General features: G+C 40.5%; 4 protein-coding genes across 8 annotated transcripts; all 4 read right to left on the bottom strand.

Moving 5' to 3' along the window:
* Nucleotides 1-5721: 5721 nt before the first annotated feature.
* LOC119915652 (guanylate cyclase soluble subunit beta-2-like) lies at nucleotides 5722-18958 on the bottom strand. Its single transcript, XM_038735296.1, has 17 exons — nucleotides 18947-18958; nucleotides 18285-18358; nucleotides 18053-18147; nucleotides 16998-17158; nucleotides 16095-16194; nucleotides 15036-15208; nucleotides 14836-14929; nucleotides 13938-14041; nucleotides 13675-13776; nucleotides 12203-12296; nucleotides 11919-12115; nucleotides 9044-9167; nucleotides 8818-8966; nucleotides 8426-8572; nucleotides 7892-8046; nucleotides 7176-7357; nucleotides 5722-5912 (listed from the first exon to the last, which is right to left on the bottom strand). Exons 1-17 carry the CDS (start codon nucleotides 18956-18958, stop codon nucleotides 5722-5724), a joined length of 2154 nt encoding a protein of 717 aa, XP_038591224.1.
* Nucleotides 18959-24032: 5074 nt separating this feature from the next.
* Nucleotides 24033-41427, bottom strand: LOC119900680 (protein SON). 2 transcript variants are annotated; one of them, XM_038715852.1, is made up of 20 exons: nucleotides 41319-41427; nucleotides 39802-40026; nucleotides 38337-38371; nucleotides 37592-37779; nucleotides 37038-37231; nucleotides 35989-36194; nucleotides 35227-35512; nucleotides 34633-34826; nucleotides 33895-34047; nucleotides 33394-33569; nucleotides 32285-32419; nucleotides 31735-31821; nucleotides 30234-30440; nucleotides 28856-28966; nucleotides 27492-27608; nucleotides 25530-25677; nucleotides 25209-25277; nucleotides 24790-24905; nucleotides 24568-24669; nucleotides 24033-24350 (listed from the first exon to the last, which is right to left on the bottom strand). In XM_038715852.1, exons 1-20 carry the CDS (start codon nucleotides 41399-41401, stop codon nucleotides 24273-24275), a joined length of 2910 nt encoding a protein of 969 aa, XP_038571780.1. In that variant the 5' UTR covers nucleotides 41402-41427; the 3' UTR covers nucleotides 24033-24272. The 2 variants fall into 2 exon arrangements, with proteins under 2 accessions (XP_038571780.1, XP_038571789.1); XM_038715861.1 differs by lacking the exon at nucleotides 41319-41427 and adding an exon at nucleotides 41192-41308.
* Nucleotides 41428-43662: 2235 nt separating this feature from the next.
* On the bottom strand, nucleotides 43663-51170 carry LOC119900672 (protein downstream neighbor of son homolog). Its single transcript, XM_038715839.1, has 12 exons — nucleotides 50642-51170; nucleotides 49608-49682; nucleotides 49310-49510; nucleotides 49043-49221; nucleotides 48351-48426; nucleotides 48091-48193; nucleotides 47541-47649; nucleotides 45998-46150; nucleotides 45669-45867; nucleotides 45486-45555; nucleotides 45182-45312; nucleotides 43663-44255 (listed from the first exon to the last, which is right to left on the bottom strand). Exons 1-12 carry the CDS (start codon nucleotides 51068-51070, stop codon nucleotides 44115-44117), a joined length of 1866 nt encoding a protein of 621 aa, XP_038571767.1. The 5' UTR covers nucleotides 51071-51170; the 3' UTR covers nucleotides 43663-44114.
* Nucleotides 51171-58906: 7736 nt separating this feature from the next.
* runx1 (RUNX family transcription factor 1) lies at nucleotides 58907-116695 on the bottom strand. 4 transcript variants are annotated; one of them, XM_038715810.1, is made up of 10 exons: nucleotides 116561-116694; nucleotides 114238-114343; nucleotides 87527-87645; nucleotides 79898-80049; nucleotides 79692-79802; nucleotides 76050-76206; nucleotides 70007-70111; nucleotides 68561-68764; nucleotides 62743-62886; nucleotides 58907-61465 (listed from the first exon to the last, which is right to left on the bottom strand). In XM_038715810.1, exons 3-10 carry the CDS (start codon nucleotides 87612-87614, stop codon nucleotides 60918-60920), a joined length of 1509 nt encoding a protein of 502 aa, XP_038571738.1. In that variant the 5' UTR covers nucleotides 87615-87645; nucleotides 114238-114343; nucleotides 116561-116694; the 3' UTR covers nucleotides 58907-60917. The 4 variants fall into 4 exon arrangements, with proteins under 4 accessions (XP_038571738.1, XP_038571746.1, XP_038571730.1 ...); XM_038715818.1 differs by lacking the exon at nucleotides 87527-87645 and adding an exon at nucleotides 115515-115866 and having other exon boundaries at nucleotides 116561-116693; XM_038715802.1 differs by lacking the exon at nucleotides 87527-87645 and having other exon boundaries at nucleotides 116561-116695.
* Nucleotides 116696-144179: the final 27484 nt, after the last annotated feature.

The following is a 144179-nucleotide window of genomic DNA, read 5'->3' as shown; positions in this document are numbered from 1 at the left end:
ATACGTCACCCTTAATGTTTTTTAAAAGTTAATTTTATATTTGTTTTACTCAAGCGATTGATGGGAGTATTTGTTAAAGGTAAAATAATTAAATACGGCTGTTTCGTTGTTAAATACAATTTCTGTATGACTTGCATATCACTAGCAAAATACTTTTGCATATACAGGTCAATACAGGTCACTCTCTCATCCAATCTCCGATTGACTCCCTCAAAAAAATTAAAAAATTTAAATAACACCTTTCTCCTGCCAGCACTGCTTTACAAACATCAATTAGAGCAAACCGAATGATCACTCAAAGCAAAAATACTTATTTGGGACACTGGGAGATAGAGAAAAAAACACAAACTAGATTGTTTTCTGGCCCTAAACAGAGATTATGAAATGGCAGAATATCTCTTTACTGTCAGAGATGTCAAGAAGAGGCAGATCTTACCAAGTACAGACACAGTGAACCTTGGAATTGGAAAAGAGAGACATGAAAAGTCTTACCATGAAAATATAGATTCTGTGAGCACTGTACAACAGGGAAGGAGGAGACAGACATTTTCTCCTGAAATATGATAATTAAATAAATAAAGCAAACCTTGCTGCCAAGTATGGCCTCCTTTCAGCCCTAATTCCAAAGACACTCCCCCAAAACACAGTGAGTGCAGTGACTGCACAGGCAGAGTGCATGCGTGTAGACAGGCAGGTATAGGCCAGTCAATCATTTCATTTAGACTGAATAAGAAAAAATATCTTACCAGTGATGCTTACTCCTCTGCTTCTGACATTTTCAAACACAGTGAAGAGACTGAAATCATATTTAGTCCCACTTGTGAGTTCTGAGATTGTGTGAGTCACGTGTCCTTGTCCCTCTGATGCAGCAACATTTATCATCCTTCCATTGAATTCAAGTATATAGTTGAGGATGTTATTCACTTTATTCCACTGCAGAGTTATACTGGTCTCATTTTTTCCTACTGGTTTGAACTTTTCTGGGTTAGAAGGAGCTGGAATGTAAAAGACACAAAAAGAAAACTGTAAAAAAAAAAAAAAAAGTGATTTTTTTAAATGACAAAATATTCCCAGTCTAATGTTGCATTTTGTTCAGTTTCCAAACAAACAAGTTGCATTCAGTTCCATTATTGTATCTGTAACCGTCGAAACTATGAAGTGAGCAACACCCCTCTGTTACTGAGACGCTTTAAATTAGATATTGTTACAGAGCTCTGCTGTGGCTCTTGTAGCCTATATCAGAGGAAAAACATCTTACCAGTGACTGCAGTGATGTTTACTCCTCTGCTTCTGACATTTTCAAACACAGTAAAGAGACTGAAATCATATTTAGTCCCACTTGTGAGTTCTGAGATTGTGTGTGTCACGTGTTCTCGTCCCTCTGATGCAGTGACATTTATCTCGCTTCCACTGAACAAAATGACATAGTTGAGGATGTCATTCACTTTCCAACACTGCAGAGTTACACTGTTTTCATTTTGTCCAACTGATTTTAACTCTTCTGTGTTACGAGGAGCTGGAATGTAAAGAAACACAAATAAGGAAGTGTCACAAAATTTAATTTAAAATGTTACGTTTGCGTAGTTTCTTTTAAACAAATAAGAAGTAGCATTCAGTTCCATTTTTAAGGAGCTAGGATGTAAAAGACATGGAGAGGAAACTGACAAGATTTGACTTTTTTTGAATGACAGGATATTCCTACTAAAATGTTATGTTTTGTACAGTTTTTCCATACAAATAATAAGTTACATTCAGTTTCAGTATTGTATCTGCAACAGTCGAAACTATGAAGTGAGCAACACCCCTCTGTTACTGAGACACTTTAAATTAGATATTGTTACAGAGCTCTGCTGTGGCTCTTGTAGCCTATATCAGAGGAAAAACATCTTACCAGTGACTGCAGTGATGTTTACTCCGCTGCTTCTGACATTTTCAAACACAGTAAAGAGACTGAAATCATATTTAGTCGCACTTGTGAGTTCTGAGATTGTGTGTGTCACATGTTCTTGTCCCTCTGATGCAGTGACATTTATCTCGCTTCCATTGAATTCAAGTATATAGTTGAGGGTGTCATTCACTTTCTTCCACTGCAGATTGATACTGGTCTCATTTTGTCCAACTGATTTGAACTCTTCTGGGTTACGAGGAGCTGGAATATGAACACACACAATTAAGGAAGTGTCACAAAATTTGATTTAAAATGTTGCGTTTGTGTAGTTTCTTTAAAACAAATAATAAGTTGCATTCAGTTCCATTTTTAAGCAGCTAGGATGTAAAAGACATGGAGAAGAAACTGACAAGATTTGACTTTTTTTGAATGACAGGATATTCCTACTAAAATGTTATGTTTTGTACAGTTTTTCCATACAAATAATAAGTTGCATTCAGTTTCAGTATTGTATCTGCAACAGTCAAAATTATGAAGTGAGCAACACCCCTCTGTTACTGAGACACTTTAAATTAGATATTGTTACAGAGCTCTGCTGTGGCTCTTGTAGCCTATGTCAGAGGGAAAACATCTTACCAGTGACTGCAGTGATGTTTACTCCTCTGCTTCTGACATTTTCAAACACAGTGAAGAGACTGAAATCATATTTAGTCCCGCTTGTGACTAATGAGATTGTGTGTGTCACATGTTCTTGTCCCTCTGATGCAGCAACATTTATCATCCTTCCATCGAATTCAAGTATATAGTTGAGGATGTCATTCACTTTCTTCCACTGCAGATTGATACTGGTCTCATTTTGTCCAACTGATTTGAACTCTTCTGGGTTACGAGGAGCTGGAATATGAACACACACAATTAAGGAAGTGTCACAAAATTTGATTTAAAATGTTGCGTTTGTGTAGTTTCTTTTAAACAAATAATAACTTGCATTCAGTTCCATTTTTAAGGAGCTAGGATGTAAAAGACATGGAGAAGAAACTGACAAAATTTTTCTTTTTTTGAATGACAGGATATTCCTACTAAAATGTTATGTTTTGTGCAGTTTTTCCAAACAAATAATAAGTTGCATTCAGTTTCAGTATTGTATCTGCAACAGTCAAAACTATGAAGTGAGCAACACCCCTCTGTTACTGAGACACTTTAAATTAGATATTGTTACAGAGCTCTGCTGTGGCTCTTGTAGCCTATATCAGAGGAAAAACATCTTACCAGTGACTGCAGTGATGTTTACTCCGCTGCTTCTGACATTTTCAAACACCGTGAAGAGACTGAAATCATATTTAGTCCCGCTTGTGAGTTCTGAGATTGTGTGTGTCACATGTTCTTGTCCCTCTGATGCAGTGACTTTTATCTCCTTTCCATTGAATTCAAGTATATAGTTCAAGGTGCCATTCACTTTCTTCCACTGCAGAGTTATACGGGTCTCATTTTGGTCAACTGATTTGAACTCTTCTGTGTTACGAGGAGCTGGAATATGAACACACACAAAAATAGGATTAAAAAAATTACAGGACGTCCTCCTTGGTAAAACTATTTAGGTGAAAAAACAGTTTTATTAGAGAGTGTTGAGTTGAGTGTGATAGTTTCAACACAATAAAATTCATTCATGACTGCCATAATATAACACAGACTTGTCATCAACCAAAAAAAAAAGCTTTGCCGCTCCCACTTACATAGTTTTTCTACAGAAGAGATTGTTGTTGATGTTGTCCAGGCGTCAGTGAAACCCTAAAAACAGAATAGGAATCATTGCGGCCCAGAGAGAATCCCAAACATTATCTAAATCTATTTGTCACTGTACAAAATTGCCGGAAGTGTCCATCTGACTATGTAATCTACACTGTTGAGCCTATAATGCAATCTCGAATGCGAGTATCCCCAAGCAATGTAATTTCTGCTATTATCTTGTATCTATATTAAAAAAACACTCCTGTTTAGAGGCTTCTATTCTACTTTCCTTATAGGTACAAAGCTTACATCCCAAACATGTTGACCAAACAATTTGAGGGGAATGTAGGATCGTGTTGTGCAGGAACCTTGAGGAAACATCAGAGATCTTCAAATGCAAATGATGTCCCGGTTTTAGCATTTCGCACTTCTACCTCTGAATCTTCAAGTGCAACACCCAAAATATGCTAATAACAGACCTGACAAAAAAATTATTCAGACACAACTGTCCAACCAGTGTATTTCTTTCAAATACAGATATTTTTGTGTACAAATATCTTTCAAGGGCTTCAGTTACATTGCCTTGTCTGAAACACAAAGTAAATAAAGATATAAAAGGTATAGCTCCCTTTCTATTTTAAAGTAAGTTATTTCCTCACCTGGGCTTGTTTCTATGAGGACGTGCTAACAGATTACTGCTGCAGAGAAATAATGAATTCATATTTCACCATCTGAAAAAGCCCATCATTCTTAAGTCTTTTTGTCTTCCTACATGCTGATTCCATGCAGCTTAACTTGTTATGATGCATACATCCACTGAGTTTTGACTATAGTTTTTTGTTGTTGAGGGTAACTGTCTATCAAAGTGAAAGGTAAAAAGAAAAACTTACCCAAAGAAGGCTCAGGAAGACACACAGCAGCAAGTGGTCTGGGGTGATTTTAAAAGATAAAGCCTTCATCATTATTCATTGAGCTACACCCACACTATGTGCTTTTTTAACTCCTAAGTTTCTATTTTCAGTACTGCCACAGGTGTGCTGGCAAACAATCTCCTCGTACCACGGCTGATGCAGTCCACATTAACTTTATTCTAAATGTGTTAACTTTTAATTCTTAACCATGTCCTCCTTCTGTAACTGCTGGCCCCCCAGTATATATAAGAAAGTAAATAGCTTCCCCTTTTTTTCTTCCTCTTTTCTTGTGTGGACACTCTGACAAACTGTGTTTAGCGACATACTCGCAAACAGAACTGCGATTAATCGAGGCGTTGTTTGTGAGAACAAGGTCGGCTAGCTGCAGCTAAATTTGGAGTACAAACGTATTTGGGACCTTTATGGTAAATTCATTGAGCGAGCTGACAGGCGGGGTTAGCGACATTATCATTTTCTCAGTATGCAGGATGAGAGTCTTACCTGAAGAAAGGCTATGAAGTCTTCAGCATTACATGTTGAAATTCATATCATAACTTTTTGGGAGAAAACCAGTGGTTCTATGTAAAATAAAACATAATAATATAATAATAAGATCTTTTATGTGGGCCCACTGTGAGTAATATGAATATTAATCTTTTCCTGTATAATAATAAAGAAAGAAAATAAAAGAATAACACAGGACCATATTAAAGTAAATGAATAAAAACTATATAATAAGATATCATTTGACATTAACACATAGAGCTACAAATTTTTTTACAATCTCTACTCTCTCAATTATTGCTGGTTTATACAGGTGCAGTTTATAGTGGACTCAACTTTAAGACCTAGGTGATTACATTTCAGATCTATTAGGGCAATGAGGAATCATTTTATTTCACTCTTTCAGATTTGCCAGCTACTGACATCTACAGGCATTTTGGAGACAGACTGAACCCACAACAAGGAGAATCGTGCCTGTTTGTAGACGGTCATCCACAGCAAAAAAGCAACTGCTGACAAGGCACCTTTTCCACCTCATCGACCGGTAGGCATAGTTCATAACTACTACATCATTTTGTTTTTAAAAGCAGCTCTCACACCCAAGTCCTTTTAGACTGCACAGAGATGAGATGTATGCCGTCATCTTCTGTTAAATTTTAATGAGCTGTATCAGGCTGAGAGGGTTCTAAGTCAGAGTAAGACACACAGTCTGCTCTTTGCAGGTGTGTTGTAGCTGTTCTCGTTGGTCTCATACGGCGAGGTGATGTCCCAGGCAAAGGGAGTGATGGCGTCTAAGCGGCTGAGGTCCGAGGCGATGACTCCATCTGAGAGTGTGTTCCTCTGCTCAGTCTTAGTTCTCACATCAGGCTCTTTGTCAGGCTCTAAATGAAAAGGGCATATTAAAGGGTCAAAAGTCTACCAAAGTCCGCACGTAACTAATAAGGTATGAAGCTCTGCAGAGCTCGCTGTTTCAAAACATTGTAATGGAGCTTGAGTCAAATGAAGAATACCTCCTAACTGAAGACATTCATTTACTGCAGTACTTCTGAGCACTATTATTAAAGATTTTAATAAACAACTGCAGGTCTATAACACTTTAATTGCTTACATAAAAGACTAAAACTGTTAAATCAATTTTTTTGCAAACCACAGGATGACCAAAGATTTGTAAGGCTCCATTCACCCAACACGAGTAATAACCATATAAGTAATTTAAAGCCCATTTAAGTAAAGGGCTCTGGGTGTACATAGTAATCACTTATAAGTAACAAGAGGTCAAGTAGCAGAACATGGTTTTCCCCATTCTCTATTTTAATGAATATGCTGCTCACAGTGAATGCATTCTTGCATACACTCCACGTGTTCACTATATTCTTAAATGGTTGCTCTCCTGCTAATATAACTGTGTACTTTCTTCTAGTGCAACTCCACCGTACAATTTTATCCAAAGCAGCACATGCACATGCAGACCTGTTTATGCGAGTTCTTCCTTGATATGTTGTCAGATCAAATATATCTACTCTACCCTGTTACTCTCCTCATCTCTCGCCATGCTTTGTCTCTCCTCCACATTTTGTGTCAGCTTGACCTCTTTATTCTACTGTGGTTAGCAAGCACTGTCTTGTAAGCTCTAGTTTCTCTGGTAAACACACTGACCTCTACTTCCGCTGTATCAGCACTGCCGCAGGCTAATTGTTTTACAAACCAACCGCAAGAAAAACACGACCAGGACTACACGTAATGACAGTAAAGCATAATGACAGTAATGACCTATATAATACAGCCTCTGTGCTTGAGTCAAACGTTTATCTCATAGTACTTCAGAATTCCCATTAATCAACTCTCAGATGAACAAGTCTGGTCTGCTGTGCTGGCTCTCTGTGCGTATAGCATAATAAAAAACTTATTTCATGCTCAAAAATAATCAAAATGTGACGACAAAAAACAACATATTATGAAAAATGAATCATTAGATATGGTTGGTAATTAGTCTTTTAGCCAAACATCCCAACAGCCTCATCTTGCTGACACGGTTGTCACACTTCTTTTCATTGTCAGTATTTCAAGAACAAATGTACAGAGTATATCGTCACTAACCCTCCTTAATGACACTTATTATTTTAATTCCATATTTTGTTCTTTACCTGTTTTGCCCTTGCCATGAAGGTCCTCCATGTAAAGACGGGTTTCTCCAACCTCTCGTCCCATGATGCTATCTTCTGACACCAGCAGGTTCCCTAACAGGAAGTAAGTGGTCATCTGGCCTTTGCCCTTCACCTCAATCTGCCCACGCTCTTGTATGTTGAACCCTGAATTCTTCAGTTCACTGATGAGGAGACGGGAGTGGGTTGAGGGGTACACCGAGGGACACAGAAGTCTTTTATAAGTATGTATCAGAATAACTACACATATTTTTTGGAATAAAAATCTAGCTGTACTACATTTTCTATAGTTAAATCTGAAACTTTCATGGAAATAATATTACAGCAGGATAAACTGTATGAGGAATATGATAACTAGCAAAGAGCTGCGTCCTCATCATGTTTCAGATAGTGTATGTCCATCCTGTCTGCCCTCATAATTAGCAGTATTATCTCTGCACATTGGATTTAGCTTCTTATCTCGACAAGTTGATAGTGGGTTAGTTGCAGCTCTGTGCGCATGAGATGACACCGAGATTTAGTTTCAACAAACATTGGGTATCGAGGAGAAAACCTGGCAGCTAGGCAGCGTAAAAACCACGGTAATGTGTATATATATATATATATATATATATATATATATATATATACACACACAGAGCACACACACACCAGCAGTTGGCTGGTGGTGAGATAAAAGCATACACATACACACACACCTATATGTGGGAGTGCTGATGTGAATGTGGTCAGGGACTCCATGACTCTCCATCCTGGACGCAGTGTTAACAGTGTCTCCAAACAGACAGTAGCGAGGCATCTTCTCTCCCACCACCCCAGCTAACACTGGACCGCTATGCATACCCACACGGATCTGAATGGATGATAAAGTTGTATTTTTTCAATGCATCATAAATCAAATTCTGTTGGAGGCAGAAAATCTGAACAAATCAAATCTGTATGCAGAGATAGATAATACCGGAAAATATGATTTATCGTAATTTGGGGAAACCAACGCTTTAGATGTAAATGCAACAGAACCATAGATCCTTAGATGCATGTAGGGGCTAAAATGTCTTCTGTCAACAATCTACTAAAGCAGAGGACATTACTGCACAGAGTATGAGTCACAAATAAATGTCACTATTTGTAAACACACAACATTATCTACAAATAGATTCAAAATCCACAAACAAACTTTCCATGATCCACAAATATAGTCACTTGTATTTGATGAAAAACTCAAATCTTACCTGTATGGGCTCGCCTGTTACGGGGTTGGTGACCTCTCTGGCTGCTATCCTCATACCCAAAGCAAAGTTTGCCACTCTGTGAGCATGGGTTTCTGTAGGGACTGGGATGCCACCCACCACCATGTATGCATCACCAATAGTCTCAACCTTCAGGAAACAACAAGACATAAAAACAGAAATGTAAGTAATATTTGATTGAAATAGTGAAATCTAAATGTAAGGTTACTAGTATTACTTTGCAGGGCGGTAAAAAACTTCTTATAAAAGTGAAACGTATTCTGCACACAGAAAGGTCTGAGTAAACACAGGTGGGAAACAGAACATTTTCCTTGTTTAAACACGACATCTACACAGAGTTATTTCAACCACCACAATAACAAATAAGATAATACCTTGTAGACGTCGTGTACAGTGGTGAGCCGGTCAAACTTGGAGTACATGGAGTTGAGCATGTGAACAATTTGGATGGGCTCACAGGCAGCACAGATGTTTGTGAAGGTTACCACATCACTGAACAAAATAGTGCACACCTCAAACTCCCCTGAAAAACACAGACACTTTGACAGAGCAACAGATAGATATGTAGAAAAAGACAACAGGGTTGATGGACTGACTGACCTGCCTTTACGCTCTTCCCATCTTTAAGCTGATTGGCTATGTGGCGTGGCAGCATGGCATACAGCAGAGTCTCTGTCTTTTCTTTTTCAATCTCAAGGTGCCGCGACAGGATTCTCAGTTCCTCCTAAAGACAGATACAATCACACACAAATACAAGAAATTATATTTCCCTACTTGTGAAAAGAATTAAGCATAACAGCTGTACAAATCTCATATTCGTATATTGTCACAAATCCATATAGTGCAGTGGGGCTTCCAAACTGGGTCAGAGAGAAACATTAAAAAGGGGTGGTGGGGGCATAGGATGACCTACTTTTTAGTGCTCTAAACAAAAAACCTTCATTGGTTCTCATCAGACTTTGAAGTGAGCTAGTTTCTACGCGGGAAATTGCCCCAGTCTTAGTCCTGTGTCTGTAAATATAATCATAGATTCATGAAACTAGAAGAAAACTAGATAAAAAAACACATTTGCAAAGGGAAATTTACATGTTCTCACCTAGGCTGACAATTTGTTCTTTAAAACATCTTATCTTAACATTTGGATTCTTTGGAGCTACTGAAATGTAGGGGTGGGAATCATCACGATACTTATGTCACGATACAGTATTATTTAGATTTTAAACTAATTGCATTGGAATTTATTACTTTTTCCCAACTTTAAATTGTGTCCCCAAAGGAAAACTCTTTGTCTAGTGGACTGAAAAAGCAATTCATTTTATTATTTTATTATTTTCCCCCGACCCCTACTGAAATGTAATTTAATCACTTGGGCGTACAGAAAGAAAAGTGACATTTGAAGTATAAGCACTGGGAAATGTAAAGGTGGTTGTTAAAATGGAGGAAGAGATTAGTTGACAGCACCGGCACCGGAAGTATAAATCCACAAAGCAGTTGAAGAGGCAGATAATGTGTGAGCACTTAATAGAGCTGAGGTGAAAGTTGAAGCGGTAGATGACACTTTCTCTATTTCTCTATAACATACCTTAAAGCACTAGATCTGTTTCATGCTGTTGCCTCATAGCTGTGAAATCATAATGTAAATAGCAATAGAGCCGCAACCCTCCCAACTCATTGTGCTTTTTTTACGGGGAGAAATTACGGTCGCGTGAAGCCTTTAAACCTCCAGCGACATCTCGGCACAAAACATCAATGTCATGTTGGTGAGCCACAAGTTTTTTAAAAAGAAAACTGACTGACTTTAGATTATCCCAAGAAACAATGTGTAAAGTCGCCACAACATCAGCCTCAAGGCTTCTAATGCGTTGTCTTTGCTCGTAGCTAAAGCCAAATAGTCATTCACCATAGCTGAAAACCTAATGCTTCCAGTCACTGTTGTCTTGGCTGAGACTATGCTGGACAAAAACTATGCAGATACATTTAATACTTGTGAGTAAGGCATTTATTTGGTGTTCAGTTACATTCGTCCTCGTGTATTGTTGCATGCTGTACTTCCTGTTTTATTTTGTAGTCGTCTGTGTCTCGTGTTTGTGTCTAACTTGCTTTCCTGTTGTCAGATGTTTCCTGATTTGTTTCACCTGTTTGCTCCTTCCCTGGCTGTTTGCCCACTGTATTTAATGTGTTCAGTCCTCATCGTGTCGGTGCTGTGTGCCCTGTACTTGCTAGAATTATTCTGCTTGGTTGAATCTTTTGGATTATTTCTGTTCTGTTTCGAATTTAACTTATGTTTACGGGTTACTACCTTTGCTTGCCTTGCATCTATGTAAGCCTGATAATGTGTCTTCGTTTAATAAATCTTACAAACTGCATTCTGCTCCAGCTTGTGTCTACACCTGCACTCTGCTATCCTGACAAAACTGCGCCTTTGTCAAATCAAGCTGTAGGAAATCCTTTTCATTCCAACTCGATGAATTGACAGATGTCAGTGAAAAGGCACAGCTTTTTGCTGATGATGTTTGTGAACTTAAACTTTTCTGCAAAATATCAAAGGGGCAAAACAATCGGAGAGGACAATTTGTAGTGTTGTTAATGTGTTTTTCTGTGAAAACAGTCTGAACTGGAAATCCTGCACCAGTATTGACGCACATAGCATGAATTCGGAATGAAAACTCTGAAATGCAAAGGCAGCATCAAAGTAAAAAACTCAGTCAGAGCCATTGTTTGGAAGCCTTTGGAAAACATGAGAGCTGAACACAAAAGTGCGCTGGCTCTCTTGAGTGAGAATACTCAACATGCAGTTGGAATTACAATCTGAAGTGTGCACTTTTCTGTCAGAGCGCGGATATTTCCATGCCACCTTGTCTGAGGACAGAGACCGACTTGACTACGCTATCTGGCAGAGATATTCAGCAAACTCAACTGACTGGGAAACCTAGCCAACATGACTGGTGGTTTTAATTCTTACCTCCCTGACATGGAGGAGAAATCTGCTGAACTGTATTGGGTGAGAAATCAGTTGCTCTCGTTTGAAGAGGGTAAAGCTTCCTGTCAGTCATCAGGAAAAACTCTTGGATGTGACCGTTTGCTACAGATGAAATTTGACACATCTGCCGCTTTTGGGGGTGTGTGAAGAAGAAGCACCCGGAGCTGGGAAAGAAAGCTTTGAAGCTACTATTACTCTTTGGATCTACACATTTGTGTGAGGCCTCCTTTTGCAAAACAAAGCAGAAGACCTGATAAAGAGTTTACTCCCAGCCACCGAGATTGACAAAGATCCTCAGTGAAGCCCTCATTTCTCAGTAAATAATAACAGCAACTTATCAAAAACATACATCTCTGCTTGCGCAAATGTTCTCACTTGTTTTACATTACATTGACGTTAACTTTGAGCATGTTTCTTATCATATTCGTAAGCTGGACTGCTATTTTGGCCAGGACCCTCGCAAAAGACTACATGAGCTAAATGCTGCTTTCCTACTTTTTTCCTCTCCAGCTGGTTGGTGAGCTCCATCTCAGCTAAACGTTGCTGGTTAAGAAGAACCAGGTCTCTGGTGACGTCATGCTGGGCCAGGTCGGCCAGGTGGAGGCCGACATATTGAAGCTCCTGGAGGCTTCGTAGCTTCGGAGAACACAGGTACAGCATACAGCCAAGAGACTCCATCCACAACATCTGACCTACAGATGAATTGAATACAAGTTAACATATAAGGAGAATGCAGTTCAGAATAGCTTTAAATTGTGGAGGTATTTATAAGAACCCACCTCTTAGTTTGAGCGTGGTGTGTTTGTCTGTGTAGCTCTTCAAGACAAACTGACTGTTGATGAATATCCTGATGCTCTCAATGGTAAAAGCCACCTGGAAGACAGAGATGTTTACTACTGCTCACCACTATATTCTACTGCACTTGATCATTCTCTATATAGCTTAAAGTTGAAATAGCAATTCACTGACATTCAGAACATAACACAGCAAAAGACTGCAAAAGAAAGGCAATTCTTCCCCGCCTGGCTAACCCACAATAGAATTGCCAGCTGAAAACTAGCTCGCCAAAGCAACTTTTCTACCTTTACGGATCGGCAACAGACTATTAAACAGCTTAGGTTTGTTGTTGTGATCTTCTCCATGGTTAACTTTAGGTTTTTATTATATTGCATTGTAATGGTAGATCTCAGCCAACGCTGGATTGATGTTGGTAACGTTGAGCTTTACACAGACTCTCTGCATGCTAACTAACTCCTTTTAACTTGTCACCTTTATCTGACACAGATCACACACATACACCATTCATTTGGCCTTTAACACAACCACACGAGAGGAACTTTAAAGGTCCAGCATGTAATATTTAGGAGGATCTTTTGACAGAAATGTAATACATAACTATGTTTTCAGTGGTGTATAAAGACCTGACATCATGAACTGTGTTGTTTTTATTACCTTAGAATGAGTCATTTCTATCTACATACACTGCAGGGTCCTCTTACATGTTGCCAGCTTTAGAAACAGGAGCTAAAACGGAGGGTTCAGAATAGGGTGAATAGTGTGTTTTTTGAACACTGAAGCATGTAAAATTGTAAAACCCAAAATAACAGTATGAGCCTGAAGAGGAGTATAATAGGGGAACTTTAAAATGAGTGAAGTTTGTGATATTGCACCGCCACCCCCCTCCAACGTTTCACAAATCATGTTTTTAGGGGAGCTCGTCACTTTTTCAAGCTCCCCCTGGCTCCCTTGTAGTTTTCACCATGCCAGTGTTTTGAAAACAAACAGAACAGAAGTTCATTATTGAAGATGGGCCCACTGATTTGGCCCTGCTTACCAACAGGGCAGTTGCTGCAGCAGTGGCTGTGAAACACATGGAAGCAACATAAAGGACTTGGAATTACCTAAATGATGCAATTATTTTATACCAAAAGCATTGCAGCCCAAATCTATAGGAGTGAAACCAAAACTTTGGAAATATGATGAGCGGTACCTAAAGCCGGGTTTACTTTTGATTTTCTTTAATTTGTGTATTTGTTAAGTTCTAAATTTCATGGTCCAATCAGTTGAAGCACTGCTTGCCACAAAATAGAGGCTTTTCTCTTTCCGTTCTACTACACGCATACGCTATCTTTCCTTTACTTGACTGTGTTCTTCTCTGCTGAGGTATTTTAATGTATTCTGCTACATTTCACACAATCTCACAACTCTGTTTGCACATTTTTGAACTCTTTACTATGTGACTGTGTTTTACCTGTGGGTGTATAATGGTGAAGTATTGGTCCACTGTAGCATCTCGGGCCTGGAGACCTGGAACAAACTTTTGTAGGTTCACTCCTGCCTGCCTTACCTTCAGCTGATAAGACAAGTCCAGGACAGAGATCAGAAACAGAGAGGTGGCGGAAACACAAGGTATCAAGAATCCACAGCAAAATATTTTAAGTGTGCCAATTAATAAAAAAATTTAAAAAAAACTCTCATGGAGCTGCTAAAGTACACAGACACATGGGGATTTACATTTTCATCAAAGACAATATGGAAGGGAAAAGTGTTGCAGAAAGTTTTCTCTTCCATCCACAGCTTGTTTGGGTAATGTGGACTGAAGGTGCACTGGAGGTGGCCTGGAAAGTAAATCAAACACACCCATGTAATCAGCTACCATTTAAACATTGTAAACTAACACAGAATGATGACAGGATCTGGTGGTTTTTCATTTTAGTTTGTTCTTCAACAGAATGTATAATATAGTTTTGCATTGTTTTGACATTTTTCAGCATAAATATACATTTTTGCAGCTCATTAAGATGTTACCAGATGCTTTCTGGCTGTGCTGCTTAGTTTAATTACTATACTACACCAATGTAGTCCTTTATGTGAATGTCCTTGGATAGATTATGAATCATAAATATTAGCCAACAATCACATTTTTCATGAAATCAAACCTTAATTTCGTATTCAATGTCATTTACATTCACTATACCTTTTAGATAACCGCTGCACTGTGTTGATGCTGTGTGAGTGTGTGTAAGGGTGAGCTTAGTATCATTGTGTGAGCTTTGGATAGGAAGTGCTGTATCGCTCCTGATGAGCAGATGCTACCTTGCATAGCAAGTGTGTGAATGTGTGTGTAAATGGGTCTGTGTTAATTACAGAGCTGGAGTCAGGATGAGGTTTGTCTGCCTTAAAATAAAGACTTGAAGCAGGGAGTGACAGCGAGACAAAATTTCCACATAGTTAAACAAAGTAAAACCACCAACACTTTTTTGTGGTTTTACGTGAAGTTTTGTTGTTGAACTATTTCTATATATATAATAACCGTTTATCTCAGTACATCTCTACAGCTAAGGTTGATGGATAAGCTTAGCGAGAACAGGCTTTCAAAATGATAAATGCTATATATAAACTTAAAGTTAACCTTTTTCTGAGAGAACCACAGCTCTGATCAGTTCCCAGCCACTCTTTTCCCCAGCCAGTGACACACACCTCTCTCTCATTGCTCTTAATGCCCCCTGGGGATAATCACACAGAGCACATGTGGGCCAAGAATCAGAGAACACAGATAATAAATACATAGAGAAACAGATCATGGACGTACGTACATCCTCAGACACCCACCTCTCTGTAACTGGAATGGTCCAGGTCTCTAGTCTTGCTAGCTTGGTGGGTCTCTTTGACCAGAAACACAACGTGCTCCTTCTTCCCTGTCCGCTCATCTTCCTCTGATTGATTGAGAACCACCATGGTCACTTTGCTATTAAAAAAATCTCTGGCAACTGCCTCTATGATACCTGCAGCAAGATGGAAAAACGGTGAGAAGGAGTTATGGATGCGTAGTGGATTGGAGGCAGTGAGAGATCAGCGTGTGCTGAATGATTCAGTAGCTGTCTGCTGCAGGATAAAGCCTGACATATGTTTCTGCAGAAGCATGGAAGTGAATATGCACAGGTTATATTTAGGTTGTGTGTGAGTAAACGCACTTCAAACGCCTCTCTCACAGCATATGTAAAAATGCAACAGAGCGAGGGAGCAACGTCTGTAAGAAGTGTGGCCTCGCGGCTTCATAGTTTGTGACGCCGAGGATCATGGGACACAAGGGAGCCTGACTGACCTAATTTATGCTTCTTTGAGAGTCACCTGTGTTGTAGGTGGGCTAACAGCTCTACTATGAGATGCTCTGAATATATTGTTATGCTCTAAATAGAGCAGTTATCTGCAGGCCCAGTTGCCACTGAAGAGGAATAAATCTTGTTCATGTAAGATGTTGTTCTTCCGCCAGCGCTTGCCGGCTAATGCAACCAGCAGCTATGTGTAAGCGGCACAAACTAGGGCTAGCCAGTTTTCTGTTTTTGACATAAATATACGTATGGCAACAGATACCACAGTTACCTCCAACTGTGGAGGACAACATAATAACACACACACACACACACGCTTTGTTGGGAAAATCACCTGTATTAAAAGCATATGCTAACATTATTATTGTATGTTAATATGTGTACAGTCTCTTCAGTAGTCTTTAGTAGTTTTACTTATCATTTTAGTTGTTTTGCATTTTGTACTTTGTCTCTTTGTGGTTGTTTTTTTGTCAAATCTTCTTTTTCAAAACAGTTTCCAACATGTAAGATCAGGATCAATGCAGTAGATGAGGGAGTCAATCAGTGTGGCTGTTTTTACCAGGTACAATATGGTACAGGCCCTTCCTGTCAGAATAGTAGTGAAGTAGCATCTTCCCATCGTCTGTCATCTCCACTCGGAAAGATGGTGCGTTCATTTCCTTTAAAATAAGGGGTATGATTCAGATTTAGTTTAAGTTTAAAAAAACAACAAAAAGAAAACAAAAATGAAGGAACTCTCATTCTAATTTCCTCTACAAGGTACAGTTCATTAAATTAACACAGCCCTGTAACCTATGTTACTGTGAAAATAAACAAACGTACGATACGAATAAAGACACTCAATATTAAAAGATTAGGATAAAAGAAACTCAACACTTGACTTGGCTCTTTAACTTTACAACGAGCAGTGTTAAAATCAGTGACTTCATAAACAGATTCTGACTCTGGGGGCCCTCAGACACCTTGGGCTCCTGGGACATCAGTAATGCATGCCTGTAGGTTGATTCTGATTGGATTGCGAGATCAGCCTTTTTTGTTTTTGCCGTGTGAAGTCACATTCGTTTGAGTTTGAGGCTGTAGACGGTATTGACTTTTAGTATCCTTTGGGCTCTGCAGGCTCCTCACATATATCACTGATGGCAAAGGTGGCAAAGGTCCCTGACCTGACTTGATATTAGTTATCTACTTCTGTGTGCTTCTGTGTTTCACGTTTTACATGTCTGGCATTTATCTTCACCGTCACTTAGCAGGAAATTAGGAAGATCAACACAAGGGGCTCTATAATAGATGAGTAGCACAAAGCAGAGCTCTGCACTGATGAACTGAAATGTTTCCTAAAGTGAACCGTGCACTGAATGTAAGAACATAGCTGAAGTTGCCAAAGTCTGGCTGTTTTCTTTTAGGTATGAGGAGTCGTTGGTTAATGGGATAGAAACAGAAATAATGGCACACTTGTTCGTACCTGATAGGACAGAGCCAGGTAACTATGGAGAGCATCCAGATTTCCTATGAATTCAATGAGATTTCCTCCCAGTGTCCTCAGCATGGTGTCATAGCCCGCTTGCTTACAAAAAGTAAAGAAATGTTCTCCAAAAAGCTTAAGAAATACATCAGCGGGGACATCTGAAACATCAAAAGACATACAGAGGAACACTGTCACAGAACTTTATATAAATATTATTTATATCATATACAACATTTTGTAGTCTGGGCTCCCGGTGCACTCCTGTTTGGCAGCAAACAGACATTCAATTACAGTCTATTCCCAAAAGTCTAGATAATCACACCCCTGAGAAATGCACCAAATAAACAATTCTTGTTATGTTTTTAACATCTGTGCACAGGGGCTTGTTAGTAGTTTCATAATCTATCATGTACCTGCCAAATTTGATGTATATATGTATGAATAAATAACTGACCCATTACAAATGTGTAGCATACCATAGTCTCCCCTTACAATGTTTCTTCTGCGCTGACATAATTTAAAAAAATCAATTAAAAAGGAAATATAGGTATTTAATAATCTAACATGGGATTAAATTAAAGTCACTTGGCGATCCTTTCTGCACAACAACTGTTTAGCAACTGCAATGAATTGTAAGAAGTAACTATTTTCCTCCAAGTTAGCACCATATTCTGGGATTTAAATTGCATGTAGTGATTGTGCATGCAGTGATATAATCATCTACTGGGTGTAACCTGTTGGATTTCATCAGGGACATTGTTAACACTTGACAGGCACACACAGACCTAACTTCCCACCTCAGACATTGTTAAATTTTTGTTATAGGGCAAAATATTATTAACAGTAAATATAATATTGTTTTAACAACAGAAATTTTGACAATACGTAAATTACAATGTGTAAAGTACTTTGTCGCTGTACTAATTTGGTTACTCATATCCACTCATATATAACAATTTCCACGTGTATACCACTGCATTTCTTATGGAAAAAACACTCACATCCATTTTAAACTACAAGGGTTTCGCTCCAGACAGGATTTGAAGTCTTACCCAGCAGTGAACAGGCCTCCTGCACCAGGCTGAGGGTTAGGATATCGTCGTAAACTGTATATGTCATGAACGTATCCTGGACCCCTGGTAGAGATCTGTGCAAAAAAACATTATAATCTATATAAGTATATGTATATTTACATACATACAATTTTTAACATCATCGCTGTGATCATCTTGATCCTGACAGCCACTAATGTCCATTAGTATATATGTGTATATATGCCCAAACCTCAGTTTGTCCCAGGTCTTCTGGCCAAACTTTTCCATCACCAGAGACTGGAGGCAGCTGTTTATAAACCCATACTGCAAAGAACACAACCACTTCTTGTCACCAATAATCTATTGAATTCAGTGTCTCAAATTGATTACACAACTCAGCAAAGCTGTAGTGCCAAGCTGGTTTTGGAACAGTCTGAAATAAATTTGTGGATTATAATGTCTGCTTTTGCTATTCTAATAGTTAATGTCAGTTTGCAACTTTAATACAAAGTAATATTATAGCAAAGTGACCGAGATTTCAAACGCAATTGACGAGTATGGCTGTGTCTGGTTTTATGATTCCTGTGCCCCAGGTACCTTTAGTGAATGATGTTTACATCACCGCACACCCCTACAAAAACATTAAAAATACCCCAAAGCATTGGATTGTATAACCCGCAAGTATTGCCAATGTTACATCTTTGGAAGAATATACCAGTGATTGTTGTAATTAGTTATCCCACCAGAGTTTCTTAGACAAAGACTTTAATCTGTCATAATAGGAAGACATACTCACCATTATCTATGTTTTGACGTTGTCCTATTAAATTCTTCTTCAACCTCAGTGATGCAAATGTAGAGTGGACATTATACTGCTCCCACTCTCTCTCTTTCTCTCTCTCCCCGCCTCACACTGATGTCCATAGAGAGCCTAATTCCCAAACCCACTCAGCCTTCTATACTAAAAACTACTGGCACAGATAGATGACAAAAGATACAAGCCAGAAACGATGGGGGTTGTTGCTCTGTAGCTGCAGTTTAAGGTTTAGTTTTAAACAAGTGTTGCCTGGAACAAAATCACATGGTTATCCTTTTACTGTGTCCCAAGGCACTTCTGAGATGCTACCGATTTATCAACATATCTGTCCTGCTGCCTTCAGATGCTGCAGGGATTTCATGAACCGAAGGAGAAGCTTTTCATGCATTATAAAGCAGCTGTGGACAGAAGATACTGTAAGAATTACCCACTTTCATTCATAAATCAGTGCAGACTTATTTACTGACTTTTTATTCATATTTACTCATATTACCTGCTTTTACCATATTAAACTTTATTTTCTGTGCTGATTTTGGGTTGGAAAGTGCTTAATTTAAATACATGATTTATGTCTTAAGCATTTATCTGTTCTTGCAGGATTAGAATTAACTATTACCACCCTGTACAACATCAGGACTTGTCCAACACTGATCAGGACTGGCAATTGACAGTGGACATGCGCAGGCAACTCAAGTTTCCTGCTGGAGCTCACCGTGCCATGGGAAGAGGGGATGGAGGAGGCCTTTGAGCGGAGGAAGTAAGTAAGTAAATAAATAAGAGGGCGGCTGCAGACAAAGCTGGAAGGCAAGGTGCTTACATGTGGAGGTTAGGGCTAACTCTGCACTTGGCATCGCAGGCGAGAAGAGAAGGAGCGCCATCTTCAACAGCACAGCGACTGCAGAGAAAGCGTCCAGGTGGCTCTGGATTAAGAGAGCGGATCCGTGGGAGACTGCTGCAGGGCACAAGCTGTGGCTTGATCAACGCCAGCTGGGTCGCTGATGTTTGAAAGACACCTGAGGATGTTTCTTTACAACAAAAATGTATTTATTTTGCTCATGATGAAGTGAACTCCAGTCTGGTATAATACATATTTAAACCCATGAAAAATGAAAACCTTCTCTGAGGCCTCTAAGATTTTTAATTGGCTGTCTTGCATTTTAACGACAACGTAATTCCCAAACAAAAAAGAACAGATGAAAGCAAAATAATACGTCATAACTTTAATTAGTAAATCATTAGAACCATATGATGAACTCAAAATTATTAAATACAAATATACATTTAAACCCATGATCAGAAAAGGCAGCTCATTTATCACTCAGCTTCTTTGTGTCACCAAACTAATGAAAACATGTTTAAAGGTCTGCACCAAACCTGTGTTTCTGTGTGGACCTCCCTAAAAGGTTGATTTTATGATTCAGATATGTTTTAACATCTTTGCATTTCCTGTAGCACTCAGTCTGAGCTTTTTTTTTAAATAAACTGATTTTAAAGACACCAGGAGAGCTTAAAACTGTCCCCCTACAGGCTGCTCTGGTTCAGCTTGTATGTGCTAACCATTATTGTCAGTTACCTGGATGATAATAAACCAAGCAACAACATGACTGTTTGCAATTTAAAGTGTCCAAACCAACAAATGAAGTAAGTCAGTTCCTACAGAAAGTCGCCAATAAGCTACTCTGCAGCACAAGTGTGGATGTGGATATAATACTACTATTGTAGTAATATTTTTGTAGTATGTTGTATGTTGGTATTCTATTGCAGTTGTGAGCCTCTAACCTTGTGGCCCCTAAAACAGTGATGTGTAACCCCTGGGCTGTCCAACCACCAAAAGCTTTAAAAATGAAGCCATCATTGCCTCTTGCTCAGTTACTCCTCAAAGTAGTAGGTTGTAGGTTTGATCCCTGGGTAATCTTGATCCAGAAAGCCTGAAGAGCTTTAAACATAGTGAGTGTGGTCAAACCTTGGTCTCAGAAGAGCTCAGGCAGAGTTTTACAAGACTGGTCAGAAGTTCAGAGGCTGTGGGTTCAATCCTTGGATGACCTAATTAAGTTTTAGGTCCAAATCCCAGAGGATTGACATGAAAACCTTACAAAATTATGAATTCACAGTATCTGACCCAGTGACTCGACGTGTTAGATTCCTCTTCAGGTGTTTTGAGGCTCCAGGTTCAAATCTCACTCTTACAATAAGTTCAAAAGAAAGAAGTGAAAATCTCTAAGAAAGAGAGGCAGAGTGTCTGCAATCAAATAGCTCAATATGTTAGAAGCCTGTTCAGAAGTTCTGAGGTTGTGGGTTCAATCCTTGTATAAATTTTTAAGGTCCAACACCCAGAGAAACCGAAAGCTTATATAATGTTAAGCTCAGTGTGCCTGACCCAGTACCTCAGGGTGTTTTGTGGATGTGGGTTCGATCCTCTCCCTTATCAATGACTTTTAGACTCAGATGTCCAAAAAGAAGAAGTGAAAAGCTCTAAGAAAGAGCTGTGAGGTATGTCAGATCAAATAGCTCAGGGTGTTAGCTACCTAATAAGGTGTTCTGAGGATGTGGGTTCAATACTCATTCTTATCAATGACTTTTGAAGTTGGGTGTCTAAATAAAGAAGTGAAAAGCTCTAAGAAAGAGATGCTAGGTGTCTCAGATCAAATAGCTCAGTGTGTTAGAAGACTGGTCAGAAGCTCTGAGGTTGTGGGTTTGATCCTTATGAGTGTCAGTAAATTTTGAAGTCTAACACCTAAAGTGAGAAGATAAAAGCGCCCGGAGAAAAAGTTCAACTGCAAAGGGGACTTGGTGGCGCGGTGGGGTTCGATGGCGACTGCAAGGCACCAATGGTGCAGCGGTGGTTCGAATCCTGCCCGTCGTCGGTACCTGAAGCTGAATCCTGCGGGAGAGGGAGGGGGCTGTGTCCCCTCCCGGTGTTTCGGAGAGATAGAAGCAGGGGGTTATGGAACAGAAAACAAAGACTGCCTGAACTTTTACTGGAAGATGCATGTCCCAACAGCAGCAGAAGAAGAAGAAGAAGAAGAAGAAGAACGTGATCAAGCACATTCATGATGTGAAAAGCTTTTATTTGCAAGATGTTTAAAAAAGAAGCAACAATAAATACAAGCTAAAGACTGTAAACAATAAAACATTGAACATCATGAAAACATCTGATTTTTGCAGGAATAAGTGTCAAACAAAGCAACACAGTGTGTTTAAATGTAAATGATCTGGAAGAAGTACTCAGAACTTTTGCAAAAGTAGCAAAATCACAGTGTAAAGGTTCTCTGCTCTGCTCAAAAAGTAGCAACAACTGTATTTAATTAAATTAATTAATTTAGTGTGAGCATGTGGGACCCATATGGAACAAGTCAACATTTGTAACTTTACTCACATGGTCTGAGGGAAAGGCTGCTGCGGGATTGTAGAAGGAAATCTGTAGAATAAGAACATGAAATATATTGATATCGCACATGAGAGGGTTTCAGCTGACTTTTTACAGGTGCTTTTTAACAAGTTTTTCTGCTAAACGAGGAACCAAAACTAACCACCAACTTCCCATTTCTTGGGTTTGATCATCAACTTTAGATAACTCTTTGCATCTTTGTATCTCACCATCAGAAGGTGTAAATGAACCGTCAGGGCAGAAACCATCACCGTATTTAGAGATACTCCAACAAAGGACAGAGGCAATTAATCTTAGTAAAGGCAAGTTTTGTTATGTGATATTAAAGTCCGTTACATGCTCATAAACTATAAATACATCATCACTAAATTATTTATTATTTAAATTATTAAACAGGCTGAAACAAGTTTTAAATGTTTTAGACTACTGTTGTTAATCATTGTGCACATAACAGTCTTTGCTTTGCGACTGACATCTTAAATCCACAATCACATGACCATCTTTGTAAAACTGTGTCATGAATTGTGGTGGGGACATGCCCACAGCGTTCCCAGTGTAAATGACTCCTATGTGCAGATTAAATCTTACTTAATTGTTTGTAGCATGTGCTCCCATCCTTGAGACATCCAGGTAAGACTGTCAAACAGGAAGTGGAGGAATCCAATCTGATTTATACAAGGGGGAACCCAGACTGTACTAAATTGGTAGAAGGGGTTTTTGGGTGATGTCAGACTTGTTTGAAACTGGAATTAGCATTATTTTAGCAACGCAAAACAACAGGAATAGCTGGTGTTTAACCCTTTTCTGTCAGTGTTATATATTTTATTGATCTGCTTTATTAAAATAAAATAAAGACATCCATTTGACTTTTATTAAATGTTTGTTTGATCTGTGAATAAATATCTGAAACGCTCACATTTGGCCTCGTGACAATGTCATCAGCGGTCGTACAGTCTTGGCCTCCAACGACCCTGGAGGTTTTTGGATAAAAAGACGGTGAATCTCTGTGGCACAGAGATATACGAGCCTTTTTCACAAACATACTGAAAAATCAAGGTCAAACTCTTTCGTCGCTCCCCAGAGGTACAAACGTGTGGGAATTTATCAGATCTGTCATCAACACAGAAGAGTAAATTAGGCCTTTAGACAAGTAGTCAGCAGGGGAACAGCAGATACCCGGCTTTAGTGTTCAACAGTAGTGCCCCTGGCAGTGTTTGCAGATGGGAAGATGGCGAGAGGTGTTGTCATCGCATTGTGTGCTGAGGGCAGGGAGGTAGGGGAAACCCCCACTTCCCAGTGGAGGTCGCACCCTCCCAATCTCATGAATGTCTTGAATCACATTCAACAGGCATTGTTACAAAGAAACATAATGTGGCTTCCTCTACTACATAACATAAATATAACTTTATTTGTTTACACAGTTTAGAAGGTTTCTTTTCATAAAGTTTAAAAGCTTTTAGTTTTGAGAAACATTTTGTTAGGAGGAGACCAGGCCACAAATGTAATGTCAGGACCAACAGAAAGGTTGCTAACCAACAAGAGACAGTCATTTACAGATTTACAGCTCTTACAAACAACAAATCCATAGCAGAGGAAATCGTTTTCTGGTCTAGGCTTAAGTGTTCGTTTTCTGGTCTAGGCTTAAGTGTTGGTCAGCTAATACATAGCAGGCTGAAATGCTACTATTATCATACATACCATCCACTTTTAATATGATGGAGACCCTTTCCCAATCCTAACGACCTGGCAAACATATATTTACAACCCTATGATGAACATTTTGACTTGAAAAGAAAAAAAAAAGTGTACTTTTGTGGGTATAAAATCAATCACAAATGCTTCAATACAAAGATGTGTGATTTCAAGCCAGACTTGTCTTCATGATTCTCACTGTCATGTGTCTAGCATATTATTAATTTCTTAGTATATAAATAAGCCACCAGAGTGGCATCGGCAGACCGCTTATTCAATGACTTTTTCTGTCAGTGTCCCACAAATGAACGATGTAGAATATAATACTGTTGTGTGTAAGTCTATGTAGAGAAAAGGGGGCCAGTAGAAGCAGCAGTGAAGACAGGGCCAGTGTAGAGTCCTGGTCCATCAACAGGAACCTAGGAACAAAATAAAACACATTTTATTATAAACGGTATTTTATGACTAAACACATTTTTAAAAAAGGATTTTAAATGGTCGGCACAGAAATTCAGTGTTTCGTAAAGCTGCATTAACTGTGCAGAAAAAAATCTGGTCATGCAACTCAACTGCTGGTACTTTATTCAGATTTACGGTGTCTCATGCTAATAGCAGGTGATGATCAATATATATTACCTCTCCTAGAGCCTGTAGGGCAACTGTAGCTGCCATGGCCTTGGCATGCTTCTTATTGGGACTGGCTGTCTGGGGTTGGTAGTCCACTCCGTTCACTGTGACCTGGATCAGACGATCAGATGTCAGAATTTAACCATCAGAGGACACAATGAATAAAAACAGCATGTGAATGAGAACAGTGATCTGATCAAATGGACTTTTGAGCAGCAGCATCACACTCACCTTGAAGAGGAAATTCTTGCGGTGGTCGGGACCGCTGTGATGAACCATGACAAAATCCGGCTGCATTATCCGTCTCTTGTTACACAACTCAATGAGAGCAGACACCGGGTGCTTCCCTGCACACAGATAAAAGGGGAGAATGAGATGAAGGGGCACACAAACATCCCACACTGCCGGGGATAATCTAGTCGAATTGATTCATCGAATATTGATACATGTCATTAACATCAAAGCGGAGGCAGGCAATTTGAAATGAATCCGGTATTTGTGGCTGTCGCAGGATTGTAATAAGCACAGTCCTGTGTGTGACGATATGGACATTACATTCAGGATACAATTGCTTTTGTATGAGTAGACGTTATGGATTCAGACTATTTTCACTGTATATGTCGAGACAATGTTTGCCGTGTATCCGTTACCCATTAGATCCTTGGTCACCACCAGTCCTCCTGTCTGCTTCTGTGGCTTCTCTCCTTCAGCAACTAGTCCTGAAACACATAGAAATCCTCATCACTACTTTAACATTGTTGCCATCATCATCAATCTAACACCATCTCCCTAAAGTGAAGTGTCAATCAGAATGGGTTGATGGTTGATGGGATTTGTGCAATGAGCAGTGTGATACTGAGGGTAGAACTGTGAGGCAGTATTTGCTGTAGTTGCAGCCTCACCTCAGTGAGGAAATTATTTCACTAAGGGAAACTTAATTAAGAAGAAGTGAGTATTCAGCGGCTTCAGACCTTTGCGGTCGACCTTGAAGTCGATAATGATTGGCTCCACGGTACCCTCGCGGTTCCTCCCAAGACCCTCTCCGGTCTTCCAGCCCATCTTTCTCATCAGGAACTCCCCAACACCCCCAGATACTGGAGCTGCCCTGAGGAACTGGTCCTAACCAGGACCACAGACACAGTGAGACAGAGGGAAGACAAGAAAAACATTAGCAGTAGGGGGGTGACAAATATGATGTTGAAAGGAAATAAGGAAATCCTCACCCTAATACAAAGAGAAACTCCCACCTCACACCACAATCCAAAATATCAGACCAAATTTAAACAGATCAGACAAATCCTGGACCACACAAGACTGTGTTGATCTATCTATCACTGCCTTTGTGTGTGTGCCCACTAGGGATGGATATTGCTACTGGATACCATGGTATCGACTGAAACAGCCCGGCATCGAGTAGAATCGAAACGTCTCCAGTCAAACCAGTACTTCAGTCGATACTTTTTGTAACCAGATGGCAGCAAAAAATTAGCGTTTGCATAGTTTTGCTTGCAGCAAACACATTTAACACTTCTCTGTACATTTTTATTTGCTATTCACATCCCTTGTCTTTGATCGACCGCTGCGTTCCATCACATCAATCAAACGCTGTCAGATGAGCTGATTATACTCATGTAGCCTCCGGCTGCAGCTGCAGCTGCTTCAGGTGCAGTTGGTTTGATTGCCTGGACGTGCAGCACTCTCTTTTCCTTTAGTGCAGTTAAGTGACTTGCTTAAATAGACTCTTTACTCATCCTATACTTGTGACTGTTTTTAGAGGAGGTTGCGGAGATCTTTCAGTTCAGTTTATTGATCGAAAGTTCAAATAATTTTCCGTTTGTTAACTGTCAACATACGTATCAAAAAATTACCTTAAATTTGATTCCCACAAATTATTTGGTTACTTAACTGTTTCACTCCTCCTCTCTCATTCAAATATATTTAAAAAAAAAAGCTGTCTTTCCCTGTATGATAATACCTGTGAGGATGAACTAATCAGGATGAGGATCTGATACAATTTCCCAATACTTTTATGTAATAGTTATTTGAAAGAAGAAAAAAATAAAATAGATTACCTTGCTTGTCCATTACAACAATACAAATAATAATAGGCTACCAATCAACTACTATGGCTTCAACACGAGGCATTTTATGCACGGTATCGAATGAAGTTCTCTATTAGTATCGGTATCACTTTAAGGATACTGGTTTTGGAACTGGTATCGTAAAATTTCAAACATTTAAAAACGATAAACAACCATAGTGCCCACACATATAAATGCAAACTATTTCAAGAAAACATGTATCCTGGGAAGGGGGAGAGAAAATTAAGATACCTAAATTTCATACAGACAGGTACTTATCTTGTCTACTCCAAGCGTGACAATGTTATTAATGTCTAGGTAATAATGGTTCCCGCAAGGCCCACTTAAATCCATATTCAGCTGGTGACAAGTGTTGATGCTGTGAATCTGCCCTTGAGAGTAAACAGATATCCTCCTCAAATCCTGCTCAAGACTTAGCCATAGGCTACAGGGCATTGAAGGGGAACTGCTCTGTAGTGGAGTAAGCGGTGACTGCAGTGCGTAGGAAATTTTTGAGACAGAAAATGGGGAATAACGCTACTTAAAGACAGTGTAGCAATTGCTGAAGACCACGTATGGTTTCTTACTAAAAGTATTTGGTAACAGAAAGAGTTAACTTGTATTTTCACACTTCCGAATACCTACTTTGCTGAAATTGTTTAGGCGCAGTGACAAAGCTGTGGGTAATTTAGCATGTTGTTGCAATTCACAAAGCTTGTACCTCTTAGTGTTGACCAGCAGGCCTGAGCAACACAGAAACCTCAATACGTCAAAAGTCTGTTTATTTACAGTATATGCTATTTTTTTGCAACATCTGCTTGTTTGTGTATGTTGTTTTCGTGTCTGTCTTACCTTCTTCAGCCACGCTTGTGGTCCACCTGTGGACAGCTCCTCCGAGCTGAGGATCTGGGCTCCAGTCGTACCAGTGAAAAGACCAGGAACAGTGTTGGACTGGGCCCAAGCATCCACCTATCAAAAATGGACATGTCGATTAGATCAGACAGTCAGTGAATGCATCAGATCTAAAAGGAAACAGTCTGGAAACATTCAGCAATGCAGTGCTGAGCATCCAATTAAATAGAGAGTGCTCAACAGACCACATTAATAGGTAAACATCCTTTACTCCCTCCAGATGATTGAAGTAACGAGAGCTATTTAAAAATAAGTAGCTGTTTGTTATTGACATCATGAACCTCATCACAGTTTAACAGAACACTAATGAGATCCATCAACCTCCACACAAAATACATTTACTATCTGACCTCATCTAAACAAAAACAAAACAGTGTCTCTTATTCTGTCAAATTTAGCTCCCCATAGGTGACATTTTTAACTAATTCCTTTCCTGTTTGTATACAAAATAATACCTCTAAACATTACATTTGTTATTAATTATTATATATGTAAGTAATGAAAGTGAGGATGTGTTGAAATGCAACCAGTATGTGGGTGGGAAATGTCCAGTGTGTCAGGGGCGACGGTGCTAAGCGCACTTTTGGTAACCTCGTGGCCAGGCTTGAGTGCAGGGGGGGATGTGTTAGAGGCAACACAGGACTGTCCCCGTCACTATGCACCGACGGTTTGGGAATCCTGTGGACAGTTTTTGTCATAGGAACGATGTTGGTGTTTTACATTGTGAAGAACTTTGCTCATCTTGTTTTCCGTGTGCAATAGGGTCCATTTTTATTTGCCACCACAATGATCCATACAACAGCAATCTGTAGTACAATACCACCTGTAGTGCCATACATTAAAAGAAAAAAGTAGATTTAGAAATTAATATTTTAAAATCCAGTCTATTTTGCATGTTGTACTAATTATTTTGTTAATACTGATAGATTTGACTGTTTTACATGCAAAAACAATTACTTGCCATCGTATTGCTACATAAACATGGATTATTAGGGCCCGAGCACGAGGGCTAAGGGCTTTTTTCTGCAAAGTAACCTCAATTTTGGGGGCCGTGATGTAAAACTTGTGAGTTTTCAGTTAACGGCGTGGCGGTGGCATGTTGGCGAAGTTGACGAAGCAGCCCCTGTGTCACGTTTCACCTACATGTATGACATTTCTGTGGCACATGTATAATGCCAAAATCTTTAAAAAGAAGATGACAGAGGTGCCAAGACATTTAAATCAATTGAATGGTGCAGTTCGATCATTATCTTTATATTATTTAGTTTTTCTGAGTGTATGTCCTTAAAATGTGTGTATTATACCTGCTCCTGGGCCCGGCTGAGCATACAGATGGCGCTGACATCATAGGGGTTCTCAGCCAATCGCCTCTGAGCTTTGATTCTCTCAGTTACAGCCTGAGAGATATCTACTGGCTGCAGAGAGAGAGAGAGAGAGAGAGAGAGAGAGAGAGAGAGAGATCAGGGGTGACAAGAGAAATGGTATTGAGGGGAGGGAAAGAGGGAGAGAACATCAGCGATGATTTGGATCCGTCACAACCAACAATTTGGTTATAACCTTGGAAGTCCATCAAAATGTAATTGCTCCCACAGCACAGAATAATTTTCAGGTTCAAATTCATGTCCTCTATGGAATTAGAACAGTCTCATAAGTATTCACAAACAGATCAAGATCACGTCAAGATTGTAAAAATCTAAGCACAAATAAATGTAGTGATTAGTATCTGTAAATGTCAATGCTCCTATATAACAATTCGTGTATCATTTGTAACTTAGCATTTATTAAATGGAAATATATTTGTGAATCTTCCACCTATTTGTGTGGAGACTTTCCTATCATGTTTCACAAGAAATCCACAAATGCGTGAGCTACAAATCACTCTGGCACAGTTACAGATCCAGCATTACAGATACAAATCGCTCTACATTTATTTGTTCATTGCGTTTTTTAGAGTGACGTATCCTGACATTTGTTTTGTCTATTCCACAATACACATGCATCAAAAAGAGCCTTTCACATCCACAGTGCATCAGCATTTTTGTTCCACATTATCTGTGTACTGACAGATTCACCGGTGAATATTACATCTTTAACTGAGCTAAGTTTGGAGCCCTGAGTTTAATAAATCATTTTCACATTCATGATTTTTAATCATAAGCTGTGTTTCCACTGCAGGAACTTTAGCCAGGAACTAGGAACCTTTGGAGGACCAGGGTCTAAATTAAGTTCCGGGGACTTTATTTTACCCCCCAAAGAGCTGCCTGCTCGGGGGATAGTACTTTCCAAAAGTAGTGGAACTTTGGGGGGTGGGGCTGCTGAAAATTTGAAGACTACTCGCTTTAAGTCTAGCATTTCAGGCATTTTGAATCCACCATTGACTCAGTGACCACATTTGCAAACCAATAAATCATGATCAGAGGCAGCACAACCTGAATCTCCTCCATGGTTACTGTGCTGTTACAGTGTCAGCGGACTAAATTGCATAATCTTCGCAGGTCTTTAGACCGCAGGGGAAACACATACGACAGTGGACTGAAGGAACCTTTCAGTTCCTTGGGAAGTAGTTCCTGGGACTAAAAGTTCTAGGTACGTTTGGTGGAAATGCGGCTATGACAACTTAATTGAATACCCACAGTACATCTATATAGTACACCAGATACACATTATAATTCCACTTCTCACCTGCAGTACTGGGTCAGGAAAAACACTGTCATTATCTGGCTGTTCGACGTCCTCTGGTAATCCAGCTGCTATCGCCGTTTCACCTGATGATGAGGCGGCAGTCTCTGTGGGAACGGCGGTCAGTGTCTTTCTGGAGGCAGCTGCAGCTTTGTCTGCGGTTTTGTCAACCGGAACCCATTCTCCGTAGGCGCCCAGTGCCTCGCCCTCCTGGACAGTATGACACATTACATTACTCACAAAACACTTTCAAATTGTTCTGTGACCTTTTTGTATGTTATTTATTACCACCTAGTAGAGGAAAAGTACATTTAAGCGCCTGTTCACATTGGTTTATGTCAGTAATCTTTTCTCTAATTATGCAGAGATTTGATTTAGTATTTACAAAGCTAAGAAACATACAAAGGTATTTACATTCAAGTTTGTATTTTTGTGTTCTTTTTTCGCAGTCGAAATATTTATCTCAGCCAAACACAAACACTTGTCTGTTCCTCGGAGAATGCAATACTGGAGAATATAATGATCAGCTAGCTGAAAAATACTTTGCCTGCAACAACTTTTAGCGAGGACAGAATCACTTTGAAATTTATAATTTGTAGCTCTCGTAACAGCAACACAGATGCACCTTCGTGAATGGTTAATTCATTTCTTGTAATTTGGAACAAATAATCCTTATTTGTAGAGCACTTTTCAAAAACAAGTTACAAAGTGCTTTAACAAGTGTAAAGAATAATACAAAAAAAAGATAAGAGCATGAAAATTTAATATAAAATTAGTAAAATAGTATTTGGTTCCCCACTCCTTCACTTGCTATATGAATTGCACCCTCATTGGTACTTCAGTGCCTTTCACTTTCTTCTCTACTTTAATTTTATTATATTTTATATTTATTTTTAATCAATTAATCTAATAAAGTTTTTGATCAGTCAATAATTCAATTACTCTAACATCTTATTTGCCAAATAATGACAAAGCAATGTCTAATAATTGATTAATATAACAATTTAGTTTTAAAAATCATTTATCAAAACCTTGTCTCATTAATATTTCAGTATTTTAGTCAATCATCTTGTTAAAAAGAGACAAAAAATTTTTAGAAAAAAAGAAAATAGCAGGGTGTTAAAAGTGTCTAATTTGCACTGCACTGCCCTGTAATGATATTAATAAAAATACTGCACTGGAATAATTGCTGTGACACATTTAAATTTAATTTATTTAAAAGGCTGTGTGTCAACCCTTTACCTGAACTGGAGAATAGTTGACTTAAGACTTACCTTATACAAGCGTTTGGTTACCTTACTAGTTACTAGTGTCTAGTACACATATTGTACTGCCGTGTAAATACCTGCCTCAGATCTACAGCAGGAAAACGCTGAGTTAACTGTGGCCAATATGGTTGGTGATTTACTGCAGTTCAACTTCTTCCACTGTGAAGTACCTTGTCGATTTTAAAGCTTCTAAACAAAGTTACAAGATCCAAATGTAATGCACATCTTGTTCAAACCTTCTTACGATGTTGGCATCCTGAAGAGACAGGAAACTCCTTCGCCATGCCTGCGTCACTACGCACTGATGGACGGACTGTCGCGTTCTGGGGGGAAAAAGGCAGCAGAGTGGTGATTATTTTTGGTCGTGCAATTCAATCAATAAAGTATTCACCCACTTAACACAGAAGAAGAATGGACTGTCTGGCTGGCAGGTGTGCGTTAAAATCATACGTGAAGACACCTCAAACAGAGGAACTAAATTATGCTGCATTACTCTGCAGGAAATCATAGCTGACCACAAACAAGTTGAAATAAATGCATTACTATGATCAAGTTAATATTCAAAGGGTTTTATAAGGTTGAGTTACATTCTGTCAACAATAAGGGAGCAGTAACGTAAAGATGGGGTATTATTTTGCGACTTTTTTTTTTTATTTCTGAGCTATAATATACCCCAAAACTGTGTTCTACGTAGGGTTTACCACACATTCCCAAGAGAGCAAACTGTCATTCACAGTAATATGTAAACTCATGTAAGAGGGAGTGGAGCCCGTGTGTGAATGTTACGTTGATGCTGAAGCTGATGGCTTTTTGCTCTCGAAGAGCTGATCCTCCAAAGGGTTTCCCATCATCCTCTTCGTCCGAAACATGAGGCATTGCAACCGGAAGCTCTCCTTTACTGTCCACAATCATCTTGCATTTCTACAAACACACACACACACACACAGCAAATTCAGCACTGTCTTTACGCAACACTGTTTTACCACAACCTCAACCTACAGTGCCTTCACAAGATTTAGTGAGGAATTGCTCTTTTACCTAATCAAATCCAGAGCATTAAGATTTCAATTCATACACAATCCAGTTTCAAGCCCAGACATGTACACAGAAGAGGAAAAGTAACGCAATGAAATAAACTTGGTACAATCCTTACGGCCCAACCAGCGACCGATGTGAGGTCCCCATTAAAATCGCTTCTTATTATTCTTTATTTTCGGTCTTCAAATTCAATCGGTGATTGTGACGCTTGAGTCATGGTGGAACTTGCTGCCTGATGTAGGTCTCCTGCACGGGTGTGGAAAAATGGCTCGAAAGCGCACCTTACAGATTTTCAAAACAAAAGCTCCCACCTTTCTGTTTCACCTGGATGTACCAAATTTGGGAGGCACATGTATCATGCCTATTCCTCAAGAAAAAGCCTCTTGAAGCCGTACCTTACACTCATCAGGAAGTCAGCCACCTTGAATTTACTGTGCAATTTAAGGGCATTTTTTGGCATTTACAAGCTCTATACTATACAAACTACTTGAAAAGACAAAAGCTGAACTAAGCCAATCCCTCTCCCTTTCTGCTGCTGAGACTACATCAAAGTTTTCGACAAACCCCAGTACATCCTCTCACATATAACCAGGGCCCCTCCCACCTCAACAACCTTCTTAAACTCCACTCTACCTGTTGACAAATCCCTACAATCTCTATGTATAAATTGTCATATTACAATTCACATCACAGGTAGATTTTCAGAAACTTAAAGGCCTCTAAGCCTTGAAAAACACATCACTTACAGATGAGATGTAGAAATATATATTTACATGTATTACCACTACACAGTTAACTGATTTTTTCTGTGTGCAGTGAACCTCCTGTAACGTAGTTCACATGTATAATACCCTTACATCAGTAAACTCCTTAATGCTGATGCTGTTGGCCTGCTTCGCTACTTTCCTCTTCACTTCCTCCAATGCAGCTATGTTGGATTGAGCAGGGGCTGGAGGTGGCTTGTTGGTAATGGAGGGCAGTGGGAGCAGTGAGGACAGGGTGCCCATGTTGGACAAGGCTGCTGTCATGGTGGCTATGAGGAAGAGACACAGAGAAAGTTAGATTAAAGTCTCAGAAGCTGACCGACTTATTACCTATTTTGACATATGTAATATACTGTATATATTAAATAATATTAAATACACATCTCAATATGACAGAATACAATTAAACAGCAGCTCGACCTAACCCCTCCAAAATGACCCAACACCTCTCTGAGACCGTTTCAACAAATCTTAACCGTCAAGAAGGTTAAATTACAGTAAAAAGATCTTTGTTAAATTGAGATGGACAACAAGGTTGACTGATCATTTCAGAAAAAACATAATGTAAACAGGAAACAAGAGTCAAAAACATACCAGCAGTCATACTGGCCATAGCAGCATTCATGGCCATACTTGGCAGAGCCAGAGGAAGCATTGTGGACCTCAGGCTGGCAGGGATGGGCATTCCTGCTTTGGCACACATGGCAGCAGCATTGGCCTTGGCTATTTCCAACAACTGATCCTTATCTGAGGAAACACAAACACAATAAAGGAGTCAATGAATGAAATGTGTTGGTGCTATCCCGTTTACAGAATGTCTTCCTTACACTGTGACTGTACCAAATTAATTATCCTAGAGTATATTGTTTTTGGAGGGCAGAGCAGTTGCTACATACACAGACGACTAGACAAGAGACCAACTACATAAAAAAGCTATTTCTAAATCAAAACTGCAATGGCAGCTACAAAGATACGTCAGATTTTACTTCAGGTTTTTAACAAAAATCTGAAAATGTACACATAGGGTGTGGATAATCACAAGATATCACCCTCCTCACCAAGCCAGAGTGGCTAAAAAGTACCAAATGCTATGAATTGGCAGAGCTGTGATGTCAAGAGCAAAGCAAACTAAAATCTGAAACAAGTAGCTCTTCACGTCACATCTTCAGTCGTTTGTGGACATTGAAATGTAGTAAGAAATATGTGATTGACTTTCATGACACCTAAACTCTCTGTACAAACAATGATGCCAAAATGCAAATGAAAGAAACAGAACAAACAGCACAACAGTTGGTGTATAACGTTCAAATGAGCGATTGCATATTAACTGACCCAGTTCACTAATGCGTTGAGGGCTCTTTCCCGAACTGCAGTTTTTCCGGGTCGGGGTTCTATTTTTGCGGAGGATGAGTACAGGGGAGTGACTTGGCTCTCGTTTCCAGCGGTCCCTCTGGCTGTATGTAGCCCTCCTCCGACCCCGTGACACCGACCGTGAGCGTGACCTCCGCGACCTCCGGCCCCCTGACCTGCACAGACAACATGTAGATCAATTCATTTGTAATGATTCATATGATCGACCATTTCTGTACATGAAGTCCCCTCCAATGGCCAGATATAATATTCCTGCGATCACCAGTTCTGCACTGCCCCTATTTCACATCTTGTTGTCCATTGTTTTGTCCAAAAACACAGTATGTGTGTGTGTGTATTTGTGTGAAGCCTTTTGTTTATTTATTTTATTTTGTTATTGAGCTATACCTGATAATTTATTAAAGGAGTATATGGCAAAAAAAAAAAGAATAAATTCCTGGAAATAATTTATGAAACCATATATTCAAAATAACATTATTGGTACCACTAACCATTTAGTTAAAACACCAACAAGATAAAGGAGATGCTAATAAAGAAAAAACCCAGTTACTCTACCTCGACCGTGATCTCTTGTTCTTTGAAGGGCTCCTGGATCTGGATCTGGAGCCCCGCCTGTGGCTCCTACATGGCGACATGGATCTTTTCTGCCTCGTTGATGACTTTGCGTCTTTTTTCCTCTGTGGGGACTTGGAGGGTTTCCTCTTCTTCCTTGCTGGTGATTTCACATGAGATGCAGAGGACCTGGGATGTTCCGATGCTTTAAGCTGAGGGAAGCTGGACTCAGTGGTCTGGTCTGGTTCAGTAGATATGGAGTTCAGTGTGGACAGGGATGCGCCAGAACCTGGAGCATTACAATTAGACAACAAAAAACATTAGTTGGACACATCTTGAAAAACTAAATTGACCTATTTTAAAGGTTTGTCTGTGTGAACTGTAATGGTTAAAGGTTCAAAGTTAGTTAGAAAAACTGATTTTACTTGCATGACACTTTTTATAAACAATAAAACCATATCGCATCTTAGTTAATAGAAAGGCGACAAAACACTGTTGAGACATATTGGTCCTATTTCTTCCATATGCCTGGACAAAGATAAAATCATTAACATGGCTAGGAATAGTCAAAAAGAGTAAGACATGTGAGTGCAAGGACTAAGCACAGGGCAATATTCAATTCTTAATTCGTTTCAATCCCCTCAGCTGTCCACACTTTCGTTGTGTTCTCTCTTTGTAAGGCTTCTTTCAGGTCAATAAACGAATTTGAAATCAGCACTGGACACAATAAACAGTATAAATACAACGTCATCAAACAGGTCCTACCTAGTTTTTGTGCTGTGTCCTCTGCTTTCTCCTCTGCTGGCTTTTCACTTTCTTTAGGGTTCTGCAGCCCGGTGCTTGACTCTGTCAGCTCCACGGCTACTGTGTTTCTGGTAGGGCTGGAGGCCAGATGAGGGGCCTGGGCGCCTTTTGAAGGACCTTGGGTGGACTCTATGGATTCATCTAAAGTTCCCCTCTTCTCGCAGGACCTACCAGCAGCCACATCAACCAGATCATGGCAGGATAAAACAATATCAAAATTGAACATGTTAAGACCAACATTAGCACCGTGTGGAGAAGAAAAATGAGCACATTCCCTGGCAGCAAATCTCTGTCCACCTTAATGTCACATGAACTGGACAATGATGCTGAAGGTAACGTCACCGTACACATAAAAAACTTTAATCGTACTTTCCCTGCAAATTGGGATCATAACTGTGGTAGAGTTTTGTGTGTTTTATGAGTTGTTTATATCACCTGCAGTAGATGGCGGTCAGCGTGGCCCTTGTTTGGACAAACAGAGAGTTGTACTGGCACGGAAACCAAGTAATGCACTGCTATGGGCGGGGTCAGCAGCAAAAGGTCTTTTAGCCACCTAAAAGAAGAAGCAATATACTGCTGTGGGCAGGGTCAGCAGCAAAACATATTTTAGCCAAGTAAAAAAGGCCCACCGACAGCTGATTTCCCACGGCGTTATCCAGAATGCGAACAAGTCGTGCTTGGCATAGGTATACAGAAGTTGACTAAATGTATTTCCTGAGGAAATGGCTGTCATGGTAAAGTGCTAAAAATCTTCAAAATATAGCGTACACTTCAAATGAATTTTATCGGTGGGCCTTCTTTTAGGTGGCTAAAGTAAGTTTTAACGCTGACCCTCTCCACAGCAGTACATTGCCGGTACAACTATCTGCCTCTCCAAACCGGGGGTGCGTGGACTGCCGTCAGTTAATACATACCTCATTCAGCCCCACTAGAAATATCCTGAACTATCCCCTTACTGTTTTACACTTCTCCCATAAATCAAACATTCAGTTGAAGATTTTCCTTCATACCTGGACCGGGTCCTGTGGCGGTGTGAACTGGATAGGGAGCGAGTCCTAGATCTTCGGCGGTGGTGTCTAGAACGAGAGTGAGAGTTCCTCCTCACAGAGCAGGAATGTGAGTGAGAATAGGAACGCGACCGTGACCGGGAACGACAACTCCTGCTGCCGTGTCTTTCCTCATCTCTTCCTTTATTGGAGCTGTCCTGTTAGGAAAGACAATGTATCGTTAGTATTTTATGTTATTAATGTCAATTTTATCAGTGTACACGATACTGTTTGCATTAATCATATTATGAGGGCAGAAGTCTGTTCACAAAGTCACCTTCCACCAAAGTTAGACCCAAATAGCAGCACAGAACAGTAGAAAGCTAACTGACAAATCTAAGAATATTTTAATACATAAATAAATGATACAGTAAGTATCAAACTTTTTATTTTGACACTCAATTTTATTTATAAGGTGGTGTGAGCTCAATTATCCTGTATCACAAAGTTTGCCTTCATATTTCATCTACAGAAAACCCTACAGAAATCGCAGATGATCGTTTTTTTGGTGTTTTTACCTGTTTTGGGATGATATCAGGCAACTCCTCTCGTCGCCTTGGCGAGGAGCTTTGACCACATTTACTATCCCTCTGCTTTGAGTCGGAATCTGATGAGTTCTCTTCATCTTTCCGCCTTCTCTTCTTCTTCTTCCTCTTTCCTGTCGAGCGCCCTTTGTGGCATCTGGACTTGCTCTCCTTATTCTCACCTGGACAAACAGTTCAGCAGCTCTGTGCCAGTACAGCATGTTTCGTACAACAGAAATACAGAGTATAGTTCTTGAGATCGTGTACAGGTGCATCTCAGAAAATTTGAATATTGTGGAAAAGTTCATTTATTTCCTTAATTTAATTCAAAAAGTGAAACCTTCATTTATTCTAGATTCGTTACACATAAAGTGAAATATTTTAGGTCTTTTTTTGTTTTAATCTTGATGATTACAGTTTACAGCTCATATGTATGTATACATCTCCTATATTTAATGAACCTAGAATATATAAAAGTTTCACTTTTTTAATTAAAATTACAGAAATAAAATTAACTTTTCCACGATATTTTAATTTTCTGAGATGAGCCTGTATTGATAATTATATGATTTAGGGGTCTTAGGGAAATTGGTTTATTAAGGTTTATTAAACAGTGTCCTTAAGAGAACACACCGTATGTCAACAATAAAGTCGTATCACACTCTTCACAATAAGGACTTCAGTAGATTTTGCTGTGACTTTTGATAGAGTAGTATTCCATGGGGGTACTGGTACTTACCTTGCTCTTTATTCGTCTCCGTTGGTGTTCCTCTTCTATGAAGCAAAGATAAAACCTGAGTTAGGCACATTTGAAAAGCGGGTATTAATGGTAAAATGAGAGGAAACCAACTTTTGTGTCCACAATGACAGAAAGATTTCATGATAAACCCAACCACTTACACAACTTTACAAGACAAAATTTGCATACATACGTTTGTATGTTAGACCCAGGGGTGCCAATTAAGTCCTGGATCAAATATAAAATCCTCCTCCCGACGACGTACTAATCAAGATTTACTACCAAAGAGGTCGACCAAAAGGGTCACTAAAAGCCGGAATCCAGGTCTGAAAAGTTGATGCTGTTGCTGGTGCCTTAAACCTGCGTTATTCCTCACGGCCAGCAGGAGGCGACTCCACTGGTTGCAAAAAAAGTCAGACTGTAAAGAAGTCTAGGACAAAGTTAACCTACTTCTCACCTGATTTATTACCTCAGTAAGCACTTTCCTAATGAGGTTATGGTCTCAGTTGCTTGTTTCAAGTCTTCTTCAACACTGTCCACTGAACATATTCCAGCCTGGATAATATCCAGTCGCGGGAAAATAAAATGAATGAAGGAGACTCAGGGTAACTCAGCAACAGGAAATCAGACACTTCTCTGCCCTCATTTATTGAGACCTGGCTGCACCACAACATCCTAGATCAAGCTAATGCACTCAACAAGCAGAGTTTACACAGACTTTCCTGGCAGCTAAAAAGCGCTCCACCGTCCCCATTTTCATCTATTAGACCATATTTCTCTGCTTCTCCTGCCCACTTACACCCAGCTGATAAAAGGGTCAAACCAGCAGTAAAAACGGTTCATTAAGTGTGGAGGGCTGTGTGCTCTGCCCCCTCCTGTTCACGCTGTACACTCACGACCGCATCCCCCCCACCCACATGGAGAGAAGTCTCTTGTGCAGGTTTGCAGACGACACCACCATCATCGGCCGGATATTATTCAACGATGAGACTTCATATCAGGAGGAAATTGCTAATCTTGCAGAGTGGTGCTCAGAGAACAACATCAGCAAAACCAAGGAGCTGACCGTTGATGTCAAGAACAATGAGGGGAAGACGCACGCTCCTGTCCACATCAGTGGAGCTGAGGTGGAGCAGGTGAACGATTTTAGGTTGCTGGGAATCAACATGAACCGGACATGGTCCTCTCACGCTGGTGAAGAAAGTAAAATAAATTACTGTATTTCTTAAGGAAGCTGAAGAGGGCCAAAATCCCAAGGAGCAATAGAAAGCATCCTCACTGGAAACATCACCAATTGGCATTGGTACCCATCTCCCGAGCATCACACAGAGCCCAAAAGTACAGACAGACGGAGCTGCAACTTATTATACGACCCCGATAAATAAATCCACCTTGTTCTACCGGGGGTTTCGATTACTCAGTCAAATGGAGGGGAGGAACTTTGAATAAGAGTATTAAGCGTCACCTTGACTGATGTTTGGTTTGTCCTTCCAATTCTGCCCCAGACTCTGAACTGCTCTCCCTCGCCTCCCTCTCTCGGTTCCTCTTCTTCTTCTTACTTTTGTGTTTTTTGTGCTTCTTATGTTTCTTTTGCGAACCACTGCCCTTTAAGTCTTCCCGCTTGTCTCTCTCTGAAGCGGCAGTCTTAGCTGCATCCATGTCATCGCCAGCATCCACTCCTTCGGCGGCACTGATGGACACACAGAGGCAGAAAAAGAGATATTACTATTTAGTTGGGCGTGTAGGGCTACGATACGTGATAATTATCATAATAAATGTCAGATTACTGTTTCTTTTAAGTGTAAGAAACCAGATGGTTAATTGTGGTTTTAAACTTTTTTTATGGTCAGAACAAACACTTCATGCCAAACAGTGGATCAACCAACAAATCTGAGGTAAAACATTCAACATAATTATGATAAAATCTTTTTTCAACAAATATGCATGAGAAAAATCAAGTTCTACATTGTTTGTGTTTCACATTCTTATTGAGGAAAACTATATTGCGATAATTATCATGATTGTTTTATTGCCCAGCCCTGGGAATGTTCTACCTCAGATTTGTTCAAGTATTTTTTTCGGACCATAAAGAAAAGTTTAAAACCACAATTAAGCATCAGGTTTCTTACACTTGAAAGAAATAAGATTTGCGGTGAGGGGATCTCTTCTCAGACCTATCCAATCCCTGTACATGATAGAATAATATATCAAGATATTTGAAATGTTTTATGGTAATAAAATTTATCTATCGCCCAGTCCTAATGTCAAATAACAGGAAACATGTGCTTAAATGTGGAAATGTATTCAGAAGACGAAGAGTTGTAAAACCTGAAACAGACCCTCTGATGCACGTTTCAGATTTTCAGGATTACTACCAAGTTATCCATTATTTTAATAACAAACAAACCTTCAATAAAACCTACAAGCAGCGGCTCTCGGGAAGGAATGCAACACAAAATCAGATTTATATTTAATTTAAAGTTTATTATGTGATTATTCCTCAGGACTTATCTCAAGGAAAACTTGACTTTACTTCTCAGAAACACACACGAATCGCTGTGTGTGGGGGGGAAAAAAGGGGGGGAGGAGGCCAAGAAATAATCTTTCTCGCGAAGAGGAAACACATTTCTGCAGTTTGACAGCCGTACATGCACAATATAAAAGCGAACTTAGCTAACCAGTAAAACGGTTCAACATAATCAATCATTGTTGTCATATTAAATACAAACAGCACTTCTTTAACGTTACCCACTTAACGAACTACTCTCAGCTTTATTTACACCTCGCCAGCTCCTCTAAAAACATCGTTACCAGCTGTATTCACATGTATAAATGTATATAATTTGTAAAGCTACCGTTAGCTTGTGTGGTAACGTTAATGGTAGCCGGGGCAACACTTCCTCTTTGTTCTGTTCTCCTCACCAGCTAGCTGACTATATTTAACCATCACTAAGAATAATGCAAAACACAACAGACACATACGCTTTGTCTTCATTCTGGTCTTCAATTTCTCTGATTTTATTCAATATAAAATCTTGGAAAATTTGCTCTATGTTGGCCGCCATGTTTGCGTGTGCCACCTAATTGCCGGTCCGGTAGGAACTGTTTAGTCGCCCGCTGTGTTCCGGGTGTCACCGTTTCCCCTCCCAGCGCTGCCCTCGTTGACCAAAGTTAGGGATTTTAAATATCATGATTTGTCATCGGTGTTTTACACTGGGGACGCGTCCCCACCACTTATTTTTTATATGGCTAATTTTGTCTCCATCTCTTTTTTTTTGAAAGCATTGGTAAAAAATGTACTGAATATATTGTGGTGTCCCCGAACAATAATGCTGCGATGATGTGTTGAGAAGAAACCCGCTTGACACTGTTCTTGATCATAAAAGTTTATTAAATCAAGGAGTTCAGCATCAATTACAAGCTCTGCAGCAGCTTGGAGAGTGACCCAGCCCGATGGCCACTCTGTCTCTCTGTACATCAAACAAAGCTTATATAGGATATGTTTAGGTATCTGTTAGGTACCAGAGAAGGGTGTAAGTCTGCAAAGTAAAAGGTCAAACCCATAGAAGGGTACAGGAGTAATTTGAGGTAACAAAACAAGGGCAATTCTATAGAAGGTTTCAGTCCCTACATAACCACCAGTCACTGCTCTCCCCTTAGGGGGTCACTGACCCTCTGTCCTGCTGCTTCAGTGCTAATTTGAACTATTATGAGTCAAATGCACAAATTTTGGATACCACAATGTAATAATATCTTGCAACTAGAAATGCTAAATAACATATGAAAATGCTTTGAGAAAGAAAGGTTTATTTGCAATGTAAATATAGCAGAAACAAATGTGCACTGTAAAATACAAGCTACTGATTAATGCACTATATTTTGAATTGTCACCTGAATTTTGTGTTTCCGTTTACATAAATAAAGACATATCCCCCACAAATAGATGCAGAAAGGTTTCTTCAGAATACAGGAATATAAGTGTTTTTTCTTTGGGGGATGACTCCTATAACGGCCACTCATATTTCTCAGCATTGAATATTTCTACAAAATTGTGTTAAAATAACCCCATATTGTGCATCGTTTAAGTGTTTCATCACACCCCAATCTGAGCCGTCTGTCCCCCCAGCACGTTTCAACACAAAGTGACGCCCTTTTAAAGGCCAGATTAGGTCATTATGAATCTAAGAATTGAATGTGATTGTTCTGCTGTGATATGCACATGTCGTCGGTTATAAATGATGCGCAAAATTGTCGTTTAATACTAAACGACAAACAGAAAACATGCCCAGGGCCAGGCCTGGTTAGTACTTGGATGGGACACTGTCTGGGGACATCCTTTTTCACGTCTCTCTCCAAACAGCTGAGGACGCTGCTGCGGTTTCCCTTGAGGCAGAGGTCTGAGAAACGGATCAGTTGCAGCGTTTCACCCTGTGTTGCAGCTCATTTACTGTACTATATCTGTTGTCATGTGAATTGCTACCACCATGCTAAATAAATATTTGCTGAGCTTCTTGGTATCATTTTAAATGAAACTTGCATACTGATGTCAACATCAATCAGAAACCATCCAGGTTCAGGGACATCTTTTACCTTTACAAAACAGCCTTTTATTGACTTTAGTGCGTCCTTCTATTTCTGTCTTGTCTTATATGTCCTTTATAACTGTAACACAGTTGTGGAATCTTATTTCTTTTTAACTTGGTCATTTTAGATTGCTTGATTTGGCTGTCTTTAAATGAGTTTAATTTGTGTTCAACCATGTGAAGCACTTTGTAACTGTTTTACGAAGTGTAGCATAAATAAAGTTTATGATTATGTGATGAAAGTATTGCTAGATTTTATTTACGTTAGGACTAGGGCTGGGCAATAAAACATAAGAATGTAACAAATGTTCAATAAATATATAATAGAATTCATTTGAATCACAAATTAGCACTTATTTTTCTAACAAGATATTTATTTTATAGAGGAAAAGGAACTGAAAAAAGATTTTACTTCATTTTACTGTTGCATATTTGTTGAAAAAAAGATTTTATCATAATTGTTTTGAATGTTTTACCTCATATCAATTAACCATCTGGTTTCTTCAACTTTCACTCGGACGCAAAAATCAGCCTTTAAACTTGACAGAAACAATGATTTGACATTTATCGTTATATTTATCGATACTGAATGATCATGATAACATTTTTTTTTTAGCCATATTGCCCAGCCCCAGTTGGGACCAGACAGTATGAGGACAAAGGACAAGAGAGACAATTACAAGGACTTCAGAAAGCCTACATGCAGCCTCCACAGAATGAATAAGAAAACAAGCGGCAAAAACTAAATTCACACAGAGAATGTGTTTATTTCTGCAGCCTTCCAGTCCTGGAATACAAACTCAAAACATGTGACAACGCACCAGTAATTTAATAATATGATAAAAGTTGCACTGAAAAAAAAAGTGAAAAAGAAATGTATCCAAAATACAAATTTGAAGTAATTGAAATGCACTTTAAAAAAAGCAAATTAAGATTGTATTTATCTACATTAAAAATACATTCAGAATGAACCAATCATAAACGAGAGCACAGCTTTAAAAACTAATTTAAAAGCAATAAAATGTGTTTACAAATGCATTTTAAAAGAAATATAAACTCAGAGGAGCGCTGGTTTGACTTCATGTGTCTGTTGGGATCATCTTTTGTAAAGTGACACTTTTGCCGTCGCACACGTTCTAGTTGTCAGAGCGCTAATAGTTCCAGGAACACACACTGTCACCGATACTTCCCTCCGTCAGTTCTTCCAGGTGTAGCTGTAGTTGTTCATGCTGATGTGAGTCAGAGCGGTCTTGCCCAGGCTAGAGGGCTGCTGAAGCTGCTGGATGGAAGCAGGATGAAGACCACAACCAGACAGGTCCACCGACCCACCAGTATCCTGCAAACACACAGACAGCTGGAGTCAGTGCATGTTTAGTGAATTACCACTAGGTGATGTAATAGAGACATATCATACCACTGCATTCCTACCAACAGACAAAAACACAGATCAGTGTTCAGATTTATGCTTTGGAGAGGAAGGACCGACACCGAAAGTTATCTGAGCTACTTCATTTTCTGTGCCGTGTTGTTTTCTAATGCCATTTATACTCAAATAATACACTAAATTGAAACCATGAGGCTAAATTAATCAAATACTGAAGCATAACTTGTGTTTAAACCGCAGTTTTAGAAGCCCAAAACTGAGCTCAATAGAAGCTTTGAAACTGTTTATGATTCAGGTAGAAAGAAATAGTGAAGACAGTAATTTGGGTTTAAACAATGGGAAGATACAGGTCTGAACAGCTTCCTGGGCCGTACAGCATAAGCTGGCTTTGTATAAAATGTGAGGAAGCTCAGATGAAATTAATGTTTGTGCCAAGTGTTGATAAAATAATAAGTAAATAAATGAGAATGCTATTGAGAAATATCTGAAATTGGCAATTTACAACCACCTTATAGACGGTGCCTAACTTCAGATCATCGGTGTACTGTCAAGTCTCGCCTGATGTCAATTTCAGATATGATTGTCAGAGCCCTGATCTCAACATCATCCAGTCTGTCTGGGATTACATGAAGAGAGAGAAACAACTGAGGCTGCCTAAATCCACTGAAGGACTGTTGGGAGGGAACCTAGAAGAATCGATGCTGTTTTGAAGGCAAAGGCTGGTCACAGCACATATTATTGGCAAATCGCTTCGCATTTTCTCAAATTGACGAATATAATCTAATAACATCTACATTTCTGAAAGCATTCTTGCGTTACAGCATTTCTTTCACGCCTGCCTAAAAACCTTTGCACAGTACTGTATGTGGCCGTCTTACCTGTTGCTCGGCGGTGTGTGTGTTCATGACAGCAGTAGGTGTGTGTGTGTAAAGAGCAGCTGAGAAGTTTCCTTTCTGTGCAGACCGAAGGAGGGTTGTGATGGTGTAGAGAGAGGAGGGGAGGATAGGCCCTGAAGGAAACGGAAAAATAAATAAAACATTTCAGTTAATTACATTAAAAACTGCACTAATGCCCTCAAACGGCAGCATAGCCTTCTGCCATCTTTGGGTTCAGTTGAAATATTAAACATGGGCTGCAAATATTTATGAATATTTATAGATTCAAGATCCTGCAGTTTTGTACCTGTGACCTCCAGACTGCTGATGTTCTGGAAGGTGGAACCAACCTGGGTCTTCACATTCACGCTGCGGGCCTGAAAAACAATCTCAATCAGACGGCTGTGTGTGTGTGTGTGTGTGTGTGTGTGTGTGTGTGTGTGTGTGTGTGTGTTCACTGCGTGTATATGGCGCGCGTTTGCCGCCATACCTTCAGCGTGTGCATTGCAGCTCCTCTGAAAGCGATGGGAGCCAGCAGCGTCGGAGGTAAGCCAGCCTGGGAACCGGCTGAAGCCACCACACTCCTACAGTTGATGAGGAAGTTGATGAGGGTGAAAGTGTGTGAGCCCTCCACACACACCACAGACTCCGGCTTGTGGTCCAGCGACACAGCGTGACCTTCCTTACGACTACGCCAATGGTCAAGGAGCTGTGACTGGTTGTTGTGTTGCATGAAACTGGGCGTAAAGCTATCTGCAGGAGCCTGAGCAAAGCGGAACGAAACACAAACAGGACAGCTGACAGTGTCAGAGAGGATACAGTTGTATGGAGATGCTGTCTGGCTTCTTGATTTTGTCCTGGACTCCCATCTCCTTTAGCCAGGAGAAGCTGCCGTCTTCATCTTCGTCGTAGCCATCATTCCCTCCTTCATCACTTGCCCGACAGTCCTCGCCCTCTTTCAGCTCAGAACACCTGCAAGTAAAATGATTACAATGATAATAAATGTCAACTCCACCAAAATCATCATTATTAGACCTGAGGTTTGGCTCATACAGCATGCAAATACGGTTCTTCTTTAGCTCGTGCATTCAGTATAGTCCTCCTCCCAGATGATGCAGGTTGATTGATCTCGTAGTATGGTAATCTACTGAGTGGACAGCAAATCTGAATACTCACTAGTAAGGCTGAACGATTAATTGTAGGGCTGCAGCTAACGATGATTTTAGTATTCAAAGCTTCGATAGATTATTTCAACGATTCATCGATGCGTCGTTTAAGAAGTACTTTTGCTTGGTGGCGGCGCTCCCCGACACCCAGTTAATGGATGACTGTGACGTTACAACTCGCGGGCCAGAAAGGAGAACAACAAACGCACGTGTGCACATTTTCAGCTGAGGACTGCGGCTTACTTTGGCTCGCCTTCAACTAAACAATCAATCAGGATTTCAGTTAATTGCTAAAGTTGCCGTTACCTTTCTGTGGTCCGCTGGCAGAACACCTTTCTGTTCAGCTGCCGTCGTGCTGTTGCCAAGGCGACATAAGTTTTGTTTTTGTCCGTGCGAAACACTGTGCTGTATAGTTACATGGATTAAACGAAGCATCGATGCAAAGAATTTGTTGAAGCATTTTATTAAATAGATTTTATCTGGAAGGTTTTATCGATTTAATTGATAAACCGTTTCAGCCCTAATTAATTGCATTTGCGATATCGCGATGTGATAAAATTAAGATTTTCTAATCGCAAAGGCTGCGTTTACACTCTGGTCACATGACACCCAAGAGTAAAGCAGTCTGCAGACGAAGCAACTTGGCACGTTACGCTGTACCTTGACTTGTTGTTGCACAATGGCCTTAAGTTTGACAGAAGCTGACACTACAGAAACTTTAGTGTTACACAGGGAATGAAAGCAGTAACTTGGTGGGTGAAATCGTCGGGCCATCCGCCGCTTTGACAGACAGGAAAAATGCACAACATGCACGTGTAGTAAGGCAAGCAAATTGTGGCGATCGGCGCCTATGTCTCACACACACGGCCACCAGTCAGCTCAGGAAATATCTGCCCAGAAGAGGCCCAGTCTGTCCCGAGTTACAGCCAGTGCACTGCTTACCGGCATCGGAGGCTAATTACTAAGCCAAGACTTGACTCTAAAATTATCTTTCTCATATTATTAAAATTTGATACTTCTTCTCCACCATGGCTGCATCACCCAATTTCATTATAACACAAATCGCAATATTGGTAAAAAAAATAATCTTAATTAGATTATTTTCCTAATTCGTTCAGCCCTACTCACTAGCCACAATGTTGGACCCTGCAGTGCAAGTGAACAGTGGAGAGAGAATGAAATGAAAACACACTTACTCCTGCGCTTTCTCCTTGGGCTCTTCCTCCTCTCCCTGGGACTCTGTCAGGTTCTGTTGCTCCCTGCTCTTCCTCCTCTCCTCCACTAGAGGGAGACTGAACTCTATACCTAAACAGATACACAATATGTATGTAAGAGCTGGCAATGTCTCAATGTCTTAATGATGCTGGCACTCTTCTGATCAATCTTTAACATTATTTTTTTTCTTTTTTGTTTAAGTAAAATGCATTTTGGTTGGTTACTTGTATTTTCTATTTGACATTTGCCTTTGTAGAAATTTAGCAGTCATGCTCAGGGTCCACTTTATAGAACATAACATTAGTTCATTACAGAACAACTGAGAACACGGCAGCCTTAAATTAAGAAGCAAAATAATCAAAATGAATTATAAAAACAGATAACATGAGACAGAGAGGCGCTCCTGAGCTACATTTTTCAGCTATGTCTCTGTGAACATAAGGTGTAGGATTTTGAATGTGTGAAACATTTTGATGACTCCTAGCCTTAGGATTAGTGCCGTGAAAAGAAGCGACCTTGGTTAAGACTCACCCTCGGCCTTCATTGCCTCTCTGAACCCTCTGGTCGTAGGAGAAATGAAGGCAGTGATGCTGCTAGAGCCCCCAAGACCTGCTGCCCTGAACAACACTGTAAACTGACAGAACAGAAAAGTTTTGTGGTCATTAAAACTGCGGTGAAAATGCCCTTCAGTGGTAGTATCAAAAAATACACCACGGCAGACAGCAACGCACGCTACTACCTCATTGTATCGTTATTTAATAAAACATAACCTAAAACCCACAAACACTTACCTGATAAGAGCAGAGATAGAAGTAAGGACACAGTCTGGACTTCAACAGATTGTAGAGAGACGACAGACTGACTGACCTAAAGAACACAGAGAGAAAAGGTTAATATATCAAATGTTTCAAAAACAAACCTGCACTAAATTATGTGTTTGATATACGTTAGAAACTAATGTGTTGAAACAAAGTTGAAAGAATTTTATGAAGTTCTACGGAAGCATTGATGATCTAGCGGTATCTCCGCCGTTGTCGTGTTGTTGCAGTGTTATTAATGCTGCAGGTGAAACTAATGTCAGACACTGCACTAGATTATGTAACTTTCTGAAACAGACAAGCCGCCATTCACGTTCACTTTTACTGTGATTGGTCAGCTGTGTGACGGTGAGAAAGGAGCAAGAGTTTGAACTTCTCTCTCTAGCTCTCTTTTCCTTCTTAACACAACCAGTTCTGTCACCTTTAATGTTAACACGCGAGTGACACACTACAAATGTTTTCCAGGAGAGGGGGAATGAAAACGCGCACCCGTTACCACATATTTAAACTATGTCTATTAATGCAAAACTAAAAGACATCATGAAATAAAAGTGTCTCCCTTTTGGGTTCTGAGGACAAGTGATTTACAGAGCAGATGTTTCTGCTGTAGCTGACAAAAAAAAAAAATTGCAATTTGTGTCTGAAACCAGTATCTCCAGCCTCACCATTCACTCATGAGACTTTGCTGCAGTGCTGTATCTTGAGCCCATGGGGTGCTCTTCCCAGTAAAGTTCCTCTCAGCGTTGATCCTGGGGAACAGAGAGATCCAGGGTAGGGAGGGGTGCTGCCAGTACACCAGACTCTGCTGGAAGGCACAACGAAGCTCCGAGCAGGACCTGGGATCCTGCAAGTCGGGGGCGGAGATCATCCACTGAGTGAGTGACTCAACATGACACGACACATGAAAAAGAGATTATCACAGTAATGTTTACCTGCAGACTGTGCGGCAGAGTGCTGAACTGAGCTCTGCAGTGCTGGCTGAGCCCCAGAGCTTCCTCCTGGGCTTTGGGATGCTGTGCCCAGGACAAGGAGAGCGGGGAGGTGAAGAGGAGGCGAGTCTTCAGGCTCCAGTCTGCCGGGTACTCTGTGCACATGGGAGGAGCTATGGACGCGGGAGCGATGGCCTGAGGACTCTGGGAAGAGAGATGGAAGGGGATTTTTTTAACACGTTTTTGGACGAGGAGAACGAGAGACAGGCATGAGAAATAAAAGCACAGAAAAAAATCCTACCTTAAGAAGTGGACTTTTAACGTCTTCCTCCTCTTCTTCAAACAGAGAGTCATCTTCGCTGAAAGTGACACTCTCCTACATCAGAGGACAGACAAACTCACATTGAGGAAAAATAAAGCCTTTAAAGAACACACATATATTTCCATCTGCTAGACACATGGGCGTCATTTATACTGAAAGCATTTGTTAAAGAGGTTCCAAAAAATAGCCTGCAACAAGAAATGTTGAAGAACAAATGAAAATGCTTTGAGAAAGGTTCATTAGCACAATAAGGAAACATGCAATGCAAATTAAATATAGAAGAAACAAATGTGCATTGTCCTTATTACAGATTACTGCAATATTTTTATATTTTGAATTGTCACCTGCCAACTGAATTTTCTGTTTCCTTATATATAAATAAATAACAAAAACACATGTAGGTACAGAAAATGCAAAATCCTGAATGCAGGAAACTAAGTGTTTAATGCTCGAAATAGTCTGGGAGAGGACTCATATTTCAGAATTGAATATTTCTTAAAACTAGTGTTAAAATATCTTCTTGGTCCCTGTGAACCCAATATTGATTGTGCATCATCACGTCTGAAAAGCAACGAGTAGGGCTGCAACTAACGATTACTTTTATTATGGATTAATCTGTTGATCATTTTGACGATTAATTGATTAGTTGTTTGTTCTATAAAATGTCAGAAAATGTTCCCCCCCCCCCCAAGCCCAAGATGACATCTACAAATGTCTTGTTTTGTTTACAACCCAAATACAACCCAAATATATTCAGTTTACCGTCATAGAGAAGGAAATAAACCAGGAAATATTCAAATTTAAGAGCTGGAATCAGAGAGTTTGGAGATTGTTTCTTCAATCGATTATCAAAATTGTTGGCGATTAATTTAATAGTTGACAACTAATCGATTAAAATAAAAGTGTATCTTTCCACAATAATCTGAGCCCTTAACGTTATGTCCTCACCACTTTCCAACACAAAGACTCTTTACACAATTATAATTTCATGTGTAGGTATTATTAGAGCCAACCTTCCTGGAAGTATCTCGGTGCTGGTGTTTTTCCACCTGGGTCAGTCTGAGAGGTAAAACTCCTCGACACTCTGTGGACATGTCCTCATCTCCCTCCGTCAAAGTTTTCTTCACCTTGTATCTGTCAGCCGCTTCTGCGTTTCCGTCGTCGTTGTAAACGAGGCATTTCTTTCTCGGACTGTAAGTATTTTCAATATTTGCGAACGGGTTTCTGCGTTTTATCCCGCCTCCGGAGCGACTCTGGGGGTTGAACAGCGGCCCCGGGGAGAACGGCCGAACGCTGTCCGGGGATGAGGCGCTTTGTCCGGGGCTGCCGGTGGATCCGTGGCCGGAGAAGACACCGGCTTCGCTTCGGGCTCTTTTCCTCCTCATTCGCATAATTTCAGCCGGTCGCTTGAAGCTGGGTGAATAGCCTGCCTGTTGAGACATACTGAAGAGTAATAGTTTGCCAAAAATACCAGAAATTAAACGACAAAATGTTAAAAACACAGGACGCGCTGGTATTTTGTTGTTGCGCCTTCCTCACTGTACAAATTTGGCGCGTAGTGTGGTGACGTCAAGAGTACCGCTAGTGTTGCATTTTGGGAAATAGAGTCAGATTATGACTTAGGCCATAAAATCACATCACATATCTTTCTTAAATTTGGAAATTAAATGTAATGTCTAGTGCTTTACACACTCTATGGTCTATTCTGGTTTACTATAAAACCTATGAATTGATAAGAGCAGGAATACGTCACTTTCCACGGCCACGCCCCCTTTTGGGGGAAAACAAGCCTGTGAAAGGGCTAGCACCAAATTTTAAAAAAACTATTGGCACCATGCCTAAAGCTGTTGCTTACACAACAATAAAACACGTAGTTTACACATTTCTTTACTTCCCTAAAGAAAAAGAGACATATGTGGCTTCAGTCCATCACCAGAGAAGAGGAAAATGGTCAACAGCCTGTGGGACCCGGCCGTCAATAGAGTAGCCTACCCTTCTGTGGCAAACACTTCATCACAGCTTTCTTAATAATGTGAGTAAATGACATGTGTGCCGATTGTTTCTGTAGATCAATGAGAATCAGAAAAGAGTCTTAGTGATGGTAAGTAAAGATTTTACAGTTAAAAGATGTGGCCCTACAATGAAACACCTGCTTTTAGACTGGACATTGGTTTAAAAGTCAGTCCACAGACCCCTGCGAGCAAAGGGTAGATTATTGTAATGATAGTAATTTACATAAATTGAGCTGACCTATCTTCTATTAATGTACCTTACACTAACACACACCTGTTTTGTACTTCTTGGCTTGTACGCACAACTGCTATCAGTGGTTCAGTGCGATGTAGGCCTAAATGACATTGGACAGACTACCAAAACAGCTAAATAAAGTGTCTTAAAGACAGAAAAAGATTGTATTTCTGATATGACTAGTATCAGAAATACATTAGATTCAATAATGTAGTTATTATGTCAGGGTGTTGATGGGGGCAGACGGAAAGGACGCTCATCAACCATTATTTCTTTAATTGTTTCTAAAGAATAACGGCGGTTGGATATAACATAACATAATTGTTTACCTGACTGGCCTTATGACTTGGGCTCCTATACTGTATAAAGCAATTCTATGTTTTTATAAGCCTACATTCTATTAAAGACCTCAGAATTTGTCCCCAAAAAGGGGTGGGGGCATGACGCAGGGGCAAAGTACCCAGATGTGCTGCTCTCATCTATAATAACTGTACAAATGTTCATGGCTTTTACAATATATCATGTACTTGGTGTTGAAAATGACTATGAAAAGCTACTTCTCATTATTATGTATTTCTTAATATTTTCAATTTAATTAATTAACACATTATATTTTTAAATATAATTAATAAACAAAAAGCTGGAACTTTTCTAAAACAACTAGATAAAATATGTTCTTCTTAAGTCTATGCTGTTGTTTTCTCTAATGTCTATGGTTTATAGGTAATTTACCCTATATTGAAACCTTTACACTTTGTTTTAATTTTTAATATTGCTAAAACCTATGTATTTTTTTAAATACAACTTTTTTGTTCAGTATTGAAGCAGAATTTTTTTAATTTATTTACATTTATATGTACAGTATGTATTGTTATTGCATCTAAAGTAATACAAGAGGTTAAAGTTCTAGGTTTGTTTTTTCTTGGTATTAATGACATCCATTCCTTCAGCTAAATGTAAAAAAGTTATCTTATTGCAGTGATAATTAGGCATAACAAGTTTACAAGAGTCCCAAACCATTGCATGCTCAACTGACACCATGATTCATAGCCTAACTGCACACAAAGCTTTGGTTTTGTAGCAGGCCTTCATCTCAAACATAAATAAATAAATAAATCTGTTGTCTGTCATGGATTTTGCCATCAACACCTCTATCCCTCTGTCACAGTGATTAATAGAACATTATGTAAATTTAGGCTCCCTGTTAATTTCTCCCTCGTTTGTCATTAGTGTGGGTCATCAATCACATCTGAATCTCAGCCATGCACCAAATGATGGCTGCTGTTGGGAAATCGATTATTGTATCCGTTGGTAGGCTAGTAGAGACAAAACTAGTGCCTTAAGCGACAAAAGTGGGATTCAGTTTTGAATTGATGGCTACTGTCCTTATGCAGGGCTGCTGAAATGTTGTTATGACCTTGACCCCCAAATGAACACGCATTAGGCCCCATTTGATAAGATTTAGTCCAAGCGACCCACAAGGGAAGACATTATTTTTTGGTCTTCTGTACAGATAACAACAATAAAAATGCCTAAACTCCTAATGGGATGCTGAGTGAACTCTATGAACTCTATGAACAACCTGTGTCAGGTGAGGAGAGTAGGCAGGTGAGGTAGAATCTAGAAGTTTTTTAATTGTATATGATCAATGGGGCGTTCCTCCATCTCTTCCGGTCACAGAGTGATTTACAGCCCATCCCAGGACGCTGTCACTTTTCCCTCCACCTTACTCTCCATTCCTCAATCCCACATGGAAGTGGAAAGTTTATGACCAGCATTACCAACTTCTGTGACACAATGAATGCAGATCGCCAGGTATGCAAAAAGATCCTTTCCCAGGTGTATTGTAAGCGAGGACAGAAGGTGTGATGTGGATGAGAACTTGAGGCCAAATGCAGAAGACAGGGTTGACTAGCACTGTTGTATTTCTAGCTGTACTAAACAAGTATGTTGTGAGTTTGTGTAGTTTTGTAATAAATCACTGGAATTACTTTAGTTTCATTTTGTGCACCTGGTCTGCAAATATGTGGCAAGAACATTTCAACATTTCAGCTTCATTCCTGTGACATATACTGTAAGGCATATAATGAGTAATACTATCACACTATAATGAGTGTCAATAGTGTTACTGGTAGCAGACAGATGTTGCCATTCATTGCATTAGTGCATTTTGGATGTGAGATAAACTGTTAACATGCTGAGCTGCATGTTGTATGTAAGAGAGCTATGTGATGCATTTTGAAAAAGTGAACTCCTAGAGGAATGTAAGTTAGTAATTGTAAAACAAAAACCTATTCTACATTGGACAGAATGCAGTTAGACCATTAGATGTCACTGTTCACAAAGGATTATTGACTATCTTTCTAGCCATCATTCACTAGTTCAAACATGGCCATTTTCTCTCACATACAAACTCAAACATTTCACTGTCCCATGTTCACATCCCAAACGATAAAAATCGTAGAATAAAATCATTTTGTGTTGAAACCCTAACCCCAAGATTAACTGTAAAAATGTATAATGGAGGAGATCAGAGGAATAAAGGACAGGTCTGCAAGTTTAATAAAACTACATTTAGATCATTTATCTTTTCAAAGTGATATGTGCAATTGAGACCAATTTAACATCCAAAACACTCAAGCACAGTTGGCTATATTGGCCCATCCCTGCATGAACATGGCTATTCATCTTTAGGATTTAAAATACGTATTTTGCAGTTTACGTTTTTGGACACGTGTCCTTTAGCTGAATGTTTGTTGTTATGTTAAGGAGAAACGCTTGTCTGACTTAGTCTTTAAGATAATTTCTGTGGATCCTCTGACTTATAATGTTGCAAACATTATTAATAAAGAAAACAACATTCAAATATCAAATACTATAATACCTTACCAGCTAAACCTAGAGGAATATATCAAATATTCTATCATATCTGCCTCAAACTAAATGTGAAGTGACCTGTAACAAGTACCTGTTTACTCCCTCTCCCAATTTCCCTAATAAGGAGGACAGCCAATCACCAAACATCAAATTAGTTCCTGAAACTGGCTTGATTTAGGTGAACAGCGAACATCATGTATGCTTTTATTGTTGTCACACCATAAAACTACGTGACATTAACAAATCTTTGACAACAAAAGCAAACTTGTATTCAGTGTAATGGAGTAGCCTCCTTAATGCAAGCAAATTCAGAGTTAAATGGACTAGACATGGAAAATACTGGCTTGAGTTTTTTTTTTTTCAGTTTAGAAAAATCATGGGACGCTTTAAACCTCACTCATGATTCTCCTATGCGAGCTCTTAAAACACCTATAATTGACATGGCTGGATGACGTTTAATCCCAAAAGGCCCCAACCTTATCAACAAAGTTTGTTTGAGCATACATTTTTATCAATTTACCATGAAGCATGAGGCCATGACAAGCTCTCTGCATTGTTTCCTCTCAATGACAATCGAGCCTTATTGAGCCATATTGAGTTAATCCGGGCTAGCTCGTCCACAGCGTTAATCTCAGCACAACATTTGGGATGCAATCTGTGTCTATTAAAAGCATCCTCTGGCTTATTCTGTAGTGATGTTCTCGCTTTTGGTTTCTCTACAATGTGAGCTTGTCAGGTCAATGGATAATGCTTCAAACCTTGACATGGAGGTGGTGTCTTACACTTTTTGTAAAGGCTGGAGTTTGCTAAACATTAACTGGTTTGTAGTGTCAGTCTGTGGACAGTGACAGAAATACAGTAGTTTTGTGAAGAAATAAAAAAAGAGAGCTTGAAACCCTGCCTAGACTCTCATCTCAGCACAGCAAAGTTACGAAAACTTTTCAGACACAGCAGAACCCTCAATTCTGATGATGAAAATGTACGAGAGGGGAATTCAGAAGCTGTTGCACCACACTGAAGCGCCTCCGTTGAAGCTGTAGCCTTCACCTTCTGGAACCGACAAGATTCACGCCCTCTTCTCGCAGTGATTGGCCAGCTGTGAGGAGGTGTGAGAGTAGGCAGGGTTTGAACCTTTTTTTCATTCAACACAAGCAATATCTCTTAGAAGAGTGATTGGCCCAATCCCAATGTCCTATCCTCTAAGCCCTAAGCCCTGAACCCTCACAGACTTTACTGACGTCACTTGGAAAGTGATTATGTTTAAGAGGCTACAAGGGCTCAAAATGCTGTAAACGGGAATGGGACAGACCTGTGCCACTTTATCACGTTACCTTGACGACGCTGAAACACGTTGCACACTTTTTATTTTATGTTTTCGCTTTATTTTTAAGTCCTGCAGGGTCTCTCCCCACAGAGTGGAGGAGAGGTAGCCTAAATGTCAATATATATTTGTAATTAATCAATACACTATTGTTGGTCAAATAGCATCATTAAGCAAAAACTAAAACAAATTGTTGAATAAACTAAGTGTGTAATAAGGTGACTGCATTCCTCTGACTTCATGTGTTCTACAGTGGGTACGGAAAGTATTCAGACCCCTTTAAATTTTTCACTCTTTGTTTCATTGCAGCCATTTTCCAAAAATCAAAAAAGTTCATTTTATTTCTCAGTAATGTACACTCAGCACGCCATCTTGACAGAAAAAAACAGAAATGTAGAAATTTTTGCAAATTTATTAAAAAAGAAAAACTGAAATATCACATGGTCATAAGTATTCAGACCCTTTGCTCAGTATTTAGTAGAAGCACCCTTTTGATCTAATACAGCCATGAGTCGTTTTGGGAAAGATGCAACAAGTTTTTCACATCTGGATTTGGGTATCCTCTGCCATTCCTCCTTGCAGATCCTCTCCAGTTCTGTCAGGTTGGATGGTAAACGTTGATGGACAGCCATTTTCAGGTCTCTCCAGAGATGCTCAATTGGGTTTAAGTCAGGGCTCTGGCTGGGCCATTCAAGAACAAAGGTAAAAAGGTAAACCTTCGGCCCAGTCTGAGGTCCAGAGCGCTCTGGAAAAGGTTTTCGTCCAGGATATCCCTGTACTTGGCCGCATTCATCTTTCCCTCGATTGCAACCAGTCGTCCTGTCCCTGCAGCTGAAAAACACCCCCACAGCATGATGCTGCCACCACCATGCTTCACTGTTGAGACTGTATTGGACAGGTGATGAGCAGAGCCTGGTTTTCTCCACACATACCGCTTAGAATTAAGGCCACAAAGTTCTATCTTGGTCTCATCAGACCAGAGGATCTTATTTATCACCATCTTGGAGTCCTTCAGGTGTTTTTTAGCAAACTCCATGCGGGCTTTCATGTGTCTTGCACTGAGGAGAGGCTTCCGTCGGGCCACTCTGCCATAAAGCCCCGACTGGTGGATTGCTGCAGTGATGGTTGACTTACTACAACTTTCTCCCATCTCCCGACTGCATCTCTGGAGCTCAGCCACAGTGACCTTTGGGTTCTTCTTTACCTCTCTCACCAAGGCTCTTCTCCCCCGATAGCTCAGTTTGGCCGGACGGCCAGCTCTAGGAAGGGTTCTGGTCGTCCCAAACGTCTTCCATTTGAGGATTATGTTCTCTTAGGAACCTTAAGTGCAGCAGAAATTTTTTTGTAACCTTGGCCAGATCTGTGCCTTGCCACAATTCTGTCTCTGAGCTCTTCAGGCAGTTCCTTTGACCTCACGATTCTCATTTGCTCTGACATGCACTGTGAGCTGTAAGGTCTTATATAGACAGGTGTGTGGCTTTCCTAATCAAGTCCAATCAGTATAATCAAACACAGCTGGACTCAAATGAAGGTGTAGAACCATCTCAAGGATGATCAGAAGAAATAGACAGCACCTGAGTTAAATATGAGTGTCACGGCAAAGGGTCTGAATACTTATGACCATGTGATATTTCAGTTTTTCTTTTTTAATAAATTTGCAAAAATTTCTACATTTCTGTTTTTTTCTGTCAAGATGGGGTGCTGAGTGTACATTACTGAGAAATAAAATGAACTTTTTTGATTTTTTGAAAATGGCTGCAATGAAACAAAGAGTGAAAAATTTAAAGGGGTCTGAATACTTTCCGTACCCACTGTATGCAGCATCTTAAGTTAAGAAAACTTTCAACAATATAAACATCAGCGTAGGTGTCGATTGTTGTTTGTTTACTGTTTTCTTCTTCTCTTATAATGCGGATTTGCCGTGATACTTTTCTGTCTTCCGGGCTTCCCCTGATAACCCCCGTGTTTTACGTCATACCGCTATGAACTGTGGGCAATTCCCTCAGCCAAAGTCTGCAGAAATGCGGACTTACAAAAAGGGTCTAAAAAGGGCTCAAAATGTCTGCGAGAGAGCCCTCGCGCACTTGATGATTTGACAGTGGGACAGCCCTAAGCCCTCACGGACTTCCCGGGAACGTGCCTCAAAGTCTGTGAGTCTGTGAGGGGGGACATTGGGATTGGGCCATTGTATGAAATCATGAGCTGTTGTTCCAATTTGTAAATTTGTTTGTCTGTATAATTGGAGCCTTTTCTCAACACTTTCTAGTGTGGTTGTAAAGAGCAGCTTTAAATACTTTTGCCTAAACGGTCAGAGGACACTTCATATGTTATAGTTGGAGCATACCGCCCCCTTTGCTTGGTGGGAAATACACCGTGGCCCTCCAGTCTTGCCTTGATGTGCACAGTGAACAGGTCCACAAACTCAAGTCAGCGTTTACTAAAACCTCTGCTGGAGGGGGTTTGTCACCTGAGTCTTGGAGGTGTTGCTGTTGAGCATTAAGCATGAGAACCTACAGATTATTTTGGTGTCTGTTTGCTTAGTTGCTGAACCCTGTGCACTCTTTGCCTGCAGTAGATCAGCTTTTTATAAGGTGTTCTCACTGTCTGGCTGCAACCACTTCACCTTTATTTAGCAACCAATGTGTGTGTGTGTTTGTGTACGTGTAAAAAGGCAAGCTAGGGCTTGTCTGTTTGCCCGTAGAACTTCCTCCAGTTTCAGGAATAGCAGTGGATGAAATGTGTACGTGTGTGTGTGGTGTCTGGAGGTGGTGTGGTACAGATACAGGTGGCAGAGTGCAGGAGATATAAAAAAACAAATCAGACGACCAGTAACCACAGGGCAAGAGTTGTATTTTTTTCCTTATATAAATCAAACACCCAAATGTGTGTCAACAGTGTCAAAACAAAACTAGTGTGTGTGTGTGTGAGAGAGAGAGAGAGAGAGAGAGAGATAGGGGAAAGGGTGATCAAATGCAGGTGTCACAGCCAGGGATATATACAGTACAAATCGACAGTGGATCATGGTAAATGTGAGACACACACACACACACACACAATGCTACCAAAATGGTATTGTAGGAATAAATTAAAGTATTTAACAAAACTCCATGTGGTAATGTTTCTCAGCATGGTGAGTCAAAATTCAACAGAGAGGCGTTTGGAAGTAAATCATCTTGGAGTAAAGCTGCTGACGGAAGACAGAATTTAAATTTGAGCATTTTCACTGCAAAACTTATGTGTGGAAAACATCTGAGACATAATTTAGACATTGTCTTTTGTGTTAACATAGAAATTTTCATCTCCAGTCTGGTCAGGGTCCGTCTACAATAAATATGTAATCACTCGACTGGCTTAGCCAGTTAAGAATTATTAATCATTTTGATGGGCGAGTATGCAGTCTGCAGTGAAGCCAGAGTTAGAAGTTATAGTCACCTCAGGGGGCCATAAAAGTTATGAATAGGAGAAGAGTGCTAAAATCATTAGGGGGGTGATACAATGACAGATCGAAAGTTTAAGGTAAACACAAACAGGTCATCACAATATTTGCCTGATCAAATCATCTATTCACAACACCAACAACATTTATGAGGATGAAATCTTCTTATTTTACAAAGGGAGCTGAATTGAGATCAGTCCAGTGCTGCTGCATGCACTTTGTCAGTGTAAAACCAAAATATTTCCCTGCTGCTCTCCGTTTATCTGTCCACATTTACTTGCTTCATTCAATAGAAGCTCTTCTCTGGAGTCCTTTTCTATGTCCTGAGAGTGAGACTGGGATGTCCACTCTCTGATGTCCGTTGGCTAATGCACCTGTCATTCATTGCTTGTTCAACATCATCAGTAGACAGTTTCAAACTGGGAACACGCATCATCTGGCTCCTGGTCATGTGATGATGTACAGTACTGGGTGGAATTCTTCCCAATAAGGGATCTAATATAAATAAATAAAAAAGATGCTGTTTACCCAAGGAACATTAGCAGGTAACTGCATCGATATGTGACGATCAATATTGCTGCTAACTGGGGAGCGCACAGTACTGTGAGTCCTAACATTTCCTCCGTGCTCACTGTTGATGTTTCACTCAGTTCACAGTTGAGTTTTAAATCATCAATACTGTTCTAGGAGGAAATTTACAATATGGAACACAACCAAGTTCAAATTTGTCTTATGTGCAGAGATATTAAGGGATAGCTCCTGAAGAAATGGTATTGCAAAATCCTTTATACCACTGCATGATATATACCTTCATATCGCCCAACCCTAATAGCTATCGTCAAGTGCTGTGTGTGTATTACTTCCTGATGTCTCTTATCCCTCTGTGCTATAGAGCTCCACTGTTGTTAAAAAAATCAGTGAGCCTCCCTGCTTCACTGTCATGCTGCCCCAAATACTCACTAGAGCAACAATTGTGGATTAATCCGCCGCTGAAAATAGTCCCCAACAAATGCATTCATCATCAGGGGCCAGCTCTTCTAGGCAACTACTGATTTTTTAGATATTAGTAGGGACCAATGGGCTTGGAACTGAGAAGCACAGACAGGAAGCCATATTGAGAGACTTAGTATTGATTTTAACTTGATGTTGCGAGGCATTTAGAAAGTTCACATGGACTGACGCATCGTTAGTTTGGGTTTCTTCTTGAGATTTATGGAAAAAATATAGAACATCAGACTTTCCTTCTTCTTTAACTGAGATTAGGGGGTGTGGTTCACTCAGCCCTCTCAGTTTGAGCGATATCTATATGTGACACTTTGGATTGGCGTGTATTTATGTGTTAAGTGATGGTGTCCACCATCACATGACCAGGTGGTCACCTTAAGTGTCCTCTTCCACCTCGACTGGTTCAGTAAGGTCTCCAGACTGCTTCAGCAGCTGCCATGTTTGTCGGGGAGCTACTGTGGCTGGACTCCACCTCTACACCCACTCCTTCGTTCTGATTGGGCAAAGAGGGGTGCAGGAGGGAGGAGCCTGTGGAGGCGTTGGTGCACGGCGGCAGGATCCTTGGCGGGGAGCGCGAGTCACTGCTGCCTCCTCCCCCGGCCATCATGGAGAACTGGTATGACCCGGCAGCAGTGGAGTAGTACAAGTGATATGGCGAGGAGGTGGACTGGAAGGGCCCATTCTGTGCCTGGTGGGGGGTGTTCGCCGGGTAGGGAGGAGGCAGGTAAGTGTGGTACCTCCCCGTCGGGGTGGTTGCCATGGCCGTTGCCATTGTGAGGCCAAGGGTGCCGTTGGAGACGGGGTTGTGAGAGGGGGTGTAGGTGAAGGCGGCCGCTGTGGGAGGGTAGTGGACCCGGGGATCGGAGAAGCGTGAGTCAGGCAAGGAGGGGAGGGAGGTGAAAGGTCGTTCTAAGGTCATCCTGTGGTCGGTGAAGGCCGTGAGGTCAGGACCTGAGAGAGGGCAAAGGTCAGAGGGAGAGAGCGGGACAGCAAATTAGCCTCATATGTTAACAGTAATTAGACAAAATCACAAAGGGGATGTAAAAGGTGGTAAATGTCCGCTGGCTCAACCCGTTGTCACTCCCAGATCGTCACATTTGGACACATGATCAAGACCCATTGGCGTCATTGTGTAACGAACTGGGGAGCCCCTTAGTATCATAGTTCAACGCACTGGGAGATACAGCTGTAGTATAATTTTTGAATGCTAAAGGTAGGTGTAGGATATTTAACAAAAAAGTCAGAGTAAGGAGGTGGCTGGGGTGGATGGTCGGCCAGAATCCGGAAATTCAACCAAGAAACCGGTGTTCGTTTCCCGCGTGAACCAAAAAGTCAACATTAATTGTTTTTTTTAAGAGTTACGTAAGTAATGTTTCACAACGTCAACAAGTAATTTTATTGTAAAAGTATAACTGGACGTTGCATATTTATTTTTGCTAACTTGACCACAGAGCCCTAAATGTTGAAAAATACCCCTTAAGGGCGTTAAGAGGCATCCATATGTGACGAGCTGGGAGCGAGAAGGTGTTGGCTGGCTAAACTGTCCAATGTTAGGTAAGGGTAAACTAATAAAAAGGCGAATAAACCGTATGTTGCATTTGTAAAATGTTTGTGTGTTTACATACTACTATATTCTAAATAATAAAATCAACAGGGCTAAAGCAAAATATTAATAGCTACGTTACACTTAAAACAGCTGATTCTTTGGCTCCTTCATGACTGTCCCATCCCCCACAGCTGAATCCTAACCGATCGCAAATATTTTGGCAATATTACAGTCCTGTTTTTAAATTAAATTTAAAGTTTGACTGGAGTCAGTTGGCCAAGAGGGTTCATTCAACATATTCTAGCCTATTCTGTTCTGTTTTAATTTCAGTCCATGATCGCAGTCATGTTTCTCACCTTTGAAAGCCTGTGTGGACTGACAAACTGATTGACAGCCAAAGCATTATGCAGCAAACGATCAGCGACGGGTTTAACAGAACCAACTCAAAGGGTGGTCCATAAATGTCAGTTGATGAAAATTGTAAAACAATCATTGATACAGGCTGCTTAAATATAATCAGCTGATTGAGGGGACTGTATGATGGTTAAGTTTATTTTTAAAAAGACAAAACGTGGGGCAGCAAAACTATAACTTTGCTCGCCTTAATTCAATAATGGGGATGCATTTGTGTATCCTATGTGTAAATGCTCACGTGTGTTACCCATAGACTGTACGGTGTTACCTGTGAGTCGTGAGGACAGATCACTGAGTGAAGATCGGCCAGGCGAAAGGGCATTCGCCGTGTGGACGGTAGGCGTGGCGTGGCCAAGGTAAGGGTATGATTGGTCATAGGACCAAGACGGAGACGACTGCATCTGTCTGGAATCTGAGAGAGAACGAAAGTCATTAGTCGTTGAAACCTTCAGAGGTGTAAAGCAAAGGGTGAATCTTGTGAGAGAGTTGAGCCATCTTTATTTCTGGATTGCACAATTTTCAAGTTGGGGGATCACGAGAGACAGATAAAAAAAAAGGTCTGTGTTCTGGATTTACGCCACAAAATGACACCTGAGCAAGTTTGTTAAAGGACACTGAATACGATCAAAAGCTAAGAAGTGAACCTTGAGTTTAGAATATTTTACCACAATTAAAAGCCCAGTTTAGTTTTGGTGCTTGACATGAGAAAATATTAACAAGATATTGAATTGCATGATATGTACAGAATTTCCTACTTAAAGAAAGTCTGATTTAAATGACCTTGTCTTGAGAAGCTGTTGATAGTGAAAGGAACAGAAGAAAGAGAGATGGAGGGGAGGAAGCAATTAACTTTGTGTGGGGGCGGACGGATGAAGGCGAGGGCTGTGTGTGTGTGTGTGTGTGCTCTTTCATTCAATCCAGTCTTTTTTTCTCTACAGTAATAAATGGCACTGATCACCCACAGACTTGCAGACAACAGTGTGTACTTGTGTGTGTTTGTGTGTATGTGCAGACAGACGAGGAAGCAAATTGTACACAGCAGCCAAGACGTCAATGAAGGCTTTTCAAGTCTAGCCAAGAGCTCTCCCAAGCACTGACGTATGTGTGTGTGTGTGTGTGTGTGTGTGTGTGTGTGTGTGTGTGTGGTGGTGGTGAAGCCCAGGCCTCGTGCCAAGCCCCCTCCTTTCCTGGCTTCTCTCTCCAGGCAGAGTGCACTAATGTGGGGCGGGAGCCACAGACGGCTGGCTGTTTGGAAATAGAACTAGAACACATAGAAAGACATCTCTATGGTGTTTTATGGTTGGCTAATGAATGTCTAAAATAATAATGTGACTGTGATTTATCAGTCAGTGTCATGATGTATAAGAACTGATCAATACTTAAATCAAAGATCATTTACACATAGAAGTAATAGCAGTACTTTCTTTAGCTTTCTATTATTTTCTACCTATTATGTTTATTGTTATGCACCAAAATACCAAAGCAAATTCCTTGAATGTATATTGTTAGTCCTAGTATCATTATCATTAATGGCGCCATCATTATTAGTGATATTAATCATTTTCATTGATATCTGTACCACTACAAGCTAGTAGCATGAACCGCCTTCAGGCAGTTGTCATGTCAGATGTGATTAGGCTTTAGTTTTGCAGATTTCCCCCCAAAATTGGTGAGAACCTGGGACTTTTTGGGGTTCTTCAGGGCCCCAGAGCAGAACTTTGCCCCATAATCCAGCCTTGGTAGCACAGTATAAACCTGCCAATCTTGGTTGGACATTAGGAATAACTGCACAAAAAATAAAAGCAGAGAGGGACCAAATTTAAATAATCTTTAAAAAAAATACATAATTTATATAAGACTATATTAAGTCTTTGTGCAAAGAATTTTGTTCACATTACTATCCTTGTTTTAGTGTTTTTTTATTTATACATTGCAGCAAAGCCCACATGAGTTTTTAATTTGTCCCGACCTTTTTCATGTGACACCGTTCTGTGTATTTTACATCTGTTATGGGCTGTAAGTGGTTTGGCAGCAGAGGGAAAATAGACGTTTACTGCACTGCCACACATGTGCAGATTGAAGCGCCACACATATCCACACACATTATTGTACTGAATTTATTACAACCAGGAGCATTTGAGAAGTGAAAGAAGGGAAGACAATTATGAAAAGAGAAATGAAAGCTAAGCAAGGGGGGGGGGGTTGATGATGAAGGAGAGAGTGTTAAGAGAAAAGGGAAGAAAGGGGGAAGAGAAAGAAAAAGAGAGTGAGGTCTAGAATGACTTAATAACGGTTTCCTGTTGCTATTTTCATTTTTGGAGGGATCAGAAAAGCACAGAAAGTTGGAAGCACTGGGAGCTACCTCTCTGTTTCTCTTTCCCTCAGTCCAGAACTACAGTGTGGGGGTCTTTCTCTCAGTCTCTCACCACTTTTATGTCTGCAGTTAGAGATTCACCTCCATGCCGTGCTATGTGAAGCCCCCTGTGCAAAAGTTGTTCTGAATTTATAAAAGTCCAACTGAAACCCAAATAGTCGAAGATTCGATGCTTCAATGGGCGGAGCCTGATTCGACTGTCAATCTCACAGTCGAAGCTTCGCAGCGAAACAAGGATCACGCCATTTTGGCGATATGGGGGTGCTCAATTCTGATTTTACATAGAACTACCAGTTTTCTCCCAATAAATTAATATACAGCCTATTACGATATACATATCAACTTTTAATGCTGTAAATAAACATGAAAAAAGAATAAAACTTTCAATAAATGTGCGTAAATAAATACAAAATTGTAACCCTAACCTAGGGGGCGTCAATGCGCACGTGTAGCGTGTATGTGTGTAGTGGCAGAAAACGACAAGAGACGGAGCCCCAGCTTCACTGGTGTTGTGCCCGAGTTGTCCGCACCTCGCGGGACTTTCTGATAATATATTACTGTTAATGAACCACACAAAGAATATTTTATCATTTTTAAATAGCTGGCTACTTGAAATAGACCCGCAGGCACGCACGCAAAACTCCGCACAAAACCGGTGAATGGCAGGCGAGCAGAGAGAGAGAGAGAGAAAAGGGTCTTCAAAAAGTTGTAAAATTTACTGTGTAAGTAATCGCAATCGTCGCGTAACACAAACACACATGATTCGACTATAGGCAGGACTTGATGATTGTGATTCGACAATGTGAATCCTTAGTCTTGGACAGTCCTAGTTATAGACTATCCATGTACTTACATCACCATTTCCATTTGCAAAACAAATCTCATTAGTACTCATTATTATTATTATAGACTTGTGTTTGTGTCAAACACTATTTTTAGTTTTGCCCAGCTTAAGATAGCGGATGCGTATTTGATATTCCACGAGTTGTGACGTAATTTTGCATCTTGTATTTTAATTGTATGGGTGGACCCACACTTCACAAATCAGAAATCTTGGGACTTTCAATTCTAACATTTGCTTTAAAACATTTTCTTCTCACAGTAGCACTTCCTGCCAGCTGACTCTCATTTCCTTCTTAAGCCATAACTTGCTTCCTCACACACATGCAAATTCACACAGAAGACGAAACACTAACCACACTTCAACAGTTGTGCGTGCGCGTGTAAACACACACACACACACAAACACAGCTTCACTACCACTGAAGGCAGAAGAGGAACAGATCCCGTCTTTTGGTACCACATATTGTATCCACGGCAACCGCAACATACACTCTCACAGGTACACACACTCATACACACACAGACCACAATGAATCTCACTAAAACCACAAGGAGGAACAATGAGATTTGATGCAACTGGTATCAATCTTTTCCTCTACCTCTCGGTAAGAAAGTGAATAAGCATAATATTCTCCCAACTATTTCTTTCAACACTGAGCAGGTTAAGGCGCTGTAAACACATGTTAACATGGACGATAACTCAAGTCCTGCAGCGTTCCCATCGTCAAGAATTCGCAGTATGCCAGGATTTCTTTGCAGCTCACTGTTGATGTTTTAAAAATCAACTGCTAGGGGGGAAATGTCAGGATCTGGGTTTCATTTGCGTGCTATAAAACCCAATCCGTTTGGTTATTTACCATAAAACTTCAAGTAATAGCCGGGGTTTTTATTTGCTTATATCGCTTATATGGAACAGGCCTTTAATTCCTTTGAATGAATAATACTTTTCTACTCATTATTTCTGTAACATGAACTAAACAATTCAATTGTGGAGAATCTATTTGATCTAACAATGTGTAGCATGTCCATACTGACAAACGTTTAAATGTTATAATGGTTTGCAAAATCTAAGCAGCTTAAAACTACAGTAGCTCAAGCAGGTGACCCAGTGGCCTTTTGGAGGTTTCATACATCCAAAGAACTTCTATAAAAACTAGACCGGGCTTCTAATTTAAGACCTGCGTTTATTTGCCAAAACGCCAGGCCTGTAAAAACGACAGCACCTAACTGGGACTAGGTTTTAATCGAAGTTTTACGGTACTTAAAAAAGTCTTACTAGCCCAATAAGTGCAAACTAAAAGGCAATAAGTTCTGACTAAAAGAGAAACTGTTGAATCATTTGCTAAATTGAGTTAGTCATCCTCCAGAACAAGTGGGATGTTTTTTATACACTAAGAAAAGAAGTCACAAACACAAGCTGAAATCTAAATATGGCCCTTGCACAGCTGTGAGCAAGTGTTGCTTCCAGAAGAAGATAAACTCAGCGATGACTGAAATTCTTCAGCAGCTCTACCTCATCACACGCTGAGCAGACAGGGTTTCTGAGTAATCCTTAGACCTCGAAGTGAAGTCAGATTCAGACAAAAGGGCAAAGAGGGAAATTCCGCGTCAGAAGAGGAACTCCATGAGTTTACTGTTCTGGTGGCCCCTTTTGTTTCTGTGCTTCACCAAAAATGTTTTCAAACAAGACTTCTCACCATGTATAGTCATGGACAGATTGCATGGTTAATCATCTTTTGGAAAACAGGGCGCAGTGTAGACGTGTCATGACTAGTTGAAGACGAATGCATTGCCAGTGGTGGACAGTACACAAATCCTGTACATGAGTAAAAGTAGAGATACTCTTGCTAATTGACCCTTCCCGAAGCCACGCCCCCCCCCCTTAGTTACTGTTGCTAAGTCAAACAGTGTTTGACCAAAATATCAAAAGTAAAATGTACTTTTTATTTTGGTTATATTCGTCAGGGGTTGCTGACGTGACAAACAGAATTTTAAAACCATCATCAAAATAGTTGCCAATTAAATTTCTGTCAATCAACTAATCGTTTCAGCTCTGCTTGTATAAACTGATAAACTGAACCGTTCCCATGTAAAGACATGTTTGACAAACCTGCGAGTTTCCTGTTTTCGAAAAGGAGATGTATCATAGTTGTTAAATAATTGCATTATTAGATTGTGTCTGAGCTCACAGAGGAAGTTTCTCAATGCTAAATATAGGGCTACTAACTGTAAGGCTGGTGGATTCCTGGCTCCTTTAGTGTCAGCACTGAACCCCAAACCAAAGCTGCTTTGGATCAAAGCATCTGTCAACTGGTGGGTTGGGGTCTGCATAATTAGGAATGAGAGGAATCAACATTAAGGTTTTGGTTCAACAGCTAGTCCTGATCCAGGAATCATTCTATGTATCCAGAATAACCCTGGACTCACACAGGCGTTTCAGCAGCGGGGCATTTTGCCTTTCCCATGTTGTTGACTTGTTGATTACTTGTCATTTTGTGAGCCTCTGCTACCGATCACAGCTCTCTGTGAACTCCCCCCCCCCCCATTTCCCTGCAGAGCTGATTTCCCACATGGAGAATTTCAGAATGGTGTGAGCACAAGCATTGACCACAACGTGGCTGTAACGCGGCGCACACGCCGCCTGTGTGAGTCCGGGGTAAGACAACCATTCGCTTCAGTAGCATTGCTCTAACATAGCTTCCAGCCACCAGGGCTCAAACATTCTGCCAGACTATTGGTTCAAAGAGGAAACAACGTGACGCTCTCACTCTGCCATCTTGCAGAATGGCATGTGACCGCTGCACATTGTACAGCTGGTCTATGCTGCTTCTTTTCTCTGATAAGACGTGAATCAGTTCTGGGCTCTTACCGGCAGTTATCTGAGTGTGGGTGGGGTTGGCGAAGGTGGCAGAGTTGAGTGCCACAGATTGGCGGGTGTTGGCAGAGGGTTGATGGTGATGGTGATGAGGAGGCGTCACCCTCATCGAGCTCCGCCTCAGATGTTCCAGCTCTGTCAGCCTCTCAGAGAAAGCCAGCGAGCCAGGTTTGACCTCGTCCATCTTCTGACGATGCCCTGGGAGAGAACGAGAACATGAAACTGTCATGATTCTGAACATTTCGCTCCCTAGCAGCAACTTTCTGCACTTACGGCTGAAAATGCCCGCTTGAAGTGTGCGACAAAAAGATATCTAGAGGTGATTTGTCAGCAAATGACTTCATGTTTGAAATCTGATTCCATAATCCAGGGATTACAGTAACAGTTACAAGCCAACACAGGCTAGAACAACGTCCCGACATTGTTAACACACTCTGTCTGCTATGGCGTTTTGAGAATCTGGCGATGGGCGCCGCATAAGTCTGGCTGTCTCCCTGTGTGTGTGTGGTGGTCTTTCACGCTGTCTGTGGTGTTGGCTGCACTTCAAAGCACTGAGGCTGAGCTCCAGTTACAGGCACTTCCTCCCAATGGGGGAAGCGTGCGTGTGTGTGTGCATTTGTGTGTGTGGGCGAGTTAGAGACGAGTGATGGTTATTCACAGCTGAGCGCCGCTGGCAGGAGTCTTCCTCTCTTTCCGTCACCTCAGGTCTCTCCTGACTCTTCTGACCAGCGTCGCTCACTTCAGTTCAGTTCCATTTAACGTGAATGAAAATGATTCTTATATTAGCGTTTATTAGCTAAACTAAATATGTGTCTTTGCTTCTTCCTGCTTTCATCTTCCATTAGAAACCCCATTTTTCGTCACACTGAGTGAGAGAGGAACTCAGTGTTGCATCAGGCTCCTTATTGACTCACTCAGCTGAGAGTTTGTCTGTAAGGATCAGATATGTCTTCACTAGTCACTTAGTTAGTTGACTTTTATACAACAATATGATATAGATAAATATCGAAACAATACAAATCTTTCCGCATATACATAAAATGACTGAAAAGCTCTTATGTTCAAGCTTCATGAGGCATCTATGCAACATAAGCAGGGGCTATTACTGCTATTACAGCCTTAACCCTCACCTAAACCTTCTGAGATTGCTGTCATCTCCCTCGAAGTGAAACCCTATCGACAGAGAAGAATGCTGATTGGATGAAAAAAACCAGGATTGCATCCAATGTCAACATTTTTTCAATATCTGCACATTGTAAATGCAGTATGGTTAAGATTAGGGAAATGTTTGGGTTATGGAGTAACACTGAAAATCTATGCTGTGTTTGTGCCAAGTGAATGGAGAATTGTATAGGATCAAAAATCTATCCCTGTTTAGACCATGAACCGTCCATCTGCTGAGGAGGAAAATGTCAACATTTGTGTGTCAGTGTCACTCACGTCGTGGCTCTCGAGGACCGTCCACTGTGATTTTAATAGCTCTCTGGTACGTGGCCACCTGAGGAGGATTGGTGAACACAGTGATGGTCAGAGTGAAGCTCTTCCCTATGAGAGAAAAGGGGAGGAAGACAGGTGAGGAGAAGATGAGAGAAAGAAAATAAAAAAGAAAACGGGGGGGAAAAAGAAAAAGTGTTCATTAGTATTTAGTAACACTCTCCTCTCGATGTCTCCTCGACTTCTCTCCTCCCATCTCCCCGAATATCCTCTTGGTCTGCTTAATGCATTAAGTCATGTAAGTCATGGACCCCCAGACAAGAACAAACCAGATGCCACACACACTCAGAAAAAAACTCAACACCATGCTTGCTAGTACAGAGCACCAGTGTTGTGTTTGGGTAATGCCAGGTGTTACTCTCACTTCTCTCTCTCTCCCTGTGTGTCTGTTTCCTCTCCCGCCCTCTCTGAACATTTCCTTATTACATTATTGCTGAGAACACTGATGGCTTTGAAATGCTGTCATACATTATGATAAATTGATTTTTTTTTACAGACATTTGATGAGATGATTTCATTTTATTTCATAAGGTCAGCCTTCATCTGACAAAGAACAACAACTGAATAAACCTGTTACAGAATTTCAGTTTTAAATGAACAAAATCATGTTTCCCAAGACAGCTACAGTGGACTGACTAAAGCCTCATTGAGTGATCGGTCTGTTTCCACACAAACATCCATGTGATTTGCATCCAAATACAGTGTACATGTTATTACATGGACAACAAACAGAATAAAGTCTCAAACAGTTGGAGCTTGTGCTGTATTACCAGCTAAGAGCCATTTGGATATACCACAGTTTTGCTTGTTTCATGGGGGTATGGGCAAGAAAACTCACTTAAATATGGTGATGTCTGCATCCCGTGGCAGGATGACACTGAATATGCTAATAATCATATCCTGTTGCAAGAGACAGAATATTGATATTTGAGAATTTTGAATGAACCCTGGATTATGTTAAATGACAAAGTTTTGTCACGCTCAATTAGGGTAAAGGGAAATAAAATCTGGTTAAGGTATAGTTAGAGAAAAGCAAACATTTATTGCAGGTCTGTGATGGGATGCAAACACCTGAAGAATCTGAGATGTTAAACTACTCCTTCCTCTGCACCCTTTAGCTACGGCTAATGCCTTGGAAGTTTAACTGCATGGGACTACAGTGGCAACAGATTAACCATGTGGGGACTACATGAACTGTGATTGGCTGCCTTGTTTTCTGATGCTGGTGGAGACTGTTGCAATTAAAGGGAACATTAAGGAAGTTGAAAGAGGAAGTTTTCTTCTCGTCTTCAGTAACACACATGCCGCAGCTACCAAACCAAACCACAGACTGACTTTGGCAGTGTGGCAAAAAAAAGCGGCCCTTACATTCATTTGAAAGGCTGTTTCCAGTCTGAAGGCTCACTTAGAGACACATTCAATTCAAGTTGAGTTTTGACATTTTGCGACTTTTTCTGCTGTCTTTGTCGTGTATATTTGTTGTGTATCCTAAACTTGGAAAGCACCTCGGTCAACTAGGGTTGTTTTTAAATGTGCTGTAAAAAAATAAACTTGATTTACTTTCGCCTTCCTGAACATGAATTATGAGGTGTAGAAACCTCCAAAATGAGAGCAATCCCAAAGCACTGGGCTGGAAGATGCTGTGTTACCTTTTTGCTGAGGTTTAGTTATACATCTATTAAACTACAGAGACAGGTATAAGAACGTTTTGGGGTTTCTTCATGCGATTGAATCTGCTGCTTTAGCTGGTAGAGACATTACACTATATCTTTTCAACGTGGCCTGCACCGTGACAAGCCGTGTCTTCTCTTCTGGTGCATGTAGTACTCTGTTTACTTTGATGCACAAGCCACTGATTCAAATCAGCATATGGGACTGCTCTTTGTGCTGTATTAAAATTAAGTGAAACCACACATAACTGACACAAATTGGCGCTGTGCCTGTTTACTGTGGATACAGATGGCTGACCAACTCCAGTCTGCCATACTGCTGGCCACTAGAGGGCGTGTCTTCACCTAAATCCTCCTCCCATCTCTCTTTTTTCTCTCCGCCTCCCAGCAATACACACATAAACAGCACACTTATTGTATACTGTATATTCTGTTCTATACACAGTGTCTTCTGTGTAAACATTACTGTATATAAACAAATAAACTGTGTATTATAACTTGTATACAGTGTAGAGAAACACAGTTGTGTTTTTGTGCAGGTTATTTACAGTCAGAGATTTGGGCTGATAGAGAGAGACGGGGGAGGGAGGGAACAGCTGAAGTCTTTGTGTCTGTTGTGTCTATCAGCCAGCCGGTGGCATCACACACACACACACACACACACACACACATTTACATATACACGTGCACTAAAGATTACTAAATCACAAAGGCGCGTGTGTGTGTGGGTCTTGACTACAGTGTTTTCCGGGACTTTCTCTCTAATCACCCCTATGTCTCTCTCACTCTTTGTAGATATGAGAAGATTTCACACATGAGGTGAGGTGTGTGTGTGTGTGTGTCTATCGTGTCAGGGCTTGCTGATTCGGGGTCATCCAGTTTTTCCTCACAATCATCCGATCAGACGGGATCTCTTATTTACACCTGTGTGTGTTCCTAGAATAACAAGGTGGCGTTTGTGTCTCTGCATGTGTGTTCACACAGCCAGATATTATGAAAGAGAAAACTGGCGGCCCGCTCACAAAGAGGAACTAGAAGAGAGACTGAAAACTGGCCACACACACACAAACACACACACACAGAAAGGTAGTAGGCTGAAAGATATTGCATCATCGTGATCCTTGTTTTTCATAGTCTTATTACAGCCAAACTCACGATTTAGTCGTTCTCAGTTACAATTTGTTTCTGTTTCTGTTTTCAGAGTAAACAAGAATGAAAAGTAGCTTGTTTGGAGCTGAACGATACTACAGTGGCCTACCTGTTAAGCAGGAAACCATTTCACTAAATTAGCAACATTCTTGTCATGTTTTGCAACATGGAATCATTTCCCATGTGCTCGTTTTGACATGTTTTTTTTTCTAGTCAAAATAAACTCCCATGCATGAGCATGCAATGTCCCTGTAGGACATTCATTTGTGAAATGGGACGCTGCAGCTCTGCAATCTGTGTGTAAGCACTGAAAATCCTCAAAAACGGTTAGGCCTCCAGATGCTGATCACTGAATCACTACTTCATGATTGCAAAGTAATCAAACTACAGGCTAATGACAGTTGCTGTGACAGAAAGTTCGTGTCCACCACCTCGGACTGAAAACAGCCTTGAGAGCGTTCTGCTTCAAGTACCGATGACATGATGAACGATGATCCTGGAAGGTCGGTTCGAGTAACAGATTCATGAATCTGAAGGTTTATCAGATGCCAAAACACTGCACAGGCGTTTATAATACCGTGAGACAGACTTTAACATCTACCCCGGCCACATGCCTTTTATCCTCCTCCAAGATCTCGAGGTAAACATTATAAAGGCTCCATTCATTCACTGCCCCACCTGTTTGTCTTGGTGTCTCTGTAAGGCACCGTTCATGTTTGTAATGTTCGTTTTTAACTCTTCACCATTAAAAATATTAAAAATAAACCACATGAATGAGCGCACTGCAATTTTCGTTGCTGCCGTCAGCCTGAACGTGGCCTTTTCACTTTGGAGAAACACTAGTTTAGTGTGGACAGGAGGCTAAAATCGGCAGAAACAAACAAAAGCAGCAGTTTCTGCTAAAATCAACGTTGATACTTTTTAAAACATCAGAAGTGAGCTATGAGGACATTTTAGGGATTCGGGGGTGCCATGTAGTTCAAATATATTTTCCACTTAAAACAACATTTTTGCAAACAAGCTTCAGCAGACTGAATTCAGGAATAGGGTTTAATAATTAAATTAAGTTTATTTCAGAACTCCCGAACTCCCTCTGTAAATCACAAACTTCAAAGTGAAACAGACAAATTAACTCAGACTTTTGCGATAACAAAACAGCTACTGACATCAGATCCACAGAGCAGCTCTACGCTGACTTAAACACTGTGTAAATAGTGCTCAAATCATGAGTGTATCAGTATCTCTCTGTGTTGTAACAAAGCGCTTAATGCAGTGACTAATGATCGCTGAGTTTGACAACTTTGACTTCCACCCCCACACATACACCCCCCCCACACACACAAAAACCACTAGTCAAGCCACTACACCATTCATTGCTGTCAGCAGCTCAACTAACCACTTCCTACGCAGACAGTTAATGTCATCTTTGAGGTTTTAGGTGGAGAAGCTCTGCTCAACATGTCCGTTCATGTGGCTTGTTATCATACAATACACTCAACTCCATTATATACAAGTATTCATGCTTTCCTACAGAAATAATAGTGGAAAGGCTTGTGAAACAACACAAAAAGAATTTCATCAGTAGGCTAAAAGTTAAACGATCGGTTTGGGGATATTTTATATTTTTATTAATACCATGTTCAGACCCAAACCAGCGGTGAATGTATCTCCTATAACAAGAACTTAGTGTGTATCACAGCCTGATGTCTCCTCTTCCACTGAGCCATAGAGCGCCATTGTTTAAAACCCATCAGTGAGCTTCGCTGCTGCACTGGCTGACATTTATTCTGACTCAGTCACACAAACATTGTCCTGCAGCCCCAAATTCTCACTAGAGCGTCACATGTGGATTCATCCGCCGCTGAAAATAGTCCCCAATAAATGCACGATTTGATTAAAATCTACATGTGTGCAGCCGTTTTACAAAATGACATTAAACATTTTTAAACATGAAACGATGTATTTGTCAGGAGTTTTTAAAGATTTACATCTTTGGGAGGAACCAGTGGGTTTTGAGCCACGAGCCACAAACGGGAAGTCAGAAAGTTTTGAGAGACAGACTGACACATCGTTACTTTGCTGCACTATGGGATTTAATGATCATAACAAAGATTTAGAACTTTGCAGGATGAACTGTAATAACTTTAATACTATTGACTTTCCCATCAGCCTCAGGCGTATGCTGTTAGTTAACGCTAAGTAGCTAATGTTAGAATGCTAACATGCTAAACTCATAGCATTACGCTGCCTACACGCAACCCGACAGAGCATCAGAACACGGCTAGAGACTCAGTCCTTCGCTATAAAACAAACGTAAAAGTTAAAAATAGTTTGGATGACATTTTAGTTGCACTCCGCCACGTGTTGTTATTGTAACATGATAATAATGGGCCTTAGTAGGAGGCTATTAAAAACACATATAAGAAAGAATGCAGGAGCAATAAAAACATATAGTTAACAATTACAGAGAAGACATATGAACCTCAAAGCATTAGGTGTGGGTTTCCTGCATTAACCACACTGATGCAGGTTCAAAAACCAACATGCTTTGTATTTTAAAATGCTGTAAAATGAACCTCATTGTTCTCTGTGCAGTCACATTTGCATGAAAACAAATTCCCGCTCCTCAACTTTCTTCGTTTGAATTCTGCTGCACATTAATTATTAATATGCTCATTTTTCAAGAGAAGGACTGTGGAATCTGTCAAATATTGACAGCCAATGCCATATTTCCATTTAGCTGGGGAGTACTTGTCATTTTTACGTGTGTTTGTGAACGTGTGTGTGTGTGTGTCTGTTAGCAGAGCTTGTGTACACAGGACTGGTGTTTTAAATAGATAAGTTGACATTTGCCTGCGACTGATTTAGAGTAACTGTGGTCTAGTGTGTCCGTTAAAGACGGCGGGGGTGTGGGGGGGTGTTGAATGGTGTGTTACGAGGAAGTTGTGTTGAATACTGTTTTTATTCACATGTACTTCCCCTAATTTATTCAAGTTGTGTTGTGTGCTTGTGTAAAACACATTTCAACCAGTGTGAGGTTTAAAAGGCTGCTCTCACTTACAGTCAATTGCAGTATAGCTCATATTTGTGTCAGCAAAAACAAATCTGCATTTATCTTTTCACTGTGTTTGTATTTGCGTCTTCTTATGTGTGTGTGTCTGTGTGTGTACCTCTTCCACTGCGGCCAACGAAGCGCAGGTCGTTGAATCTGGCCACTTGGTTCTTGATGGCGGCCGTGGCGTTTCGAAGCTCAGCTGAGAAGTTCTCATCGTTCCCCGCCATCACCGTTACCAGGGTGCCATCGGGAATGTCGCCAAGGCCAACAACCTGGCGACATGATGGGGAAAATGAGGTGAGGCGATTAAAGTATCTATGAAACATTGTCATGAATAACAATGTCAGCTTTTATTATCAGTTTGAAATTGAGTTTGTCCGCTCTGGTTGTTGAACATTTTCAAACACAGATCTGTGGTTAAATGGGAAGAGGAAAGTGTGAGCGTTCCAAAGTGTATTTATACTACAAAACAACAACAACAAAAGAATTTTCTTGGATTTCTATTGTTTTCTTACTTCGAAGTTCTGGAATTACAGTTCCCGTCATGTTTTGGGGGATACGAATAAGCAAGAAAGTATTGAATTTATGTGGTGCGCCCGTTTTCTTTGTTTTTTAACGTCTGTTTGTCACAAACACAAGTCAACAGTTCACACAGCCTGCTTTAAAGCCCTGACACAACCTCACCTCACCCACCAAGGATATATCGGACTAAAAGTGTCATTAACTTGTGGCACGTTCCATTTACCACCATCGCGTTCCAGTACAACAAATGTATGTCGGAAAACCAAGATTGACGACCTCGAGCCATGTATAGCAATGCCAGGTGATAACAACGCATTACACTGTATTTTGCACATACTAACACCACATAGCAACGTGTCCACAGATGTAAGTACCTACAACTTTCACTGTGTTGATGCTCAGAGCAGCCATCTTGGAGGTTCACCCTACTTTTACAAGTCAGAAATATGACTTAAGGAGACGTTCCAGTTAAAAATCCGACTCTGAAATTCCGCCTTCCCAGTTCACTGAAACCAGGTGATGTTAACTTTGTTGGAAGCTGATTTAGCTAAATGAATTTAAAAATAAAAAATTTAATTTTTGCTGAAAGGGTCAGTGATGTTGCCATGGAGTTCCTGAGCTAGCTGTGTGCTACACATAGAGCCCCATTTTGAACCTATAGTTGTTTTCTGTTTGGAGAATCAGCTATTAGCACTTTCTGTTTGCAGTGTGATGATAGATGCAGAGACGATGACTGGATTTCTGCAGAAAACACATCATTAAAAACGTTATCATGAGCGTCTTTTTTTCTATGTTCTGAAGGATTTGATTGGTTCATACTTATTCGAATGTTTATGGATATTCGATATAGCCAGTATCTCTGTAAAAATCACATGCGCACACACACACACCACACACAGGACAATGCCTTAACCTATTAGACGATAAAAGTTTGCCTCATGCTAATATGTCCTGCTAGCGCCAAAGCAAATGACATTATATGCTTCTGGCTTATCAGGTTTCTACTTCATCATGGGGGTCACACAAGGTCACACACAGAGACACAAACAGCTTATAGTCTTTCTGAACTAAAAAATTCCATGTAAAAGATGCAAATTCTGAAATAAAAGGTCAATTATTCTCCCTATTGAAAATGAAACTCTCCCAAAAAACACATGTGTAAAGACGTGTGCACTAGAGAGCACATTCTCCTCCACCACACCTACGCAAATACAGAGGGAGGCCTATTTCCATATTAACGCTAATCACACCAAACCATCCGTGTGCAAATGACCGCCACAGATACTGTATTGTGGATGGTTTCTCTTATAACCCTCCGCTCCCCAAGCGAGTAACCACACCACGATAACTGGGACGCTTTTGTGTGTTAAACCTTGATTTCTCGTATTCTTTTCCAGGGAACAACACTTGTGTGAAATATCTAACTTACCACTAATATCTCACCACCTAAGTTGCTTTGAGTATGATTTGAAATATGAATACGCTGATGTTCCAATAACCCAGCACTGACAGTACTGATCTGACAGCCTGTCGTGGAATGTGATTGGATACAATGCTTGTGTAATAGTGAAGCAGCGATGACTCACTGGCTTTGACAGGAGAGGTCTTGGATTGAAAATAGTTTACACTGAAGAACACACACACACACACACACACACACAGCCGCAGACAGGGGAGAGACTGGCAGCAATGGACCATGAAACCAGCCCAGCAGAATAAACAAGACAGAGGAAACAATTATGAAGCTCTCAGGCCCGTGTGTGTGTGTGTGTGTGTGTGTGTGTGTGTGTGTGTGTATGTGTGTGTTCTGTAACACGAACGGCCTGTGTGTACATACACTACATACACATTGTACCTGTGTGTACCTAGAGTATAGTGTGTGTGGTGTCATGTATGCTCCACATTTGCATATTTTAGCTTGTACGTGAAACATGTGTGTCAACGTGTGTGTGTGTGTGTGCCTCTCTACATATGTGTGTGCTTGAGCGTGCATCATAACAGTCATCCATTATCAGTAAAAAGCAGTGACATCCGCTCATGACACTACATAATGATGCATAATGCACCAAACTCACACTCTCTCACACATACACACACACTGGCATGCACGAACACTAATGCATTAAACTCAATAAATCAATCGAGTGTGCGTTCTGCGGCTAAAAGCTGCTTTTCCACAAATGCATTTTGTCTCAAAGTGCAGGAAAGCCGTCCACAGCCACGCACATCGATACATGAGGGAATACACTGCAACGAAGATGAACCCATCACTGTACATGTGAAAACACTGACGGAGGATGTTTTTCTTCTAGACATATTCAACTTCTGTCACTCGGGAAAACCCCTAATCTACATAAAAAAAGGTTGGAAAAAGATTAGATTTTGTTTATGTGTGTAATTGTCTGATCAGATGCTGTCCAGTGAAAACTACGTATCTCCAAATTGTCCTACTTGTTAAGCAAAAGAAACCATTTGAATGATCTGAGAAATGCTTCGGCACGGGGTCGAGGGCCGGCTTGTACCTCTCCGCTCGTGAAACGTTTTATTAAAGATGCACGTTTTTTTACAGGACAGCAGGGTTTTGTTGTTTAGGGACAAATGTCTGGGACAATATTTTTGATGCCCAAATATTCTCTCTCTCCCCTCATCTGTTAGGTGGGTGAAAAAAACTCAGAAGTGCTGAAATAATGAATCAGTTAGTTGATAAATAAAACTATTTTGATATCATTCGTCATATGATGTAATTTAAAAAGCAAAAATTCCCTGATTGCAGCTTCTCAAATGTGAGGACTAGCTGCTTTTTAATATTGTATATTTTTTTATTATCTAGTAAAAATGATGATTAAATAATGTTATATATCATGACGATCTGGTCATTTTAAAAACATTTTATCAAGTAACTGAAAATATAAAACAGAAAACATAATAAAAAAGTTTCATCCCACAACTAACCAATATTTTATGTACTTAAGTAAAAACATGCTGACAAATTGGGGTACAGCCATTATTTGCAGTAATGCTGCAGTGTAAAAATACTCACAGATCTGCATGGTGTTATCAGCTAAATGTACTCCGAGTGTTTAATGCTATAGTCACTCAAGGCAGAGCTGATTATAACTACTTGTTGTTTATTCTGTAAGAATCAAATATATTTCAGTGGTTGATGAAGTTTTGTCAGTGAAGTGTAGTGGAGTAAAAAGTAGAAGTCTACAGTAACACACACACACACACACACCTTAAAAGCAATGGGCAGGGTCTTGTTACACCTCCAGTGTGTGGGCAGCACAGAGCACAGGAAGTTGGGACTGTCTGTCTTCACCAGCTCACCTGGATGATCTGAGATCACCTGAAAAACGTCACAATTTTCAGGTGTCAGCAATGTTTTAGATGTTGGATGTTAGAACAAATTGTGTGTATACATTTACTTCCATGTCATCTTACCTCCACCATGCCGCGGTCGGCCATGCGCAGTTTGCCCACCAGAGCGGACCCGCCTCCGGCCTCCTGGGCGCCCAGAGGCAGGGCCTCGGCCATCTTCCCCCCCGATGCGAGGGTGGTGGAGGGGGGGGTGTAACGCCGGCCGGGGGCTGGGTCTGACAGACAAAACAGACGAGGTTAGTTAGATTTCCCTTTCTGCTGCTCTAAATATCTCCAGATTGGAGATGTTTGGTGGCAACAAATAATATCAGCAGAGGCCAAACATAAATCTGGAGCTGCAACAAACAAACAGGCAATCAATTAATTACATTTTAATTATAAAGCGCCAATTCACAACAACAGTTACTGCACTCTTTATGCACCGCAAGTGACCCTACTCTTTTTATTATATATGTTATAATTATAAAGTTCTTATCTCAGGGGATTTTATTGTCATTATATATCATATATTCTATACTGTGTTCTCTAATGTTTTATTGCTGTACTTTTACCTTGTAATTACGATATATATATATAAATAAAGTTGATATTGAGATAAATAAATCATATAAATCATTGAAGTTCCAAATGTACAATTTCTTGTACAATAATATATTAAATGGAAAAGTGTAAAGGATATTTTCCTGACATTTTATAAAGCAAAGGATAATCGGGTTCATCGAGAAAATCTAAATAATGATCCGGCTCCGAGTCTGACCACACAAACACAACAACTTTCCTGAAACAATGGTCCGGTCTGAATCTTTTAAAGGAGCCCCCTAAACACTGTCTGATGTGTCCATGCTATATATAACTTTTTTTTATTCCCAGAGAGCTGGATGAGAGATGAGGACAAACGTCAAAATGATGATCAGACATAAACACAACCACACTGACTTGAATACCAGAGTGTGTAGTCATGAAACTACAGGCAGCAGCAGCAGCAGCAGCAGCAGCAGCAACACTTTACATTTTTCAAGTCTACTTTAAGTGAATAACTGTGAGAGAAGTGACGCCGCATCAGCGTAATAAACACAACCTCATCTGGTCAGAAGAGTGAGCGAAGCAGAGGGAATGTGATAAACGAGCAGCTGCCTGTGTGCAGCGTCGGTTTGTCAGTCAGCCAACCCACAATTGAAGCCACATTGTGGCGGTTTGGAGTTTAGTTTACAGTTTGAAACCCTCCCACTGCTACTATACTGTACAGCAGCAACACCGGCCAGTGGTTTTAAAACCGGGAGGCCGCAGACACACAGCCAGGAGCTGGCTGCAGTTCACTTCACAGTAAATACCCAATTTAGAGTTGTACAGTCCAAACTTCCTCTGTGCATTCCCAACGAGATCTGGAGTAACATGTGAGTGCATTTGGGGTCAGAGATGAAACCTGTTTGCATAATCTGAGATTAGAATATCTGACAGGACCATCTCTTGGAGTTAAAAGGGTTTTAAGATTTAATCCGAGTAGAGGCTGGTTCTGGCCCTGCAGCAAATATTAAAATAAACAGCCCTGGTTTGTTCCATTCATTTTAGAGGATGTGCTGCAGCTCGTAATACAGCTCCTATGTGGCATTAATGCGGGATCATCCTGTTAAGACACATCTCACTTTGTCGTCGCAGGTCACCCAAATGGCCTTGTTTCATAGCCTATATGCTATGAGTTGCTGTGAAACTATTGTATTGTAGCAAATGTGTTTGTTAATAATGTTTTTTTTTAAATAGAAGGCATCACAGTGTACTTTAAGCACTTCACATTTACTAGTAGATTTTTTAAATTGACATGTCATCGTGTTACTGAACCCGTCACTGCCCGTGTTTTTGGTTTATGTGGGCTACATCAAGTTCCACTAAGACTGGAAAATAACATTAGCCTATACCTCCAGCAGGCTGACATTAAAATCAATTAGGATCACTTGGGAAAACCGTGGAGGAGCACCATCATAAACACACACACACACACACACAGACACGGAGCAGTACAGTAAAGTAAGACCCAACACACAAATTAAATCCACCGCACTGATGATCGCTGGGTCTGCAGTGCAACGACGGAGGGGCTTTATGACTGACTGACTTTCTGTTATTTTCCAAACACGCTCGAGCCCATATAAAGCACAAGAGAAACACTGTAAATTCAGACAGGACTTTACCGTATTTTGCGTCCCACAGAAACACCATTTGTGCGCCACAGTGCGTCCACAGATACTCAACCGAAACCTCCCGGTTCGTCTCCTTCACAGCGCAAGAAGCAGCTTGTGTGTGTTTGTCGAGAACTTGTCACGTTGTCGACTTCTTACGTGTCCGCAAACATTCAACCAGTCGCGGCGGATTTTTTTTGCCTTTTTGCGTAAATGGCCTGAACAAGACGACGTCCGAAGCAGATTTCCAACGCGAGCGCGTTTTTCTTGGGTGCGGAATAAAAGTCGCCCCGAGTCTTGTGAACCTTCAAAGCTCCTTCTGTCTCCTCGCAGCTGAAGTGAAGCTTCCACACACGTTTGGCTTCACAAGTGGAAGGAAAGTGACAAAACACGATGAGGAGGGGACAGCAAAATGTGAACTCCTTCACTTTAAATCTCATGTCATCCTGATTGGAGGAGCCGCTACATAGGCCTACAAGCCGCGCTCTCTCTCCATCCCCCGGCTATGTCTCTCTCTCTTCCCCTCTCGATGTATGGACATCCCGGCTGACAGCGCCAAGCTTTTACCGGCAGACCTCTGGATTTGCATCTCATCTGCGCAAGGAGCAGCCCTCAGCCAATGGGCGGGCTCGCCGCCGGCCGTCCCTTGCAGGGGGTGAACCAATCAGCGTTATGTCCGTCGGAGAGGAGGCGGGGTTTAAAGGGGACGGAGAGGGGAGCAAACTGAGCTGCCCTCGCGCTGAGGCCAGTAAGCGTGTGCATCTCTTTGAATTCACCATATCTATGCAATACTGTGCGTACAAGGAGAGAACCTGCAGACACGTGTTTAAAAAAACATGTCCCCCCTAAATAAAAGTAAAACTGAACAGCGTTTCTAAATCTCCAAAACTCATCACACATAGGCACTGCAATGTGAAGACACCTGCTGCGCCCTCTGCTGCGCCCTCTTCGCTTCTTATGCTGATCCACATGTACGCAGTTTAATGTCCAACAAACGTCTCTCCAAGCTCTCTGATTTCCCCTCAGAAACCCTAAAGGCTGGCTGTCACAAAACGCATCCGACTCAGGCCGTCAGTTCCGCGTGTGGACGACAGGGGGCAGTAGGTGATCTCAGTCATGACGCTGCCCTCCTGAATGAACAGCAGCTCCAAATCAAAACTGCAGCGTCGAAGCGCCGAGGACACAGACTCCCATTTGAAAAAAACAAAAAATGGCAGTTTCACTTTGTTTTGGACCAAAAGAATCGGGTTGGAGCAAAACTCCAAACATCTCCTTCATCATTTGAAGCCAGTTTAAATACCACCCAGCATGATGATGATGGTCTCATGTTAAGTAATTAAAGTCATTCATAAATCAATGATTAATGTGTTGTTTGTTTTTTCAGTTCAGTTTTAGTTATGATTCTATAATTACCTTTTTGTTGACTTGTGATTTGGGGCATATTTTGTGGCATCTGTCTAAAGTTGTTCTGTAACTCATTATTATTGTTTATTATGATTTTAAAAATATTTCAATAAAGCTTTCCTGGTTAAATAAGGGTTAAGAAAAATAAAATATAATGGTGGCTGAATCCATTACTGATGCTGATATGATATTTCTTTAGCCTACATATTGAAAAACAAGTTATAAATATACTTTATTTTTCATTATGACATTGATTCAAACAATTTAGTAGAACAAAATCCTACATGTTTAAAACAATTTAAATATTTCTGATTAATTCTCTATGCCATGGCTTTATTTTGATTAAACTTATTCTCATTCATGCATAATTGTGATTCACAAAACATTGATCTGTTCATTTTGCCATGATATGATTATATATTAAGTGATAGCATTGGATTCTACATGAGCTGTATTTGATCCCAATCTGTTTTGGTGAAAGAACAAAAGGAAAGATCAGAGGCAAAACGATACAAACTAGTGAAAGTAAATTGGAAGAAGAAGCCATGTTGTATGCCAAGATTCAATTCTCACATATGTCAGAGGAGACTGATTTATTTGAACAAACTGATGCAATGCGGTGAGTTGTATCAGCTGTGCAGCATCTCAGCATCCCAGAATGCATCCTGCTATAATGCAGCTTCAACTGACATTCAGTTATTCCTAGATATAAGTATACAATTAACACACACACACACTTTTATGTTTTATGTAAGCACTCTGAATTATGTGCTTTGCAAATAAACTTGCCTTGCCTTACAATTTAAACCACATTTTCCCCTCTCATTTATTTATATGCAGTATATGTTCAATCAAATGTTACAATAAGAAAAACAAAGCAACTTCATCTGGAAGTAAAGAAAGACCTTAATAATTTTCAGTGGATTTGTAACCTAATAGTAAAATGTACACATATTTTATGCAGTTTGAATGAATTTCTTTCCATTTTCCAGTAGGCCATTTTGGGATTTGTAAATTACTAAACTTTTTTTCACGGTCGCAAACAGAAAATTCAAGCCTGATTGGACAGATTCATTCCACTCATTGCCTCTTCCTGGACACGACGATGTTTAAGTTTGAATTTTAATGTCTAAATTTCTTGATCTGACCAGCTGAATTTGAGGAACTTGTACATACAGTTGACAAAACAGTCTCGACTGCTTGTGCTGGAGCTGTTGACCATATCACACCCTCTTCAGATGTCATTTTCTGAATGTTGAAAGAAGGGAACTCGGAGCACATACATTCAGAAAGTTGGTTTTCAAAGTTAAAAATGATTGCCTTTCTTGGCCTCCATATATAATCTGGTCAGTCCTGAGTCTGGTGCTTAGTGGTGTCACTGTTTGAGGTAATTGATAGAGGAAGATAAGATGTAATACTGATTTTGAATTAAAGAGTCATTTTTCATATAAGACAAGTGATTTTCCAAAAAACAAAACAAAATGCGTCTGAACATTAAAGGTTAGTTTTTGGTTTCCACTTCCCAGTACCACAAACTTTGCAATCATTTACAGCTTAAGGATCAAATATACAGCATCCTTTGCACCTGCCTGTTTCAGTAAGTCCTTTTTGGGAGTCGACTTGATTTGAGTAAAATCAACATGCTGTCGGATGAGTTTTAGAGAAACGCCAATCTGCCCCTGCATCCATCCCTCTGTAGCCAAAGGGGGGATGATAAAAAATGTAAACGCCTCCAGTCTCGTCTCCGCCTCAGATGGACGTGACGTGATTTGCCCTTGGAAATATCTATTTTTCACTCCCTCTTAGGGCCTGTTTGTCCTTTTCAGGATTTTGGATTTTTTTAAACGACTCAAAATTGCGTGTTGAAAATTCCCCGATTGTTAAGTTTCATAAAAAACCTGGATGCAACATTTTACAATGAGACCACACTAATAATGAACCTATTTCCCCATACACTCACCCGCTTGTATTCAGTACAGTTTTCCTACCATCCAACAAGCTACAAACAAGTTAAACCTGCAGCTGAAGCATTTCTGTCAAGCTGCAATATCATAAAAGTTGATGTCATTTAATCTGACACAGGGCATTTATTCCTCATAGAACACACTTATCAATAATTCAAACACTGAAGGATGCTTTGAAATTATATATCTGAAAATTGAAGGCCTCATGCTTAGTGTACAGATTCTGTAGAAACAAAGTGAGTTTAGATGCTCACAGCGATTCATATAGTCATGCTTATCCTGTTATTTGAGGCGCTGTTCGGAAAATTATGCTTTAAGATGCCTCAGTGCCACAATATGTCTGAATTTTTTCAATTAAAATGTATTACATTTGATTTTATAACTCAATGCAACGCCCGAGTTAAGCTATCCCCTAAAATAAATGACATGGAGGCTGTACACACTGGCCGTAGACGTTATGAATGATTACTCAGACGATCCTTGTAGTTTATTACTTGTGGTAAATATATATGAAATTTAGATATTTTATGACCTTGTAACTCACTAATTACTCCCATCATAAATTGTTATATGTTTTACGTTTATGTTAGATGTCATATGTTTTAATGTCAGCAACCTTGTTAATTGTGCTGCTGCCTGTCTTGGCCAGGATGCTCTTGGAAAAGAGATTTTTAATTTCAGTGAGTTTTCTTTCTGGTTAAATAAATAAAAAATAAAAAAATTATATCTAATCTAATGCTAGACAGTCCTTTAAGTCTTTAAGACTTGAATATTGGAATCTAAATATTTGTGTAAGGGAAGTTATTAGATGAAGATGCTGTATAAACGTATAAAGGCACAAATAAAGCGAGGGGGGAGAGACAGAAAGAAAGAAAAAACATGACAGAGGGAGAGGAGTTGGATTTCTCTCAGCCAGCGTTTACCACTGACTGGCTCGTAATGTGAGCTGGTCAGTGTCCTCTGATCCATAATCAATACGTAGTCACAACTGCCTATAAAAGTTATTGATACTATCATTGCTTCATATTATTAGCCACAGTAGAATTACTTCATCAAATTATCTGTAGATCGATCAAATAAATATCGGTGATTCCTCAAATTAAAGATATAGGCCTGTCCAAGAAACATTTCCAGAAGAAGAAGAAGAAGAAGAAGAAGAAAAAAAAAGCAACACGAAGATTTATTACTGTATATCATATGTCATTTTGTAAGACAATTTTAATAAAGTATGTAAAAATGTAAAATGTAATGTAAAAGTAATTGTGAGTAATGAAAAAATATGTCATATTTGCACCATCATCCCAGCAAATATCTCTTATTTAACAATATCTAACAACTTCATCGACTTTAAGGACCAACTCTATTGCCAGACAAGAGCGCTGATATTTTACAATCCTGAAAAACGTCACTGAAAACATTTTCTGTACATGTTCAGTGTCAGCGGTTTTTCACATTCTCACCTTCTACATACGTACGTTTTAAAATAAAGGCGAGGTTAATTACATGCCAGGTGACAGGACGCAAACTCTGGAGGATACATGAAGGATAGACCTCCACACCCATAATTAAATAAAAGTAACACAATTCCAGCATTGGCACTGAATGTTTGCATCGCGTTAAAATCGTGAGGTGAGGAAATGTCCGCTTCATTCCTGGGGATACCTTACTGTGAAGGATAACTACAACTCTTTAAGGAACCCGGTAGAATCCCACAAAATCTCTCTATTGACAACTTGAATAACACCAGAATAAGACCAACAACTCCTGAAAGAACTTACAGAACTCATCCAGGACTCCTGGAGCCCTTCAAGGCATTATAAAACCTACTAGGATAACTCTACCAAGGAAATGAATTTGAGGAGTATAATGGAATACAGGCATGAAAGCGGACTAGAAAAGTCCTTACTTTAGCAAGAGAGTTTAGTTTAGGGCAACAAATCCCCAGCTGCATAAGTTAAAGTGGTCAGAAGCGACCAGCTACTTGTACCGAGAAGCTCAAAGCCATGCAAAATATGAAAAGAAGAAGTCATAGTATTGATCAATACATACATCAACAGTTCAACATGATAAAACAAGAAAACTGGCATGAACAGACCAGACATGATGGTGGTGATGATGACTATGAGGTGTCAAGAAGAATTAGCTTTTACCAAAGAGTCCGCTGCCTGTTCGGCCTTTCCTCATCAGGTACATGGCCCAGGACAGGGGGCCAGAGCTGGAGAATGCCCCAGGGTTCATGCTTCAATCCTGGGTGCAGAAGCAACAACAGCTGCGGCCCAATTTCCAATACCAAGAAGAAAGAAAAAAGAAGGTATCAAGAGAAAAAAAAGTAATAATAAGAAGAGGAGAATTGGAGGGAATAGAAAAGACAGAGAAGGAAAAGGAAGAAGTTACGTTTTGTCACTTTTTGTTAGCTCAAAGTCCAAAATTGTAAGTCAACAAGAGCACTTAAACGCGAGTCAGACAACTCATTCGGCAAAGAGAAGCTCCAGCGTTTCCTCACCTTCACCGAATGCTTTTATACCCCTCATTCTTCTCCTCATCACCCCCCCCCCTCCATCTCACCCTACATATTAGTAAAGAACAGAAAGAAAGAGAGGGAGTAAGAAGCGAGGGAGAGAAGAGGAGGTGGTGGAGAAGGAGGAGAGGAGCCAGTCAAGCTTAATTCATTTCCTCCTTCTCTAAAGCGTAGCCACAGGGGACACGACTCCACTTTGCCCTCAGGCTTTTTTAGGCTGCTAATTTCATTTAGCTACTCAAATGATTTTCTCCCCTTTTTTTCTCCCTCCCTCTCTTCCTCCTTGCCTCCCGCTCACCTCCCTCTTTCACACTATTTGGAAGTTCTTGTTGAAAATTGAGGTCACTCACTTGAGTTTGCACGACACTGCTCTGAGAGCTGATTTGTTAAATTTGTTTTATTATTGGATCGTATTCAAACTAGCGTCACTGTTACTTCTGTTTAGCACACTAGCTAACATGCCTTGTAGATATCATGTAATTTTGCAGTGTCACACGTTGGTTGCTTATAGCCTCTGATTAGCTTGTTAGCTAGCAAAGCTGTAACCAACAAAATCCTCAGGTTGTCTACGAGTGCCTGTCTTAAGCTACGCTGGAAAGAAGAAATTTATTTAGCAAATGATTCCTCAAATTCCTTTTCCCCCCTCTTCACCCTCCCTGTTTTTAAAGTAAATGTTTTTAGTTCTATATTCAATATCTTTATTTTTTTTTATAACATTTGGATCTGAATGTAGCTTTATTAGCATCTGACAAGCTAACAAACCTGAAAACCAACAAAAATGTTATTAATTAAGTTAATATTTATACTTTTCTTAATCTACAACAAGAAAGAGTAAAGAAACAAGGACGGGTGAACGTGCAATGGAGAAAAAGAATAAACATTGAGAAGTGAAGAGGAGTGTGATTTGGAGTAGAGGCTAATAAAGATAGACACTTATTTTACAAACCTGGTTTTGGTAGTATACTATGCTACACGTTAATAACTTAATGATGTTTGAACTGTTCCAGGGACAAGGGGTTAGGGTTAGATTTATACTTATATACAAGGTAATGAGTAGTGTTGTAGTACTCGAGACCACATATTGATGGTCTTGATCTTGTCTTGGACTGGACCGCATTTGTACTCGGTCTTGTCTCGGTCTCGAACATTGAGGACTCGGGATTTTATTTCAAGACCAGTCAAGACCATAACTTTGGGAATATCAACAAACTGCTTTTGCATTGTCTGATTTATTGCTTAACATCCTAACTTTGATTGGATGTAAAACGTATTTCTTCAAATGCAACCAATAACCCTAATTAAAAATGTGTTGTTCCTGTTAACGACTGTCACCCCTCCCCGCGATGGTTAGCGTGGAAAAGGAGCGTTTAATAAAGATGCTTACGTTGACTTTGCCTCTCAGTGTTTGTATGTGGGCGTTTTTATGGGAATCTGGATCTTTCAGATCAATCTGAGAAGTACCTATGATCCTGTTTCACATTTTACTGTGTGTCATGTAATGTGGGGAACCGGTCTTGGTCTTGTCTCGGTCTCGCCCTCCATCTGTCTTGGTCTCGACTTGGTCTCAGCCCCTAAAAGCCTTGGTCTTGTCTCGGTCTCGATAAACCCTGGTCTTGGTCTTGACTTGGTCTCGGTTTTGGCGGTCTTGACTACAACACTACTACTGAGCGTAAAAAAAACTTTATTTGGTTGACACCTTTAATTGATTATTCCTATCACATAGTTCAATAAGCTAATGCAAAGTTAACCACTTGGCTAGTAGCCTACCAGCGCTTCCTGAAAGTTTTTATGCCACGCAGGGCTGGGTCCAGCATCACTCTCGATTGACTATAGGCTACCGTGCACTTTATTACTGTCAGTCATTTTATTGTGTTATTGTGTGTTCAGATTGTGAAATGAATTCACTATATAGTGCTTAACTCTCTACATTTAAGCAAAAAAGAGGTAGTGTCCATGGCATTCACACTACTTTTTTGCCAGCCATCCCACTGTTCTATGTGTCACATTTGTGATTCATTTTTACTTATTCAAAAACACTACACCTCTCAGTTAAAAAACCACATTGTGATGATTCATTAGTCTCTGAAATGTCCTACAGAACTTTTTCACAGCAGACATTTTGACTTCCACGACCCTGGAACTGGCTCACCTAAAAGGAATACGCTCCTTTTTAATCTGATAACTTACATCTGTGCTTTTCCTGCTATTACAACGCAACATGTCGGCTGTGAGTAGGTCTACTGCGTGTCTATAATGCATGGGACAATAAATGTATGAACAAAAGGATGATTTAGGACATGGCAGAATACCCAATGACCACAGGGATGTTTGTTAAGTGGTGTCCAGGCGAGAGGAAGTGGCTTCTTTTATGCATTTCCCGAACATTCATGCTGTGCTATAGTTTGATTGTGGTCCAGTTTTTACAGCCAACATTGGCTAAAAGAAGTTTTATGTGTTTCTTTTCAACTTAGTTAATACTTAAAACCATGAAAAGAATATGAAATTCACAATTTAATGAGTTGTATTCATAAAAGTTAAACGCTAAGGGGCTTCCCACAGCGTTACAAACTGATGCCAAGTGGTCTTGATCACGCGTCCATATGTGATGACTGATTCGAATGAAGCCAAGGGCTCCCTTTAGTCCAGGTTGCAGCAGGTCGACACCAACTCAACATCCTGAATGTAAACCAAAGGTTGAATTGGATCTTCCTCACCGAACCATTGCTCTCTGTTGGTTAAAGCAAAATAGAGATGCTCAACCAAACCTCAAGGTGGCTGTTTGACACACACACACACACACACACACACACACACACACTGGAGGACAGTGCGCTTCCCACAGCGACTCCCCCAGAGGCCCTTTGACTTGTGACATCACCACAAAACTCGCTGTGTGGGTGTTTCAAAGAAAGACATGGAGAGTGTGTACACTGACTGTGACTGTGACCCTCAGTGGCAACCTCAGACCAGCAGTGTGTGTGTGCGTGTCTCTGGGTTATGGTGAGCCACAGTGGTTGTCTGAGGTGTTCACAGTGAACCCAAACCAGGCCCACGAAAGCTCAGCTCATCCTGTGTGTGCAGCCTGGTGGTACGCCGTAGTGCAGCTGTGGATGCATCACTGCTTTGGTAGGCACACACATATTTTGGTACAGGAGAAGGAAAGTTGTCCTGTTTTTTTCTCTCTTATTCCTATTCTTTTATATTTTGCATTCTTCATGTAAAACCACAAACCACATTTGGTTTCAATGAGAAAGACAAAAGCCACTGAACGAAAGCTTTTTTTTTTCCCTTTAACTCGCCATTACCCGTTGGAAACTCTTCTTCATAGACATCATAAATCATATGTGTAGACTCGCTGGTGCAAAGTTCAAGTTAGCTGTCTCTGACAAAACATCGCCACGATGCAACACAGAAGAATCCTATTTCTGGCCCATGCAGCTACACAGAGAAGGTTTTATATCATTTATTTTGTTGTTCTGTTGGTTTTTAGAACCCTAGAGTGAAAGTCTGCAGATTAGTCACAGACTTGTGTGTTTAAAAGCCTGTTTGTTGTACCTTTGGATAAGGCCTTCTGTTTTGCATATGCACAGGTTTATATTTATTGTATTTTACATAAAGAGGAGGACCGCAGAATTACTGTAATTAGCGTGTATCTGTACTTTGTGTAAGTGTATCCGCCGATGCTGCAATTACATCCATGCAGCTGCGGTACCTACTGTCACACACATCTTCTGTGCTGCACCCAATACCTTTCACCATTTAAACATGCATAACAATTTTAGAGCATATATAATTACAAAATGACTAGCTTTGAAATGCTTCAGGTTTTCAGGGTACATGGGTGTAAGATAAGACTCCTCACACTCTGCACACAACATTTATAACACCCTGCCTTGTTGCCTTCTTGTTTTGTTGTTGCATTATTGTTGTTTCAAGTATTACAATTCAAGTTATTTACGTGTCTCCTTGTGTTGATTAGGACTGTTGAGTGTGATATAAAACACAGCACTAAAATAACCAAAAACTACTAAGGGGCTGTGCAAAAAGGGAATATATTTTATCTTTAAATGTTTTAGAGAGCATAAAAGGGTCTTGTTTGTTATTATTTAAGGTAATTATTGGTCAAAATGATGGCTTTTTGAGTGTGACGTGCTGACATGAAGGTGCACATGGAGGGCGTTGCTCCAACAGGTTCATTTAAGGGAGCATGTCACAATGACGGATATTATATTTCATGTCCCAAGTATTCAGTATGTAAAAAGATTTAAGAAGAAACAGTTACATGCACTATGATCATGGCGAAGTGGAAAGGGGGAATAAACTCTCTCTCTCTCTCTCTGCCAGCGGCTGTCTGTCCCTGTCGTCCCCTGAGCTGAGGCCACCCTGAGGCCAGTGACAGTGGCATGGCAAGGATCAATACCACACAGACAGACACACACACACTGCCACCCTGAGCGAGGGATCGATGGAGGGATAGAAAGAGTCTGAGGAAAAGGAGACGTCCTCTGGTTTAACTCTCATCAGCACCTTTAACACTTCATCACAGTCTGTTTAAAGGACATTCTCTCTTCAAATATAAACATCCATCCATTTTGGTACTACCTGATCGTAGTTTCACAAACACTTGCTTAAATGAACAATTATTAAGATAAAGTGAAACTTAAAATGAAGATGTCACTGAGTTGAATGCACTTTTAAACCTTCTCATCATCCCTCAAACCATTTTATATTTAGAGAGAAGGGATTTAAGAAATAAAATTTTATAAAAGTATATAAAAGTATTCAGCAATAAAACCAGGTTTTAGATCCCTAAACTTGCTTTTCTTGGTTTCAGGCCGGCTTCACACGCTTTTGTTAATCAGAAATTAGGGCCACATCAAAGCATTACAGCCAAAAATTTTACAAAAATGAGAATTGATTTAAAGCAACATTAGATTAGTTTTTTTGTGTGATTTGGCCCTTACTTATTATAATTACTTATGATCACAACCTAGCAAGTCACCAACTTTGCTTAAAAATGAGAGATAAAAATGATAGAAAGCAGACATGGATGAGCCAGTTCAGACACTTCTGCGGCTCAGTGGATTTGTATCAAAGTGCTCTCATCAATTGATCAGTGACGGAGGAGTTAGCAGTTGTCTCTAGTTAACACACACACACTAACACACAAACACTATATGCACACCTTCTCTATAATTCATGGGGTGTATTGTACGGATGCAGTTAACTGCCGCTTAAAAGTAATTAATTGATTTTCTGACATATCAGTTAGCATCAGCACCAAAAGACACACACACACACACACACACACACACACACAGGATAACATGCAGGCTTACACAAGGTCGCCGCTCACACATTTGCAACACGGTGATATTCAACGTTCAACACAATGCATTATGGTGACACACAAACACACACACACCACAAAGTACATGCCATTATTGTGAGTACTGTACACAGTGTCTTATTTAAAATTCAACTTATATTTTTTCACCTTAATTCTACCAATAATTATGTTATGATGATAAACTGAAACAGTTTTCACTCCAATGATCCATCATACAACAAACTAGCTAGATATTGTGCACAGGTTCACCCTTTGTTTTTCTTTACCCTCACTGAATCATTGAGACATTAGCCTGGAGACATTAATATAATTACTGCAAGAAGACGAAAGGAGACAGCATTTAACATGGTGCTACTGAGTCATTTTATGGCTCAAAGGGGCGTTGCTTTGATGGCATTAACCGTGAAAGGGTGCCGTTGTAAAGATTATAGTGTTTCTGCCAGTGGCAGATGGGGGAAGAAGTGAAAGGTTGAAGGTCACCAAAGGTCACCATGGATAACACTAAGGAGATATTTAACGCTTAAAGTGTAACAAAACAAACTGAACTTAGGAACTCAATTACGGAGGCCTTTAGCACATTCCAGAAGAGCTCCTGAGTCCTCGTGTTGTTCCTTGTATTTAATGTTGCTGACTAATGTTTGAGTTAAATGTAATGAATGAATCAAAAGGAGAAATGCAAAGGAGACTTTGCAACAAGGCAACAAAGGAAGGACCCAAATGTAGATAGTCCAGGCAGACAGGTAGGGTTTGGTGATTAACTGCAGAAGTAGTAATGAATCCACAGGATCGAAGGAATGGGGTAGGAAAAGGTGCAGGCAGGTGGGTTCAGATCCAGCTGCAGGTGTCAGGCTACAGCAGGTACAGTGTTCAGGTTAGCAAGTAGGCTACAGGTTACAAGATTTAGGATTCAGGTTTCAGAGGCCCAAGGTAACAATGAGAATCTGGCGGGGAATGAGTGGAAATGGGCGTGAGAGTCAGGTGACGGGGACAGGTGGGTGGAGCTGAGGGCATCTGGTGAATAGGTAGAGAATTGCAATGAACGGGTAAGAAGGAAAGTGGTTGGAGGATGGGAGCGAGAGGCAGATCGTGACACTATACTGCAGTATAAAGACCAAAACCGACATGTGTGTGTGCGCATTTATCCAGCGCTGAAAATAGTTCCCAACAAATGCAAACAAATGTGTGAGTACTGGTTTGTTAAAAACTACAGTGAGCAGCTGTTTCAGAAAATCTGTGAGCTGTTCAAACATCTGCAGTACAGACACACAAGATGTTAATCATGAAAAGATAATAGTGAAATGCAGGTTGATTTGTTGTTACACGAAACAGGTTGATGGAAAAAAAGTTCCTTTAATGTCACATTTTCTCTGTAGAAATTCCAGTGAAAACAGCTGGCAAAGTCCTTTTAATGGGGGAAAAAGCCAATGTGTGTGTTTGTCCTGTGTGTGTGTTGAATTATTCAGCCGGCCTCTGCGATGAGAGAAGATGGGCTTATTCTTGTTTAACTTAAAATTGATTTTCTGACACAAGACATGAAGGACGCAGAGAGACAGAGAGAGAGAGGAGAGAGAGAGAGAGAGAGAGAGAGAGAGAGAGGTACACCTATTCAATCATGCACCCAGTCAAAGTTAGTTAAATGTGTATTCTTTCCTAGAACGTAGAAATGGAAATAAAATGGGTGAAGACAGAGAAAAGTGAGACAGTGTTTCTGACGGAGAGACAGGACGAGACAGAGAAGCAGACCGATAGAGAGACCGCGAGAGGAAGACAGAAGTGCCTCAGGCGGTGTTTAGTGCAGTTTGAATGGCTGAGCAGGTGCATTAGAGCAGAAACCTTTAACTCACACACACTAAAAGGAGAAAACACACATACACACTGCAGGTCTGAACAGTGAACATCACAACTGATCAAACCGGTTTAATGCAGGAAAGTCCCATTCTGTCCACTCCTGGTCTGTGAGAGACGAATGAACTCCCAACCTTGGGCTTTTCCTAAGCGCTCATGTTGCAACCGCACCTGGCCAATCGCTGTTTGATTGTCTGCTTTGGGAAGTTGCAAATATTGTTGCATGCAGTCCCCCAAAATCACTTCTGCAAGATCTAGGCCTGCTCCTGGGTCTCCCTGTTGGACGTGTCCACAGTCCCTCAGGTAGCATCTCATCCCACAGGCAGACCTCCAGGAAGCCTCCTGATCAGAAGCTCAACCACCTCAACTTGCTCCTTCCTTCTTCTAATAATATTGTATGTTTGGCGGTCAACAGGAAATGCAGTTGGATCATTAACTGAAGTGTTGTACTGTAGCAGTGCCTGCGTGGTCTCAAGTTAACTGACTGTATTATGGGGTGTATCTATGTTGCATCTCCAAAATAAAAAAAGAGTAAAAGGGTGCTGTATGGAGGTAAGTGGAAAGAACAACACACTGATGTAGACGGATGGATGTATGGAGAGTTGCAGCAGGGGTGTGTGGATAGAGGGATGAATCCAGGCCCTGAGGGCAGGAAAAGGATGAGAAGAGGATTGAGGAGGAGATCCCTGAGGAAGCGAGGGATTGAGAGGAGGGAGACAACAGAGAACCAGGACTGATGATGAAAAATCTGTTTTATTAGTCTTTCAAAGTGTGATTGTTGTTAAATCTTAGCTTCACATAGAGTCATGAAGCATAGGGTAGAGCCGGGATGAATGAAACACTTTTCAGATATACGTCATTTTAAAATATAATGTTACAGACAGGAATCATTTGTTGTCATCATCAACAACTCACATGTGTGTTCTATCAATACCAGGTGTTATCTTGTTAAAATGTGGAACGACTTCAGTGTAATTTCACTTTGAAGGAAAGGTGAGCATTGTTCCATTCGTCCCTACTGTGCGTGACGGAAGAAACACAACGATATAAATTTAAATAGTTTTATTCTTGTTTATATTTAGAAAGCTTGACATTGCCCTTCTTAATATGTAATTGCAAACTCATTATGTCCTTTTTCTTAACAAAAAAAAGAGTATAAATATAACTTAGCTATCTAAGTAGAAAATCTAACAGCTAATGCAGATTTGGATCAGATATTGGCTGCCATTTTTATGATCATCTGCAGCCTTTTTTCCTGGTCTACTGTGAAGACACTGTTATTTGGCTGTGAGCATCCTGGTGGTCCAGCCTGCAGCCGTTTTAACTCTGAAACCCGCCGATCTTGTTGCTCCGAGTCTAAGTGGGAGCCATCTTGATTATTGCGCAATACCTGCAAGCTGCCTGCCTGCTGTCGTCTTTTTCTGCAGAGAGGAAACATGCAGCTTGAGAACATACGGTGTTTTTAGCCATTTTGTGGCCAATCAGTTGGAGATATATAGACATGCACGGGTATCAAATGAAAGTTCTGCTCAAGCCGGATCGATTGATATATTTTTATCAATATTTCAATGTTTTGTCATTTGGAAATTGGTTGTATGGACTGAAAAAGTGTTTTGAAGATATCTATCAATAAAAGTCAACATTTTAACAATAAATATTGCCAAAATATGGAAATTTGCCTGGTATATTTGAAAATGTTGTATGATAACTGTTTTATTTTAGTTTATTTTCATCAGATTTATAGTTACAATTGCATTCTAGGTGTATTAGAAGATATTCAGTTGCATTAAAAGCTTCCTCAGGATGGTTTTGATGGTTTATTGCATCAAAATATAGCTTTTTTTTACCAGAAGAGGATAAAAAAAAAATCAGATTTTTTCTTTATTGAATCAAATAAATATATTAATACACAATGGATTTATATTCCTTAGCTTCTGACTTTTCAAAGGTAATGGTTGAGGAGTTATTCCTGATTCATTTTGGGCATGTTATTTTAGTTTTTTCTTGAAAAAGGTGCCTGTTTTAAACTTCACTAGCTTCTAAACTGTAAAACTTGGACATTTAAAACTTCACGATGTATTAAAGTACAAAATAATCTTTCATGTGATCATGGCGATGGCACATGGCACAATTAACACAACTCGTCATTCAAAAAAAATTTGAAAAATCGCTTGAGTGAATTTACTTTCCGCGATTGAAAACAGCTTCTTTGGTAACTCCCTGAAAGTGTGACGTATGCACCTGATTTTTCCCGCATCTGTTAAGTACTGGGGACTGTATGTGCTGAGGTAGTTTGGCATATCAGACTTGTATGGGCCAAACTAGGAGGCGACACTAAGTCAAAGTTCCAGGACATTTTAGAGGATGCAGTGCAACAGGTTGCTGCAACACAGCAACCATGGCAATGAGTAAAGCAGAACGTGCGTGTGTTTTTTTATTGTATACAGGCAAGATACTGATTCAAAATATCAGATGGGCGTGTTTTGCTGCCTTGTTATGCATTTATCCATTCAACATGTAGATTGTATATATAGTGTTGTTGAGTACGCTGCTAGCTTAGTTGCATTTACAAGTAGCATTCGGGTAGCATGGCTGTTTGCAAAAACGTGTAATGTTTCAAATGAAGAGGTATTTATTCCATTCAGCAGAGAGACCAATCACTAGCCTGCTACATTCAGTGGAAGAATGTAACAAAGTGCATTTACTCAAGTACTGTACAGTTTTAAGGTACTTTTACCTTACTTTCTTGTACCAACGTGTGCCTTTACTAGCTGCAACATTGAAGCGATGAACACGTTAATGCATCAATCATTATAATCTAGGAATATATATATATAAAATCCTGAAATTCTTCTTTTACTTTTGGTACTTATTCATATTTTGATGCTAAATCATTTTGTACGTTTACTTAATAAATGTTTTGAATGAAGGTCTTTTACTTGTTAAAGAGCATATTTACACTGTAGTAAAAGACCTGAATACTTCTTCTAACATTGGCTATTTATGTTTATGTTTATTTATTTAAAATGGACAGTGCATATTAATCAATGTGAGGACTTAAGTCCAATATGTAAATGAACTTTGGGCTCTGAAACAACAACTCGAGCCACTAGATCTACAGTGCGAGGGGAATGCAGGATCCCTAAACGCAGGACAGCATTTGGAAACTCTGCTTTTTCTGGTGTGGCCGCTCGTCAGTGGAATATGTTACCTACAGAGTTGTTTAAAAGTACAAGTTCTTACACGTTCACACGCCAGGCAAAGAAATGGCTTTTATTAAATCAATTTTGTTCCCATATGTGACCAGATGTATGTATGTGTGTATATAAGTGTGTGCTCTAAGGTCTGTATATGAAAGGTGTGAACATTTCCTTTTGTACATTTTTATTTTGTCATTGTAAATCTTATTATTCATGTATGTTTTTTATGTATCTTAATTTAACATCAGCCTGTCCAGGGACTACGGGTGAAAATTAGCTCTTGAGCTAAAACCCGGTACAATGCATCTTCCCCTTTGAGGTTAATGTTTATTGTACGTTGTCCCTGTTTCTCTAAATAAATAAAAACAACAAAAAAAACAGATTTAGCCATAGATGAAAATTTTCATCTGCTGTCCCTGGCACGTTCATGGCATAACAGAAAATATTACATACACAGGCACATAAGCACAAACTGAGATCACAAGAACATGGATAAAACACAAAAGCATGAATCACATAAACACAGAGCACATAAGCACAGGCAAAATCATATAAGTGCAAGTAAGATGACACTGAAAAGACATCAGCATGTAAGCACAAACAAGTTGGAAAAGCACTACTGCAAATTATGACAGTGTATTTGATTATTCAGTAACCACTGTTTTATTTGTTTTATTCGTGATTTGCTCTTGAATAAGAAAAGGCTCGGTGACTGTGCTGAATCCTGCAGTCTGTTCTCCATCACATTGAGAATCCTGAATCAGGATTTACGGTTCAGGGCAGAGAGAGCGTAGGACCGGTGCCGGTCTCGTTCACTCTCTGATCCATCCTGCCCACCTCCTACAGCCGGTGGAGTCCTTCCATTCATTTAATGATATCGACATTTAAAAGTCATTATGTGTAAACGTGAAGGAAAATCAATATTAGCACCGCTTCTTCCATTGTTGTCTCTCCCACTACTGCACTCGCCTACTAAACAGCACATAGAAGAGATAAATGTTAACCCGGGTGTCTCGTTTGGAAAGGGGATAAAACATCCTCTCAGAAGTGACTGAATTATATTTGAGGATATATTTCTCTAATTCCAGGACAATGTTTACTTTACAACAGCAAACTTGGGTTCAACTGTGTGTCCGAGGTACAGGTTTATCACAGTCATGAGAGAACACTGTACCAGAACAACGTACCGGCCACACAGATCAATGACTGTTTGCCATGGCCCAGATCATTTGTGACAGTTAGAGAGGGAGACTTCTAATCAACTAATTAGCCATTCACACCCCTCAGGCTTTGGTTGCTTACTTAACCTTTCTGTAGCGTGTGTGAGTGTCTATGTGTGTGTGTGTGCCATCCAAGTAACCTTGAAGATTCTGGAAAACGGATCATCAAAGTGGAAGGAACCAGCGCAATTAACCAATCAGACACCTTAAACCCAACCACACGGGGACGCAGAGAGTCCCAAACGAGCCAATGAATAAATCAGAAGGCTTAGTCGCTGGGCGGAATTTACAATACAGAACAGACGGGCGCTAATGGGTACGGGCCACACATACACACACATAAAGACAACACTTTGCATTCACTTGTTAACCACAACGTGGGGACAAATGGGGAAGGAGGGAAGAAATGGGGGTGAGAAAAGGGTGAGGCGACTCTTTACATGGCTTCATCGTTAACCACAGGACTGAAGGGACCTCGCCTCGTCTCACACAGGACACCCGTTCCACCAGACTTTACAGACACGCACCCGCCATCTGGACCATTAAGGCTGAGGGGAACCAGTGCGGTCTGGAGAAAAACGACATCGGGAACACTGAAAAAGCTGTGGATGATCGTCAGCTTCATCGACCGTCAGATGGCTGTTCACTGTTGGCGGTTTCTTGAAACTTCGAGGCAGGTTAGAGTCAGCGGGGAAGTGTAGCGCAACAAAGAGGGCGACTGAAAATAGAGACGGGTGACGACATTCTTTTAAACCAGCAACGGCATCATCAGTTTTTGTGTGTTTATGTGTATTTAGCTGCCATTGATACAGGTTAACTACATGAAATGACTGCAATTACAGCCAGATTAGCCAAAAGCGCAAAAAACCCAAAATGTTGAGGTTTATCTCTGTAACCCTAACCCGACTGCAAGCCTAAACATAACCACTGACTTCGTACCCTCACAACACACACACACACACACACACACACACTCGGCATTGAACGAAGTAGCTATGAAGGGCTGCTGAGCTTGGATTGGATGCACACTGTGGTAACTTTACCATTGATACGGGCCTGTGGCCTAGCTGGTGGTTCCCCTTAAATACACTAAGATACAGACACACAGAGGTACAGTCGCACGTGTGTCGTGCATATTTTGTATTTAACAGTAGAAAGTAGGAAAAACGAGACACTGGGGTTTAGCAGCCCTGCTATTTGGAGGGTTTTAGTCTCCAGAAGTTCCTCAGCTGCTGGGCTTTAACAGTCTCCAACTCGAAACAAAATATATTCAGTACTTGTGAGTAAGACAGTGTCAAGGTAACTGGGAGGGAATGTTACTTTCCCCTTTACTTTTATACTTTCAGGTTTGTGCCCTCTTTCAAATCACTACAACTCAGAAATGGAATCCGTGCCCTTCTCCAGAGAAACATCAGCATGTGCGAACTTACGCACACGCCGTCCAGAACACATTGATATTAAAACACTGAAGTGATTAAGCAGGCGGTCGGAAAGGAAGTGAGAGAGGGCAGCAGAGAGGGAGGAGACGGAGGAAAGAGATGAAAAAGAAGAGAGGAAATGAAGGGATCTTTTATTGGAGCTCCGTCTTCCTGCTGCAGCTGATGGAGGAGGACAGGAGGAGGGAGACGCTGCAAAAAATTAGGCTAAGCTCATACTCGGAGAATGCACTGTAAAACGTTTTGATGATGGTGGCGGAGACCGCTTGTTAGAAACTACAGTGAGCAGCTGTTTTAGGACATTACTGAGCTTCTTTTAAAATGAAAATGTCGGAGAGATTTACGTCTTTAGTGGGATCCAATGGGCTTGGAGCTGAGAGCCACAGACAGGAAGTCAGAAAGTACTGAGAGATGGTTTGGGTCACAAATGGGATTTGTGGGACTGCAGATTTGTATTTTAATGTGTTTGCTTTAGGGTTAGGCTGATATATGTGCCAGATACAGGAATGTCAGTGTGGTATACGTGTGATATGATGGCGTTTCATAACATATTTAGTTCTGATCAGTACTGCATTAGCTGGTGTTTATTCTAATAAAAAGGTTGCAGTCTCACATTTTGTTACAGCCACGATCTTCCTGTGTTTCAGCTTAGAGTCTTAGTGCCTCTTGATGCTATTAATCTCAGCATGACAAGGGTCAAATCCAGGGAGAAACAAAATAAGTATGATCTTAAATTACAACTGAATCGCCACTGATGCTTTTAGAAAGGCGTTATCTTCTTATTGTCTTGCTCTTGCCTTGAAATAAACTACATTCATCAAACACTGTCATAAAAAAAAAAGTTTGATGGGGAAATCTATGATAAAAACCACCAACTGAGTGCTGACATCTTTTACAGGGGGGTGTGGGTGCAGAGATCAAACAGAAGAGCCCGGCTGTGTGATGTGTGGCCAGATCGCCACATGGGAGCCACTGTGTAGGTGTGTTTACTGCATGTGTATGCATGGTGTGTGGGTGTGTGTGTGTGTGTGTGTGTGTGTACAAGATGAATCCATACAAGGCGGTCTGCGCTTATTCCCAGGCTTCAAAATAAAAGCCAGAGATCACAGCTGGACAAATTACCCAAAACACACACACACAGAAAAGAGAGAGGGAGAAGAGAGAAAGAGAGAGAGACCAAGTTTTACACACAGAGGTAAATAAAAGGAAATATTACAAATAGACCAATAAAGACTTTACTGAGGCTCATGAACGTGTGACTAAAGATATATATGTGTGTGTGTCTGTTACATGTTCATTTGTGTGTGTGGGTCCAGAGCACTGAATCATAATGATTGCAGCAGACAGCTCCTCAGTGAGACTCTATAGTGCTATAAAAACTTATTGTAATAGTGAGTGTATTAGTAGGACAGCAGGAGGTGACACACACCTAAACACACACACACACATAACCGTACAAAGGAAAAGTAGTGTTTTTTCCTGCAGCTTTTAGCAGGAATATGGAAAATTCCCTTCAAAAAATTGACGAGCATGAAATGAAGATGAAATGAGAAATAATGGAAATAATTACCCAGGGCCCCAACGTGTGACACCTTAGAAACTCTGGGATTAAAAGTTTTTTTTTTTCCCAAGCTGTATCTGTACATTTTAAGTCGTTAAGTCAGTTTTCACTGAATATACAGTGTCCAGGCACTTGTATGTGGGTAAAACAGTACTGGAGTCACACCTGGAATAGTTTAGTCTACTCCCACAGGAGGGTCAGAAAAACTAGGCACCCTGAGGTCCCAGAAGTAAAAAGTAGACATTGTCAGGGCAGTTTAAGGCTTGTGAGGACATGAAACTCTCCTGACTGAATCATCAGCAACAACTAAAGTCAATGGTGCGATCCTGTGGACATAAAGACACGGACAAGGAAGTCAACTACAAACTCCCAATGTGCATTTGGAGCTTATAATTCTGCTGCTAATGATGGGAGAAAGCTAATGATAACATTGTTGAGAAAATTGTCAACACTATCTAGAGCCAATTCAGCAACTATTGCGATAATATGTTTCTGATTCATACCTGTGTTGTTCTCTATAACAATGGCGCAAAGGTTCATGCTTTTCTTAGTATTTAAAACGATCCTCTTTAAACTGATAAAGAAAGAGTTGAAGTATTAAAAAACGGATGGCCATGACATAAACCTTTAATATTAGGTTTTAATTCAAAACTAATTCTGGAGCAGCTTTTCTAACCCTTAACACAGTTAGATTCGTCAGCGCTGCTCAGAAGTGTGAACACAGTGACCAGTTGAGAAATAGAAAACTGAGGGGAGGAGAAGGAGGGGTTTCTGGTAAACATACAGCACTAATTTCTCATAAGTCCTTCCTTCCTCTCTTTAATCTATCCCATTTTTCCATTTCTTTCTCACTGACTTCCCAACATCAGCAGCATGCTGGAGAACACATTTCTATCTTCTTGAAAGCAAATATCTGCATGTGGGAATCCAGGATTGTTCACTAAATTTACACTTTAGGGTTTATAGAAATGATAATTTATAATTAAATACAAGCATGTTGGCACATTATCTATTCTGGATGATTACATCCCTCACAATTTGCTTCCAATGCCAACATTCAGTGCCAATGCAGGAAGTAGTTTGTCCTTGATGCAGACAGATGGAAAGTAAGGATATAGGGGTTTGAGGTGGTAACGTGGCATGTGGTGAATCCAACTTTTATATAGCTTCTAAAAGCCTTGTCATCCAGCTGTGGTCTACACACATTTTAATCTGACTAACTAAATGTGGGATCACTTTAAAAAACTACCCCAGGTTTGGGCCGACTCCGATCCAAAAATGTACTTTTTATCCTACATATAAATGCTTATTGAAGCTCTGTGTGACTTTAACCAGGATTTACAAGTTACAGCTCTCTCTCTCTCTCTCTCTCTCTCTCTCTCTCTCTCTCTCTCCCTGCCAACAGCTGACTATGGGCGTTTCCACCTATTCTCCAATCAGGTTTCACCACAATCAGCACAGCCAATCATCATCAAGTCACTGTCACACTTTAAATCTGTTCTCTCCTCTGCTGACAGCTGTCATTTCAGTGCTACTGCTACATTCACCATAGTCACCAGATCCAGGTAGTTCAGCTCAGCAGAATCCTACAGCCTAATCGCCAAATGACTCTGCGCATTCTCATTCAATGTTTTACTAAATGTGTCAATACATTTTAAGTGTTCACTCAATCAGGTCTCTCCCGAAATAGGTGTATATGTAGAAGTTCACAGATAAATGTGCCTTCCAGGTGTAGTAACCTGCTTAACACTCAATACAATGTGCACTTCATTACCGTAGTCCGCTGGGCACAAACACGACAGAGCGCATACTGATTCATTTGGTCATTCCTCTCATATTTGGCTTCAATTTAAATGTTTTTCATTATTGACCATTCAGAGGCTGCATCCTGCAGACAGGATTTCTCTGTGGCATGTATGATGAAAAACACACTTGTGTGTAGCAGAAGACTCAACGTGCATGAATACATTAAAAAAGACCCAATTGAAAGTGTAGTGGACTTGCAGTGGTCGATGATGCAATTAGATATAGCAATACTGCAATATAAAATTACAAGTAAACTTTGAAAATATAGAAGAAAAGTACATAAGTATTGTTTTAAAATGTACTTTAAGCAAAGTAAAATGACTCATAATTCTGTGAGTGAAATATAAAATAGGGATTATTCTTACCGGTGCATTATTGTGTTAGCAACATATGTCGTATTTACCATCATATTAAATAAACTCTTAATCTCTTAAAGTCTTAATCTGTAAATGTAGTGGAGTATATACTCCTCCTTCATCACGTCCTCCTCTCACCTTTAATCTTCACTTCTTTATCCTCGCCTCCTCTTTTCTTTCCCCTTCTTTCTCATATTCGCTCCTCCTCCCTTCTTCCTGTTGCTAGACTGCTAAAATAATGTTTTTTGTGTCTCTTCTGTTGTTTTGCTCCTTTTCATGCAGGGGAAAAACACACTCACACACACACACACACACACAGTGTTACCAAAACCACAAATCAAGCAGAGTTTTGCAATAAATAACCACAAGAGAGGGTTGACTGGACTTCAATTCTGCGTGTGTGTGTGTGTGTGTCTGTGTGTGTGTGTGTGTGTATTAGAGAGAGAGAGGGCGGGGGGGTGGTGGTGTGTGTGGTTTACCAGCATGGCTAACCAATATCCAGTAAATGCAAATCTGGATGCCACACAGAAACACACCACTGCTCTCTTTGTCTGGCCTACATTTAAATTGTACAAAGACAATAATTTGCATTAAATATCTGATGTCTAAACATTGTCAGTAAAGTCTCTGTGTATTTTCTTAGATGTTAACAGCAGCAGTAGTGCTCTGCTGTTGGCGTGTGTGTGCTGACTGTGAGGCCTTGTCTGTCTAACGGTCGCTCTGTCACACACATCCTCCTTGCTTCCTTCTTTCCTCACTATCTCCTCTGTCTGTTACAACTCACACACACACACACACAGCCAACTGACATTTTGGAAGAGAAATAGCCTCCGTTAGTTAAATAGGATTGAGTAAACTGAGGCTGGGGCTCGAGAGGTAGAGCAGGTTGTCCATTAATTCCAGGGTTGGCGGTTTGTCCTTTGAGGAAACTTAAAATATAAATGGAGTCTATTTACCATTCATGACAGTGCTATTGTCACCAGCCTCTCAACTTCAAGCCAGGGACGTCCAAAGGACACAAATTAGATGGATAGAGCGTGATTGGCACAAGTGGTAGAGCGCCCGCCCCATGTACAAGTCTGAGTCCTTACTGCAGCGGCCTGTGTTCGAGTCCAGCCTCCGGCCCTTTGCTGCAAACTGCTGCACAGAGTGCGTCACATCACTACGTTGAATTTGTGCAAAGAAGAACAACAAGACGTAACGGTAGTTTATTAGAAGTAAAGTAAAATCAGAGAGAAATAAAGTGTGCACGGGGCATAAAGAAGTATACAGAACTTTGATTCGTGCAAAATCACGTATTGCATATACCTATTTTGCGGTTAATTTGCTGTCCATGTGGAGTGAACTAGATGTCTGCATGTTGTTTATATGCTCTGATAATGCTAATCCAACACATCTTTGTCTGCTCCCCGGACGGCGTGTGGCAGACAACTATTGCGGCCGAGCTCTGTACGTCCTGTAGTCTGTTTAACAGCTGACAGGGTACACCAAAGAGAAGGGCATTACAGTCGTGTGATAACGGCATGGATGAGATGTTCTTCAGGTGAAAAAAGACAGTCTTGGCGATGATTTTGATATGTGTGTCAAAACAAATGGTGGAGTGTAAAGTTACACCAAGATCAGCAACAGAGGTTGTAGTAAAAACCAGAGATGGACAGATTTAGAGAAGTGTAGCTGGGGAAGCAATGAGGAGGGCCTCAGATTTATCCCGATTAACTTTAGCTTCCTGGTTGGGTCTCATTAGTCATGCAAAGCAAAAACACGATGCTACTGACACTACTAAGTCAGTGTTTTTGTTTTGATATTTAATACAAATGTTATTTGTACTGGTCAAATAGTCAGTGTATTTGCTTTGCCATGACTCCCAGTCTGCTTCCTGATGCCACAGTCTGCTTTTGTTCTCTGTAACAGTTTTACTTCGTTGTCGGTCCATGCAAAGAAATCTCTGTGTGGTTATTCACCATTGCTATTCTTCGTTACCAGACATGGTAGGTAAATGGCCAGATGCCTGAAAGCAGCAGCTCTATTTGTATGTATACATACATGTGTATGCATTTGTATAGGCATGCATACATTTTGTTGGGTCTCTTATTCATTTTATTCCCTATATACCACTCAGTCCTTACTGGAAATTTAAATAAAACAGACCACGAATTACCGTAAAACTTTGATAAATAGCCCCTGCTTTTATTTGCTAAAATTGCTGAATTGACTGTGCCTATATTTGGGACAGGCCTTTAATTCCTTTTGCACAAAACTGAAACTGCTATGAAACAGTTTATTTATTTTAAACAGAATATTACTCGTATAAAAATGATCCAATAATATCAAATACACGTCATTCATTTGATGTAGCTCCGACAGACGGCTTATGAAAGTCGGCACTTTTCTTTTTCCTGTCATCTCTTGTACCATGCAGCTTAAAATCCAATGTCAATTTTGGGTGACATTTAGTATTTGTGTTATTACAGAAACATATTTTCTAAGTGCATTTAAAAAGAAATCTTGTGTTATTTAGCTACTACAGAAATGTCCTAACTGAATAATTGAGGTTGGGATGGCCATATTCAAAATAACAGCAGCACTACTGTATTTGGGTTTGTATGGCAATAACAGTAAAGACGAGGAACAACATGAACACAGAAATATGATGATTGAAAGTCTACTCAAACCGTATGATGACGAATTAAATTTCCCGGAACATGTATCGGCTGTATGATCGAGGCGTCCACTGAACGTCTTTTCTTGTCCATTATAGCATCTAACAGAACATTCTGAACACAGATTCAGGCATGATTGGACGAGTGCCGATTGACAAATCAAGTTCACAGTTCCTAAAGATAAGATACGAGGTATGAGAAAGGATAAGACACAGCATGAGTTTCTGTAATAGGAAGATAAGATTTTTCCTATCTCTGAAACTTAAGTTAAGATAGGACACACTAGTGGGACATTTTTCTGGAATGAGACCCCTGGATCATATCTGTCAATGCAGAGTCTGAGCACTCGGAACAGAAAAGAGGAGAGTTTTCAGGAGTTTAAAATGAGCCTGATATCTGACCTCCTTATTTGTTAAAGAAAGCACAAGTGTGCTTTGACACTGTGATAAGTTATGAACGTGAGAAAGCTCATATATTAGTGTTGGGTGAGAATATACAAGTGTTCTGTGAAGACGTGTATGTCTGAAGGTGGCTACACACTGGGAGTCAGCATCACTTCTTTTAAAATCAGCCTGTAACAGACCCCATGGAGTTTCCTCTGTTACACTTTGTCGCCTCCTGATAACACACTCTCTGTGACACTCACACACACACACACAGCAGGTGGAGCTTCTAGATAACCAGAATCAGCTCTGGACAGGCGCATACGATGTGGCCAAAAAAGGCGAACAATGTCAACAAGTGGAACGTGACTGATGTAGCGTGCGACACGATGGGCTCAGACATGACGAGAGGCGTAAATTATAGAAAAAGAATTATAGAAAAGCAGCAAAACAAGTTTCAAAGAACTTTGATATATGAATGGAGGGAAGGGAACAATGAATATTTAACAAACTGATAATGGAAACACACAAAAACAACTTGGAGTGGCTCTCATTTTCAGCCAAACATCTGAGATATATGGAGCGGGAACGGAGGGATGGAAGGAGGATGGAGAGGGAGAAATAAAGACTCCTGACAAAGACAGATTGTTCTTAGAAAAACTTAAATAAAGGTTTAATATGAAAAGGCCAATCCTACATACACCCAGCCTGTCCGCTACACTCCGCTGCTCATCTCCCATCGCAGACAAAAAAACCAAAACAAAGCTCTATATCTCTGATTGTTTCTAAATGTAGCACTTAAAGCAATTCAGCATGTTTGATAAAGCTGATGTATGATGCATGTTTGCGCCATGTCGGCAAAAGAAATGCAATGAAGTCTCCAGTTTTTGTTTTATGCCCTGAATCAGAGGTCAGGAGCAAGTGTAAATCTGATCTGCTGGCAGTTTATTTGACTTTAGTAGCTGGACCCGATTTCATAAAGCATCCTAAGATGGTTGGGAAATAGATCTACAAAATCAAGCGTAGCGTTAGTTTAGGCAGGCAACGGAGTCAAGCTCGGCTCACAATCCCAGCGTCACCTGATAGCAACTCACGTCAAGTCAGGCTATGTCAGCTGACAGCTCTGCTGATTTTGAAGCACTCATTGGCAAAGCCATACAAGGCGCCTTATTTAAGCTGCACTAGCCTGCCTACCTGTGCTGCTTTCTCTGCGAGCCGCTCGTTACCCACCGCCACCCCAGCTCGTCCTATAAGTCTATTCCGGACCAATCAATGTATTCTGTATTAATGATGCTGCTCTGTTCTGTACCCTGGGGGGTCTTTTGCTGCTGCTCTCTCTGCCCCTGCCTATCCATGTGCATACTGCCTTATGGCTTTTCCACGTAGGCATGGCTGGAGAGCAGGCAGGGGGGGGCCCAGAACAGAAACACACCACCAAAAATAACTACAGCATCAATTAAGTATTTGATAAAGCATTTGATAAAGTTGTCCTGACTGAACTTTCTTTAGCTTCCACAATGTTTGTGAAAAGATGTTGCTGCCGCTGCTAGTAGGTTGAGAGCATCTTAAGAAGAAAGTAGGAGGAACCGCAACAATGATGTTCATTTACTTGCATCTTTAAGTCCAATCCTGTATCATGACCACTGACGGTCTTTGTCTTTTAAGTGACATCTGATGCTCAATGAATGACGTTTACTTTAGAAAACTGACCCAACTTATAAGAAATAAATTACAAAAACGATTATTTGGAAGAAGGGTGCACATGGAAATCAAATCAGTCGATCAAATGATTGATTTGTGCTAATTACGTATCCACTGATTCACATCTGCCAGCAATAATCCCAGTAACCACTGCACAAGACAATACATGGAGAAAAGTGTAGGTTACTTGTTTTAGGCTACTCACTCTGAAGTGCTGTTCGCTTGTAGAAACACTCGATACTTTCATTATGAACCTTCTGTTTGAAAAGGTAACCCAGGTGGCATTACACTGTCACACAAGAACACAAAAGAAAAGTATCCAGTAGCACACTGGAATCAGAAATCCCCTGATTTGAGTGATTATGTCGTCGGTGGTCATTTATTTTCCACGTAGCTCTCATTTCTTTTGTGTGGGTATTTTCCAGAGAAAGACCAGTGTTGTTGCAAATAAAGTTTTCTTTTGTAGTCGTGCCGATTTTTAAATCCAGAAGTTAACTTACTGAGGTTGTGTGTATGTGCACACAACTGCAGTAAACAGTTAAAATAAGAAGGTGACAGTAGAAATTTAACTTTTCATCCGTATACGACACCAAGACTTTTTTGACTTGGAAGATTTAAATTGGGTGTGGGTTCATTAAAGGCACCCCCAGACCAACAGACTTTTGGTGTGATCAGTTCAGTAACGTTTTGAGTAAATGGAAACTGTCAAAAAAAACATTGAAAACTACTGTGCTCTCTGCCTCAGCTGAACGAGCCCAGATAACTGAAGCGCAGATAAGTCAGAGCAGATAATCTCAACAAGGGGACAACTACAGTAACACACACACACAGATAAAGTGGCAGAGTGTGTCTGGTAGATTGTTCCACAACTGCGGACAGACTGACAGAAAACACGCACACAAGACATGTAGATGGAGATAAAACTGTGTTGAGTAGATTTCCTGTTACAGAAGTGATGATCGGGGGAGAGTAAAGTGCTTACATAACCACTCAACAACAAACAAGAGGATTGCAGGAGATGGAAACCAATCAGAGACGAGAGTCGCATTGATTCTTAACCACTGAGGGGTTAACCACATGTGATTTGATCATGTTATACTGGTGGTTTGTTCATCTGAATGAGTTACAGTTACTTTTCAGTGAGGAGAAACAATCAAGAAAACAGTTTTCTTCGTAGAGAAGCTGATTCATTAAGCTACTTTTCAGGAGGCCTGAGGTTGGTTCTCAAACCCATAGAAAACTGTCCTAACTATGGTAGACATCCCAGTGACTGACAGGAGAAAAATGTACTTTTTGTGTGCAAGCATCCTGTGTTAAACTGTGGATGATGCACACGCACGCCTTTTTAACCATACACTTTAACCGCAGCACAGGCAGGAAACACGTGACCTGATGTCTCTGAACATGTGGGACACAAGCAGTTAGTACAGCACAGCAGAGCAAGACAGGCTCACACGGACGCACACACAAACTTACTTTTGTCACTTTTGAGTTCATTGTATTGACTTCCATTAATTCCCTACTTACCATAACAATGACTACAAAACACGGGACCAACATGTTGTCCCCATAATACGACAGATTTTCTGTATGTCTCCAAAATGTGTTGAATACAACTACATTTGTGCTTCACAGCTACAAAAGACATCATTCAGAATATGTGTGGATTGCACATGAAATTTCATAAAATAATATCAATGTCAGTAAAAACTGTTTAAATTCAACATGAGTTGAGTTTGTTCATAGGAGGAGAGAGAGGGTATTCAGCTACACTAAGAGGCTTTATGGCAATCTGTCCAGTGGTTGTAGAGATATTTCAGGCTGGAACAAAATGTTAAACTGACCCACAAACACCGCCATCCTAGAGCTTACGCATCTCGTGTGGCTAACGATAAACAGCAGGGAGTTGGAGAGATTTTTACAGGAACTACTGGAAACATTTGTAGAAAACTGTGAAGTGACCAGAGGAGAGATTTAGGAACATCTACAGACATGCTGCAGACATAGCAGCCATTTCTTATGCTTCACCCTGCTTTCATAACTTTCAATTGGAGGATTTACATGTTACATTTTTATGTTCATTTTTATCAATTGAAGATTTGAAATAGCAATTTTATGGTATTAATTTGTCATGATGAGTATTAGTGTATATTTCTGTTTTCTTGTTACCATTTCATTTCCTTCCTTTATACAATGATAATAAGTCTTTAGGAGGAAGAAAGTGATATTGTTTTCGCAAGTTACATTCCTCATGTCACATGTATGCTTTCTCTTTTCCAGTTCACTTTAATAAACAAGAACACTGTATATAATCAATGTTTTTGCAGTGACTATGGTGGATATGCATGTATACTGTTTCCTAGCAGAAAAACATATAAGCGTGTTGATGATGTGTGCAACTTAATATAGGCCAAGTCAGGGAAAATCATAGGTGCAAATGCACACAGTGATGTCAGATGTGCGAACACAGTCAAAAATATCTGCTCTTTTCTTTTAAAGCGCCATATCAAGTGTTTACGGGAAACACACACACTTAACACCCAGTGTTCTTAAGAATTTCTGCAGCAAAGACAACCATAGACTTTTTTTTGCCTTTTGGTGCACAGAAAGAAGGGGAAACATTGTACCACCATTCAAAGTTGATTTGGCTAACATATTAGCAAACAGTTGCAGTGTTTGTATATCCATGAAACATGGAACAACATTAGCATTAATTTGGAGTTAGCTTTAGCTGCTAAATGCTCTGTGCTTGCCAGCTAGTCTCTAACTGTGTCTGCTGTTTGCTGCTGAGCAGGTCGTGTCCGGCAGAGCTTCTCAGCAGCCTGGTGCTGCTGGAAACAAGGTTGATGAGAACGGAGATTGCAGGCCAGAAAACCAGCACAGTAAGCTGGAAGAGGCTAAAAAGCTTCATCGAGCTGAGAGGAACTGCAGGGTTTGTGGCTTCTCTGTGGGCTCATCACACGAGTGACACAATTACTCGTGTACCTTTTCCTGGTTTTGGCTAGGCTAGTTAGTTCCAATTCAGGTAAACCAGTTTCAACATGATTTGATTTTATGCATTTGACATATCAAAAAAATAAAAAAATAAATTCTGGCCCATAAAAACACAGATTTCCCAGTTTGGCGTTGAAGAACTTGACTGACCTTATCCCCCAACATGACTTTTGGACCTAGGTGACGGAAAGTGATAGATCCATCCTTCTGCTACACACCCACTAATAACCTTTAAAAGGGCCGTCTATACCTCAAATGAATGTTTATTTCACAGCAGCGAGTGAAGGCAAACCATCAAAACAGATGACTAAACATGAAAAGATGTGGATTATTACCTCCAGTCGTGTAAAATAGGGCCAGCCAGCACTGGGAAAATGAAGCAGACATAGTCATTCACACAGCTGCTGGTTGATGCAGCAGGAAGGAATGCTTTCTCTCCTCCCTCCCTGTCATCCTCCCTGTTAGCTTGGAGGCTGCAGACTCCCAGAGGCAGCCGTGTGACCTGGAGGTTGCCGGTTCAGCATATTCTCTCATGTTGACTAGACACCTGAACCTCCAACTGCACTGTGGCTACTATACCAGCGAGACTCTGCTTGTACCGCAGCTAACTGTGACACAGCTTCAGCTGCCTTTACTCTGTTTATGAGTGTAACCTATGCCTGTGTGGATATCTAAGCTGTTACCTAAACCTAAAGAGCAATACAGTTTGCCAGTGCTTTTCAAAACTCGTAGGGGTTTTGGTCAAGTCAAGGCAAATAAAACTACTTTGTTAGGATCCAGGAAATATTATAGAAAGCAACTATCACCAATTTGTACCCAACTACAAATGACATGTAAAGTTACATCAATTACAAAAGCAAAATGGGGGTCCCTGATGAACCGCAACATTCCCATTTCAAATTCAGCCAGGGATCTTTGTATATAGGCAATGACTGTCCCTGCCTGGTACACGTAGAATTGCTTATAAAAAAAACAGCATTGGGCCTGGATGGAAAGCGATGAGCCTAAGGCCCTTCTGTCAGAGCACCAACTATCCTTCTGTATCTCTTATATGCTGTTACTGGTATTGTTAAAATAAAATAAAATGTTTCACTGTGTATGTTTTTATTGTGCATATACACTTTTGTGCACACACTGCAAACAACAAAGTTAATTAATGAATGTGCCTAAATTTGCTCTGGCCTTTCATTTTTGAATTCCGGATGGACTTCTGGTTATCGAAGGTGTGTTTTCAGATTCTTCCATTGCGACGGAATTTCTTGCAGAGCAAATGCAATTCAGTAACAGAAACATGGAGCTTTTTAATGCAAAAAAAATCAGTGAGCGTGCTGAGAAACAGTCATGTTGGTGGCTGTAAATATATTCTGGGAGAGAAAAATTCAGACAACATCACACAGATGGGAATAAAACCCCTGAATAGTGTATACAAACAATGAAATAATGGAGCCTCAAACTAAATTTAGGCCGTAATGGAAGACTAGAACCCTTCCACTGTATGTTTTGGGGCTAGGAGCTAATGCTACTGTTATAGCACCATTGTTGATGTTTTAAAACTCTGCAAAGTTCACAGCTACATTTATGCCAAAAAGCATAACAAACAACATCTGAAATGACCACGTGGATACAGGCTCAGAGTTTAGCCCTGATGAGAAACATTCATGAAAAGCATTCACACACACAGACGTTTCAGACAATCCTAAATTCGTCATTCATTATAAAATACTGACATCTGATCTTCATGAACCCATTGAAACCAACAGAAGCACCCAACAGAGAAGCTAAACAGCGCAGGTTCACATGAACACATACACGGACAGAAAAATACACTTACCTCGTGTAAAAGCTGACTGATTGGACAACAATGATTCAAAGATACTGTTGGATGCCATACAACAAGTATTCTTTTGACTTTTCTTCCTCTCCACCTTTTTTTTTATCTGTATGAATAAACACACACACACACACACACAAACAAAGGTCAATAAGACACCCCCGAACAAGTTAAAGCATCAATATTTATGTCCAATCTCTTAAACACAAACCACATCTATCTGTTCAGGCGTGTGCATGTGTGTGAAGGAATGCATGTAGAGTACGTAACTCATCATGGTTTCCCGCCACCCTTCCCCTCGTGAAAGTACACGATCAACATGTTTTACAAAGTGTCAGCTGAGTGGGGTGTCTCCTCTCTGGATCTCTGCCCTCCTGCGGACACAGACACACCAGCAGCTTCGTCTCTGCTGCAGCTGCCAACTTGGTCAAACTTCAGGAGTGTTTTTTTTTTTTTTTTTTTTTTTTTAACGTGACTTTACTCTTAACTTGAAATGTAGCGAAGAAGAATACTTATGAGAGAAAGTACTTGGGTGCGAGTAAAACTTTGTCACAGTAACACGAGTAAATGTTAAATGTGTTACTTCCACCTCTGATAGGTACATCATTGCTCGGCGGGCTTGATGTCAACGTCCGACAGGCTATGACTTTTGATGGTACAACACAGAAGTTGACAACACATCTCCCATAGCAACACCGGTCCTCAAATGTCAGTCAACCTCTGCTGAGGGAAATGCCCAGAGGCATATATATATATATATATATATAAAAATGTGCAGCAGATGCCGAATCATTATTTCCTCACAAAAAAACTGAGAAAGTTGCAGTTGCTCACAGGTCAGTGTGGGTTTTGGATTTGGAGGGAAATCTACAGAAATGATGGCACAAGTGAGATATATGGTGCTGTTTTTCCTGCGTAAATGAAACTCAAGCTGTCATAATTTTTGAGAATGGCAAGAAGGAATGAATGGGTTATGTAATAAAAAGATCACGCATCAGCTTCATCATGGCCTCATTTGTTTACAGTGAGTTCACCAGGGCATCCAAATGAATGTGGTGGAGATTTAATGATGTTTAAAAATTGATCGTATGGAACCAAATGCTATACCATCCCTCCTAATACTGCTTTCCTTGAGTAATGTAAAATAGCAATGTAATACAGAAAGACATGTAAAAGTTGTACTGTATTTTCTGATTTTGTAGTAAAGCTAGCAATAAAAGAATTATCATTAAACGTAAATAGTGGAGGTGAAGAAGCTGCAGTTGTGGTATTCTTACCCCAGCCGAGGCGTCGCGGTCCTGAACAGGGGTGGCAAGAAAAGCTCTTTGTGGTTTTTCAAGTCGACCAGTGACTCAAAATAAAACTGCAAAATAATCCACAAAAGTCTCTCACTCTTTCTACCTTTCTGTACTTGTGGCGTCTCTTTCTCTTGCCTTGGTTACAGCTCTTTTCTGCTTCCGCTCTTTCTCTCTGTCGCCATACACATCTTCCTTTATCAACGCTCTTTATGACTCTCTGTCTCTCCTTCTGGTTTTGGTATGTGGTTCTCCAAATCCCCTCGTTGATGACTTTTTGCCTGCAGAGTTGACTCTCCTCGACATTCAGTGTCACAGAAGAGAGACTCTTGTTCTGTCAACATAACAAGCTGCATAGATTGGTTTCTATTAATCTGGCATTGTGGCTTTGGAGTATGCATGTGTGTGCGTGTAATCAAACTAACCACCTGCCCCCTCAGCCAACAGTTTTCACCGAGGAAGTAGCTGTGGTTAGAGCAAGCGAAACGGAGGGAGAGGGCGTTGTGGTGTGTGTTTTTGAGCACCCATATGTGCATTTGTGGTTTGTGTGTCTGTGTTGCAGGGTTAGATAGAGTCAGTGAGTCACCTCTTTGACCACCAGTGTGTGTGTGTGAGCATGATGAAGGTTAGTTAAGAAGAGAAGTGCAGTCCTTATCTGATAGTATACTGATTTTTATATGGGATGCACATGAGTAACACTTATTAAGGGGATCTCCATTGACACGCCAACATCAATTTACCCAGCTTGTGAAAACAAGTTTATATTATATTCTGTGGTGAGTGTGAGAAAATAACCATAATGATGCCATAGTGAAGTCATTAGGGTTATGTGGCGTTAAGACTTGGAGACTACAGATACAGAAAAGCTGCATTACAAACTGAAGATGTGTTTGAAAACTGCAAAAAGCAGCAAAGTGGACCTTGAGGATATTGTCATGGTCAGCTCGCAGGCTGACGCTAGAGACAGGATATCGGACCCAGGTGCAGACACGGAGAACAGAACTGGAACGATGTGAGGTGAAACTTACAGAAGACGGTGTCCTGGCAGTCCAAAAGTCCAACATGAAGTATAAATGCACAAACATCAATGAATTGAAATGAAACACAGGAAAATACGACATCCACAGAGTAGTCGACACGGGAGACATGAATAAAAAAATAATCCAGCAACCACCACCAAGAGGACAGCCGCTGTCTATACACACAGGAGGGATGAGGAAAACAAGGCCCAGGTGATGAGAATCAGTGGACTGAGACAGGTGCAACAATCAACAACAGGAAGTAAAACAAGACAAGAACACTAGGGACAGACATACTTCGAACTAAAACAGGAAACACTGAAAAAAAACCCACCCACTAACCAGAACCATGACGTATATTTATAAATAATATTAATTTTTATTAATTATATGTTAAATATTAATTAGCTTTTAAGAACACATTCCAATGCATTTTAAACTTTGCCCAACCACATTATTGGAGTTGAGATATATTTGGTTGTTTCGTAAAAGTTAACAAGTACTTGGCTTGGGAATTCAGCCTTCGTCAGTTTCAAATACAGTTGTTTCTGAACTTTCTTCACCAGAATGAAGATGTGAGACGACCATGTCATGTTCTCTGTGATGCTGATTTCCAGGAACCTGAAACGGTTCACCTGCTGCACCTCAGCTCCACTGATGTAGACAGGAGTGTGTGTCTTTATCTCCTTCTTCCTGAAATCAACGATCAACATCTTGGTTTTGCTGACGTTGAGCGGTAGGTTGTTCGCTGTACACCGCTCAGCAAGATTATCAATTTCCTCCCGATATGAATCTCTCATTGTTGTTTGAAATCTGGCTGATGATGGTGGTGTCATCCGGAAGGGGCTGAGCACAAGAGTAGAGGAGGAGTTGTTGCCAATCTGAATTGTCTGGGGCCTGTTTGTGGGGAAGTCCAATATCCAGTTGCAGAATGTTGTATTTAAACCCAGAGTGCTGAGTTTGCTGATCACTTTCATGGGGGAGATTGTGTTGAATGCTGAGCTGAAATCCACGAACAGCATTCTGATGTGGGTGTTGTTTTTCTCAAGGTGTGTGAGGGCTGAGTGGAGGGCAGTGGAGATGGCATCCTCTGTGGATCTGTTGGTTCTGAAAGCAAACCGGTGAGGGTCCAGGCTGGCTGGGATGTTGTTCTTCATGCGCTGAAGAACCAGTTTCTCAAAGCACTTCATCAGAATGGGGCCTTTGGTTAAGTAAATGTTGTGAGTAGTTTTTTCCATTTAAAAGTCCACATACTGAGGAGCATGGAAGTATTCTATGTGGTGGACAAAAGTGTGGGTGATCAAAGTTTCAACACCTGCTAGTTAAGTACCTGTAATCAGTCTTTTGAGTGGAGGGTTGATGAAGTGCAAACACACACACGCCCAGAGGCAACTTGACCCTCGAATCCACGCCTCCACCTCTGCCACCTCAACACGCACACACAATGCCAGGGCAGCTGCTGTCCCACCGCAGCAGGTTAAGGTTTCTGACGCACCCTGACCTCAAACCAGATCTGATCATCTTGAAGTACTATCTAGGAAAAACTGCAATGTTTGAAAAATGCCATTTTTGTCTGATTTTGGAGGACTGAATGGATGAAGAGACCCTACTCAAGCAGTTCAGTTGTTCTGTTCAGCCACTCAGTATTAAGTCTTGTAGTGGGTCAAGTTTCCTACAGTGGAGCTTGACTGAAATCTTTCATGGCAGAGGGTAGTTGAGGACTGGATGGATGTTCTTCTGTATGTCCTGGGAGAGCTCAACGGGGGCTGCTCACTCCCTGGCCCCTGACCTGTCCCAGACACAACATGACCTCCAGCTGCAACTTCCTGGGTCACGTGGGGTCAGACACAGAGGGCTGAATCAGCTATCACTGTGAGGAAGAGAGAAAGAGGAAAGATCATAATATTGTCATCAGATTTTTTCATGTCCAAACAACGAGTTAACTTACTGTGTGATATTATGTACAAGTCATTACGACTAATTTATTCAAACAATATTGAACAATACGTTTGAAAGGGGGAAACGAATAAGACAAACATAGAGAAAAATAATGACATTCCCATCAGCCTCAGCTGTACTTTGTGTTTAGCGCTAATTAGCAAATGCCAGCATGCTAACATGCTAAACCATTGGTCAACATGGCAAACATCAGCATGTTAGCATTTCTATAAACTCTGCTGTGTCTAAGTAAAAGCTCTTACGTGACTTAATTGACGTAAGTTACGAAACATCACTAAAAGGAATCAGTGTTGACTTTTTGTTTCACACGGGAAATAAGAACTGATCTCCTTGGTGAAAGTCCAGTTTTTTTCCCACCTGTCCTCCTCGTATTACTTCTAGAGTAAAATAATGGCGCTAAAGGGATTCCCCCCATTGTGTTGAACTATGGCACGAAAGGATGCCATGTGCATTGGGACCGAATGCTAAAAGACGTGATAAAGCAGTAATGAAACAGAGCAGCACACAACGTCCAGAGAAGCACTGCCCTGAGGTTTAGCTTCTTCCCTCTCTGCATAGGAAACAGGCACGATGTGCCGAATGTTTCTGGTTAATAGACTTTATTTCCACCTAGAGATTAAGAGCTGCCGAGAGTGTAACACAGGATGCTTATAAAGAAAATGGCCGAGAAGAAGGTGTTTGTTTTACACATGTTGCAACACATGTGAAAGGTTGTAAAATCATTTGGAGACTGTATATGGAGAATTAGACACAACAGTGCACTTTCACTTCTGAAATAATGCCTGAAAAAGATTCATGCTCCCCATGCATGCAGGTTTATCCCAGGTTTTATTTGAGCCTAAATGTATTTAAACGTTAACTTATTCAAATATAAATTGAAATGAGCAAGGGTTGTGTCTGGCAGTGTGACCGCCTGCAGTGTTAAATACCAAGTTGAAAAATGTAGAAATGAAGTGAGCAGATGTGATGAAACAAAGGAGGAGGAGTTTGGTTTGTTCTGTAGTCTCTGCAAATCTAGTCTCATGAACAGCTGTCCTCCTCTCTGTCCTCTTTCCCCTTCATATTCCATTTTTTCCATCCCTCCTCCTCCTTTTCTCTACCTCTTTTCTTAACCAACCCCCTCCTCCTCTACACCCCACAGAGCTCCCACGACATCAAAACCCCATCACGTCTAGACCTTGCTCGCATGTGTGTGCGTGGGGACATCGCTGTGTGTGTTCTTACCAGCTGCTGAAATACAACAGTTAGAGAGGCCTTTGAATTTATCAACAAACAAAAACAGCAAGTAGCTGGATGCTGTCCAGTGGCAGGCTTCCTTCACAGGCTACCATTTCAACCATAGAGCTGACTGGATTAAATGGCCAGATGTTGAGTCATAATACCAGGCTCCTCTGTCCTCACCAACCAAAACAATGAATGAGGTGGATAAGGGAAAGAAGTGTGCATGTGTGGACAATGTAGAGGACTACAAGTACCTGGGAGTACTGAAAAGAAACTGGACTGGGCCAAGAACACCCTCACACACTTTCTGAGGAGGCTGAGGTCCTTCACCATCTGCCTGCCTATGCTGAGGATGTTTGTGGTGTATTTTTATTATTTATTTTTATTATTATTATGTATTGTATCCTGTTTGCTGTTGCATGCTGGGGCAGCGGGTAGTGGACGCTAACAGACTTAAGAAACTGATCCACAAGGCAAGTGACATTATTGGGGTGAGCTGGCCTCTTTGTCGGTGTCATCAGAGAGGAGGACGCTGTCCAAGCTACATGTGTCAACTCTTGTCTCCCACCCACTCCATGACGTACTGGTCAAACACAGGAGTACTTTCAGTGCAAGACTCATCCCTCCAGGCTTCCATCCCTTTGACCAAATTGGTTGAAATGGATTTTCTGGCCCTAATATGGCAGTCCCAGTCCAACATCCCTTCAGAAACCTATTGGTGATGTCACAGACCATGTCCATGTTTTCCTACAGTCTTTGGATTTTTTTTAAAACTACTGTACAACTCTGTAGTTGTGTATATGTAGGCTACAGTTGGGGGCAGCAGTAGCTCAGTCTGTTGGGACTTGGCTTGGGAACCAGAGGGTCAGCGGTTTAATTCCAGATTTGACCACTGCCAAAGGTTCCCCTGAGCGAGGCCATGAACCCCCACCTAATCCTCAGGTGCTGCACAGCTCCCCACTGCTTTTAAATGCAGAGGTTGAATTGACTCTGAGACTAGCAGGAAAGACTGTGGCTGACCCCTCCCTCTCCGGAAACAAACTGTTTCAGACACCTCAAGGCCCAGGACCCCCAGTGTCACCGACTCTAATCTAATTCCACCCACATGGCTCACAACCACTACACATTAGTGTTTACGTGCGAGTTTCTATAATTGCACATTCTTTCAAAGCAATAATTTGTTTTTTCAACAGGTATGTAAGAAATTTTACTGTTACAACTTACTATGTCAGTAGTCAGTGCTGCCATGGTAAAGACTGCAATGAGTGCTCATGACATCATACAGACTCAGGGCAAATGATGAAAAAAGACAGAGGAGGTAAGGAGGGATGGTGGGAAAAAGTTGAAATGAGGGAGGAAGTAAAGGCCGGCTGTCTGGTCAGTGTGAAAAAGCACAGTTAGTCACCCTCGTCCTTCCACATACACACACACACACACACACACACACACATACACACACACACACACATACACACACAACAGCTGTCCACACCAGATGGGGCACCATTATCCTAAATTCCGATGGCAGGTTCAACTAAAATATACAGGAATGTAAGAAACTGTAAGAGACTATAATGGTAGTAATTAAAGAAGATAGTTATCAACTGTGTGAGCAGAACAAAATAAAAGCAAGTGATGAACAACAAACAGAAACACCATTGTATAATACTGATTTCAAAATACACTGACAACATGAGCATGAAGGGGAACTATCTTTATATTTAGCTATGAATCTTTTCATGGATTATGCCATATTTTTAAGGGAACTTGTTTTACGGGATATTATGAAATCCGAGAGGTTATTTCCAAATGTCTTTTTATCTACTAAAGAAAATCCTGTTGTTTTGATGTGATAATCTTTCTGATATAACCCTCAGAACAGAATATGTGGATTTTGGTAGCCCCCTATGTGACCTTGGCACTATATATCAAGTCTTAAAGGTTCAGTGTGTGATATTTTTGAGGATCTATTGACAGAAATGTGATATAAGATCCATAACTATGTTTTCAGTGGTGTGTAAAGACCTTACATATTAAACCATTACGATTTTATTACCTTAGAATGAGCCATTTATATCTACATAACCGCGGGCACCCCCGTCCATCGACATCGCCACGTTGCACCATCATGTTTCTACAGTAGCTGAAAACGGACAAACAGCGCTACAGAGCGCGTTTTGGTCACTACGTTCTTCTTGTTCTACTTCACTCATCGCTGTGTTGAATACGTACGTTAGAAGAAGAAGTAGACATAATATACAGCAGCGGTCAGCAAATAAGTTTTGCATCATAGCAGTAATTGCAACCATTAGATGGTGGATCAGAATATAACACGTAATATTGACATATATTTATTGGTTAGCTCAGTCTGTAAGGTGCGGGACACATGATCCAAGATTGAGGTTTGTGCTGCATTGCTTTTGTTTCGGTGTTTGATCCGCATCCATCAACCTACGGACGCTTTTGCATTTCGCCAGTGTCTCAAGGCAGAGGACATTCAGGGGAACAGCGTTCTCTGACGGCTCTTTCAGAGGTGTGTCCAGCAGGATACAGACTCTTTTAATGTTGCTCAGATTTTTTCAAAGTAAAAGCTTCTCACGCTTTTATTTTGTAGGCAAAACCACTAAAGAGGAAGTGATTGTGTGTGTAACTGTTGTTGTCATGACTGAGATCTATTTCAGCACCGCTATCCAAGCATTTATTTATTTATATTTTTTGCCACTATCAAAGCACCATAATCTGCCCGTGGGCCAGATATTGTTGTTGGCAGGCAGTTTTGGCGATGGTCCATAATCACAGAGTGAATGAATGTGTTTCCTTTGTCAGTGTTTGTGTAAACTTTATCTAATGTGTGGTTTATAGTGGACTGTGGTGTTTCACACTCTTGGCTCACATTTTCTATGTTTTCTGTCAGTGGCCAAGTCACAATAACGTATGGTTTTACTGAATAATTAAGTAAATATAATTTCTTAATAAATATACCTAAAGAACCCTCATTTCTTGACTGGACACACCTTTTGTGCTGTTGTCAGCCACTGTAGCAGTCCTACGCTCTTTGAAAGGTTAGGGGCAGTGGTAGACTGGATAGATGGTTGCAATTCACAACCCTCGCCACTAGATGCCACTAAATCTTTTACACTGAACATTTTTCCTATCACAATACGTTTGTTACTTTACGTGTCATTCCATGCCATTTAGTCTCTACTGACTTATATTGTGCAGAAATGGAATGTTGTTTTACTTTTGAATGTCAGAGAAAAATTGTCAGGTGACGTAAAGACCGACAAAGTGAATGTAGGGAGGTGGTCTGGGCGGATGGTTGGGTCAAATTAACACCCAGAGGCCGCTTTACGCGTCCCATGTGAAACTAACAACACTGACATATTTGAACTGATTTACCTCGACAACAAGTTCCCTGACTTAGTCCTATCCTGGAGTCTGAAACTCATGAATGGCAGCGAACGACACGTGAAAAGCTTGAAATGCATAGACATGACAATGTTGGTGTGTGTGGCTAATCAGAGACAGATAAGGGATTGAAAAGACAGATCCAGTATACAGATATTTCATCATGTTTCATCATGAAAGGAAGAGACACATAGAGGACTGGTGGGAAAATATGTGTGTGTGTCCCAGAGAGATGTGAAGGAGATTCCATCGCCTCCATATTGGTGACTCAGCAGCAGGAGGGGGATTCTTCCAGTAAAACGCCTCCTCCTGAACACACACACACACACTGTATCCCTTTCTTTACACACATACATGCAAGTGGAGCAGCGAGATGTTGGAATTCATTACATCAGACACACACACACTGAGTCACGGACACCTGGTGCTGTCATTACACAATGCGTTGTGTCTGTCGTCTTGTTCAGTCTGTTGCTGCAGATGCTGGCATTTGAGAATGCGGCTACAGAAGATGGACTGTAGGTCAAGTTTGGGCACAAAGCTGTCAGAAGCCTTTATTTTATATAAATATTCAGTGTCTGCAGGTCTGACTGGTGTATTTATTTAGAGTATTTATATATATAGTTTAATTGATAGTTTTAATTGATGATAAAACTTGATCAATTTCCAACACATGAAGCCTTTCTTTCTTCGGACACTGTGCTCTGGGTAGAGCAGCGAGCCCAAACCTAAACAGGACAATGAATTACGGAGCTCCTTAACTAACCTACATAAGAGTGTAGTGGATAAGATGCCTGCCTTTGGTGTGAGAGACCGGGTTCAATCCACCACTATGACCCATCCACCATTTGTCCCTGAGCAACACACTTAACCCCTAGTTGCTCCAAAGGCGTGCGACCTCTGACATACATAGCAATTGTAAGTTGCTTTGCATAAAAGCGTCAGCTAAAATGAATAAATGTGAGCTCCTTACATTTACTACTAAAAGTAAAAATGTAAGCAAAAAGCACCGAAAGTGTTAAATGAAAGAGTACCATGAACATAAGCTTTTTGGGGGGGGGGGCATATAATAGACAAGCAGATAGGAAATGAGGAAAAAGAGGGTTTTGTAGACCGAGAACCACTGTAACAATCTGAGATTTAGTTGAACTGCAAAACATTCAGGTATGAAGACAAATTATGGAATCTGAGGTAGTGTTGTAGTCAAGACCGCCCAAACCGAGACCAAGTCAAGACCAAGACCAGAGTTTGTTGAGACTGAGACAAGACCAAGACTTTCAGGGGCTGAGACCAAGACCGAGGGAGGGCTAGACAGAGTCAAGACCAACATAAGTTCCCCACATCACATGACACACAATAAAATATGGAACGAGATCATAGGTACTTCTCAAATTAATCTGACAGATCCACATTCCCATTAAAACACCCACATACAAACACTAAGAGCTGAAATCAACATAAGCATCTTTATTAAACACTCCTTTTCAATGCTTAACATCGCGGGTAGGTGTGACAGCACATTTTTGATTAGGGTCATTGGTTGCATTTGAAGCAATACGTTTTACATCCAATCACAGTCAGGATGTTAACAAATAAATCAGACAATGCAAAAGCAGTTTGTTATCGTTTGTCCCAACATTCTTGAGGTAATCTGTAGAAAATGATTCACCAGGAATGTGCACTTGCATGTGTGTGATTGGCCAAAACAGTGCGGGATAACCCTGCATCTGTTGCTCTGTTGACTGTCTGAACCGCATCTGACCAAGAGATCTGGCTTTGATGACTACATTTCTTTCATGACTGACACATTTGGTCTGGGACAGACTAAAATCACACAATGTATAGAAACCTTTAGCTAACGGAGGGTAAAGAAGTCTGATAGCGGCTGTTCTTTTGAATGGAAAATTGCATAGAAAGGCTTGTGATGGCAGATTGAAGTAGATATAAATATATGTAAATGGAAAGTAAAAGGACAGAATACACAGGATTCAAGAAACACCGTGCTATTATCAAACTCTGATACATGCACTCATAGAAGCACTATGCCATCTAAGGCTAATGAGGTGATGACTGTCTGAGCATTTCCTGTATCTCCCTCTCTCTCTCTGTCAGTATGGAGATCGGGGGTTGGCAAACAGAGCACAGCAAATGTGATAATTGGTCCCATGTGGTTTTCAGGAGTGTATTTCCGTGTGTGTTTGTGTGTGTGTTAAACACTTTGTTTGTTTGTTTATTTGGTCTTTTTGGAGAAGAGTTTTTTTCTACCATAGACTTTAAAATAAAAGTTTAAGTCCACATAGTTCACAGTAAGTTGGAATAAACTGAGTTTCATAGGGAGGGTGAAGGGTAGAGACAGGTACACTGTAAGTAACAAAAGGAGGAAGACAGAGAGATTTGAAACAGTAGTGTGATGCAGTAAGCAGAAATGGCTGAATGGTACCGACAGCTGCTTTTAAGAAAGTAAGTAAAGTTCATTTAATATAGCACTTTCATAGAGCAAGGTCACAAAGTGCTTTCCAAGACTAAAATATTAGAAATAAGACCATCAGAAAAGTGAAGATACAACAATAAAACGTAAGCAACAACATCACAAAAACAGGAAAGTAATCAGACAATAAAACTTAAGCATTAACAGACCTTTAAAACAAACAAGATTACACACATTAGAAAACCTGAGCCGAGACAAAAGCCAGTTTGAATAAAAGAGTCTTCAGCTGCTTTTTAAAGGCGTCAACACAGACTGCAGAATGTATGTCTAAAGGACATACAGAGTGGGCGCCACCAGTTCAATTCACATCTGGATTGGAAAGCAATTCCCCGAACAGCGAGTCCTCCACTCCGACCCGAGGTACTGGGGGCCACAGTATGATTAAGAAGCTGTCTTTCATGCTCCTCTGACAAGTTTTCTGTGAATAAATCGTTCAGTTTATAGGAACAATGTGCAATGGAGCGAGCTCTCATCAGCACCATCATGGGTGGCACAGATACGATGCTAGCAACAGCAGAGGCCAGAGCCAAGGGGCGCAGGTATCGAGGGTCTGATCTGCTGCACACAGCAGGACGTCTCATTGTAGGGGAGGCCCTGTCTGTAACCACACTCTGAATAGGAAAATGAACCAGTGGACGAGTCAGTTCCAGAGGACAGTAGGGGGGACTAGCGCTGGAGACATTGCCTGGAATGAAACTGGAGAGGGTGAGGAAGATTCAGGGCTGGGTGTGTGGAGTGTAAATAGTCAGAGGACAGCCCTGCATGCTGTATGTTAGCAGCTCCCATGTTTGTGGGCCTCCCCTAAGTTGTAATGAGATCTTTTTCCGATTAAGCAAAAATTATTTTTGTCATATTACTTAGCAATACACTGATCCACTCCTGATCCAGATGAGATATACAGATATAACTTTATAACCAGTGAAAATGGGTGCTCTTAGTTTAATAATTAGCTTTTTCTTCTTTCTTGTTCTTCTTCTGCTTCCAAAAGGTGGCCAGTCAGAAGAAAGTGGGCTTTCATGGAGGGGGGCCTTAAACAGACAGGAGCTAAAACTGAGCGTTTAGACAGAAAATGAAAAGAGGTGCAAAATAAAAGTATCAACCTGAGAATGATCACAATATTGAACCTTTAAAATGTGATTCAATGCCTAAAGAGACACTGCAGCCTTGAGCAATTAAGATTCTTCTAGACACATAAGGAGGTTTCTTGTCATGACCTACAAATGATCTGTATTAGAGTTGTATAGGGACAAGATTTTAGTATCAAAGGCATTCTGTTTGTAGTACAGTAGTATGTAGAAGGATGTAATGCAGTGTTTAATAAAGACCAAAGCACATTACTGAAAATGACACCACTGCCTAGTAGCTCACTGCCAATGAAAAGATCATTAAACATCTGACCATTCCGTTTACCTTATCATTTCCAATGAAGCTTTTGCATTTTCCTTTTCAGTGTGCCATTTTTTGACACTTCTAGCTTTGGTTCCAGAAGAGATGTGAAAATAGTGGACGGTTTGTGAAGCCGTGTGTGACCTCTCTGTCACTCTGAAACCACTGAACCATAAGCGCCACATCCCTAAAATCTACTACTTTTGATTTTAGTAGAAGTTCTACTGAAGATTTAACTGTATTTGAACCTTTGTTTCAGCTGGATATAAAACCCTCCATATCCAGCACACCACAGAACATGGAGAAGTTGAGGATTGATGCTTATGCTGATTTATCATGTCATTGGTAGCTCTCATTGCCATCCGGGAATAAATTACATAATTTTACTCAACTTGCACACATGAAGTGTTTGAACAATATTTGGTAACCCATGGTACTGTAATATATAAAATGTACACCCTGATAGAATAAAATCTTGTCTCAGGTTACATGTATTCTTATATTTCTATGCAGATGGCTGACAAATTAACAGACCCTGAAAGCTGCCTGTGTGGTTGCAAATACGGCACCTTTTCCCAGAGGAACGAGCAGCATTATGGATGTAGGGCTCGGGTGGGGGGGGCACACATGTGGCCCTCCCCAGTAACGAGGACTAACGCTGCTGATGATCCTCTGCTGACGACCCTGCTGAGGATTACGACGCGTCGTGTGTTGGACATTTATGACATGATTACTAAATTTAAAGCCTATGTAGGTTTAATGACACACATGTGTGTGTATGTGTGTGCTTACGATGTAACGACTGGGTTTATAATGAGGGTTAAACTACACTCTTACAGTGTACGTATGTGTGTTTGGTGTTTATGACATAATTAGTGAATTGTGTGTGTTAATGCCTACATTAACAACCACTTCTATGTGTGGCTTCAACATTATGACTTGACATCTTAAATTAGCTAACAGTATTACGAGCTGATTGTTTGACGTGGAATATTTAAAGCCTGTAAAAATAACATCACTAATGGGTTTATGGCTAAATAGCACACATACACAAACACACATGCCCACGCACACGCTCTTTATTTATTTGTTAGGATCCCCACTAGCCGTGACCTAAAGCACTGATCCTGAAAAGAGTTTCAAACAAAACTGAGATGATGTTAGCACAAGGAAAGTACTGAACTCAGTTTATATATGTGTGTGTGTGTTTACATTTTGTTATTGCCTAATTAGAGGTAATGAAGGTGTGCATAGGTGTAAAATTTGGACCTGATCTGAAATTGATAGACGAAAAACAAAAACTAAAAACTTTTAAAAATGTAATCACAATTAATCACATGATTTTCTTTGATTAATTGCAATTGATCGCGTTGTTCTGCGCAAAATTGAATAGTGAATTCTTTCTTTAAAATCTCAGGGTACTGCTATGATGTTAATTTGTTAACTCAGGGTTCGCCTCAACCACACCTCCAATCACCTGTCAAGGCTACATACACCGCTCCGCTCAGCCTGCCCCGCTTGTTTCAGATTGCACGATGCAAGACAGACAAAGATCCAGGCTCAGCAGCACACGCTTAACAGCACGCTTGTTTCAGATCGCTCAACCCACCCTTCTTTTCCCTTCCCTTCATCCATTCATCCCTACACACATCCACTCATCCTCTGTTCCCTCCATCCTCTCCTCTTCCCTCATCCCTTCATCCCTCATCCTGTGCTTTTTACCAGCAGTATTCCCTTTACACAGTAGCAATAAAATATTTCTTATAAATCTCAAACATTAATTTAATCAAATCAAATATAAAACCAAAGCTATTTAATGCTACCAGGGCGTTACCTTTTATCTAGCTTGTTAAAAGAAGTGACCATCAGAGTCCAGAGCCACGATCATAACATCATCATGCACCTCCTGGGCAACAGGTCAACATATATAAATCTGTTTTCTTGTTTTCTTTTCTGAACAGGCATCAGCAGAAACATTTTTCTTTTATAAAGGAGCAGCATAAACAGTCTACAGTAGCAAGTGTCCCTGTTAGAGTGAGGTGAAGTGGTCGAGCACAAGGTGTAGCGACAATCAGGCGCATTCATACGAAACTATCGTGTCTTTGCTCGCCTCACGCACATGCCCACATGATCTTTTTGTATGCAACGCGCTGAACAAATCATTGGAAGAGAGACTGATCCTCGCTGTTTGGGAGTTTTACTAATCAGCGTTCAGTGTGTAACTATCCACTTTGCTATGCTATTTCTTCAACATCCTGCCCCTCCTGTGACCCATCGTTTGACAGTATGTGTATTCAGAGCCAGTGAGCAACGGACTTGGACTCAAAATAATAAAAATAAAACCGCGTTAACGTGAGATGAAATAACTGTTAATAATAATGCGTTAACTTACAGCCCTACTTAAAAAAAACCCATCATTTTGGGTATATGACACAGACCTGAGACCAGCAGCAAACCAACTCATGAAGATCTGAACACTGTAACTTTACAGGACACACTGCTGTAGGCCTACTTGATATATACACAGAATAGGTGATTTTAAATATAAACAATTTTATAAGTTACATTCTTTTTAGAATTTCAATGCAAAATGTAGGCTTCTGTTAAATATGCTTGTTCCCACATTTTTGTGCTTGCTCCAGTTTTGACAAGGTGGGACCACGCAGCAAGGTGCTTTTAATTAACCAAAAAGCTTTTTTATAGTAAGAAATGTGGAGATTTTCCTATTTGGAGAGACACAATTGCAAAATCCCAATAACTTTTATTCCAAGATCAGCACAAACAGTAGATGATCAAACATACAGTTTCAAGATGTATGTATAAAAATTCCACCTCAAATCATGTAGAACCTTAGAGGAACCTTAGATGCAACAGAACCAGAGATGTCGACATTCTTCTTCCTTGTCGAAACTCGACCGCCAACAGTTTGGTTGGAGATGCTGCTTGCTGCTAATGGTGGCTAATGTAGCCTCTAGCTCTAACAGAGCTGAGGAGCGGGTTACAGAGGCATGTTAAGTTCACAGTTGCAGTGTATGAAAGGCCTCAGCGTGGGCTGCCTTTTGGTACCTTTTTTTAAAAGACTTTTTGACAGATATTCAGCTGTAAATATCACTCAGTTTCTAGTTAAAGGTCTTTGATCGTGCAAACTGATATGAATGAGAATGGTTTTACTGATACTATTTGGTGTTGAATCAACAACCAGCTGCAGAACTGGCAAACAAATTGACCCCAAACATGCATCCACATTACACACACACACACACACACACACACGCACACACCAGAGTCAAACAATGGGACACACGCTGGCGGTGTGCATAACGCTTTGGTTTGCTGCATGTTTGGCGTGGACACACCTCCTGCATCTGTCCACTCTCTCCCTCAGTATCTTTACATTAGAGCTATTCATGAGGCTGCAGCTAATTATCAAATAACACACTCACACACGTGCAGCAAACTATCATTGGCGTGTTAATTGCAGGCTGTTTTCTGACAGAAGATCGCCACGCTACCTTGAACACCATAATTATTAACACACACTCTTACACAGTCTGTAATTACAGGTAAAAGGAGCTAAAGAGTGCAGCAGGTGGCTGCTATATCATATTGTCAGATGCCCCTTGGCATTTAAAAAGGGACACAAACAGAGGTAATTCATGTGCAATGCAGTTGTACGGATATACTTTCTGCAAATGAAATACTGAAAAAGAAAAGTTTGCAATATGCACATTGCCTTAAATTGTCAAACAGACATGAAGATATATATCCACATGCCTGTGGTCAGTTACATAAACAACTTTTCCCGCTTCAGTTTGCTCTTTACATGTGAGCATCATGATCACATTGAATTTGCAAATGCACCAATAGTGGCCCCCAAGGCCACCTCATCATCACATCTCGTCTTTGTATGCTGTCTAACTCCTTTTGACTTGACAGATCACACGCAGCTCTGATTTGGCCTAAAACACAACCACACACGGCAGAGAGGAACTCCGCTCTCTTTGTTCTACCCACGTGTGTCCATGCATGCGAGACATACAGATGGCAGAACAAAGACACACACACACACACACACACACACACACACACACATGCTCTCCTTATCGCACACATCTTCGTCTTTTAGTTTAGTGAATTTCCGTTTTATCTGGTGTGATTTGCATTTAACCTTCCAATAAATACTTGTGTATATGCACCCTGGATTCCTTAATGTTGCATCAGGTTGAATATCAACAACCACCAACTTCAAATCCTTTAACCTACAGGATGTTAATGGTAATTTTGTTCATTTAATTATTTAACAGAATAACAAATTCATAGTTAAGTGTATTTCATGAGACTAAATTAGGTAATTTTCACTTCTTTAAGAGTGTTGCCTTAAAGTTATATAATAGTAACAATATCACATAATTTATAGTAATCATTGATGCCAGAGTAAACTCTTATTCCCAACACGTGGCTTTCAGTCATTTGACCACTAAAAGCAATTTATACTCCGTGTCACATTCACCCATAGTGAAACACTGATGGCAGAGTCTGACATGCAAGGTGCCAACGGCACACAGTTGAAAGAAACTGATCATACACACACATAGAGCACTGTGGGGTTCAGTAAATCCAACTGTACTTCACTCAGACTGAAAGAGCCGGGGATTGAACCTACCGACCTTCTGATTAGTGGACCACCCACTTGACCTTTAAGCCACACAATAGAAATAAGATAGACAAAACTCAACACCACCAACACCAAATATATGTGGGCGGCAGTCAAAAACATCACAGGCTACAAAAAAAGGAGCTCAAAACATCTGAAAACTGGTCCACAGCTCTTCTGCGGGTGCAACACAGAAGATCACTGGTACCCATCTACCAAGAATAATGGTATCGGAGAGGCGAGGTGGCAGAGCCCAAAGCATACTTAAAAACAGCATCCACCTAGCCACATCCTGTTCACCCTGCTGCCTTCCGGGAGAGAAGTGTCTGCTGTCGCACCACCAGACTTCAGAGCAGCCTCTTGCCCCAGCCTGTGAGACTCCTTAATTCATCCTCAGAGCTGCACCACGCAAAATTATTTTATTTCTATGACTTGTTATTTATCCACCCTTCTACTGTATATATATATATATATATACAATAATTGCATTTAACATTGCTTTTTGTGAGCAGCATAGAGTGACCTACTACTTCATCTCATAATCCAACCCTGTGTTGTAAAATGAGAAATAAATCTGCCTTGTAACCAGTAAAGTCCAGTATGAGTTGTCTGTATTGTATTCTTTTCTACTTTGTCTTCTATTAACAGTCTCATTTAAATTTGAAACATCCTACTGTCTGTTGATTTGCATCACTGCACTCATCACCGCAGCTTCCTTTCATTTGGCCTCTCGTCTCAGCCCTACTGTAAGTGCAGTACTAGCTGTACTGTATCTTGGTAGGAACCATAGACTGTATAAAACAGGTAGGGACAGATTCTTTCTACACTCTGCCTGTTGGAGCTCTTATATGTCACTTGCCACACAGCATTACCATTACAACCATTACCACCATTACAAGATAAACACACAGACCACAGTGGTGAAAGAGGTTTTGAGGCCACAGCGCGACTGCCAAGAGGTCTGTGGTGAGTGGCTTGCCGCAATGTTGGAACAACCTAAACACATACACACAAGCAATGTGGTATTCAAAAGTTCAAATGAAAAGGTGCGTGTGCACAACATACTGGACGGCATCATCAACAGAGCCAGCACTGTGCCAGACTTATCTTTCCACATTAACACCAGCTGATCACTCAGCTGAGTCTCATCCATCCAACATGTTTGCTTTTTAGCGGAGTGTTTTGTCTTTTTTGTGTTTTTCACCTAACATGATCCCCACCGGCCTTATACTCTTCTATTGCAAAACCTATGGCATTTCCCAGAATGCATTTCTGGAGTCATTCCTGGAGATATCCCTGTATGTGGAATGCTAAATTTCAATCTAATCTGATTTACCATTAAGAAATATTTTATTAGCAAGCAGTTACAAAACTCACACAATGAGCAAAGCATTATTGACTCTAACAATTTAAAGACCTTGGTGTTGACTATCCCGGTGTGTTTCGGGACTGCCTTTGCCTCACATTTATCATCCTGTCTCTCCCTTTTTCGTTCAATATAGCTATTTGGCCATTTAGCAGCAGAAGGTCTGCAGATAACAGTCCGAAAGGAGGAGCAGAGCAGCACGGTTGACCACAGATCCCAGTGAGCCCAGTGAAAACACAGATCTTACAGCTGAAGTGGTCGGTAGAAGACTAGAAGACAGGATAGTGTTTTTTAGCTCTGTTTGTCTGCAATGTTTTTTTTGAGAAACTCTAATATGCAAACCCATCACAGTACTAGTAGTGTTTTTGATCAGCTTAAACTTTTGTTTAAACTTTTGTTTAAGCTGACTGCTTTTTTGTACTTTACTTGTAGTTAGTCTCACAACACATTCCTTTCAACTGCATGATTTGACGTTTAGTGTTATTTCACCAAGCCGTCAGACTGAACACGTTGTAGTGTTTGCAGCTGGAATGTGTTTCTACAATGCCTCGCTCAAGGCGGTTTTTAAACAGAAAGAAATCCCCGCTCTGATCAATAGCTGATTCAGCTGGTACTGATAATAATAATAATGTACTGGAAGCTGTATTCCAGTGCAAGTTCCCGTCTCCCAAGTCAGGATGTAGAAAAATAAATAATGCTGTATCATCAGTGGGGGTTAACGTGGGCTTTAGGGATCTGAGATGAGGTTTCAGCAGGATTTTGGGAAGGTGGTAAGATCTTGAAGCTGTTTTGAATTTCTTGTAGCGACTGCAGAGTCCTGGCAGGGACTTTATGTATTACTGGAACATCCACTTGTTAGCAATTTAAACATCTGCTTTCAATATTATGTGAGCTGCTACTAGCTAATTGTTGAGCAACAAACAAGCCTCACGTTTTAACAGCAACTACCAACTGGTGCTGCTTTAAAATAATGAAATTCAAACGCCATGACTTAATTTAACAAGCAGTGCTTATAATTTAATGCACCTTCTTTTCCAATCTCTCTCCCTTTTTCTGTTTCCTTACATGTTCAACTTCTTGTAAATTCTTACTCATCAGTGACTTCACTAAACACACTGATTAGGATGAAGGAAAACATGTTGAGTCATGCTCAAAGCAGCATAACACGTTAACAGCCATGGAACAATCTTATTCATCCAGTGTGTCACTTACCCCTGCAGCTTGGGTTGGGTTTCCAGTGACCCCAACAGGTCAGAGATGGCAAAGCAACATAAAGCGCCCACATGAAAAACATGAAAAAGGCCTGATTATAAAACAGTCTGGACGTTTGGGCCAAAAACCAGATAGACATTAAACAAAGACATCTGGCAGGAGTCAAGGATACTTGTTTTTTCCTTTGTATTTTTAGCAAAATGATCCCAGTAATAGGCAGAATAGGATATGACAGAATTCCATTGCATTGAGCCTATTTCTTATTAAATATCAATTCACTTATATCATACTACCTTAGAGATACATATGATATTTTTGTTGCATTTATAACAAACATCTCTTATTATTTTCAGCTCAAGGTCCACTCACTAGCTTGTTCTTCATCAGCAGAGTTCGCTCAGTAGCCATAAAACTGTAGGCCCCCGTGATTCTGAGCATCTCCAGGAATACACGCTGATTTAAAGTTGATATTACGAGTATGTTCTCTACCTTGTAAACTAATGATGAAGATTTAATTATTTTGGACTACAGTGTAGCAAAATTGCAAAATTTTGAAAATATTGTCTGGTTCTAACTTAGGTTGTGTCAAGATCTGTTTGTTTTGTGTGTTTCACAGGATACTTTTGGTTTTGGTCTGTTGGTCGGCCAGAGCAAGTAATCAGAAGTCGTCGCCTTGGGCTTTGGGAACTTATGATAAGCATGTGTCACTGACAAGTTATAGACTAGATCACTAAAACAGCTCTAGATTAATCAATAAAAAAAAATAAAATAAATAATAGTTGCAGACCTACTCAAAATATGTGTGTTCCCAAAATATCAAGAGATAATATTTTTTTTATAAGTGTAATGATTGATTCTGACCATGTAGTTTTCAAGAGTGTGCCTCCATTCAATGCAGGGGAATTCAGGACTGTCTCTGGTCTATGAAGCAATGACTTCCTTACAGGAACAATGACTTACACTTCAAACAAGCTAAGTTTGAATGTATGGTGGGAGTTATGTTCACTTAGTAAAAACAAGTTGCACCATAGAAGTTACGCACAGTTTGACATAACCTCCCCAAAGCAGATGTAAGCAATTTCTTATGAACTAATTAAGAGTCAGAGGAGATTATATTTACATTAGTGGTACATTTCCTGTGACGGGCTATAGCCCCTTGTCATTATGGCGTCACTGACACATACGCAGGGTTTTATGCTGTACAGTTACTTGAAACAATTCAGGATACAAGACAAGTGTGTTTTATGCTTTCTTCACGAGAGACAGGAATTGTTGCTGGCGCCACTTGGTTCCATGTTTTGGAAACTGTCATGGTCAGCGTTGCTCCATTCCCTTGTGTTTCTATCCGTTTCCCCTGTCTGTCTTCTCTGTGTTTAGGTGAGTGCGTTTGTGTGTGTCTGGGCGTGACTTTCCGACTTCGCCACTCTACTCTGCAATCTGTGATTACCTGCACACCTGAGGCACATCCCAGTAATCGAGCTCCTCTGCATTTAAACCCTATGTTTTCACTCCGGTCTTTGCTAGATCATCAGTTCTTTCATGTGATTCATGCTTCTTGGAGGATTTTTGTCGGTCTGCCTTGGTGCCTCGTTTGCATGTGTCTGCTGCCTGCCCTGCTCCCCTTACATGCCTGTTTCCTGGAGAACTTTGCTCATAATTGCACATTGAAATTGTAAATAAACTAGACTGTTACTTTTTATTAAAGCTTCCTGTCTGGGTTGTGCTGTTGGGCCCTATAGACCATAACAGAAACTTTTAACATTTGTTGTTTACTTTGGCAGAATGTTTTTACCAAGATGGACCTTTTCCGGAAACCTTTGTTGTTGTTTTTTTTTAGCTGTGCATGGCTCTAGAGAAGACTGTCAGTCAGACAGTTGATGGGTCAGTCCACCACTTTGTGCAATAATTACTGTAGAGGATGGATTGCTATGGCATCTTGTTACCGACATTCACGTTCACCAGAGGAGCAATGCTAATGGCTTCGGTGAGCCTCTGACTTCTCCTCATGACCTCAGACTTTTAATCAGCTAGTGCAACAGGCTTCTTGAAGTGTTTTTGTTCTATTAATCTATCGGCTACTTTTCACAGTGTGACACTATTATAGCTTTCGATATCTGTATGTCAAGTTTTCTGGCCATATACAGTAAGTTGACACTGTTCAGTGACCGGAATTGATGCCTTTAAATCAAGCAATTTAGTCTGTGTGTGTTCACATTGCTGTTTACTGCCTGCCTATGTCTTGAAACTCTTCGGTTGAACTCTTGCATGGATTTAAAAAAAAACTTCTGCTGAAAACTGTGCACAGAGAACATGTCTCTTTTTTTATATTAGTCACAGATCTATATTTGCACTCAGCATATTCTGCAGTCAACCAGCCAGATGGAGAGTGCTGTGTGCACGCAGATTCTCGGTTCACACAGGAAGAAGAAAATAACTCAGAGCAACAAACACCGAGGGCGTGCGACTCTGTGCCTATTGTGAGCACTGACAGTTATATGATGCAGGCTGAAAGGCAAACAAAAAGAAACAACAGCAACAGAAAGAAATGCATGAATGTGTGTGAGTTTGTGTGTGTGTGCAGTCACAGACAGCACGTCTCCTTGTCTGCTGCCCCTCAAATAAATTCTCCGCTGCAGTTTTTTCACTAATACAACTACTGGAACAATCAAATATATTGACTAACACACACACACACACACACACACACACACACACACACACACACACACACACACACACACACACACACACACACACACACACACACACACAAGTCTTGTCATGCACTTGGTTGAGTTCCCTACAACTGGTCCTATATGCAACATTATCTGGTCACATACTGGCTCCACTTTCATATTTAAAGACAAACTGTGATGTACAGACACACACTTCGATATACACATATAGATTCAAACTCACACACACACACACACACACACACACTGACATTAAAGTACACACTTACACAAACTCTGCGTCTGCTGGTCTAGGCCCATTGATCCCAGGTGCGGAGCCATGGAGCTTTGAATCCAATCCTGATAAGAAATATGCACACACACACACACACACACACACACACACACACACACACACACACAGGACAGACACATAGGCTCCAGCTGTAGTTGCATTTTTCAGCCGTTTATAACCTCAAGCTCTGATACCAACTCCATTCAAAAATGAAATGTAGTTCTTTCTTGAAAGTATGATATTCACTATTAAATCTCTGTGTCTTGTTATCAGCAAACTATACTAATAAATCTTTGTACAGGTGTAAAATTACCCAAATGTCCCATTTCCAACATAAAGAAACACTGATCCAGCTTTAGAATTCCTTTTTTGTTGCTGGTATTATGTGACTACAGGTTTGTTGGAGTTGAGGAGTTGATTAGGTTCTTTGATGGCATTATTATATTGTAATTGTTACAATCCAGTGATCCACGACAGGAATTGATCAGGGCAATATTTGTAAAGAGCATACATTCTTAAGAGTCTAGCTGCTAACATGCCAGGTTTTCTTATCTCCCCTAAGATTGTTTTTAAGAGAGAACCAACTGCATGGGTGCTAGCCTATGTAAAAAGTATCCTTTGTGCTGACATAACAGGATAAACCATTTGTCATGTGCCAGTACTTGCACACACTGTAGACTGCACAAAGAAGCATGCACAGGGGTGGTGATGGCGCAGTTGCTTCAGAGGCATGCCAAAAAAGTGGCAAATCCAAATCAGTCAGACCTGCTGTCTTCCTGGTGCAGTCAAGTCAGGTGTATGACGATTCAAAGTAGGCCTACATCCTGCAAGTCATCTTGGACCTCATTCTGCTCACAGGAACTGCATTTTAAATTAGTCACTGTGGTATATTCATGTTGTTACTATGACACCAAACATGACTGGTTGGACAGTACACAGCAGCGCAGAGCCAAGCTTTTCTATCCACTATCATGTGGAGAAGGAAGGAACTGGGATGATACTCTGATGCGTGTGTGTCCCAGGGAGTTCCTTCTGCAGAGGACTTGAATAAAATTCACGGAAAGACAAGTGTTTGCCTGAGCTGTTTATTCGAACACCCTCATTCCCACCACACCACTCTCCTACTTGCTTTGAATATGTCCCCTATCTTACCACACCCCGAGATGACAACCTAAAAAGTTGAAGTAGCTGGCAGCAGTTTTTCTGAACGCTCTGTTTAGAATGCATCACCATCCGTCTTCAGTTGTGACCAAAAGCCGTCTCCACATGGAGGACGGAGGCAGTAGAGGGAGAGACTGATGGCATCACTCTGTCCTCCCTGAGGGACGACTGAAACCCTTTTAAGGCTTGTCTCTCTCTCTCTCTGTCCCTCCATCATCCCTTTCTCCAGTTTTCCCTGTTTGCTAACCCCCTTCCCCCGTCACCCTATCAGGCAGGACAGGCTCTGCAGTCGATAGGGCCATTAGTAAATAACAGATACATAATTTATTAAACATCCTTAGATACATATTTCAGCATCAAATTACCAGGCAGGGTAGAGGAGAGGGGAGAGTGAGGGAGCGAGAGTGAGGACAGACAGGAGAACAGAACAACTAGTTGACACTTGGCTGCATCAGTAACTATTTTAGAGAGAGATTTAAATGAAAAACACTGTCTTACATTAAACAAAGAACTGAAGATTTACATTTATTACACACTGATCACTTAACAAAGGAGCAAATATCATATAATACACATAACTTCATTAATAACAAAGGAATATATACATAGACACTTACAGATAATACAATTAAACACTGTATAACAAAATAAATTAAACATGCATTTCTTCAAATTCATTTAAAATGTGTTTAATTATCTCTAATGTAGACTATCGGCGACATGATGAACATTAGGCATTTTTTAAGTTAATGCTTATTATCCTACACAAATAAACCCATGTTTAGTGGGGAGAATGGAAATATTTAAGTTTGGCACAAATCATGCCACAGGCAGCACTTATGTCCCTTTTCCACCGCATGGTACCAGCTCGACTCGCCTCGACTCTACACACCCACGGTTTTTTGGTTTTGGTTTTCAGGTTCCAAACGCCCAGAAGCGCTACGAAAAGGTGACATGAAAAAAACTGCATAAAGCTGATTGGTCAAAGAGAATCGTTACAATTCAGTGCATCGTCATTGCACGCGCCAGACAAAGGCGAGCGACAGAAAGTTTCATATTTCACAATTTTCCTACGCTATTTCATCTCTACATCAACTTCTGAGAAGTTTTGAGGCGATAAATAAACTGTGTAGAGCTCGAATATCAGCAGTTTTACAAAAATAGATGGTAGATCGAAAGTGGGCTTAAACGTTTTTGGAGAAGCTATTTAGAATTAGCTATTTATTTAAGCTAGAAATGAATGAATTTAATGAACAAATAAAACATGTTGGAAATAACACCCTGTTTATTGTGGCTGTTGACATTTAAAATGTGTTGTAAAAAGAATAGGCATCGTGAACTGTAGCACCAGTCTACACCTTTTCAGTGTGTGCAAAGTGTTTTCTGTATAAACTATTGTGTTGGGAGTAATTGCCTTTCTAATGTTATGCCCAACGTGTTTCAATTTCATGTAATGGTCGTCACTTAACACTGCAGCCAGAATCTTGTGGCTTTTGAAATGTACATCCTCCACAAGCTTTAACACGCACACACACATTTGCATCATCACGGGTATGACGCACTTCATCTCACAATTTGCAGAAGTTAAGGTTTCACACAGAACGGCTTCTGCTCACCACAACCACAAAACTAACCATAACACACACACAAACGCATGCACACTTCCTCCCAGGCCTGAGAAAAGTAGAGCGTCAATGAGGAACAATATCAGTGCTTGTTTTGTTCATTTGCACAAACTGATCTTTTCATTAGGCCCAGTCTCACAAAGTGCATAAACACATGATCACATGATGGGTGATGAGACAGATTTATATTGTTAACTGGTTCCTTGGTCAGTTGGCCATGGTCATAATAACAATAAAAATACTAAACCTAGTGCTCACCTCCCATAAACCAACAAGCTAATATCTTTTCACTTTCATCCTCTTCTTTCAAACCCCACATCCCCAGTTTGAAACGCAAACCCTTGGATCAAAATTAGCAGTCTGGAAACCCAAGCTGAGGTAACTGGTGCCATCATCAAGGTTGACCAAGTTCTTGACAAGGCTCCCTCAAAGTCACAGAAGACGTCATACAACTGTTTTCACAGGGCAAGCAGTGATAATCATTATGAGTAAAACTGATCTTGATGTGTAATATAAAGTTTTTTTTACAGATGCTAACACATTTCACTATTTCGCTATTTCAAAACTCTTCACCCAGTCAGCAAAGCAGCAGGAAATGTGGATAAACTTTTTGTTGCTGTCACACAAAATGCATTCATTGACCTTTCTCTCCACTCTCGTTCACACCCTTTGAGGTGATGACGGCACAGTTGATAAGACAGATGCCTTTGGTGTGAGAGACCCGGGTTCAACTCTCCACTGTGACCATCCACCATTGTGGCCCTGAGCAAGACACTTAACCACTAGTTGCCCCAAAGGTGTGTGACCTCTGACATATATGGCAATTGTAAGTCACTTTGGATAGAAGTGTTGAATAAATGTATTTTTATCCCATTAATGCATGTTACTAACTAAATGTGTTCCCTCTCGTGTAGTTTTGTGCTTTCTCAACCCTATCCTCTCTCTTTCTGCAGATGTTTCTGACTCCGAAGCTGTAGAATCTGGATCTGCGGTTGCAGGCTTCCTGCTGCCCCGCATGTTCCTGCTCAACACCCGCTGCTATACTATTATTAGGGGCCCAAGCCACTGAGACTGATCCCCAGGTTGCTCCTGATGTTGCCTGCTCCCTTGGTTCTGGTGCTCATTCCGGCTCCGCTTCTCGGCAACACTCTTGGCCCGGGCCTGAAAACCTCCTCCTCCTGGTGGTCCAAAGCTGCTAACGGTGTAAACCAACACCAACGCGGTAAGTGAAAAGAAAAGGTCTGTGTTGCAACAATCCAAACTTTGTATTTTTTTTGTGACTAACCAACTAATGAAAAGTTGGTCAACTGTAAGGGGGCAGCCCTAGTAATTTCAATGTATGATTCCAGCCTCTTTGATGCAGTTTGTGATATAATGTTTACATCAGCTTTATCAGAATTGGTATTTTATGGAACATGAATAACCCAACAAAGTTATTAAAATGACTCATGAGAAAACTTGTCCTGAGCATAATGCTTGAAAGTCTAAAACTTCTCTTGGTTCTCACAAAGATAGAAAGACTAGAAAATTCACAAGTGGCACCTTCCCATAAACACATGGATCATTGCACACACCTTTGCATCTCTCTGACTTCCACTATACATCACACATTTCTCCCTCACATACTAATATGTGAATAGTTATTCATATTTGATGCCACTTTAGATAAAAATCAATGAGGTAATCAAGTTGTCGCTATGAAATTGGGGCTCCAGTGGCGTTTTGCATATTCACCTTCGCTCACATCATTAAAAACACATCCATCGACGCCATTGCCGCCGACTGGCCTTTAATTAGTTTGAGCAAACATATCGAGCTGCGTCTCACACACACACACACAAACACACACATCCTAACTAACACTTTCAACTGTGAAGATGTCTGCATTGCAATAATGCTGAATCGGTATAATTTTCATAAAACATAAGAGGTGCAAAACTGCTGTGAGTGAATGTGTGTTGCATTCTGGCAGAAGGAAAGTGTCCATGGCAAGGGTCAGCAAAGGCAGCAATTAATCTGGGATAAAATTCAAGCTCTTTGCTGTGTGAAATATTCTTTTGGGATGTGTTGGTAAATCCATTAAAATCCGTTAAAAGTAATGCTGCTGAACTCCCATGATGCCATTTTGTTCAACATTGTGTCATTAGTCACTAACTGAAGCATAAATAAGGTTAAGTTAGGTAACAGGCTTTGGATTTTTTGCTGTCCACTGCTGAGTTATACTCCAAAGTTTTTACCTGGACCTTATCAACTGTTGTGTGCTTAAGCTCATTTCATAACCCAGTGTAATGAGACCTGGGCCTTTATTTATCAAACCTCTATGACTACACTAAAAGGAATACTTCAGCCTTTTGGGGAAAGCACTTATTTTCTTTTAAAGTTAGATGACAACATGAATAATACTCTTGACAATCTGTCCATCAATTACAAGGCTGCAGGTTGAAGCCTGTTAGCTTAGCTTAGAAGAGATACTTGAAACAGGGGGGAACAGCAAGTCTTACTCGGTCCAAAAACAACACAGTTTATCTACCGGCATCTCTAAAGCATTACAGTAACATAACTTGTATAGCGAATCATGTCTCTCACAGTTGCCAAAAGCTTCCTCGTTGTCATTTGGAAATGCGATACACATGTGTGCCATCTGTGATTCTAACTCCTCTGGAAAGCGAGCAGTTTGCATAAATGCAGCTTGCTTTTCCACAGATAACTCGAGTTGTAGTTGGAAATTCAGCAGACTTCCTTACAATATGAGGAGCTGTGAGGGCAGTTACAGTGGTAGTCCCAAATAATCTGTGTTGCAGAACTACATCTTTCTAATGGCAAAGAAACAAGCGTACTTGACAGCAGAAAAATTACAGCATGAAATTGAAATGCAACCGCTTATGGCCATGCAAAAAAAGGACCCCTCTTAGCAGCAAAGGTGGAAAAAGCATGAAATTGTTAAGCCATCGCATAAAGTCTGAAATTCCTACCGTGGACTGCAGATTGGTCTATGGACAGGAAATGCACATCCAGTTCCGTTCATACTATGGGTGTCACCTATGCCCAGTGCCTGCGTTGTGTAAGTAGCAAATTAGTCTTATAATGAGGAGTGGTCAGGTGTATTGTTGGCGCATTGCTGTCTTGAGGCAGCAGAATGCAAGATGTGTCATTGACTAACACAAACCTTGTCTAAAGTCAGTGGTGCAGTATTTCCGAGCTATTAAAAGGTGCATTATTCAGATAGTAAGATGCTTCCCATTAAGAGACACGCTGTGCGTATTTACACATGAGCAGCATAATTCATTGACTACTGAAATCTCCCAACACGCCAACAGGATCGGTCAAGATGCACTGACAGCGGCCTCTCTAATCATAAAAGCAGTAGTCCCTTCCACAAACCCACAAGGAGGAGCCGTTTTTCCTGTGAAACCCCGTACCTCGCCGTGACTCATCTCAAAGACGCCCCTCTGATGCTTGGTTAGCCCAGGGCTTTAGAGGCAGCTGCGACAACGTCTATCAGCGGGATGAGAGGCTAGTACACAACTATCCCCCCTCAAAACTTTTTCCCCACTGTTTGTCGTCATGCCTCTTTGCCGCTCGAGCAGTGGATTCTTGCAAATGGCATCAGGAGCAGTAGGAGGAGCCAGATGAACATAATTATTTTGTGTATGCCAAATATGCCAAAAAGTTGTTTTTTGAAGAATTCCCTACCTCTGCTTTAAACACAGTCCAATCTTCAAAGAAAACACCCATACATAAACCCACTATAAAGAAAGAGTTGTGACCCATGACCAGCTCATCATGGTTTCTTATTATGCAGCCCAGTGAGAATCCATACATTTCATAGAGGAGATGAATATCTGTCTGCAGTGGATTTCAGACACTAATAAATATAAACCACAAAGCTGCAGAGTAACATTAGGCTTCATGATCAGAGAAAGTTTATTTCACGTCCAAACGGTTTTTATAATGTGCCATTCATCCGCCATTGATTTAAATAGCACTGCGCTGGGTGCAGGCTTTTAAAAGGAATGGGAGATGACACTCTGATTGGTTTAATTCATGTTATGCCCAAAACACACCTACGATTAATTAGGAGACTAAATAAAACTCCTTTTGTGCCTTACTTTGTGCCCCTTGTGCAGCGTTTAACAAGCAAAAGTAGAGTAGGACACACCCTTGATGCACTTGTGCCA

Source organism: Micropterus salmoides, unplaced genomic scaffold (genome assembly GCF_014851395.1).
Source record: "Micropterus salmoides isolate LMB-PRFRI ecotype aquatic unplaced genomic scaffold, ASM1485139v1 Ms_hic_scaffold_1, whole genome shotgun sequence".
NCBI classification, from domain to species: Eukaryota; Metazoa; Chordata; class Actinopteri; order Centrarchiformes; family Centrarchidae; genus Micropterus; species Micropterus salmoides.
Note: the sequence above shows the minus strand (reverse complement) of the source record. Positions and strands in the feature narration are given on the sequence as shown.

Excerpts from the sequence above, each read along its gene's own strand:
- LOC119915652 (XM_038735296.1), bottom strand. Across the intron at positions 12,116-12,202 it reads CACCACGCTCAAACTAAGAG|GTCAGATGTTGTGGATGGAG; the intron begins GTGGGTTCTTAT and ends ATTCATCTGTAG. Across the intron at positions 8,047-8,425 it reads TAACAGGCGAGCCCATACAG|ATCCGTGTGGGTATGCATAG; the intron begins GTAAGATTTGAG and ends TCATCCATTCAG.
- LOC119900680 (XM_038715852.1), bottom strand. The coding sequence starts at position 41,401 with ATGGCGGCCAACATAGAGCAAATTTTCCAAGATTTTATATTGAATAAA. Across the intron at positions 33,570-33,894 it reads TATGGCCAGTATGACTGCTG|CCACCATGACAGCAGCCTTG; the intron begins GTATGTTTTTGA and ends TCTTCCTCATAG. Across the intron at positions 28,967-30,233 it reads TTCCTGACCCAGTACTGCAG|CCAGTAGATATCTCTCAGGC; the intron begins GTGAGAAGTGGA and ends CTCTCTCTGCAG.
- runx1 (XM_038715802.1), bottom strand. The coding sequence starts at position 116,680 with ATGTCTCCCGTGTCGACTACTCTGTGGATGTCGTATTTTCCTGTGTTT. Across the intron at positions 76,207-79,691 it reads CCCTGCCCATTGCTTTTAAG|GTTGTTGGCCTTGGCGACAT; the intron begins GTGTGTGTGTGT and ends TCATGTCGCCAG. Across the intron at positions 68,765-70,006 it reads CGGTCCTCGAGAGCCACGAC|GGCATCGTCAGAAGATGGAC; the intron begins GTGAGTGACACT and ends GTTCTCTCCCAG.
- LOC119900672 (XM_038715839.1), bottom strand. The coding sequence starts at position 51,070 with ATGTCTCAACAGGCAGGCTATTCACCCAGCTTCAAGCGACCGGCTGAA. Across the intron at positions 49,222-49,309 it reads CTCTGCCGCACAGTCTGCAG|GATCCCAGGTCCTGCTCGGA; the intron begins GTAAACATTACT and ends CCCGACTTGCAG. Across the intron at positions 46,151-47,540 it reads CCCAAGGAGAAAGCGCAGGA|GTGTTCTGAGCTGAAAGAGG; the intron begins GTAAGTGTGTTT and ends TTTTACTTGCAG.